Source organism: Oreochromis aureus, linkage group 19 (genome assembly GCF_013358895.1).
Source record: "Oreochromis aureus strain Israel breed Guangdong linkage group 19, ZZ_aureus, whole genome shotgun sequence".
Classification (NCBI taxonomy): Eukaryota; Metazoa; Chordata; class Actinopteri; order Cichliformes; family Cichlidae; genus Oreochromis; species Oreochromis aureus.
Window position 1 is genome coordinate 18652571 of NC_052960.1, and position 116254 is coordinate 18768824.

Consider the following 116254-nt stretch of genomic DNA (forward strand, 5'->3'; position numbering starts at 1 on the left):
CAGAAGAAAGGAAATTATAACCAGTCTTCTTTACCTCTAATGTCAAAATGAAGCACTGAACAAATTTCCAGACAGAAAACCAACCGCAATTTCACAACATGTCTGACTTGTACCAAAAAGTTCTAGGTCCCTTGTAAAAGTTGTTTTCCTCCCTCACATACACCAACTTTCATGAGCCTAAATAAGTTTCAATCAGCTGGCCTTGAGCTCAGGTTCAAAAAACTAATCACATGAGCTTTATTGCCTTACATGTGGTTCCTCTGCAAACCTACACCGACAAGCTGTGGGATCTGCTCAGCATTAACTGTTCTGTCAACATGTCTCGACCAATGAGGCGCTGAAAGAAAGAGAAAGAGAAGAAAGAAGCGATTTGTCTTCTTTTTGTATCGTGTATCAGTGATATATAAGGTACTTTTTGTTTTTTGCACAGTTGTGTCAGATTTCTGCAGATAAGTTTGCGTCATATCTGTGGGATCAGGGGAGTTGTTTACAGCGACTGGGGCACGTAAAATGGAGAGAGACTTCCTGATGGACCCCGATAAGACTGTTGAACACCCACACACACACACACACAGTAAAGATGGGGAAAACACATCCTGACAGATGCAGACAGCTTCGCATTTCACTTTTATTAGATTAGCCATCAAGACCAAGTTGTTTCCTGCCGACAGTGGGGGTAAACAATGTGTTCACTGCTGCATGACAACATCTGTCAATACATCTGTCTGTTAACTAAACGAGTTATGAACTAATGAACTTGAAGGGGCCTAACTTGCGGTAAACTTTTAATGAGATTAAATGAGGGAAGTGAATGGTGTGGAATTACAGGGATTATTTTATATAACCATCATCTTTGTCATTGCATTAATTATCATTTCATCAAAGTGTTTATTGAAGCTGCAGGCATTATGTTATAATTTATATTATAGGGGTTATCCTAATCAAATATTAACATGTTTATTACAGGTGCAGTTATAACTACTTTAAAATGATTGAGTTAAATATATATGTATCATAACTCATATGCTGAGTACATGGTTACAGTAAAATAGTAGCTGAGCAAAGGCCTGAATGTATTCAGCTTCGTGTGGTATTTGAGTTTGCTTAGTTACAGGTGACGGAAGGATGTCCAGTCCATGGTGACCTCAAAGGCCTTAGGTCATCACCATATTCGGAAGAGTATGCCACAAGGAGGAACCTCTATGTTGCATTTAATTCTTAAAATACATGAATGTTCTGTACATGCAAATTATGTGCTTGTAAACGCAAGAAGGGGCGTTACAATACCCTGATGTTATAAAAGCAATCTAGAGTGTATTTTGGGCAGAGATGTACAACTGCTTTGCAGTTTGCACCTCTCCACGCTGCGTGCATTCATTAAAATCAATTGTTTGAACGGCCTTTTCTGGACTATCATTGTTTTACTCTCATCCTCAATTTCGAACCCGTAACAATGGGAAACACATGCATCAATAAATCCTCAATTAATTTAATGACTTAAAGGTCATCTTCATTAGTTTTGCCTTCTGAATTTTGTCTTTTGTTCTTTATTCCATTTTTAGATGCACTATACCAACCACAACTAACAGAAAGACATATTGAAAACTTTTTAAATACACTAATTAAAATGACATGTTGATGGTTAAAGTGGCAGTAGGAAAAGTCTAGAAAAGGCTTCTTGCAGCCCTCCCCTCTTATGCTAAGCCCCTCCCATCAGACAAGCGCAGTCATTCATACACCCTAAAATTACATTTGGACTGACCTTTGACTTCACAGCACTAATAGTCACTGATGGGTATTAGTACTTCTTATTGAGGTTCTGCAGTCATGTGACTGGTAACCATACAAATTTGGACATGCAACACTCACAGTGATAATATAGGTCGCAGTCATGTAGGCTGAGAGCTGTCAGTGACCATCTGTGTGACCAACACCAATTGTGAGGGGAAAAACCAGTTACCCAACCAGTTTCCGAGTGGTTGTTGGAGGTTGGATGGATAAGCGGGCAACTAAGTGTCTGATATGTTATATTTTTGGTTGCTGTTTTTACTGTCTTGGAGCAACTGTGAGCACATTATACATTATTATACACATTATTATTATTCTGATTCTGCAGGCTCTCTGTTTCCAGTCTGCGTCACACTTTTTCAGGTTTTACTACGGTTTGACTAAGTGTTCACAGACAGGTCAGCATCTTTTCAATGAAGTTCAGTTTAATTTTATTTATATAGCACCAAATCAGAACAACAGTTGCCTGCAGAGGGAGATGTTTCATTTCAAGTCAACGTGAAAAAAAATGTCTGTTTAAACAGGAAAGTGTTTAAACAAACATTATTAACACATTTCCATGTAAACACATATTAGCTAGCTTAATCGTTTCTGGCAATTAAGGACCTGGAATGTACTTCATACATGTTATTATTTCCTCCTGCTGGTAAGGCAGGGGGAAAAGTGAGGTTTCACTCAAATTTGACTACAACTCTCAAGGACTAGACATTCTTGTGAGCTGTGGAAGGACGCCAGATGATTTACACCTTGCCTTCACAGAAACTTATTGGTCTTTCAAAAGGATGAGCTAAAAGCAGAGCTTATAGGAGGCGCTGGGATCTAAAGCTATGTCAGACAACAAGAATTACAATATGACAAAAGATTAATATGGTTTTCTTTGTGTAGTGAAGCCAAAAACATGTTACCTACCTGACGCTATATAATATATCATGCAGACTATGAATTCCTCACATTTAAAGAATTTCTCAACATTCAACTCTAGCTATGAATTACATAATTGTTGTGGAAAAATTTCAGAAGTATCGGATGTCTGAGCAATCTGTATGATTAGCAGAGTAAGACAAAAACATCTCTGAATGGTTCAAATCAGATTTAATGTAAGAAGTATGGCAGTGAAATCCACTTGAAGCCACATAAAATTAACCAGATGTGCTGCAGGACGATTTTATTCGAGTAATTGCCCTCCAATCTAAAGATCAAAAGGTTGAAGTCATTTTTTTCTGCAGGCTTCCACTTAAAAGAGATTATTCACATGGATTATACCAGTATCAATGCCAGAACAATCGATCGTGGTCCTGATTCTATCAGTGTGTTTCTTTCCTGGCAAGTGTTAGATTCTTTTAAATGCTCAGAGAGTTTCCATAAAACAAGCTGTGTCTCCAAACCCTTTATCCAAACAATGCTAAATGGAATAATAAGAGAAACACACATCGATGGTCCTAATCAGAAGTGACGCACAGAAAAGTATCAAACCACATGTTTCATTGGCAAATTCTGTCTAAAGCAAACACAGAGACAACAATAAATGAAACAATTCACACTGCAGTCTAATCCAGCAAACAATGGCTGAATCAACACATTTCTCAGACAGTCACAGGCGCAACTGAATCAAAGAAACTCCATAAAAGTATTCTGAAATAAATAAACAATATTTTTTTAAACCATTTTTTTTTTTAGATATGGAAAACTTTAGCTCGGTCACATTCCTCTAACAAAAAAAAAAAGATTTATGGGCTTCTCAAAATGATACTGAGCAGTAGTTTATGAAGGTCAGGGGAAATGTGGTGAAAGAGTAACAACAGCTGCCTTAATGCCGGATAAATCCAGTCTGATCAACTTTTGAAGACTAGCTTCATGATTTTAGAGATGTACACCAATAAACGGCCAGAGTAAAAGCATGAGAGATCTAATACCGGTAACCTGAGCAGCATACAGGCTTTACTGAGCATGAAAAGACCACTAATGAATGTTGGAGACGGGCCATAGAAAACACTGTCATGCATAAAAAGGTCAAGTGTCCAAGAAAAGCTGTCTTGGGGCTGCAAATAATGTCAGGAATAGCAGCAAGATGGAAGGCTAACAGGTAAATCATTAAAGGGACTGTATTTATAGAGGACACTGATCCTGACCTTATGATTATCCAACAAACCTCTCTAACCTTCTGAGCTTTACAACACAGTGAGCTGAATGACTGTACAAAAAAGAGAGCTGCTCGAAACTGCTTTCATATTACACATAATCAATTGTCACCTGTTATACAACAGCACGCATTACAGCTGTTGAGAACAGACATTTTTGAATCAACCTCATTACTATTGACACCTTTTCTTTAGTCCTGAGATCATGTGTTTAGTATGAGTATTATCCAAAGTTTACTCAATGCATATTCAAACTCTTGAACAAGAAGATATCGTCCTGTTAAGATACTCGCTGTGCTTCAGCTGTTATTTCCTGATGACGCATCATGATCTACTACACGTCACGCTGGCCTTCCTTCTGTACTTCTGATTCAGCTGGCAATTTTTCAACTTTTCAGAAGCGTATTGAGAGCATGTGGATGTGAAGAGCACCTGGAAATTCATCGTGTTGAGATAACGCAGAATTGATGAGGGAGGCTTTTGGTGAATTTACCATACGCCTTTTCAGACACACACACACACACACACACACACACACACACACACACACACACACACACACACACACACACGAGTTTTGTTGTTTGAGCTAAATGTGTATATACAAATAAAAAAAAAAAGAATTGTGAAAAATGTTTTCAATTTTTGTTGTGAATCTAGTTCTCAGCAGATCATTTTAATCTGTTAGAAAACCCAAACATATTCTGTGAGTTGTGTTCGGTGTTGGTTGATTGGTTTGAGTCAATGGTGAGACTGTTAACTGAGCAACTCAGAATTTCAGCTTACTGCATTCCCAGGCCAGTGGTGTCAGAACACAAAAAACTGTACTCACAACACTGTGCACCATGCTGCGACTGACTGACGTTCACAGATACGGTACACTTATGAGAGCACCTTCTCTGACCTGATTGTTCTTGGTGGAAATCTGACTGGACACAGGTGCAGAGGTGAGGTGTTTCAAAGTGTACTTGTGCAAGTCTTGCAGGAGCACCATGACCTACATCTGTTTCATCAGGACAACACACGCACACACACACTGCCAGCATAGCCCAGACCTTTCTGTATTAACAGCATTTGCAATATGTCTTCTACTGAACATGCCTCGGCTGAAATGCTAATCAGAGGCAGCCACAACCAACAACCATTTGCAGAAATGGATTCATCCACGACAGATCCAGAAACTTGCCTGCTTGCATCAGGTCAAGAGGTGGCCGTACCTCATATGAAGCATCTTGTACATACAGATTGTTTAATAAAATAAATTGAAAACACGAACTTGCTTCCTTTTTTTATCATAAATTTCGAAGTATATAAAGATTCTTCAGCTTTTTGTTTGCGTGATCCAGAAACTTTTAGTGAAAGAACTTACACAATCATATAGAGTACCACTGAGGTCATGCTGGACTTGTAGCAATTAGTTTTTATGTGTTTTCAGCGTTGCCATGGAAATAAGGTAAATCTTAACTACCCATATTGCACAATGACAGTAAAGTGTAGTAACCTGATTCTATAATGTTTCGGGGCTTTAATGAAAATAAGCACCCACAGCAGCTCTGTTGTTGATGTAATGGTGCACATATGGTACACATAATAACAATAATTATTTTCTCTCTATTACCACGACCGTGACAGTCTCTGTACTCTGTCTTTTTGATCCTGCAGTGTTGGGATTCTTTACTTTCGCGAGCACTTGTCACGGATCAAGTGATAGATCAGAGAGAAGTAGAAGAGTTTTTTTTAAAATATCTGCACAATTTTAAAAAGTGAAATGGATTCTCGAATCAACAAAAAGAGCTCAGAAAAAAAATTACCCATCCTTTCAAACCAAAACTAGAAGAACTCCTTTTCTCCAACAGCTTGGCCACTTTGGCTGCAATCACCCTCAGTAATACTAATACCCACTGACTGTGTGGCTATCACAGTGATTTACCTACACAAGCATTTTTATTCCAAAGTTACCAAAATGTTCTTTTTATTTTAAATATTAATTTATGTTTAGACTGTTCTTCCCATTCTATGCAAGGCCACCTGGGTTGGCTGTAAGACTGTTTACTTAGCCTGGCAGGGCGAAGGACACCTTCTCAGCTGAACTCTGGACACATACACACACACACGCACACAGACATATATACACATGCAGATATACACTCATCCCCCCTCCCCCCTCCAAATGCCTTCAATGCTTATTCCCTTCCGATGCTGACAGTGGATCAATGAAACCAGCGCTTATGCTGCAGGCCCGGATGTACTGTCTACACTGGCTGTCTCTCACCCTTTACCCACCCCTGTTGCTTGTCATGTGTTTCTTTGGTGTATTAAGAGTTTTTTTCATGTGCTATGTGCAGAGGTGGGTTTTTTTCTGTTCTCAAACTGATCTCCCTGTTAGAGCTCAGTCTGGGGGAGTTATTTTTTTCTCCTTATCTTTCCTCATGTGGTGCATTTTCCATTGTTATACCTCTCTGACCTGTCCTCCCCATGTGATGTTTTTGTGTAATGTATGTGTGGTCGGAGGGTAAGATGGCGCCGCCATTGCATGCAATAGGTCAGCAGCCTTAACATGAAATTTCCCCTCGTGGGACTAATAAAGGTATATCTTATCTTATCTTATCTTATCTTATCTTATCTTATCTTATCTTATCTTAACAGAAACAGGTAAACAGGATCCAATGTATGCAAAACGTCTGCATTGTGTTTATTCACATTCGCACCCTAACCCCCCAATTGGTTGTACAATGATATACCGATGAGGATTGGGTTATTAGCCTCATCAGTTAATCATTGCTATTTAATTATTCCTAAATGTATTTCCCAAACTGCTGCACATTTTTAAAGCACATTTTTCCAACCATCATCAGTTTACCCGGAGGACAAAAAAATCCAAAAACCACCAAAATTATTCAAAATTATTGGTCACCCTTATGCTAATAGTCAATTGTGGATCCTTTTCGCTGGAAAACAGCCTCCGGTCATTTGTTTTAGTTTTCAACAAGTCTCAAGCTCCTCCAGACTTGATGGTCTCCTGGCATGGACCTTGGTCTTCAGTTCACCCCACAGATTTTCAGTGGGATTCGAGTTATGGCTTTGTGCAGCGTGCTTCACTCGGGCTTGAAGGTGCCTCTTCTGCACGAGTGGAGTTTTTCTTAGTCTTCAACCTTGGAGTCGATTCCTGTGCAGGGTTCTAATGACTGTCTTCAATGACACTACAGTTCCCAAATTGGCTAAGATTCACTTGTGTCTTGGAACTTGTTCTCAAGTCTTTAGACGCATATCTCACTAGTTTTCTTTCCAGAGTCTTTGAAATCATTCACTTTCTACCTCTGCCAGGCTTGTTCTGTACTGTGTGACTTTCTTTGAATTTCTTGATGATACTTCTCACTCCAGTTCTCGACACCAGGAAATGTTTTGATTACTTTAACTGAATCTCCTGCTTCCTCAGCAATTAGTACGTCCTTTTTTAGTCTAAACTCATTCTTTTTGTTTTTGGCATGATGCTTTCTCAGGTGACAGCTCAAACCCTTGCTGGAGTTTTTATACAGTGTGTAAGTTGGAAGATAACGCTCTGTTTTAACTTGATTTTAGAAGCTTTGAGCGTTACAAAGTTAAAGCACATCACTCCACAGCAGCGGTTTGTTCTATGGCTCAATAAAAAGGTCAGTCTGTCAGGGGACTAATGGTGTTTTTTTTTTCTTCAAATAATCCTGTTATTGTGTGCAAATAGAAATAATTTGTTTTCTAAAGATAACTGGTGTGTTTAGAGACACTATGTCGAAAATTCTTTGCTTCAAAAAACTACATTAGATACTTTTTGGATAAAGCCCTAAATTTCACACTCCAGACTAGTAATTTTATCCTCATCTATTCTAAAGGCTTACACTAGGTCGAGCAAAACACTCTGCATTTATTCTAAGGATCTACATACTTAGCAGATGTGTTGGCTTTAAGAGACCTCTGCTGACAGTGGCATTACAGACATTCAGATTCATAACTGGTTATATTCTTGTCATAAATTTCAGTTTCACTCTCTGAACAAAGACACTTAATCTATAGCTCCAGAGGCTGCTGTTACATTGTATGTTTCTACTATAACTTCAGGTCACTTCAGAGCAACCAAACTGAATTGCCTTCACAAAAGCTCAGATCCAGGAAGTAGAAGAAACTTCACATGAAAGCTCCTCCGTGAAAATGTACTAATTTGCACGAGTTACGAGTAAGTGAAAAAACAGTACCTGGAATAAAGCCAGACAAATTGGACAATTGAATAAAGGAATTATGATCATAAAGTTCATGCACTCTTCTTTTTTTTAAGTGAAACCTAATTCTTTCACATGTTTAAGTTGTATCCTGCCTCGGTATTTAAAATGCTGTGCATCAGATAAGGGAGGGGGGGAAAAAAGAAAGACATTTGTGTCATTCAATCAAATCCAAAGACTGGATAATTGGAATCTCTTTTCTTTTCTCTACCTGAAAATGTTGACGTTCTTTTTTAATTTGGCCTTCGTCAGCAACTTGTGTAATGTGTGCATGTTTTACACAGCGGGGATGCAGCTGTAATGATTGCAGCATGCCTTTGCAGTTGTTAAAAATAAATTTGACATATCATTTCAAGCTGTTTTTCATCTGGAACAAGTAAGAAAAGGAAAACAACACTGCCAGGGTAAATGCTAATGTTAGGCTGTGTAAAGCAGTGGTTGGCATGAGGACTGCGCTGTCTTTTGTATGGAAATGAATACAACTCTTAAAAGTCTTACAATATAATAATATACAAATCTTTCTCACCACCAAATCTATCCATCCTTCCACTCTGTTCCGCTTAAACAATGAAGTCATTTAGATACAAGTCACATTCATCCATTAACAGAGACCATTTATGCATTTATATGACACACACAGCCATATTTCCCCAGGACACTACATGATTCAAACCAGAGGAGACTGGGATCAAACCACAACATCTAGACCAATGAATGACCTGCGTGTCCTGTAGTCAGCACCTGTAGTTAGAATTTGCAAATCTGAACATAACATTATGCTGGATAGCAGTGGTGGGACTTTGTGCAACACACTTGTTAAGATAGTTAACATTCCTCTAAAAAAGGTAATGTGCTGCTGTAGATTTCAAGGTAAAAAGATTTGGACACGTTGGATGGTAAAAGACAGGCATGGCATGATAATGTTGGATTCTCCTTTGCAACCACACGTTTAACAGAAGCACAGTTAAAGGTGATTCACAAGTCATGATTTGCCTAAGGCTTTTATAGCCAATGTGGTGCAGACCTCTTTGGTCAACATGAAAAAGACAGTCACAATCAGCGGTTGGCACTGATTGAGCTGTGCAAAAAACCACAGTCGCCAAATCATCCTGTGGGAACCCACTTTTTAAATAAATAATGACAGTAGAACTTTCCAGAAGTGTTTAGAGGGCATTTTGCATTCGGGTCGTTTCTGATTCTGTTCTCTATGGAAAATCTGCAAAGAGTCACTTTTTGCTCAAGATTTTCGGTGGGATGAGGATGCAAGTAAACATGACAGTATTGGTTTTAAGAATTTCTTCCGACACAATCCATATACAGAAAGCAGGATGAGCGAGAGGACAGAAGCTGTGTTTTTATTAAACGCTCATGTTTGTCAGCCGAGGATGACACCATTAAATGGGATGAACAGTAAAAAGAGAAGTGTTGGCAGAAGATCTTGTGGTCTGGTTTATTTCCACTCATAAGTTCTCTATCAGAGCCAGCGTTGGAGCACAATTGTTTTTTTTTATTACTGTCATTTTTATAGGGAGAAATACAACATGTGGATTTGTCATGCTGGAAAAAATTTTTATAATCGAGGAAAGGGAAACAAATGTTTTTGATTAAAACAGAAAATTTTAGAATTCAATTATGTTAAAATATTGTTGTGTTTGTGGCAGTGTTGACCAGAGATTCTTCTTTTCATAGACAGTATAAAACATGGAAGCATTTTGAGGGACAAAAAGATAAAAGAGCGGAATGCTAACTTATCGGCTAATGCCAGCAAGCTTGGTAAACAGTGTTGGGTGTAATGCTGCTGTAATTATATTATATTTTTCAGCAATGCAGTAATGTAACACATTATTGTTCTAAACTTGTTAATTGTATTAAAATATTAATAACAGAAAATCTGAATTAAAAGGTGTGAGCAGTGTATGACATGGTTACTGTCGATATCTATGGGGGATTAAAAATATGAATGAAAAATGAATGTACAGTGTTGGCAAAAACCAGGTTAAGTGTATTAGATTAAGATTAGATGCTAATCTGAAGGTGCTGCTGAGCTTGTACCGAGTCAAATTTCCTTTTTTTGTTCGACCAGACATGGTCAGACCTGCTGTCCCCTCTCCAACAGCGTCATAACTTTCCTTGGTAATGTATCAGATTCTGAAGAAGTCACTTGGATGAGTGACGAAACGTTTCTCCCACAAAACGCTACGTCCAGATGAACAGATTCAACTTTTGGAGATATCAGATTAGTTATTAACAACTTTTTCACACTCTCGACATCACACATGTTGGTGAAGTTGGTTAGCAAGACAAAACTCATCTGTTACGATGATAAATCACTGAAGCCTGTTCACTTGCTAATGCTAGCTGTTTTCATACAAAGTGCAGGTTGTAACAGATCTCAGAGCAGTGAAAGCAGAGCCAGCAGCAGCTTGCCTAGCATGCTGAACTCTCATCATCCATCCATCCATCCATCTTCATCCGCTTTATCCGAGGCCGGGTCGCGGGGGCAGTAGCCTAAGCAGGGAAGCCCAGACCTCCCTCTCCCCAGCCACCTCCTCCAGCTTATCCGGGGAACACCAAGGCGCCCCAGGCCAGCCGAGATGTAATCTCTCCAGCGTGTCCTGGGTCTGCCCCGGGGCCTCCTCTCGGTGGGACATGCCCGGAACACCTCACCCAGGAGGCGCCCAGGAGGCATCCTTGTCAGATGCCCGAACCACCTCAACTGGCTCCTTTCGATGTGGAGGAGCCCCTCCCGGGGGGAGGGGGGAGGGGCTTCAGCCATCTGAGCCCCTCCCGGATGGCTGAACTTCTCACCCTATCTCTAAGGGAGAGGCCAGCCACCCTTCGGAGGAAGCTCATTTCTGCCGCTTGTATCCGCGATCTCGTTCTTTCGGTCACTACCCACAGCTCGTGGCCATAGGTGAGGGTAGGGACGTAGATCGACCGGTAAATTGAGAGCTTCGCTCTGTAAACTGAACTCTCATCAGTTTACAGTCATCACTTTTCTTTGGTATTTTTAATTTATGTCTATTTTTATATTTGAATAGGCAAGCACTGCTGCCTTGCTTGTCCTGACAGAATACCACTGGTGTATTCCACGACAGCTTTGTTGGAGGTTGCTGGCTGTCATTTGTCATTTACACAGCACTACGCCCCAAAACTTGTGATTGAGCTTGGCAACTAGCAGCCATACCAGTCACAATTTTTTTGGTGTCGAACTGCAAACCTCTTTGCAACCATTTTCACCCAAGTGATAGTGAGTAACCCCCAGCAACCACTAACCAACCTGTTGTGGAATACACACTTTTACCTTGTAACCTGGGGTTACCAGATGCTCTCTAGACCTCTATGGTTGAGGCCATAACAGGTTGCATTCATAAATGATATGGGCCCAACACAGAGACACACATGTGTTGCTAATTTGTAATAAGTAAAGGACTAATAAAATACTAGAATTTCACTCAAAACAGCAGAACATCCAAGAAGTGCAGCCTTCTTAAATTCTCCATGATTGTTGAATCTGGCAGACTCAGATCAAAACATCTGTCAATCAGTACAGACACACTCGTAACTAAATTATCTAAGAAGATGAGCTTTAGAAAAAGTGAACCACACTCACAGTTATTGAGGAGAAACTATCAGTAGAGTAAAGAATAGTTTTTTCTACTAGGCAGTGAATGTATGTTTTTAGGCTGTAAAAACATACATAGGTTAACAGAGGACTCTCTTTTTGGCCCCCAGCTCAAATTGTACCTACAGTAGCTGCAGTTTTTGCCATTCATGCATTGGCCTCAGCTTTTTGGGGTTTTTTTTTAGAAGTTGGCCCTTGTTTCTTTCCTGCTTTAAAGTCATCACCTCATTCAAAAATATTCTTTCGGCTTTACAACAGGATGAATATGGCCCAAAATTGCTGTTATACTGGTGAAATACAGTGCTGTTTTCTTAGTCATCATAACCTCCTCTTGTTATTGATGAAACTGGGATGTTTCATCAATAATGTTTTTTTTTTTCTTTAACCTTCCATAATAAGTAAAGGTTTTATATGTACATGAGAGAAATGTTGTGAAGGTTACCTTTGATTTGACTTTTTTTTAAAATACTTTTCCAACAAACAGTTAAAACTTAAATGCCCTCTATAGGCTGTAAATCCTTCTAAGCTTTACATCAACCATTTCAATGTTGACAGCATTTTCATTACTGGGAAGGAAGCAACACATTGCACAGTATTGATAGAGTCCTTTTCTACATTATAAGAAAAATATTTTAAAAATTTCTTCCTATGTGACAAAGTGGCCACTCACCTTGGAGTGGTTGGCTGGTTGCAGGCATGGTAGGCCAAGATTGCCATGAATTGATTGACAGATGACACAAACTGCAAATTTTCAAAGTTCAAGTGCATACAGACAAATTAAAGAAGCTTGTCTACTTGTAGAAACAGCTCATTGTGATCCGCCTTATCCTTGATGATGTTGCACTTTAATTTTTCCAAAGAGCTTTAATCATATTGTTTGGAAATACTGTGCCGTGGAAAAGCCTTGAACGTTTCTGGCTCAAATAATTGTTAATATATACAGAGGAGGTGAAGAGAGACTGTCTACAGCCATCTGCAAAACACGATGGACACTATGTCACGGTTCAAGTCCTCATTTTAGCCGGTGGTGTTGGGAATCTTGTCAGTTTGATGGAATTATGAACACGGAAGAGTACCGTCAGATTTTCCAAGATACATTACCATCTGGAAAGCATCTGATTGGCAACGGCTCCATTTTTCAGCATGACAATAGTTGACTATCAAAAATGCCAAAGACAGATCTGGAAAGTGTGTGATTGGCAGCAGCTTCATTTTGAAGTCAAACACGCTGCTAACGCAGTAAAAGCATACCGGGATGGGGAAATCCAGCACAGACTATCAGTCAGTGGATTGGCCTCCCCAGAGCCCGGACTTCAACATTATTGAACCAATGTGGGATCGTCAGCAAATGAAACAAAAGGCAGCCAGCATCCAAAGAAGAGCTTTGAATCTCCTTTAAGAAGCCTGGAGAATATTTGTCAAGACTATTTAAAGAAATTATATGAAAGCTTTCCTTAAACTCAGCAAATAATTTGGCTTTCAAGGTTATTAGTGAATTTAAAGGCAACTTTCCATGTATTTTTTAACATGTTTTAATAAATCTCTATATTTTTTTTTTCATTTTCCAGGCAGATTGTCATGGGCCTGAGTCTGTTGACTCAGGGTTGGGTATTAATTAACATTATCTTAGGTTCTTATTATTCAGGTTATGTATTCTGTTAAGATTTTCCTAGTTCTTAGGTTTTAGTTCTGTGCTCGCTCTGTTTAATGCGCAGTCATCCCTGCCCGTGTGTTCCCTCTGCTCTCTGTCAGGTAGTGTCTCTGAGTTCTGTCTGCGTATATTTCCTGTTTTACTTTGAAGGTCCGTGTCTGACGTCAGTGTATTCAGTTTGCGTTCTCCCTGTCTTGTCATGCTTCTTGGGTTCAGCTGTGTCTCCCTCCTGTGTGCTGTTTCCTCGTTTCCCTTTCTGTATATTAGTGTGTGTTCGCTAGTGTTCGTCGTGTGATCGTTTGCTCGTCATGCCCTGTGTTTCTCCCGGCGTGTATGGTTTTGGGTTTTGTTTGTTAGGTTTTTCCCAGTTTAGGTTTTCTTAGGTCGGTCCTTACCATCCTCACCACACAGCAAGTGCCTGCATCTTGGGTCCTTCATTCATAACCCCACAGCCGTGACACGGATTATAAAGAAATGAGATGTAGCTCAAGACATTTGCAAATCACCTTATGTCAACAGATCTAATACAATTACATTCATCTTGTAACTGAACATAACCCTGATCCTGATCTTCAGGATTATAAGATCTTAAATCAGATTTGATTTAGGGCACTAGCCCCATTAACCTGCAGACCAACCTGCACTTTGTTTGTCTGGTAGTCTGACAGATCTCTAGTCTCGTATGTAATTTAGTGAAGCGTCATTTATCTAGCACATTCTAATGCTAAGTTACAAACAAAGAAGAAAAGTGTTTTAGAAGCTGCTTGAAACAACCTAAAGATTCAGAAACACTGATGGATTTGGGAGGGTGATTGCAGAGGGTTGTTGCCTTTTGCTTTGCACTTGGAGTGGGTGATGGATGAAAGGCAGACATTTGAGGACTGGAGTGACTGAGAAGCAGAAAGAGGAACAACAAGATCACAAATATAAAAAGCACTAAGGTCATACTGTTCACTTAATCAACCAAATAGTATATTTTATTATAAATTTTAATGGAAACAAGTGTGTGTGTTTTTGGGGGGTGGGGGGTGGAAGAGCAGGTGGGTCCATGAGACAGTAGTTGTAGTTGAGAGGCTACCAGCTGCATTTTGAAGCAACTGTAATCGATTTTGTGCACCTTGATTGAGGTACACACAGAGGAAATTGCAGTCATCCAGATGGGAAAACATGAAAGTATTCTATGAATGAACAGTTTGATGTCCCTAGAAAAGAAGACACATCTGATTTTAATGATATACTACCTCAGATTTGAAGGTAGATATGCAGAATTATAGCTTAAATCCCGCTTTGTTGTTGGGAAAGTTTAAAAGTGAAAGAAAGGTAAGTTTAAAATCAGCAACTTCCTGGTGCTTACCTGGAAGCCATCGGATTTTAGCTTGGACTGTCGGCCAATGAGCATTAAAATGCCTTTTTAAGGGATTTTAAAGGAGAGAACACATGGCATCATCGTGGCTACTCTGCATTTCCTGTGTTTATTCTTATCTGTTATTGTGAGCAGCACATTTTTATAGTATGTCATGATTTATAATTATTTTAATAATGGTTATTATTCTCAATTCATGTATTGTTCCCTATCCTGGAGCTATTTTCCTCCCACGCTAATGCACTCTCTACCTGCAGATCTATAGTGCCAGCGCCTTGAAAAACATTTTCTGCAAACTGACATTGACTGACAGCTTCATAAATGAACAGAAAGGTACTTTTCACAGGTTTGAAGATGCAACTTGAACAACACAGAGGTTTGACCACATTAAACTGTCATCCTCTGGAGAGAAAGCTACAGTTAGTGCCACACGCTCGACTGACAGAAAGAAACTTAAACAAACAGTGTATAAAGGAGATTTATAACTTGACTTTTGCAAACCCGTCAGTGTGTAAAGGTAGGTCATATCGGACTACTTCAAATGAAAGTTGAAAACAATTCTCTTTATACGAGAAAAAAGCACAAAAACAAAGCTAATCATTTTCTTGACAGCCTTTCATTATTCGGGCTTTAATACTCAATCTGCCTGTGACTTTCTGTCGTTTTAGAAGTACGTGCCATCTGCCAGTTCTGACTGATGTGGAGTAAGAACAGCTGTATTTGTTGTGTTAGCTACCATCTTATACACAAAACAAAATTTCATATATAAGACAACATATCATCATCTACTGAAAATTAAAGTTGAATGACACTTTACTATTTCTAGGCTGCAGCCAATAATGATCTCAGCTGCAACTTTATTAAGTATGCTTACCAAAACTAATGCAGTCTACTGTTTGACAGCAATTTGATATTTGCAGTGGCCGGCACTTCATAATATGAATTGGAGTGGAGAAAATGACAGGAACACCTTTCTATGGGATGCAATTCAGTTCAACAGGGCCATCAGTCTGGGAAGTCCTCTGTTGAGACAATGTGGGCTGACTTTTGCTCTCCACGCGAACTTTTTGCTTCCAAACATCTAAGACTGCTCAAATGTGATTTGTCAATAGAACAAAACCTCTTAAAAGGGAAAGTCTTGTTCTTTGACTACAGATTCTCAAAATATTCAGATGCACTCACTCACCATGTTGTTAGTTACACCCATTAAACTGTTCATTAACATTAACGTCTAATCGGCTGATCACATGGCAGCAACTCAATTAGGCACGTAGACGTGGGGAAGAAAGGTGATTTAAATGACTTTGAACATGGCATGGTTACTGCTGCTGCTCTGAGTATTTCAGAAACTGCTGATCTATTCAAATTTTCCAACATAATGATCTCTAGGCTTTACAGAGAATCGTCTGAAAAAGAGAAAATGTTCAACTAGCGGCCGTGTTCTGGGCAAAAAATGCTTTGTTGAGGTCAGAGGCGACTGACCAGACTGCTTCGAACAGTTATGAAGGCACAGTAACCCAACAACTTGTCACAACCGAGGTATGCAGAAGAGCTTCTTTGGCTGCACAAATAAAATACTGTACGGCAGCAGAAGAGCACACTGTATGCCACTCCTATTAGCTAAAAATAGGAAAATTGAAACACAAAACAGGCTATAATAAAGACCAAAATAAAAGAGTAGCAGATCAGAAAAACGTTTAATAAGATGAGTCTCAATTTCTGCTGTGACATTTGATGCTGGGGTCGAAATTTAAGGTAACCAATGTGAAGGCATACATCATCTTGCCATGTGCCAATGGTTCGGGTTAGCGGTGGTGGGGTAATGGTGTGGGAGATGTTTTCTTGGCTCACTCCGGGCCCCCTAGTGTCAGCAGAGCATCATTTAAATGCCACAGCCTACCTGAGTATTTTTGTTGACCATGTCCTTCTGAAGTAAAGCCTGCTCATTCACTGCTGCTTTTTTGGTTACCCACTGACTTGTTTTCCATCACTTTAATCTGACAGCTACAAAACACTTGAAGGTATTCTGGGTATATGCATTGTTTATTTTAATCCCCAAAAGTTTGAACAATCTTGAAACCTGAATAAATATTTACTCAAAAGCAGCTGCTGGCAGGAGGTATTAATGATCTCATGGAGTAGCTGTGAGTTATATAAGAAGGAATCAGTGATAGTGTGATGTTTGGCTGAGTGGTGAATCACATGGCAGCAGCTCACTGCATTTAGGCATGTACACATGTTCAGGACGACATCCTGAAATTAAAACCAGACATCGGAATGAGGAAGGAAGGTAGTTCAAGTGAGTCTGAATGTGGCACGGTTGTTGGTACCAGACAGGCTGGTCTGAGAAACTGCTCATTTCTATCCTGCCTTGTATCAGGAAATTGTATGAGTTCAAGTTGCTTCTGGGGGTGTGGGTTCTATTTTCTTGACACCTTTTAAGCCCCTCAGTATCAACAGAGTTTAAGTATTGCTATTGAACATGTCTATCCCTTTATGGCCACAGTGTACCCATCTTCTGATGGTTTCTGCTAGACAGGATAATGCACCAAAGCTCAAATAACCTCAAACTGCTTGCTCAAACATGTCATTGAATTCACTGTACTCAAATGGCCTCGACAGTCACCAGATCTCAGTCCAATAGAGCATTTTTGGGATGTGATGAAATGGGAGATTCTCACCATGGATGGGCAGCCAAAAAAAAAAAAAAAAAAAAATCTGCTGCAACTGCCATGGTGAATTAAGCCAGTTCTGAAGGCAAAACGGGGTCCAAACTAGCAAGGTCTAGTAAATAAAACGTTAATATGTCTATTTACAACACCATAAACTCCAAACTTCCAAAATAACCATAAAGTTGGAAACCGTATTTTTATAGCTAGTCTTCATGAATATAAGTGGGCTCTGGTATATGACTATTGCATTTGACTGCATTCATTTTATCTACAGATGTTCCCCTTTTGCTGTTTTTGACACTGTTCAGATAAAACTGAAATGTGGAAAAATGTTTAATGATTTTCTGTGATGTTACTTTAATTATGCAATAATGTCCGCTTTATTTTTATTTTTTTTTTTTAGTTTGATTTTCTCAGGGTAAGGTGTTTAATCCTGGCGTGAGAAGCTGGTTTACAGAGTTCAAACCTTTCCATAAAAGTCTGTCTTGACATATGTGGGCAGAGTGAGCCTGAAAGCATAGGACTCGGAGCCCTTTTGACTGGTGACTAACACGCAGTGAAAGGGAGCAGAGGCAGGGGAGGAGGGTTTGGAGGGAGGAGGGTTTGGGGCGGTTGTCGTCACTGGGAGCTGCAGCAGCATCAGCATCACCGGAATGAGTAACAGTGCGCAACTTGAGAAATAACTACAGTGTCCGGAGGAGCGCGCGTGTGACCGTTAATCGTTAACTTCACGAGCCGGGTTTCTCTTCAGCGTATTCATGAGGGCTTAAAAGGTGCAAGCAAGGAAACCCCCAACACGGACTCTCTGTGGAGCTGCCGCCGAAGAAAGAGGAGCCATGGACTATATAAAAAACCACAACACTTATCTCCCCATCTTCATTTTGATAAGTAAGTAACGCACTTTGACTCCAGTGAGTGTTTTGGTAAAACTTTTCCCGTCTTCTCTCTCTTTTTTGCGCTTACTTTGTGTTTTCTTTAAATGGTTGAATGGGCACATTTGGCAACAGTGTGCCACGTTAATTAGCCTTCCTGCCTTTCTGCAGCGTCGTGCCACTCACAGGGATCACGGGGGGAGAGTTGGTCCAGGGTTTAGACAGAGTCTGTTGCAGTTTGATCCGATTATGAATCTTTGGCACAAAAACGCGCCGCCTCGCACACGTCCCAGCGGTGCTTCCACATCCACTCTGAGAAGCGACATCAGGCGAGGTGTCATTTTCTCTTGAGGCAACACTTGACGGAATTTGATTTACATTCATTTACACTGCAGCAGGACGACAAGACTTGGCAAGGAATGGGCTCTCGGAACAGTTAGTGGGGTTACATAATAATTCTATGCTGTTGATTATACTGCTTATTTTAAATAAACAGAGGAAAATATGACATTTTTCTTTAGGCTTTAAGCAGATTAACCCAGATTTTGTTTTGTTAAACCTAACTGAAAAAGGCAAATATCATTAAACAAAAAAGGCCTGAATTTTCTTCCTTTTCCCCTCCTTTTTAGTATTAAGAAAATATAAAAATAAAATCCATGAATCACTGTTTACTGGAAGAAAATCACCTTTGTTTGTGCTTCTTGCCTGCCAGATCCAATCAGTCTTAATTTCATATGAATAGAGTGAGTGTTTGTGACCAGCAGAGGCATGTCATGTGGTCAGGGAAATTGTGGTGAACTCACTCACAGGGATCCACTAGAGCTGGCTTATTAGCATCGCTGTGACTTCCTCTGGCTTTAAATCATCTCATGCAGCACAGTTAGTTCACTTTTTACATGCTAAGGCTATTTTTAATTATCTGATCATGCTTATTGAAAGCCAGATTTGTTATTAGTTCTTTAGAGGGGGTAGTTATTATTAGTACTACTCCTGGTAAGTGCTCATATATTTTGTTATGTTTCACACAGGTTGATGCAGCACCACATGCTTTCTCTGTCTGCTGAATAGCTGTATGTATCATATATGTTTAGCCAATCAACATGTACCTAAAGAGGGCAGTAGATAGCTTACTCCACTTGAAGCAATAACACCTTTTTTTTTTTATTTGCAAGCAAAAGCCACATGCAGGAGTCCCTCCCCTTGGCTTTAGCAGCCACTGTGGCTGGATCAGTGTAAGTGGCTCTTACTGCAGTCACTCCAGTGACAGGAATGAGTCCAGGATGAGCTCCGCCAAAACTCACAGTATTATGTCAGATCCCCCTCCTCCACCCTCCGAGCCTGAGGCACATCTAGCATGCATCCGACTCGTGAGGGATAGTCTTCTCATACCAGCGCGGCCAATATTTGATTTTCGCAACATTATCTATTCCCAGTATTCTCAAACTACATGTGGGGAGTTAGAGTGAGAATCTTTAACCATAATTATAGAAAGCCCATAAAAATTACAATTACACTGAGTGGAAATGCAAAACAGATCAGCTGATACATATCTGACTGAAAATTGCTTTCTCTGCTGTGGCAAATACTGCGTGATCAAAGGGCGGATGTGATTAACCAGGTTGCTAGCACTGTCCCATTTTGTGCTTAGTGTTGATTAACACGATAAACTGTATAAATGATGGATGTGTGCGCCGTGAGGTCACCCATCGGTTTGTAGACGTCTCACTATTCTGTAAACATGTTTATCTCTTCTCTAAATTGGGGCATTTTATCAGCAGGGTCTAGGAGGCCATTTGAGGCCGGCTCAAGTGGCCGCTCAGTGAACTGTTTCTCATACTCCTGCATTGGTGTCTTTTCATCATATGTGTATTATTAAGATGCTCTCATTATGTCATTTTTTTAAACATCACAGTTATTGTCAATACAAGTATATCTCAATACAACTGCTACCAGTTGTATGCTGATAGCATTTACTCCTTTTTTTGTGGTTTAGGCACTCGTTGAACTTTGTAATGATAGGACAAGTATAATTCCAGCATCAGAATAGGTACAGGATTTCTTGATGGTACAAGTAGGTACCGCTTCCTTGAATGGAAATATATGTTTCAAAAAAATAATTCATATGGAAAACGTTAAATTGCTTTCAACCCTCACTGAGATGCCAGGGAGAATCGAGACCTTGCGTGAGGGGTCTTTCTGCAGAATATCGGTGCTGCTGACTTTAGTTTTACCCCCGCTCACTTCAAGTGATTTATTTTTCATTTCCTGTGAAATACGCTACTGTTTTTTTTTGTTGCCTGTACAAAACCAGTGACAAATGGTAAGTATTCTTTTGGAAAATACCAGAGTCGTATCCTGAAAACTCGCTCTAAATTACAGCAGAAATATTACTTGCCATTATCATCAGGATGAAATGTTTGAAACTATTTCCTTGTCTATATAATTTGTACATGTTAATATTGGCATGCCAAAGTTCTGCACTACACATATATTGGATAGTAATTTTCATGTCACCATTTACTCAAGATTGAACATCTCCAAACAGTTTTTGTGTACAGTAAACTACTTTGCATTTATACAAAAACGATGGTACAAAACTATCGAGCCGAAGGAAAAGATTCGATTTTTTTTTTTTTTGCAACACTTATAAAAACACATTTTCAGTGCGGTCTTTTTAAAAGAGGCTTATCTTTTATTTGATACTGTTTATTAAATTCCTATTATTTAAGAGACATATACAATAATTTGTACAAAAGTCTTGCCTCAAATCTTTATATTTTGCTGCCATCAGTCTTTCTTGTCATTTTTTAAAAAGTGGTCTTGAGCAAAAGTTCTCCAGGTTTTCTGAAGGTCCTTCTTAGTACTTTTTCACTCATTTTCAGTTGAGTCTGAAGAAAAAAAAAAGAAAGCAACTAACTTAAATAATGAGTTCATGTTTGTCCCTTTTTACAAGCTTGTCACAAAATTACATATCATGTTCCCGTTTCTTTAGTCGAGTCTCTCAAAAATGCCAAAGATAGATCTGGAAAGCACCTGATTGGCCAGTGCCAACACCGCCAATGCAGTAAAAGCATGCCTGGATAGAAACACACCCAGTCATGGATTGGCCTCCCCAGAGTCTGGATCTCAAAATTGTTAAACCCAATGATTTCGACAGAGAACAGAACAAAAGGCAGCCAACATCCAAAGAAGAGCTTTGGGATGTCCTTCAAGAAGCCTGGAAGACTTTTCCTATAGACTGCTTAAAGAAATTATAAGAAAGTTTGTCCAGTAGAGTTCAGGCTGTGTTAAAGAATAAAGATGATCATACCAAATATTGAGTTTCAAACTTGTTGAGAGTCTTATCTCTTTTTGCCTTATATACTGTTTCCATCTATGTTTGCACAGGGTTCAGTAAATCACCTGTTTATCTTGTTCCTTGCAAATCAGATACAGGGTGTCTCGAGACTTTAGTGCATTACCGTATATATGTTTGTCCTCGGTCCTCTGATGAACCAAGCCTCTCGCCCTGCGACAGCTTGGATAGGCTCTTGTCCCTGCATGACAATGAAGTGGATAAGCGGTAAAGAAGAAAGATGGACAGATGAAATTTCTCCTTCGCCTCACAGAAAGATTTAAACACACTTTTTGAGAGCTTTCTCGTAGGTGGAACTCTCTAGACTTTGCTTTAACACAGTGCAACGTGAAAATACATAAAGGAGATGGCATTAAAATAGGATTGTACAACAGAAACAGTTACTGATATCCAAGTTTCATAATCTTACCTTCTCCTCATGTCTAAGAGTTGTGCCAAATTCCAAATTGCGTTTTTCGAAATGGCACAGAAAGAAGCAGAGACAAAAGCCAACTATCCCATTAGTTTTAGGAGAAAGTGATTCTTTTCACACTGATTCAATCAATCACTTCTTTTTATCAATTACCCGAATGCCACTGGGGATTTCCTAAAAAATGTGAATTGGCAAGAATGCGTTTTATCATGAAAGAATTTAAAATATGCAAAAACATAAAGTACAAAGAGTCAAATTCCGATCCTGTGATCGTGCTTTCTTTCTGCCGTATGACCCTTTTCAGTAGTTTACCCTGTTTCTACTTCCAGTAACAGAGGCCAAATTGACTGCGTCCTCAGATTTCAGCTTGAGCTTTGATCACACTTTAGCTTTTATAGTTATTCGTGATATCTAATTGAAACTAAATGGGATTTCTTATGCATACTATTCTATTGGGACTCTAAGGTAAATACAATGGAAGTGTGACTGCAGTGAATGCGTGAGCTTCCTGACTCAATATGTGGTTAACTGCTGGATCTGATTTTGATTGTGAATTTCAAACAGCGCTAACACTCAGTGTGTGTGTGTGTGTGTGTGTGAGGCTTTAATGATAGTTCTAATCACCTGTGTTTATTTTACGCGTCTCGGTCCCCATGTGTCTCTGTGAATGTTAAAAGACGACCGATCTGATCTGCACTTAATCAACAGAGTTTGAATGCAATTACTGCACGCAATGTGCCCTTCGCTCATTCACATACACAGCGTGTCAGTTCAACATTGGAGTGACTATTATTATATATAGAAAAACCAAACTCACCTCCAGAATTTACCTGCTGTTTAATGTGGCATTAATTGTAAAGAAGGCAACTTTTTTGGCAAGATCAAATAAAAAAAAGAAAGGTTGACCCAAGATGAGCGAATTTAAGACATAAACTGGTAAGTCCAAGTTTTAAACTTGCTGAGTAGTTATGTGTTTATATTTCAGGAACTTGGTGTGAGGATTTGTTGTATTTATATGATCACTCTGTTCACTCTGTTTTAAGAGGTGCAAACTGTATCATTTGCATGTGCAAGTTGTTCTCGCTTTCCTCTTCAAAACATCTCATTTCCTCAGTCTTTCTCCTTTCTGAAGTTGTCTGGCAGGCTTTGGCATCGACCTCATGTTTTAGAACTCCATCTGTCTTTTTATCTTGGAGGCTCTTTCTGTTTATTGCTATCCACCTCCTGAACCATCAACAGCCTGTAACACAAAGAGACAAGTGAGAGTATTTCCTCCTGTGTCCTTTTAGTGAAGTTGCTGGTCTAATGTCTATTGCTCAGGTGTAGTTCGAGGGTAATGATCTTTTTCCACTGCTGGCAGAAAGAGGGAGAGATAGAGGATCAAAGCTGACCTCGGGGGCTTCCCTCTTCTGGCTGGCTAACAGATAGATGAGTAGCCAGCTGTGTGTCGCCCATGTTCAAGGGCGACTTTGGGTTGGGACAAAGCCAAACCCCTTTTTTCATAAAAAAGTTGGTTAAAAAGAAGGGTGTTAAAATAGTCCAGAGATACAATTAGGCAGAAACATGATATGAAGCTGACCTTTGGCAAGATATTCAAAATGAGTGAGATTTTAGACTTGGCAAACATTTCAAGTGTCCAAGTTGGGTTTTTTGTTTTCTTGCTTAATACTGTAATTCAAAGCCTCAGATAAATGAAAATGATTAATAGGCTGGAACTAACTGCTTTTTTCATGATTTATGACTGTGACCCACAATGACCCACTGTGACAAGTTCTAAAGTAGGAAAAGAGAAAAAAACAAGTGAGACAGCATAAATATTTTTTTTATCGGCCAAAATAACATGTTTTGCATTTGTAATGCAAAAACTGGTGGTAACCTTTGATTTAAGCTAATTTTTTTTCGGTGAATAGCGCCAATTGTGGGTGTTGATGGGTTTCCTTACGTGAACTGTTCACTTCAGGTAATTGAGCAGGGTTTTTGTTGGATTAAGTTTAGCGATTCGGGAATCCAACGTTTGTAATTGTAGGTGAAATGCCCCCAAGCTGCTCCTATTAGCATCCCTTGTGCTACGTTAGCTCTTCTGCTAGCAAGTGCATGTTGTAAGTGATATACAACTAAATTAAACGGATCAGTCATATTACCAGTCCTGCTTTTCAAATCAGGATATAACAGATACAGTAGGAAATATTGTATCAGTGCATTCATAGTTAAGGTCACTGCAAAAACATTATCTTTATTCTTTGCTAGGGTTAGTGTCAGTGTTCAGGGCTACTGTCACTGCATGAGCCACTGTCCTCTGGGACATTCATGTTATTTTTTAGAATTCACTGTTTGTTGTTATAATTCCAAACTGCTTCATGAATGAATATTTATAGGACCGACAGCGATACTGATATTTGATACTTTATATACTTCCAGAGAACTCTCCTTGTTCGTGCCATTACACACTTCCATGAACATGTGTCCTAATTAGCAGTCTTTGATAAATCCTTGTTCTTTAAATAAAAACAGACCACTCTCTCAGGCCCTTATTTTCATCCAAGTGATTGAAAACACCTTCTCATACTTTTCCTACCATATCGTATTATTTTCCTCACTAAATAACGACTGAGTATAATTTCTTTCATTACTTTTTTATTGCTTCAGTTGAGTGAAAATCTGATAATGTTTAGGTCATATTTATGCAGAGTTGGAGAAAATCCCTAAGGGTTGATAAGTTGCTCCTGCAATTGTAAATTATCGAAAAGAAGTACCCTTGTCAGTTTCTGAGATCTCCAGAGATGTCCTGTATGTCAACAGTCGCCTGATACTCAAAGAGGGTTCAGAAATATTTTATTACAATGGAAATCTTTAGTATCCCAGAGGTGAAGGGTAATAAGTTTTGGAGTCTGGCACACTGATTGCAGGCATCTGATTCTTTTCACCACACTTCATGTAGCACTGTAGTGTCAACATTAGGTCAGAGCCAAAGATGCATTTATTCAAATTTCAAATTTTGAAACACATGGCAATTTTTCAAAAATCCACCTCAAAAATTGCCACAAGAAACAGGAAGCAATTTTAATATTTTTTAAAATAAAAAATAAACTTAGTACATGGATTCTCGAGTTCTACAAATATTGTCGCATTTGACCTCTAGGGGGCGCCTACTCAAATATTTGCTGTCTGCCAGTAGAGTGGGAGGTGTCTCAAAGTCAAGGCTTTTCACCTTTTCCTCTCAGCTGAAGCTCGCAGCACAGTGAATTTTATTGAAAAGTTTAACAATTTTTCACAGACCACAACTTTTTTAGTCTTTACCAGAACTTACACAGATGGGCTAAAGATAATATCTGCCAATGTTTTTCAAGGTTATTAAAAAAAGAACACACATAAATAAATCACACCCAAACGATGAGAAGTTTCTCTTGTTATGATTTATGAGTATGTGTTTAAAAAAATGTAAATATACAGATGGTCGTAAACAATCTGACAAAAATGAGTGAAGTTTAAATATATTTACTTCTCACTCCTCATAAAGCAAGGCACCTAATAAATCCTGTGGGTGTTTACTTCTGTGTTGATGCAGAGTTTTTCAAATTAAACTCTTTGCTTTTAAAGCCCAAATAGCGTGCAACAGACCCTGGTGGATCAGAATTAACTCTAAAAACTTTGGAACTCTAAAAACTTTGGAACTCTAAAAAAAAAAAAAAAAAAAAGAAGCCATAAAGGATAAAACTGCAAAAAGATGGGAAGGCGAATACTCTCATTGCAAGACTATGTTGTGTCAATCTGAAATTGAATGGTGAATTGTGGTTTTTAAGAATGTAGCTGATGGCACGTCAGTTTTTTGCACTTTAGTCAGTGACAAACTCTAAGATGATCTGTGTTTCCGAGGATGAAGTCTGCAAAACATGATTGAGGAGTTTTGTACTCAAAAAGCAAGGCGTTATGCCAGAGAACGTACTTGCATCCATAAGTAGCCCTTAGTATTAGGCCCTTAAAATGTTTTCCAGAAATATTTAGGAGGACTCAGACATTTATTAAATGCATATAGCATTTTATATAGACATTTGTTAAATATTTCTATAGATCTTTTAACTGTAAATTGGGGTATGTTAAGGCAAAAAAAAAAACAATATTAAAAGAATTAATGACAATGACAACAATGACCGTTTCACACAATAATCCAGCCATCTATCCATCCATGCATTCATTCTCTTCTGCTCCTCCAATTCAGGGTCGTGAAGACCCCATCCCAGCTGCCATAGGGCAGAATAATTCCCAGAATAAATGAATCAATATTGTGGACCACTTTAAGGGGGATCACAGCAGGAATTCAAACCTTTGAAACAATCTCCTCAGCAGCCTCCTGCAGCTTATCAGGTGGGACACTGAGTCATGCCCAAGCCAGCCGAAAAACAATCTCTTCACTGTGGGTTAGGTCGGCCCCAGGGTCCGCTCCCAGTAGGACATGCCTCACCTAAGAGGCATTCAGGAGGCATCCTAGTCAGATGCCTGAACCAAGTCAGCTGTGTCCATTCAATGTGGAGGAGTAGCGACTTTATTCTGAGTCCTTCCCCAATGATTGAGCCATTCACCCTATCTCTAAGGCCGAGGACAGACACTTGATGCTGTTTTGTCCACAGTCTCATTCTTTGGGTCACTCCTCACACCCTGTTGCCATAGATGATGGAAAGATGGAACGAATATTGACTGACCAGTAACTCAACAGCTTTGCTTATAAGCTCAGCTCTGCTCGGCACTGCGTCTACATTACTGCAGACTCTACACTAATCCGTGTGTCAATCTCCTGCCCTCTTCCTTCCCTCATTCATAAACAAAATCCATAAGATTCCTGAACACCTTGGAGCAGCAACTCATTTCCAACCTGGAAATGAGATGGACACATCATCCTTTTTTGACTGAGGTTTTCAGACTTGGGGATTCTAATTCTCATCCCAGCTGCTTTACACTTACCCTCACACTGCCTTCATTTGATGAAGCCTGTAGAATTACATCATCTGCAATCCTTCATCTGTACCTAGAAATTCTATCTATAAAAATTATGAACAGAACCAATAACAACTGACAACCCTGGTGGAGGCCAACATGCACTGCAAACCAGTCTGATATACTACTAACAGTGTGAAGCAGGTTCTTTCTACAGGGACAGAATAGCCTGCAAAAGCAGGTCTGATAACCAAACTCCCAAAGCACCCCTCACAGGACACTCCTTGAGGTGTGGTAAGCACTCCTTCTACAGGTCCACAAAACACATGTGGAGTAGTTGGACAAATTCCCACGCACTCCCAGATGTCCACAAGAGAATGGAAAGCTGTTCAAGTGTTCCAGAACCAGGACAAAACCGCACATCCATCAGATATATATATTTGTGTTGGTGCCGTGCTTCATTAATGCCTTTGTTGTATTCATTTTCCAACATCTAAGCACAGCTTTGTGTTTCTTCACTAATATGACTCAGAGTTCACCCCAGTTTGGCTTTAGGCATTAAATGTTTCACATTTCCTCAAAGACACACAGGAGAAGGTCGGCATTTAACAAGGATATTAATATGTCAGAAAGGGTTTTGAAGTCTGTTCTAGAGAATGATTGGGCAGCAGCAGAGATCCAGACTGCCTTTATTCTCTTTTTCTGTATATACTAACGGAGTTATCGTGGTTTTCCTGGTTGTTCTGGTGCTCATTTAGGAGCAAACAACAAACAACACAGTCTTACAGGAAACCCTAAATGCATTTAGCCTTGTGCAATAGTAGGAAATGTCGCTTCAACAAACTGTCAGACGGAATCAGTCTTAAATCAGTCTTAAATCACCGGGCAGCAGATATTCTGGTTCGCTAAAGCAAAGTGATTCAGTGAGTCATACAGCGATTTTTTTAGGTCTAATTTATGCCTTTAATGCTGAACTGAGACACTGCTGTTTGATCTCAGGGAAGAAATGTCAGCTTACTGGCCCATTCAGACTGAGTGGGAGTTGAACTTTGTGGTTTGAGATGAGAAGGTCCTGCTTCAGTCCCCTCGGACCCCCCGGGGTTTTATCCCAACAGATGTCGAGGCGACCAGTTCGGACACTGTCAGCTGAAATTCTGCTCATGTGTTCTTGGTGCTAATCTGTGTATTAAACTTTCCGAATAAATATATGCGTGTTTTTTATCGGATGTGTTTCTGCGTTAGTTGTGAGTTGCCGAAACGAAAGCATTTCAAAAGGTGCAACTCTGCTTTGAAGGCAGACGGTCTGTGTTTGTAGTTTGTGTCACACTCTTCACCTTCATTAACTCACTAATTAGTGAGGAGTTGGCGAGGAGCTTGCAAAACAAGTCAGCGTCTTCAATACAAACTACCTCAGACCTCTGCAACCATAAGGAGGTTTTCAGTGAAATGCGATATACTTCTTTCCAGACAATTTCTAAGAGCGACAGCAAGCAACCTCCCACGGCCACTTGCAATTGATAGGGAGTTTTCCCTAGTGACTGGTGGTTATCAGAGGGTCACTGACCATCGTCTAGGTGTGGATGACAGGAGAATAAAGATTAAATGAGATAAAATGAGTAACAATATGTAGTGTTTGTTGCTGGCCAGCTGGGACACACTAGGTCTGTGAGAGATTTTAGCTCATATCAGCTAATTGTGAAGTAAAAAGTATATAGGCTACATATAGGCTAAAGGGAACGTAGTGTGTAGAGTTCAAAAATGACAATCTTTTGAAACAAACCTGTGTCAGTAATTATTTCCAAGAGTTAGGTACTAGTGACATCATTGGTTTACGCAACTGAAACTACTAAGTCAAGGCTAGAGAACTCCCTGTTCACCTCTTGTTTTTGCTATCACAGCTTAATGCCACCCCACCAAGCTAAAGCCAGATAACTGTCTGTTTTCTTGAGACCACCTTCTGGCTTAATGTATTTGGATAAGTCTGCAGTGTGAATAAATAACCCATCAGTCCATTTGAAACTAACACAGTAACCAGATTTTGGTTTGGATTGTGCAGTTTTTATTTAATTTGCGTGATGGATTGTGCAATGCGGGCTACAAAAATGTATAGATGGCATATTTTTTCTTCTATATGAACACTGTTTGAGATGTATGTAAAGAAGAAGGGCTTTTGGCATACTCTGACAAGAATGAAAATGTATTTGCGAAAACACAACTCCTGTTAACATAGTGAGAGCTTTTTACTGTCCTCATCACTCCAAGCTTTTATTCAGTTGATTTTCCATCAAACTCCCATGTCCTCGTTCCATCTCAGCTAAACAGTGCCAAGCCACCTTGAATTGAAATTCTTATTAGCTTGTGTCTATGCTGCTTTTAAGCTTTGTATTCATAATCGAGGAGGAAAAAACAGAAAATTGCATGTTGCGTTAAAATCTCTGTGTTTTGTTGAAAAGGGACTTTCTGGGAAGAAGCTGCGTATCTCACACGATAGGCCAGTTAAATGAAGTCATGCTGCAGCCAATTAAATCATAAATTGAGTTATGGGTCTTAATTCCTAAATGCCAAAGGCTGATTCACTGCACATGAATGGGTCCTCAGAAGTCTGTGGATGCTGGCAAGACGTTCAAGTTCAGCAAAGGTGTGCATATTTTGACTTGGACATGTACAATCATCCATCTGTCTAGTTTTTATATAAAAAATATAATATAATAGAGGCTCTTTATGGAATGGAGACAACCTCTTGGTCTCCATTTGCTGAGACACAGAGGTAGAGTTGAATCCAGAAGGTCTTTGGTTGCGATTTCCATCAGCACAAATGCAGTCCTGGTCATTAAAGCCTACTGGGTGAACATGGGTTAAGGTACTGGTGTGTAGATATATATATATATTTTTTTTTTAAAAGAGGAAGAAGATATTTCCATTGTTTTATTCACTTCAAGTGACTAATGATTTGCCCCAGACCCATAAATTCATTACTGTTTAATTGCATTAAGGTGAAATTTTGGGTAAATGTGGGGGTTTTTTTCTGTTGCTATCTTTCTCTTTGTTGTGACCCTGAGAAAGCCCCTTACTTTAAGTCTTCATTGTCTAAAAGCAAGAAGGTGTTTGGAGAACAAACAGTGTTTTGTAATGTTCAGTATGAAGATGAATTTTCTTTTTAAGCCAGGACAGCATAACTTGATTTTCTAGTGTGTTCTTTCAGGGAGCTGCCTCATTTGTCACCATTTTTTTCTCATAACCTTGCCAGTGAATACTTTTTTCCATGGTTTTTTGGTATCTCCACCTCTGAAGTCTTTCGGGTTTTTAAAGTTGCTGCTTGTGCAAGACCCAGACGAATTGTCACAGACTTTGCGCTTTTCTAAAGTTTTACACCTTGAGCGAGTGGAGATTTAAATGTAGGAAATACGCAGAAGTGAGGTCAGAAGTGCTGAATCTGAATTTTCTTGATAAAAAGTTATTGAGTTTTGTCATTGGATACTTAATGACTTCATTATTTCAACAGATAAGATTCAGTTTGTTTTTGTACATCTCTCGTTTTCATCTGATAATATGGGTCATTAATATGAGGGTAAAATCAGGTCTGCATGTACCATTTTGACATAATCACACAAAAACTATCAGTTCACCTTCAGTTCAGTTCAGTTTTATTTATATAGTGGAAAAAATCAAAACAGCGGTCTCCTCAATGTGCTTGGTAAAGACCCTACAAAAATACAAAGAAAAGCCCAATAATCACAAGACTTCCCATGAACAAGCACTTCTACAGGCACTTAAAGCAAATCACAGGTATAAATAGTAAAATCAACTGGAAGCACTCAGAGAGCGCAAACCTCCACCAAAGCAGCTCACTCTGTTTTTTATGGTATTTACTTTTAAGGGAACAGTATTCTATTTTGTATATACTCACTTTATTTTCTTTGATCTTTTTAAACATACCGTAAGATGTTTGTAGTGCTGTAATACTCAGATAAGGGTTAGCCTGACAGATGTTTACTCTGATTATGCAGACATTATGTAGACGCAGGTAATGAGTAACAGATTTGTAAACAACTGGATACGAATAACTTGAGCTTATTATGTAATATTGAACTAGAGCATATTTCTAACTAACCAAGCAGCTCATTCTCTTTCTCTTAACAATACTTTTTTAAAAGATTGATGACATTATTGGGGTCAATTTTAAAGAAAGGCAGATGTAATGTAAAAGGTCAGAGGTCAAATGTGACATATAATTTGAATGCAAACTATAATGTCAAATGTAGTATCCCCATATACCACTATCATTTCCTAAATGTTGCCAATATAAATAAAGGGAGGAGAATTTTGAGCATAGTTTTAAAGATAAAAGACATTTTATGAATGTTTGACTTTATTTGACCTTAAAGAAGAGGTCAGAGGTCCAATGGGGATACTTAAAATCCCCATGCTGTATATCACTCCTTACATGCCTAAATGTTCTCAATACAAACGATGGCAGTAAATATCTCTATATAGCATTATTATCACTTTGACCTTCAGTTCAGTCTGTTGACCTTAAAGAAGAGGAGGTCAGAGATCAAATGTCACATGTTATTTCAGATCTTTATCTTTATATGATACTTGTATGTTGACAATACCCACCACACAAGTAAGTTGTAAGGCTTTTTGACCATTTTTGACCAATAAACCATTAAGTTGACCTTGAAGACCTTGGTGGGTGCAAGCCCATTTTTGATGGATTGTCAACACGACCCCACTCTGCACCCCTACGAAGTTTTATTCGGATACATTCAAAACTTTTCGAGCTCTTGCATTTACAGACAGAATGACACACAGGCAAACCCTACCAAAAATATAACTGCATTTGTGGAGGTAATGATAAGCTGCTTTGGGTTTCAGGATCGTGGGGTCATTTGTATGCAGACTCAGTCACGAGGTTTCCATCCTAGTGTTGGTAAAAATTTTAAAAATAAAATTCCAGAAAAAAAACTCCAACAGAAAAATTAAAGAAGCTGATTTTTTTTTGAAGCCGGTGACTCTCAGTTACTCTGCAAACAAGAGTACGTTTCCTATTTAAAACATTATTGTTGCTTCTATTGCTGCCACCTGTGCAAACATTAAAAGATATCTTCCAAATCTGCTTTCCATATGAGCAAAGGGGAGACAAAGTCCACAGTCGCTGTTGTGGACAAAACTGGATTCCTCAGTTCATACGAAACTAATGTGATTCTTTGGATTGCCCTTTTTATTTGGCTAACTCGACAGCTGAAGTCTCTTATCCTATCAGATACACTTGTCAAATAAAAATTTGCACACAAAAAAAAAAGCAAAAAAAATGAGACCTGTGGATTTCTTCCATACTGAAAGTGCAGTAAGACCAGATATTTCCCTGCTTCATATTTTGGATAGTCACCGTCTCACATTTTTTGACATATTACCACAGCAATGCATATCATTTAGACACAAGCAGAACCAAAGCTTGACAGGCCTGTCATGCATAGTAAGCAAACACCTTTTAGAGAAAGGAAACACTGTGGGAATATTTTCTGGTGGATTCTGACATGCTTTCGGTTAATATTCTTAAATCAGCAAACGCTGCGTTGACACATTTCCACCCTTAGAGTTTCGACAGGGAATTTACTGGCAAACGGTTGAGCTGAAACCCACAATGAAAAGCTTTAAAACAACTGACTGGAGTAAGAAAATGTGCAGGTTTGGGTACAGCACTGTGCAAAAGTCTTGAGCCGCAGCCTATTTCTCCATATTTTGCTAGGAAAATGTAAAATGTGAATCCTTTTCATGTTTAAAAGCTGGAATATTCATGTTGTACTGTATGCATTGTAAAAAAAAAAAATACACATTACACTGTATTGTACACAGTAGCACTTTATTTTTTTCTGATGCTTCAATATTCACCTGACGATTAAATAAATGGGAGCACAACCCTGAATGAAAGCCAGCAATTTGCTTCAATTTCCAGTAGTGATGAAGGCTGTCCGCAGCTGTTCCCAATATGTCTACATGTTTATTTGGATACACGAAACCTGAAGACATTAAGGACAATTTCAGGGCCCTGAGTGAATTTTAATTTGCCTCTGCATGTCTAATACCTCTTCTGTCTAATGACTTTGTGGATGACTGACATAAAATTAAAGTAGTGCAAAGGAGATTTATGGTTCAGGATCGTGCTGGTATGTACAAATGGTTTCCAAATATGTGTTTGTGTGTGTGCATGGAGCTAAATAGATGAGGTTTTGGGAGGAGATAGCAGCATTTTGCTTCTTTTGGACGAGCCTCCAAGAACAGTCTGTAAGGGGCAAAGAAAAGATCCTAGAAATCTTTTTCTTGGTAAACTTGATGGTTAATGACATTCAAAGCATTAAGTGGTAAGTGGCGACCTGGCATCAGACGGGAAGAAAAAGTACATTTTTATAGACTCAACTTTGATTTCTGTTGCTTTCCTGTAACTTCTAATTAGGGCCACACTCGCATCATAAGCCAGATATTGCATGACTCACACGCTCTGTGATATTTTCATTAAATTGAGCTGCTTGTCTGTAAGGAAGAAATTAAAGCACTGATAGCCGGAGGTGGTAGATTAAAGAAATGGATGGGGAAAACAACATTAACCATTCGTGTCTGTCGCTTTCCAGCAGTGTTTGTTTTTTTGTATTTTTTGTGTGTGTGTTTTTAAAGAATTTAAACTTGAACCATCAAATCTGGTTTATGATGAAATATGTCATGTGGTTTGTTTGTAGCATCTGGTTAAGCCAGGGAAAACTTGGGGGATGTTTTGAAGCTATGTTAGCAAAAGTACGCCAAAGTTTAAGTTGCGAAAGTGGTGATGGCTTCCACCGAGTGGGGTTAAGAACATTTCTGTTGTTCTTTGTCACACGTGAAAGAAAACTAAATAGAGATTTAGACTGTAGGTATGATTAGAGCAGCACTTTAAAGCATTTTTCAACGATTCATACACAATATAATCAGAAGGGAGAGCATGCTGTGCCAAGGTAAATGGACTGCATTCAAACAGCTCTCTTCTAGACTTATTGACCACCCAGAGCGCTTTATGCTGCAAGCCACATGCACCCACTCAAACACAGGCATGCAGCACTTTTAACTGGGCTATACAAGGCTTTTCCTATCATCGACACACAGACAAACACACTGACATACACACACATCAATGGATGCATGTTTGGGAGGGGGTCGGTATCTGGCCTGAGGACACATGCTCCACTGAAGCAGCTGGGGATCAAACTACTGACTTTCCAATTAGTGTGTGACCTGCTCTCCCTACTGAGGCACAGATGCCCCAAAAAAACACATTTTGCAGTTTTGATTCACATTGCACCAAAACTTACTTACTTCTCTTGCTGAAGATGAAGAAGACGACCTTTTCTCTAAGCTCCATGACGTTCAGCTTCCTCCTGACTACCGACACAGAGCGTGGCCTCGGCAGAAGAGTTATCTCAGGAGAAAGCATGATGCAGATGAACATTAGTTTTAGCTTGATGACAATAGATGTAACTGACATTAAAGAAAATGTGACAAATCGCCGTGATATCGGAATAACAAGGACGCTTTCAGGAGCCATGTGTGGGAAGAGCTTTCCTTAAGGGGTATTGACCAGACATGCTCTCTAAAGACAGTAAACTTTGTTAAAGGCTGTATTTTAACTCAAACCACAATCTTGCCCTTAACCTAACCAATTACTGTTTGCCTAAATCTAGCCAAGTGGAGACTGAAAACTGAATACAACAAAAGAAAAGAAAGCTTTCTGCCGAACAGCCTTTAGAGCTGAAAGCCCTGAAGGCGGATTTCTCCCAGTGCTCTCCAATTCTAAATAAGTGCTTTTTCCTGTATAATCTGTGTCTAAGTCCCATATTGTAGATCAGAGGAGAGGGTAATGGCTCCATTTGGTAGATCTGAGGGAGGAATACAAAACTCATGGAAAGCTAAACTCCTTTGCCCCTTTTCTGTCTTCAATACGCTTTAACACAGCAGATTTATTTGATGGCTGGAGCCTTTGTCTGTGGAGTGTGCATGTTCTCCCTTTGCCTGTGTCCATTTTGTCTGTGTGCTCCGGCCTCCTCACACAGTCCAATTAACTTGACATGCAGGTCAGGTTAATTGGCATGGATGTAAGGGCGAGTCTCTGTGTTAGCCCTGTGATGGACTGGTGAGCAGTCCGGGGTGCACACCGAATCTCATCCAGTGGCAGCCGGGATCGGCTCCAGTGCCCCCACAAACCCGTCTGAACAAGTGGCCAAGAGAACGGATGGATGGTTGGATTTATTTTATGTTTTTTGTCTGAAACATTGAAACTATGAAGGTTGTTCATCTAAAGAGATGACTTCTATTTTAACACCAGCTTGCAGTATTTTTATCAAGCACTATGAACCATTTCTCTGAACCGACAAACCATTTTTTTCCTTTTTTTGGTAAAACATACAATAAGCGTCTTTTCTTAAGTTGTCACTTTAAGACATTTCTTCATAAACATGATAGTAAATGGGTTTTTTTTAATATTTCTACTCTCTGCCAGTAGACCTTTGGGAAAATTCTTTAGCATCAAACAGGATTGTTGTGCCCTTCTTTAATATTCTGCAAAACTGTAGCTGCGTCAAACTTAATGCAGCACTGAAGAAAAGAGTTGTTTGTCACTGTCCTGCTCTTTTCCTGACCATCTCTGCTGCAACTATTCAATAAAGGGCAAAGTGCCAAAAAGTGAAATGCAGAAATAACACAGCACTGTCTTTTCTCTTTCTTCTCACATACTCTAATTAGTTAGCTCCCTTTGCAGTCTTCAGCTGACACTTCCTTCTCCGTATTCATTTATTTCCTGTGTAGTTTGGTTCCATTTTCTCTTTCCTCTCCCCTAAAGTCGATGCAGATTTCTTTACCTGAAATTTAATATAAACTAAAGCCCATGTTAGGTTTTAAATATCTTCGAGCCGTTCAGCTTTTAGATTTTTATTAATGGCAGTAAAAGTGCTTAAAAGCGAAACCGGCACATTAAGTTTTTTAACCTTTACCTCTTTTTCTAACCTTGTATCAGAGTCATGCTGGCTGTCCAGGAATTATCAACCTCCTCTTTTTCCCAAAATGTCAGACTATTTTTTCTTCTGCCAAAGCCTATTCCTGTTGTTTTGTACTTTGTATTGTTTTGATAGCTGTTCTGAGTTCGCTCAAACTCATTTATGACATTTTCCTTTTACTTTTCTCTCCTTTTCTGATACTTTTCTGACAAAGCGCCAGCCAAAAAAACCCCGCTCCAAAACACCATCATCTCAACTGCACCATGAGTCATAACTAATTGAAAGTAATGTACTGTACGGACGTACACCAATCAGCGGCAACATTAAAACCACCTGCTTTAAATTGCCCTGGATCCTTCAAGATATAGACTGTCTGAGCCCTCTGAATGTCCCCTGTGAGGTCACGCACCAAAACATTTGCAGCAGATCCTCTAAGTTTCGAAACGAGGCCTCGATGATAAGATTTGTTTCCACAGCACATCCCACAAATACTCAATTTCATTGAGATCTGGGGAAATTGGAGGCCCAGTCAATAACTTGAATACTTCCTGAGCTTTTTCTTTTTGAGCGAGCCAGTAAAGGGAAATGACTTGTATTCACCCAGACATCCAAATGGCAATAGGGCACTTTCTTCTATCTCTCCGTGGTGTAGTGCTGAAGCTCTACTTTATAAATATGTAATAAACTGTGTGTTTTGTTGCTTTTATCATATACAGCATTTTGGTTTTCACCACTCCATGCCACCGTAGCTCTTACACGGGCTCCGGTCACATGTGCCAGCCTTTGCCATTCACATGCACCAATTAGCCTTGGCTGACCATGCCCTTTGCACTTTTCCATTTTACATTCCACCAACAATAATAACCCAGAGAACAGACTATAAATTGCTCCAGTAAAATCAATTGGAAATGAGTCACTGCACGTGAAAGCATAACATCCCCACGCTCACACGTGTATGTACTCCGTTAAATGACTTCCATGAATCCAGTCTCTAACTAATGATGTAATTTTACAGTCGGTTTTACGTCACTTTACTGTCACTGTTTCATCATTAGTCTCCCAGAAATGTTGCCCCCATCCCCAGTTAAGTAAGAAGGATCTCCAGCCACTTCATTGATTTTATTTTTTCTTCGCACACTTCTGCTTCTGGATTTGGTTTTGTGATTCAATCGTACTTCTTAGCTTGAAAGAAAGCACTACAAAAATAGGCAATGCGAGTAGTTGCTGGTTTTGTTTTATTACAGTGTATTTGGCTCATTTTTCCGCCTTTCTTTGACGTCCTCGTAAATAAAATGCATAGTTCTGAGACCAATTTGCTCTAAACTGCACACTTGAAAGCAATTACGATGGTTCAAACGCACATGATAGTGATGCTAACAAGAACACGGGTAAACTTGAGGACTTTTGTTATGTGAATATGTGAGGCATTACCTTTGAAGTTCTCTCTTTATGGGCCATATAGATGCCCTATAGTCAATTTTAATTTTTTCTCATCTCCTTATGAAATGAATTCCTCATGTAAGTGGCCTGTTTTGAAACTGGCCACAAATTTTCTCAAAAAAAAAAGAAAGAAAATGCATCAAGTAACATTTTGTGTGAGAAAAATGCAAAAGCATGGATGCACTTTGGTGAATAAATTGTAGTGTGGGACATAAAATCCTAATAAGACAAAAGATTAAGATCTAGTATTGTTTTTTCTGGGGGTGGGGCTCGTGTTTTTTTCCATACCAGAACAATATTAGTTCCATATTTTATTCCTTTTTGATTAATCTCCTTCTAAACCACCATCTGTCTTCACTTCTGAAATACTGAATTTTCATTTCAATTATAGATCGTGGCTCTGTCTATAGCCAGTTCAGCTGTCATGTATCTTGGGAATGAAGGATAAAGGCCTGGTAGCGAATAAGATATTTGAGAGGATAAGGACTTTATTAGGCAAGTGTTGAAAGATGAAGCTTCTTCCTACAGAGGATGATTCTGCATAAAGCGCAAGGAGATGAATTGTAGGTACTTAATGTTTCCACACTCATTGTTATTTTTACCAGGTGCGAGAGCTGTGCAGAACTGTGTCATGTCCCACTGATCTCTAGTGCTGTTTTAAAGGAGGTATAAATCCACCTAATCAGGTGTTACTTAAATATTATACATATCTCTTTAAGAATATCTGTAGGAACTACTGGATGGCTTACAATAAAACTTTAAGCAGATATTATTCTTTCCACTTTTGTTCCCTTTATTGGTTTTCTCAGATATATAGATCGTATAAATTGTAAAGCACCCATTGCTGCTTTACTGTTGTTGCTACGTTGATTTATTGGAGCCAGATTTATTGAATGAGAAGTGGGAATACTAAGTTATCAGCTAACTACAATAGGGTTTGATAGCAAAATGTAGCCATTAGCGCAAACACACAGATAAATGTCTGAATTTCACTCACCAGATTTAGAAAACTTTTTCACATTGGCTCTTAAGTCCATTAAGTGCACTAGCTACATATCATTTGACATGTAATTATTTTTTTTTTTTTTTAAATGCTCCTCAAAGGCTCAAATTAGCTAAGGTGATGCCTAGTAGACAAGTCTGGCAGGCACCAACCACAGACAAAATAGAAAGTGGTCGTAGCTACTGTGACATCAGCCATTGGTTTCTGAAGTCCTGTTTTGAAGCCTCAGCATGAGGGTTAATGCCATCGCCATCTTTGCTGTAAAACACACAGACGCAACAAGGAGGGGGAGTATGACCATGAAACCATGCACCCACTGGCTAACATCTTAAGATTGCTAAATTGTTAGCTAGTGAGTGTGTGGTTTCATACCACAGATAATCCTCTATTGTTAAATATAACATTACCAAGATTTACTAAATACACTTAAATTTGTATTCACTGTGCCAACAAAACAGTGACTGAGCCAATAAAGACTTAATAATAAAGAGTTGAGGTTGTTTTCCTTTAGACCAGCGGTCCCCAACTTTTTTTGTGCCACGGACCGGTTTATGTCCGACAATATTTTCACAGACCTGCCTTTGAGGTGTCACGGATAAATACAACAAAATAAAACCAGTGCCGGTACCAAGAAAAGGAAGATTTATTCATAACACACGGGAAAAGACTCAGGGAAATCGAGTTAATGATAAAAACTATTTAAAAATTAACTATAAAAACCAATAAAAACCCTGAAAACCATAAATTTCACACCCGAGCCTCAACTCTCATGGCCCGGTACCAAACGACTCACAGAGCGGTACCGGTCCATAGCCGGGGGTTGGCGACCGCTGCTTTAGACCACCGCCATCTGGTGGCCTTCAGGTAGAATGTAGGTTCAAGGTACTTCTACACTGTCATGATTTTTCTGACCTGGAAACTACGTCCATGTTTTATACCGTTATGGCACCAACCTGTAACTCAAAATATCCACACCCGTAATAATGAAAACTTTATTTTCAGCAGTATTTGTGAATTAAGTGAAAATGACCAGTAGACCCTAATCATGGTGAAAACGGAAGGTGGCATCTAAACAACACCAAAAGTCAAAAAAATATTTTTTAATTTGTTGGTCTGGAAACAAAATTTGCTGCAAAACTACAAAACTAATTAGAGAGAGAGAGAAATGCTCTAAGTCAGGTGATGTGATGATTTAGGCACAGGTAGAGAAAGAGAATCCAGGAGCGAGCGTGTAAATAGCATTAGGCAATGCTCTGGTTGTACCTTTGCTTAGCTTAATTTAGCTCAGACATTTACAGCATGCCACTTTCATGAGCACATGGAGAGCGAATGTGTTTATCCAAGTGCCGAGGCTGATGTAACAAATAGCTTTCAGCACTCAGAAACTAGCCTTGAAGATAAAAACTGTATAATTCATGGTCTGCTCATTAGAAAATTGCTCCGAGTCCTTCTGAAGCTGCAATTTTGGAGTTATTTGACTTGACAAGCAGCCAATATTCACACGTACGTTTTACAAAAAGCTTTCTTGACAGGCCCAGATGTTGTTGTTGTTGTTGTTTTCACACATTTCCTGGTGGTGCAAAGCAAATCCTCTGAGAGGCCAGCGTATGCGATGGATGACAGAGCGGCAGATAGGTAGGAGATGGAGGCCAGGTTATCCTCCTTATCATCAGGCCACAGAGCAGCAGCCTGATGATAAGTTCCTTTGATTCTGGCTGCTCTGGCTTTTGAACAAAAGCTCACTCTTAATGGTTTCACTTCTGCTGAGTGACGGAGAGACAGCAAACGGGTGGCAAAGAGGCCCCTGCTAGTTTGCTGCCTTTTCTATTGAGCTGTTCAGATCTGCAGCTTCCACTACAAAGCCCCGTCCCTGAACTTAGCTAAACTACAACGCACAGCAGTTTTCCGACTCCACAGTACCTTGATAGAGAAACTAACAAGGGCAGACTCTGCTTTCAACTGAGCTGACGGCTTTTAAAAGTTACACTCTCCTCAAAGGCCTTTGGTGCAGTAACAGTGTAGTCGGGGTCCTGGACTGTCATCAAAGAAACTCACTGCCGGCTGATGATGATGCAGATAGTTCAGTAATTCTTTCATTTCCTTTCTAGCTTAACAGAGAGTGTTTGGGTGGGTTTTTTTATTTGTATTTTCTATTCTTCTTTATCTTTTAAATCCATACTGGACAAGACAAGAAAGGAGTTGGAGGGAGTAAAATAAAAAGTTTGGATTCTAGGGGGATTCCCAAGCTTATGTTAATAATAGCCGGTTAATGTTTTTTTTTTCTTCTTTTGGCTGAATCCTTTTCTTTTTTTCCCCGCAGTTTAATTTTTTCCTGTTTCCGTGCTCGGGACTATCCATAGCAGCTGTTATTCCATAATTATCAATAAATAGCAAGGCTGCCATTCATAGGCTCGACCCCTCACCTCCTCATCATTAGCATCACCAACCGCTTTCAGTAAACAGCAATTTCAGCTATTGAATTTGTCCTGCTTGGCTTTTTTGACTTTGCCCTACAGGCATCGGATAACAGTAATGTCACTGTTCAGGGGCCATTACAGCATTTGAGTTGTGGCCCTCTAAGATATTATCATCTCCCTCGTTGTCCACTCGTCATGCTAGTTAATACGTTGAATGTGACTTTTTCTTTCAGCGTGCATCTCCAAAATAAGAGCATGTCTGTTGATTGTTGCTGTGAAGCAGTAAATGCTATTTCTGTATGTATATTTCCATTCATTTTAGAGTTTATCTACGAGGAGAAAAAGATAAAAAATATTATATTTGGGTGGTTGTGTGAGCATTTAAGCCTCAAGGCAAGCTGTCTTTGAAAGGGATTGAATTAAATGGGTGACAGTAAAACATTTTGACTCAACTACATCTAATAGATTGAGAGGTTGGTTTCACAATGTGCTGCAGAAAGTGCCACATGCTGGAAGAATTTCCAGTGTGTGGAGTTTCTTGCATAGCAGAAATAACTTCTGTTTTTTTCCCAGGTCTCATGGATTCGGGGCTTGTGTAACTAAAAGCGTTGGTTTACTGTTAAAGTTATTGTATTGCAGCAGTTTTATTCCTTTCCATGACTCTTGCTTGTATGTGAAGTGCTGCCAGAACCCCACTTTGTTTTATTAAAGGTCTCAGACAGATGCCAAAAAAATAAGGAATCAAATAAAATAAAAGTTAGGCTGGGAAAGGGCCAGTTGGTAATTGCTTTCGTTTTTCGTCTTGACATGTAAAGTCCTCTAATTCATGTGAAACTGCATGTTGACGATATATTTTCACACCTGAAAATTCTGGTGTTAGTTTTGTAGCATTTTTGTTGCGGCGCTAATGAGGCAGCAGTTGAAACTCGGGGTAATTATGCGTCATACTCAGTTTTTAGGTTTCCACAGCCTGGATTCAGGGACCACTTTGATGTTTTCCTGTTTCATTTTTCTTAACAATGTTACACTTTGTTTCGTCTTGTTTGCAGCAGCATGGTTCATTGGTAGACGCTGCTGTAAACCTCCTTTATTTCAGCTATTCATACTAAATCTGAGTGTTTCTCTTTGACTCATCCATGAAAGTTATTGATTCTGTCAAACGAAACAAAAAGATACACTGCCTGGCCACTTTGTTAGGTACACCTGCCAATCACAGCAACTTAATAGATTTAGGCCTGTCAGGTTTACAGTAAAAAGGATGCTCCAAGAGGAGGAAAATATCAAGTAAGCGGCAGTTCTTTGGGTGAAAATGCCTTTTTGTTACCTAAGGTCAGAGGAGAATAGCCAGACTGCTTCAAGCTGACAGGAAGGCAACAGTAACTCAAATAACCACTCGTTACAATCAAGATGACCATACCAAAAGACCAGGTGCCACTCCTGCTTGCTAAAGACAGGGAACAGAGGCTACAATTCCCATGGGCTCACCAAAATTTGGCAACAGAAGATTGGAAAATGTTGCCTGGTCTGAGGATGTGCGTAAATATGAAAGCATGGATCAACCCTGCTTTGTATCAGTGGTCATGATGTAATGGTGTTGGGGAATTTCTCTCTGTACAGTTTGGCACAGGTTTGGTCCTTTATTACTAAATAAGCATTACTAAGAACTACAGTAACCATCAGTCCAGTAGCCTCTGGGATGTGATGGAAAGTTCAGCATCAAGGATGTGCAGCTGACAAAATCTCCAGTAGCTGTGAGATGCTATCGTGTCAATATGGACCAACACCTTGTTGAATTTTTGCCATGAAGAGTTAAAGTGGTTCTGATGGCTGCAGTTTACCAGAGTGACTGAGGACAGTGAAATGCTTGTATGACCTGCCTACGTCTCGAACTAATAAAACCTGTTTGTCTCTGTCATTAGTGAGCAGTACCTGCCACGCCCTTTTTGACCGATTTCTGGACGAAGACTTCCCAGATGAGTTGCTTCCTCATCCCCTGGACAATGACAGCCACTGTGAGTTTGTATCTAGAATACAGATGTGTTGATGAGTTGACACAAATTGAAAATCTGTATTCCAGTTATCACCTGTGTTGTTTTTATTGCGTTTCTCACACTCATTGCATGCATCTATATGAATATTTCCTTGACTGGAAAGCGTGGTTAAATTAAGAACCTTAGTAGTTTGTCGCGCAGACAGAGGATAAAAAAGACTGACATCTGTCAAAGATGACTACATTGGGAATTATCCCTGAAAAACTGGATCTTTGAGACACTGAAAACTACAAATTTTGAATTTCAAGTGCAAGCATCACTCGAGATGTAACAACACTCCCCTGTTAGATTTTTAATTGCCAGGAGCACAAGTAGCGTGCTGATGCCTGTGAAAAAGCAACATTTTTACATCATTTGTGATCAGAGGAAGGCCACTCTTATATCTGGTTTAAAGAAATGAATGTGGGTTAATATGAAATAATTATTTAATAATTCTGTGCTTTATCCCAGGAGGGATTCCTAATTCGCGTAGCTTGCTGCCATATTAGTGGTTAAGGCAGTTTCCTCTCCAGTTGTCACATGATGTCTTGAACGTCTCCTCCGTCCCCGTCCTGTTCATCAACCCCCACACAGAAGACACAAAATCAGTCAAAGGCTCTGTCTGTTTGACTTTTAAACAGATTTTGGATTTAAATTTGATTTAGTGGAACTAAAGGCTTTGAGCTGACATTTTATACAATTTTTTTTTTAATGTTGTGGCTTTTTTAAAATATATATCCTTCACAGCTTTTCATTTTCTTAGTCAGAGTTTTTCCTGTCTGGTTTTGTCTATTCTTTATGTGTTTGGAATTTGCGTTTTATTACTTTTTTATATTAAAGAGAGATATTTTCAGAGAGAAGCATCACTGGAGGAGTCGCATCCTCATTTTTTTCTTTAGTTCTGTCGGGATTTTTCTGGTCTCGAGATCATAAAGAAACACATTTCTCGTAATCCACTCTCCACCGCAGCCACCGCCACCCCAATCCTTCCAACAACAAAAAAAAACTAAAATAACATACGGTTTTACTCATTCCCACTCCGGCATTCATATAAATGAGTTTGGAGGCTTTATTTGTGAAATCACAGATGCTGTTTATTCACTGTGAAGTTTTGCGGACAAGTTGTTTTTTTCTTTAATACATAATCAGCTCGTTTCAAGATTTTATACATAGTGGGATAAAGATAACGTGAGAAATATACACTTTTTCAGTTCTTAGATTTTGGGCTATTTCAGACTAGTGGAAAGAAAATGCCATTAAGACATATTTTATGTGTATATTTCAGTATATTTGTTAGCTTGGAGCTGTAATCAAATCAGTGCATTTTTAAAACGATACAGTAATTACACATATTCAGACAAAACCATTTTAAAAAACCTATAAGTCAAACAAATAATCTGCATAATCGTGTGCACTGTGAACGCAAGACTTACAATACCACTCTTCAGCTACATCAACCACTGCCATTTATTGTGATGTACTCTTTTTTTTAAAAAAATGGAGTTTTCATCTTTGTTATTTCATGTGTTGCAGTTCCCTCCTGTGATTTTGAGTCACCGTGTCTCTGGACTTTATCGAACAGCAGCCGAAGTGACTGGTTATTGGTGTCGCCACAGCAACCACAGAGTACAAAGGCTGGGATGATGCCTGCAACTGACAACTCAGAGGGAAGGTCTGATGGTAAGAGTGCAGAGACTCACAGAGGAGCAGCTAAATCATTGTGCTCTGATACACAGTGTTCCTCTTTCTTCTGTCAAATATGTTTAGAAGAGTCTTTGAGCTTTTGTGTGAAAGCGTTGCTTCTCACTTGACATTTTCTTTCACTCTGTGCTTCATATATCCAAATATATCCAAATCCAAAATTTGTCATAATGCTAAAGCATTTGCCAGATGATTTACAGCGACAGTGTTATGAGGCTGCTATAAAATAGTCAACCATGAATTTTCCACTTTGTTTTATTACCTTAGGACACTTCCTTCTTTTAACCCCGTCACCTGAAGATGAGGCCTCTGGGAAATGTGAATACCACGTAACGAGCCCAGTATTGCCAAAAAGCAGCATGGACTGCCTGCTTCAGGTGGCTGTGTATGAGGCCGGCCCCGTGGTGGGGAACCTCACGCTGCTGATCAAGCCTGCTCAACCAGATTCAGACGTTCACTCGGAGATGCTGCACCACAGGGGACGAGACGACCGCAGGTCAGCGAACACATTCACCTACACGGCTCTTTCACTTAGATGGGTTTTTTTGTTATTGTGCAGCACAACCAGTCCTCTTCACTGAAAAAAAAAAACAGAAGGCGCACTTCTGTCTTACTAAAGTTATGTAAGAAAAATGTTTCCTGCCTACCATGTAAGGCAAACTGTAGAATTGTGACAGCGTGTTGTTTGGGAAACACGGACAGATATTTCCTATTGATCTAATGCTGAAGCACAACTATCTTTAGAACAGCTAAAAGCATTCCTGAGTCCAGAAGCAGGCTGGAAATGAAGTTACATATAATTGGTTAGGACAGAGGAGGGATGGATTGGCATATGCAATAAGTTTGTACATTGGGTTTGTTAGTGGCTGTGCAGTAATGGACTGTGCAATTCCATTATGAGTCACAAGCACACACATACACTCACACACACACAGTGACTTTATTTATTAAGCTGGCTATTCATCCAACAAAATCTGCAGATACAATGTCTGGACACACTCTTCATTTAAAGCGCAGTTACCATCCAACAGGCTTCATCTTTCAGTGAAGTAGTTCAGTGTGTGTTGTGTGTTGTGTGGGATGTCATGCGTATTGACATATGGCGCAATTTTGTTAAGTGCAGAAATAGAGACTGAATGGTCACAGGAGTTGACATTTGGCTGTATGAGGTGTTGTCAAAAGGTTTTGTGTACATGGGACAGACAAATAAGCAAAAAAACAAAAAACCCATACCACTTAGAATTTGGCTAATCTCGCTTTCAAAAACACTTTGATCGCTGCTGCCATTTTTAATCACTCGCATGTGCGGTCTGTGATTTTCCTATCCACCTTGAACGTGTGCAGACCTGGATTTCGTGTGGAGAAACAATCCTCGTGATGAGAACTTGACGTAGTCCAAAGTTTCCAAGATTGAAGGTTGTGCATTGTGTGAGGCGCAAACTGGTGACCAGGATGTGTGAATGCGTTAAAAGGAGTTAGACTTGTCGACGCAGCATCTTACTTAATGCCCCGAGGAAGAGAACTGTAATGCATCATTTGCCACCGTGTCTGTTGGAAACATTGCGACTTCTTCTGATCACATCAGTACAAACTTTGCTCACCACCTCCTACTGTCTCAGAATGAAAACATAGATGAGGGATCACTGTTTTGACACACCAGAGGAGATCAAGCAGCACTGCAGAGGCAAAAGATTCAATGGTCAAACATAATTTCTGGGCACTAATCTCTAAACAGCTTTCATGGTCTTTACAGTCACAGCTTGCATATACGATAGGGTTGCGCAGTTGGAGCTATGTAGCATGGACATATTTTTAGAAATGGAGAGCAGGATTTGTGACGTGTGAGGTAATTCTTGGGTGCTGTCACATATCCCAGGTAGCAGGATTTGCTTTGCTTTATTACGCCACCTATAATCACACAGCTGTGGGCCAGCTTTGTGAAAACACAATCAGGTTGGACTTATGACAAGGTGACAGATGGATTATGCTGAATAATAGCGACATGTTTGGTACTTTTGTTACATGGAACACATGCTCATGGAGGAGTGTGGTTTACATGCCTGATAATGGCAGCAGTGGTGGAAATGTGCCAATAAATGAGAGATGGAAGAAGTCAAACATTATTTGGTAAAACACTATGGTGAGAAATGAGAAGAGGGTGCAGGTGGAGGGTTTTAATATTCAACTTCAGTTTGCATACATTACAAAGGTTCTTCATTTCAGAGAATGCAGAGGGCTTTAGCAGAACATATATAACAAATGCTAGCTTGACTGTAGAGACTGCTGTGCAGGCTTTTATACAAAATAAATCATCTTGGCAGTAATGTTGCATTAAGAAGGCAAGAAAGAGAAGATACTCTTGTTTTAACCTTTACTTTTTTTAATTTTAATGCACTTCTTTTTAATGTAACTACACAAGCCAAAAATTAGAGTTAAAAAAAAGATACACATGTAGCTGTTTTCACACAGTCAAGTCAGGACGTGGTCCGTAGTTGTCTTCAAATGTAGCGCACAGCAGGAAACAGTTTTCACCTCACTAATGGAAAGAGTCTTTTTGGTTTAGGCGAAGATGATGTCTGAGTAGAGCACGCTGGAGGCAGGTCACAGCAAGACCACCACTAGCTATGAATGCACCAGTCTGTTACCTGCGCTGTTCTCCCATCATTACAAATCACTGCAGATGGATAACACGTGTAGTTCAGTTCATTTTTATTTCAAACATGTGTCTTCACAATCATGTCCAAATATCATTCCATTATTTGTTTGAAAAGGAGTAGGCAGAAGTATTTACTTATTTGTCCCTACCCCCTCAAGTTTTACCTCTCATTCATTTAATTTTCTTTTAGTCTTAAATTAAACAAACAACATATGAAACAAAAGTAAAGCAAAACAAAAACAAAACATACATAAATCAAAAACAAGAAATTGGCAAGCCCCACCACAGTATAGTTTCTTTCATATAAAAAATACAGAATGTGTATATTTGCATATTCACAAGTTTTGGAAAAACAAACAAAACAAAAACACCAAAAAAGAACCACAACACCATTACCAGCAACATTACCGTCCTGGGTTAACCCCGTTTCCTTCATTCTTATACTTATTTAAAATTTGGTTTTTATATTTTACTTTAAACTGGTTTATGTTTTTACTTTCTTTTATTTCTTCTGTTAGACTGTTCCATAATTTAACTCCTGCAATTGAGATAGACATAGTTCTTAAAGTTGTTCTAGCACTTTGTATTTTTAAATTCCATTTCCCTCTTAAGTTATACCCACCTTCTCTTTCTATGAACAATTTACAGATTTCTTTTGGAAGTAATTTACTTCTTACTTTATACATTATTTGCGCTGTTTTAAGCTTCAGCAAGTCTTGGAATTTAATAGCTTGCATTTTGACAAAGAGTGCATTTGTATGGTCCCTGTACCCCACATTATTTATTAATCTAATGGCCCTTTTCTGTATTATAGTTATTGTTTGTGTGTTACTTTTGTATGTGTTTCCCCAGACCTCTACACAGTAGCTCATATATGGCAGTAGTAAAGCACAGTATAAAATGTGCAGTGCTTTCTGATCCAACATATGCTTTGCTTTCCCCAGGACGGCAATGCCCCGTGCCAGTTTCCCCCGAACATAAGTAATGTGTGGCTTCCAACAGAGCTTGTGGTCAATGATCACCCCAAGAAATTTTATTTCATTTACTCTTTCTAAATATACATTGTCAACACATATTTCTACTTTGATGTTTTTCTTTTGGTTTCCAAACAACATAAATTTGGTTTTATCTAGATTCACTGATAATTTATTTATATCAAACCACTTCTTTAATATCGTTAATTCCTGTGCGATCATCTCCAAAACCTGTGGCAATTCCACACCTGAACACAGTATATTTGTGTCATCTGCAAATATTACAAACTTTAAAATCTCCGATACTCTGCAGATATCATTTAAGTACATAATAAACATTTTTGGATCCCGTACTGAACCTTGAGGTACTCCACAAGCTATATCCATCAAATTAGATTTATATTCATTTATTTGTACATATTGTTGCCTATTCCCTACATAGCTTTTTAACCATTCCAAAACCACTCCCCTAAACCCGTACTTTTCCAGTTTTTTTAATAGAATTTCATGATTAACAGTATCAAACGCCTTCTTTAGATCTAAGAAAATGCCGAAAAGTGCACTCTTTATTATCCACACATTCCGTTATCTTTTCCATTAAATCTATCAGTGTCAAAGCTGTTGATCTGTTGCTTCTGAACCCATACTGACTATCTGTCAGTAATTCATATTTTTCCACAAAACTGCCAAATTTTTTTATGTTTGTTTGTTTGTACTGGTGAGCTGACATTTTGTACTATGAAGGTGGTTCATTTCTTCCTGGGGTAAGAAATGAACCATGGTGACTTACAGGTTATGCTCCAAATTAGAGATTAGCAGGTATAAATTAATCACCTAAATCATGTCACCACTCCTTAAACCTCTGCACGTTGAAAGTTAGAGGGACTGATGTTTTTGCGTTTTCCTGATGAGCGTCGGTCTGTATTATGAGTCCAACCTCTTTAAATTCTTGTAATCTTATACTTTCTGGATCCTTTGTAAAATCAGCCCCTCTGCTGCCAGTATACGTATTGGCTGCTGCCAGTGCTACCACTTTCATGTGAACCCAGAGGGGAAACACAGGGTTTGCTGACGCTACCCAAATTGCTGATGCAAGGGCAAGTGAATCCAGATATTGGAGAGATACCCCGGGTATGTTGAGCTTGCTTCATAGTACAAGGCCCAGGGCTGCTGCTTGTGTGAGAAATTCGTTTGATTTTGTTTCTGTGTGATTGCTTAATGCAGGGCTGAGTGGCAGATTTTTGGGGTTCCGATTGGCTGGATGGCCGGACCCTTTCATGTGACCCTGCTCTACACTTCGTGTGAGAGAGAAGCCACTGTGGCTCTGGACTCTCTGGAGTTCATAAACTGCGAATCAGGTGAGTTTATCGGGTCGTTAAGAGCTTTCAAACCAGATGCTGTAATGGTCATTTCCTGTGATAAGCACCTACAACCACTCAGACCAGATAAAAGGAACCAGCTTTTTTTTCCCCTTTTTTTTTAAACCTGAGGTACTTTCACAGTAGCGCATACTGGAGTTTTAACGTTTCCACAGCTGCTACAGGAGCTGTAATCTACAGATTACAGTTAAGGTTGCTTATGAAAACTGATTCATGCATGTTTTGCAAGTGAATGTCAGCACACAAAAATGCTCTGGTGTCAGGAAAATTAAAAAGCTCATGATTTGCAGTCAATTTGCAAACAGGCAAAAGATGCCTGGTCTGTTTTGCAGATTTCTTGAACCTTTTTTCTCAGTGGTTTCACATTTTTCAAGTCTCTACGGTATAGAGAGCAGCGAATCAAGAAAATTCCCTCCGCAGAATCGACCGACCTTCCTGTAAAAGCTGCCTCGTCGCTCATCCTAACTCACCGGGCCTCTAAATCTGCTTTGTACGTTGTTACAGTTGTTGTGTGGTTGTCTCCATTGCAGAACACCATTTCGGTGAAATGAATCCCATTTGTGAGGAATCTTTCCACTGCAACCACTCAGGAGACTGCATCGACACAAGCCAAGTGTGTAACTTCCACACGGACTGTCCTTATGGAGAGGACGAGGGCTTCATCTGTGGTGAGATTTTGTTTTTTTTGTTTTTTGTTTTAATAAAATCCCACAGAGTGCAGCAGAGGTTTTATGATTATGTATTTGATTCGATTTCGTCTGCACCATCTGACCGATTCTTAGAGCGATAGCATTATGAGCAGGAAAACACGTGTGACTGCTTCAGTTTGTGCACATCGGGAGTTATATGAGGCCAGCGTACTGTAGCGCAGTCCTGAAGCAGTCAGCGAGCTATTGGCAAGCTGTAATCCATTTGCATTAGCTGTATAAAATTTAAGTCCATGATAAATTGTTAATCCTTTCACCAAAGGCACAAGATTATTCCATGCCAAGGGCCTTTACACAATAAATTTAAAGTGTAGAGAATAAGTATTATGTGGAGTGTTTAAAGTCTGAAACCTGAGTGCAGATTCTCGTCCTCGGATAATTTGCATTAAAACGTTTTCACCGCCTAGTGTGTTTTTTCCTAATTAGCAGTAAAATGTAGTGTCAGGAATTCAATTGGCTGCTCTCTTTTCAAAGCTCTCTTCTCTATCTGCATCAAAGATTTCAGATAATATGATAAACCCCTTGCAGATTTATTATCCTATTGAAAAAATCATGCACATAAAAGCATCAGTCATTACCTTTCGGTTCCTGTCACATCACAATCTAACGAGTTACCTCTTTCTCTTTTTTATAACATCAATCACTGTGTGCGAAGAAAAAACTCTCCACGACACTGAAAAGGCAAAACGCTTCAGTCAGTAAAATCGATATAGTCAGGGTTATTTAGAGCACTTGAGCTGTGAAACGCTGAGGGGAAAGGCCGCAGCGGAGATGTAATTTCTTCAACGAGCACACGGGTATCTTAACCACTTTCATATGCAAACATTGGTATCAATCTAATCTCTGTGGGTTCTATAGAGAGGTGGCTGACATTATTTGTCTATTTTAGCACAAAAACTGGAAACGGCTCTCTCTATATTCTGGCTTCTTTCACAATTAAATGCATGCGTAGAGTGAGAGGAGAAGAATTACACCGATCTCCCGTCTGCATCAAGGACAATAGTCAGTTACTATCAGGCGATAGCTGGACCCTATAGAGGTTGCACAGGTAGGGTATTTCCCAGTACAGGCTCAAGAGCATTAAGGAATTCCAGGAGACAGACAGTTACTCTAGGAGAGCTGGAGGGGGTCATACAAAGACTTTAATCCACCAGGACAACCAGTATCTGCTCTTTTATGTAAGAAAGAACAGGATGAGCTCTGCCAGAGCTACAAAATAACTTCCAGAAGATTATTGGTGTGAATGCTTCTGACCAAACAATCAGAAACCGACTTCATGAGGGTGGCCTGAAGGCCACTGCTGCCCTGTGCTTTTCATAGATGGAAGCAGGTTGACCTGTGGAGAACATTAAGCTGCCTTTAACATCATTCAGCATGACAGTTTGGTGGTGGGTCAGTGATGGTTTGGGGAAACGTATCCATGGAGGGAGACACAGACATCAGACAGGTTGGGCAACAGCACCTTCTGTCAGATCCTGTGCTGTTGCAGTGGATTCCTACTAGTTCATGGTGCACCTCAGACTGTTCCAGCAACTCAGTGATGCCGTGGTCCAGATCTGATGGGAGATCCCCCAGGACACCATGAGTCGTCTCATTAGGATGTCAGGCATGGACACAAGCAAAATGGACAAGCCTGCTGCATCATTTTTAATTTAGATTTTCAGCGTTTCTGTGATTTCAACCCTCTGTAAGATGATAATTTTCATTTCAAACAATGTGGCATCTTCTCAAAATGTTCCTGTAATTTTTTTGAGCATTATATGTTGACCCAGCGAAGTATTTGCAAGCCCCCAAAACTGATAAGAGTCACTATGTTTTGGAGTTGTTGGACAACATTTTCACTTTGAAGGTGAAACTGAAAAAAACTCATCCTAAAAGGTCTGGGAGTAATCACAGTGCTCTGATCTGAAATGTGTCGCAGTACGCGTATGGTGCAAAGTGTGGAGAGTGACAGAAGAAAACACACACACACACGACTCTCGCGTGAAGAAAAACATCCTCCGTATAATTTGTGCTCGGATGATTTCTTTCAAAATATAATTCTCGTCTGAAAGACGAGGAATCCGGGGTAGGAGATGGACTTTTTAGCAGCTGTGGTTTCTGTCTTTTTGAAGTATGATGATAATCTGCTTCCTTCCCAGATGCTCTCCCCTTTGGCTCATACTGTTCGTTTGACGGGGATTCATGTGGTTGGTCTATGTCCAACCAGCACTCGGGCTGGAGGAGAGTTGCAGGAGATGAGCTTATGAAGAGAAAAGACATGCAGGGTTTCGCTCTGCAGCACACACAAGGTTTGTGTTTGCATGTGTGTGTGTGAATGTGTGTGCGTGTGTGTGCACAACACATGTGAATTATGCCCTAATTTAATTACTGTTCCTCTGGTGAATCTCCTCCAGCTCCGATGAATTATTGAGGTGTGGAGTGATGGGAAAATACCCTCATTTGTTTTTGAAGCTCACATTTCCTTGTGTCAAAACTTCTTAATTATCCTTTGTTGCAAACAGGATTTTTTCATTTAATCTTTTTTAATACACAGCCAATGACGAGAATGCTTGTTTTGAGGTTCAGGACGTAAAAACAATAAAATCGCTATTTCTGCATTGACTGAGAAGCATTGTCAGGTAATTTCTAGTTAGCAATGTAACTAAAGCATATGTAGCGCTTGTCAGAAAGACCTGACAGGTGCTACGTCCTTATTCACGAGGGCTTGCCACAGCAGGTAGTGCCACATATTTGATTTGGCAACATTTTTACCCTGGATGCCCTTGAAGCAACCCCAAGGGGTGTAAGTTTCTTCCCAGGATTGAACTGTGGAGCTTTCGTTTGTCAGGCAAATGTAAAACACTGCACGTGAGGTTTTTTTGCATGTCGAAAGAGGATGAAAGCAGGATTGCCAGCAGGCAATACTGCCTTGAAATAAAAGATGTAATTGTAACTGGTAGTTAATATGCTCTATAGCAAACATTTAGAGGTTGACTGAAATGTCAGCTGACCATCTTGTGGCTGTACACAAGCCATTTAGCAAGCAACTTGATTTACACACAAGTGTCCAGCATTCATTGAGTCTAGCAGAGCATTGCAGCTCTGTTAACCTCAATGCGCTTTAGACTACAAGTCACATTGTAACCACACATTCATACAGCACTTTATTCTTTCAGCTTTAAGTACTTTATCTACCTCGCATCTATGGTCATCGTCTCCATAAAAGTCATTACTTTTATAAGCTGCTGGTTTATGTTGATCAATAAGAAAGATTGATGTGGGTTTGGCTCAAAAATCTAACTAACTAACTAACTAGCTAAATCACATAACCTGGTAAATGTGTCACATTTATTGTCTTCCCCTAGGGCACTTCTTGTTTCTCCCAGTCAGAGAGAGTAATTCACTTAAAGAAGCATCCATTCAGAGCTCTGCATTCCCTCGTCCAGTCTCTTCTGTTGCTTGCCAGGTCAGTTACTCGCCTGACGTAGTAGTTGAATTATTTAATTTAAGCATGTTTGGTTGTCTTGTCTGTGTGGGGGAGTTCTCCTCGGCTCAAATCATATTAAATATCTCACCAAGAATCTTAATGATCCGCCTCTCTGTTTGTGTAGATGCGTTTCTCTCTGTACCTGCGTGGTCATTTTAATGGCTCGTTGCAAGTGGCTATAGAGGAAAACGGGACCGTCTCCGCGGTACCGGTCTGGGAGAGGAATGGTCAAGCCGAAGATAACTGGGAACCGGTTGCCCTGGAACTGACTGACCTTCATCACGGGTACATAAGAGGAAAAACAAACAGGGGGAGGAATGAAAGAATAAAGCCTGATCTCTCGTGGTTTAAAGGGATGATGTGTCTTTGAGGTTTACTCACCTCTTTCTCCCTGGAGCTCCATAAAGTTTCATTTTTTCCTTTGTTTTCCCCTGTCAGTGATAGTGGAGCTCAGGGATGAGTACATGCTTTAGGTCAGTGATAAGAAAAGGGAAATTGCTCCTTTCATCTAAAGAATGTGTAATCAGATTTAGTGCTCACAATAAAGGAGATTCACTCCTACTTTACTCTGAAGAGTTTAAGTACACTCACTGGGACTGAACTCCTGCTGCTTTCTCATAAGAAAAGACAACGGTAATTCTCTGATTGCTCCAGGTTTCGTGTTAAAGTGACAGCTGTGTGGGGACAAGGCTCCAATGCTGACGTTGCTCTAGATGACATTGCACTTGGAGCAGCCTGCTTCCATTCAGGTAAGCTAAGATCACACAACCATTAAGTAAAGCCAATACAGATTTTTTTAAAAGTTCTCAAGGGCTAAAACACACATTTGTCTTGCTTTACCGCGTATTTAGTCTTTGCTTTCATAATGATCTGTGCACTTTATGAAATCAAACTGCGGCTGAGCTGGGGAGGAGCACAGGGAGACCTCCCCAACTGCTGTGTTTTGTTCAGCACCACAGCGGTCCTCAGCTATTCGTTTGATACCCCGTTTAGTTGATTGGTTGAGACATGTGGGTAACCGACGTTTAATGATTTGCTGCAAATGTAGCGCTGCAGTACGACAGCAGTGTGTGCCAACATTCCTGCTCCCGTGTTGTTGCACTTCAGCTTTTAATTCTCAAAGTAGAGAGCAGACTTTTACAAGCCACTATGGTACTACGCTAGTAACAAAGACATGAAAAGGTCTGTTTTTGTTTCGGCATGATTTGGGGGAAATATGGTTTGAAGCCTCCAGGGAGGCGCAGTTGTGCATGTCTGTTGCGCTTCTCCAGTTGGGCGAGGACGGAACATTTTCTGACATCGGGGTTAAATCAGGTTTCTAGAGTAATTTTAGAAAGAAATCTTGTTGTGTTCGAGAGGGTTTTAAGACCTTGACGGCTCTTGTTGCCTAAGGGCTTGGCAATGAGGAGCGTACAACCTTTACCACCAATAAACGGACAAAAATCCCCGTGTCTGTCTCCACAGTAGGTAAACACTGCCAAGATAGAAAGGTTTTCATGATGTAGCCCTGCTCTCAGGAAATCTGTGCCACTTTCATTCTAAATATAGTTCATAATCAGGTGAAATCCAGATGAGTGACTGTGACTCCTCTCTCTTTTTTTCTCCCCCTGCCTTTACCTTTACTCTGGCTTCCCCTCCCCTCCATCAGATCTCAACTTTCTGCTGCCCGCGACCGACTTTGAAGATTTCTTAAGCCCCCTTCCGGAGCCTTCGGCCTCAGGTAGTGCGCAGCTCCAGCAGTTATCTTGTGTAGCGTGTGAATTTCTGAAGCGTCCCAGTCTACTGTGTCATCTTTAATCCATTCTGTTTGCACAATTTGCACACCAGGTGGTCAATTGTTCACTCATCACAGCTAACCAGAAGCTTTTAATCCAGCCTGTGTTCGGCAATCACATGCCAGCTCCTTAATGCAATTACCTGTGACTCTTGTACATACACAGACACATACATATGTGCCATATGTATGCGTCTGTTTTTCACTGTGTATCTTATGTCAGCTGTTTACTGATTTTCATGCTTTCGGTACTTTTTTCCCCTCCACATCAAAATGTGAAAATGGTCGTAGTTTTCGCAGCTTATTAAACAACTAAAAGCAGTATTTTCCCTCCTTTATTTTGCCTTTTATAGAGGTTTCTCTGATGACTTGGTGGTTTACATCATGCGGTGCCAGTGGACCACAGGGCCCAACCCAAGCCCAGTGTGACAGCACTTACAGGAACAAAAATATCAATGTTACTGTGGGGAAGGAGGGACACTTGAAAGGAGTTCAGATGTGGAAGGTGCCTGCTACTAACAGATACCTGTAAGTGGTCGGTGATACCGAGCCAGGGAACATGTACAGCTTTTTGTAAATAGCGGCCTTTGGTTGTATTTTTTCCATTTTCGCTGTTGTCCACAAATCCTCTGAAAAGCCTGCTTTGATTTTATCTCACTAACAGCTCCGTAGAACTTCATAACTCTGCTCAGTGGAGAAAGATTGTTATCCAAAATGACTACATCAGCGAGCCGCAGGATTGACATTTGTGTTATTGCAAACTCGAGCACCGGAGCTTATTTTTGATTCAGTTCTGCACACACTAGTGTAAGTACTCCTAAGTGCAGCAAATCCATCGCTAAAAATATTGAACGCTTAAAGAAAAGAGAAAAACACAAAGTCTTCAGCGGACAAGCTTGTGACTTACTCTACCACCACCTCAGCAGCCTTCTGTCATGTTTCTCTTGCCCTTTAAAAAAAAGGGAAGTTAGGTTTCTGCATCTTTAAATTCTGTGGCCGGTGCACCAAGGCAGACGTTTTGCATGTGTCTTGGTATTTCCAGTCACGAATGTGTGTTAGAAACAACAGAAAAATGAAGCTCTATATTTATTTGTTTTGAAGATGAAAGCGCCTGGGATGTGGAGGCACAGGTGCTGCAGGGAAATCATAAAGCATCAAAAATGCACTACCGGTTTAAATCTTTTCAGGGGATTTGTTAACATTAACAAAAACAAAAAGAAAATCCTTTCTTGTTTTGTAAAACAGCCATTGCTGTAAGAGAGGATTTTGGAAGTCTAACTCCAGATATCATTCATACTTGAGTTGTTTTTAGGGGCTCAGCCACCGAAAAGGCAGCATTTATTCAAATGGCTCCTTGTGTGATTTAGAGAGCTGGGTGTCAGTTTAGAGGTGTGATTTTGTGTTCTGTGTTAAATTATTTTGGCCTTGTTCACTTTTACTGGTTGTTGCATTGCCAGATAAAAAACCTCAAGCGCTTCTATTGTCTTTGCACAGCCAGCCAAACAACCTCATTATCACGATTACGGCATGAGATGAGGCAAAAGTAGCTGGATTAATGGCCGGATTTGTAGAAAGTTAAATTATACACACATGTAATTCCTAGCCACATTAACACGATGTGAGTTTGTAATAAGGAATCTTATTAGGACCACTGTTAACTATTTCATAATCCACATTTTACGACAGACATCTGCAGCCATTTGCTCAAGTGTAATGTGGTTTTTGTTATCCATTATGGTATATAGTGCGTGGCTAAGCCTAAAAGCACGTCATTTAAGATCAAGGATTAAATCTCCTTCTGTTGCAATGATCCCCCCTCAGGATCTCTGCTTATGGGGCTGCAGGAGGAAAAGGAGCCAAAAACCACAACAAACGCAACCATGGGGTCTTTATTTCTGCCATCTTTCCTCTGGAAAAAGGAGATATGCTTTACATCTTGGTGGGACACCAGGGAGAGGACGCATGCCCAGGGGTGAGTATAGTGAGGGTGAGAGCAAGCTGGAAGGATTTGTTGATGTGCGCGATTTCCCAGTGGGATGTCTTAGAGAGGAGAGACGAGACGGCGACCTAAATTCTGATTTTCCTTTTTCAATGCCAGGTTCATGTTTCTGCAACTTTTTCTTTTTCTTTTTTTTTAAAATCTTGTGGAGCTTGATTTTCCATCTTCCACATGTTTTAGAGAAATCCTCACACCCAAAAGATCTGCCTCGGAGAGTCATCTGTGATTGAAGACAACCTCAAGCTGCAGGCTGGTGTAGAGTGGGCTGGAGGAGGAGGCGGAGGAGGGGGAGCAACGTACGTCTTTAAGGTAGCAGAAGACACTTTGAGTTGTTTCTGAAGCGTGTGCATTTTCTCTGGGTTTGTGTGCATAGCATTGTTAAGATACAGCACTGTGGCACATAAGCATTTGAAATGATTCAGCAGTGTTTCATTCTTTAATCCATAGATTTAAATATAGATTATATCTGCATGCAGCATGGAACTTTAGTTCACTTCTTTTATGATCGCTCTTATCTATTGTACCATCAGGACTTCTAAAGTTGTTGTGTAGCTTATATAAAGTGTTCATCATCATTTAAATAAATGAAATTGAAAGATTTACTCATGCGTGGTCTTTTCAGAAGGAGGGTGGAGAGCTGGTTCCCTTGCTGATCGCAGCTGGTGGAGGAGGAAATGCCTACCTGGAGGACCCAGAGTCCAGTCTGGACAACATACCACTGGAGCAGTATGAAAACAGCACCGAAGCTCCCAGTAGCAACGGCCGAACTGGTGCAGCAGGTAGTATAAGCTCATTGTTGCTAGCGTCCTGTTGCAAAAACTCTGAATTTTTTCTGCTATTTTAGCTGAATCTATAAAAAATGCCAAAAACACCCTTCTGTTGAGTCATCTACCATTCACTGAAGGCTCATCAGAAATGGTCTCAGTGGAAGGCTGGCTATCAAGAAGCCATTCTTAAGGAAGGGAAAGATGGAGAAGAAACAGCTGAGGTATGCGACATTACACAAGAACTGGACTGAAAATCAATGGCAAAACGTCAAATGGAAAAATGAATCCAAATTTTACATTTTTGGCTCGAACCATTGAGTGAGGTACAACATTAACTTTCTACAGCCATCTGTGAAACACAGTGGAGGTTTTGGCAGAATTACAAACATAGGAAAGTACCATCAGATCTTGATCATCCAATACCATCTGGAAAGCATCTGATTGGCAGTGGCTTCATTTTTTAACATGACATTGATCCCAAATACCCTGCAAATTCAGTAAAAGCATACCGGGGTAGAAAAACACAATCGATGACTATCAGTGATGGATTCGCCCGCCCAGAGCTGAGACCTCAACATTATTGAAGCAGTGTGGGCTCATCTTGACAGTGAATGCAACAAAAGGCATCCAACATCCAAAGAAGAGCTTTGAATGTCCTTCAAGGAGCCCAGGGAAATGACAAGAAAGCAGCCCAATAAAGGTGGTCGTACCAAACATTTGCCTTCAAACTCATTAGAATTGTACAAACTCTTTGCTCTATAATGTGTTTCTAATGAATAACTACAGATATTTTGTTATTTTCCTAGCAAAAAATAAATGAATAAGGGCTGCTTCTTTGTCCAATACAGGCCACAAAGGTCACTCATCACTAAATAACTTCACTTTGATGTGTTCGAATCTTGAGATGTCTGACTTTAAGATGACTCCGTCCACCCTTGCATAACTGAGGAAAATGAAGTTATTTTTATTGTGCCCACAGTATTAAATCTTCTATTCAATTATTTAAAAGAATGAAAACAACAGCTTTCCAGAATCAGTGTTCCTGGCATTTTTCCCTATTAAAAACTAGATTCAATAAAATTATTTAGATGGAATGCTATTGGTTGTTGCATTGCATGTTTTAATACTCAGCAGCACACACAAAAAATTTATTACAGAAAACGGTGCATGCAATTTAATATAAAGTTGGATCCATACATTTTTGGGGCAATAACATGTCTTTTGTAAGTGTGCAAAAGGAAAGGAACTTCCTGAGTGTTGAAAACAGTCCTCATACGTAAACTTGTCTTAGTTTGTCCTTTTATGTTTTCCTAGTCAATGCAGCACTTTTGTTAAACCCCTTCATTTAAAGCTGAAAGTCTGCACTTCAATTACATCTTGATTGTTTGATTCAGAATCCACTGTGGAGGTGTACAAAAGCAAAATTACAAAAATTGTTTCATTGTCCAGATACTTTCTTACCTAACTGTAAAAGCTGCAATTGTGGGTATTTTTTCGTTTTGGTTACAAATTACCCTCTACACTTTATGTTCAAAGAAAAGTTTAATTTTCTTATAAAGAATGTGCTATAAACTTTGGATGAGAAGACGTTGTTCTGACTGAATTCAGAGTCGTCTGATACCGAAGCACGCATTTCGTTTGTCCAAAAGGTAGCTGGAGATATGAGAGGATTGGTTTGTTCTGTATTCTCACACACACAGGGTGGCGCAGGTTGGCATGCATGTGTTTGGCCTGTGGATAATGGGATGTATCTGGAATTCACTTCTTCCTCTGGAACATTCTCAGTAAATCCCTTCTGACCAGCCGAGTCTCAACGAGAACCGTTTATCAACTCATCTTATTGAAACCTCTGAGAGACTGTTTAGATGAAGATCTGCGTGTCAGAGCAAGTTTGTAGCTCGAAGTACTGAACAGATGAGGTCTTTCTGTTTACGCGCGCTTGTGTGTGAACTGCGCGTTTGCATGTGTGCTGATGTTTAAAGTGGTCATCCTGCCACCACATGAGACAAGCCGTACATATACAGTATATTATCACTGATCAAAGACCTCTGAAGGGCAGAGGAACATCTTTCAGTGAAGCTTGTCTGCCTTTGATATGTTGTTTATATGAAACCTGCTTATATCTGCCCGTCATTGTAGATTAGAGCTGTTGATCGACTGATGGTTGAACCCGTTAACTCTTATTATTCATTGCGAGGTGTCTCTGTATTCATCAGTCCACTTTGGTGCATTCAAAGGTTAAATTCATGCCAAAAACAAAGCTGCAGTATAGCTACATTGTTGCTGTATCTGACATCAGTCTCCAAGTGGATGGGCGGAAAATCTCCTTTCAGTTTTAACATTTTAATGGTGACCGAATAGCTGACGCTTTACTCTTGACCCTTTGTCCACCCACCCTGCCTGTGAATGGAAACAAAGAAACACAACAACAGAACAAAAAACTGTCGGAAAAATCAAAAGCCCTGTGCTAAAATTTCTCCCTCGTTTCTATATTTTATACACTCCACATCGGACTGGATGTGGTCTGACCTTCTCAATTATAGTCTAAACAAGACTGAACTTATTTGTCTTTAAAGTGTGCTTTCTGGCTTAACAGACAGGCAGCTCTCTCACTGATTGCCTCCACCACTGATTCATTATGCTGAATCACCAGTCGAAAGTAGGGCCTGATTTGTGAGGGTGGAGACAAGCTCACAACACTACACATGTTGGTGGCTGTAGATGATTGTGTCTGTGCTTACATCCAGACTGCAAAGAATCTCAGTGTAACCTGAGCAGAACATAAAAACATGAATTTAGTAGTCATGAAGTGTGAAAATAGTTACTCTTTAGGGACCCCTGTCAAATCTGAGAAAAAAGGTACTCGAAAGATATCAGTCATACAACCTGATTTGGGTTTGGTAGATGCAAAGTTATGACAGAAAGCCTGTTTTTGGATCTTGATCCACACCGGGGCTTAAAAGTCAGGATACTTTGACCTGTGTATAATTTCTAAATCTCTCGAGTACCCTTTTAAAATCAAAGCTGCCTCACTCGCATTACAGCAACAGTGTAAGCCTTCAGGTCATTTTATGAATCCTCATTAAACTAATTTTAAATGGCAACTAATTTTTTCGTTGTTCTCAGTCGGTCAGTTTTTTCGCTGCAGCAAACATCAAACACAGGAACCGTGTTTTACAACCTTGCGCAAAACTCCCAAAGTAGCTCTTGTAACGGTGAATGACTTTGTTTTGTTTCCCTTAAAGGTGGAGGTGGCGGCTGGAAAGGTAGTTCAAGTTCTCACCTGATGGCTGGCAGATCCCTGGTGGAAGGTGCCGAGGGGGGATCTTCATGCCCCCTGGCGCTGTCTAAGCTCAGCTGGTCAACCTTCGGAGGGTTTGGAGGAGGAGGCGGTGCATGCACAGCTGGAGGAGGTGGAGGAGGATACAGAGGTAACCGTATTTTGTCATCATATTGTTATTTCAACCCAGACTAAATTTTTTAACCTCTTTGTGAGGTTCGATGACTGAATGCATAGAGGAGTATCAGCTGATTGTGGGTTATTTTGACTGCGGTCTGCTGAAAATACTGCTCAGCTTGATTCATTACTTCTGCGCCAGCAATCTGTTCTTCATTTTTAGTGTAACGTTCATGCATAATTTCCCACTGCTGCAAGCAGTGTTAAGAACTACATTTGAGTTAGGATTAAGGTATTTTTTGCCTTGATAATCACACTTCAGAGAGTCAATATAGGGATTTTACATCAAAAGAAAAGTGTCGTTTAGACAAGAGAGTTAAAGTTATTACTATTATTTTTATTGGTTTGTTTTTGACAGGAGGCGATGCTGCATTGACAGATGACATCACAGCTGATGGTCAGAATGGAATTTCATTTATTCACCCGATGGGAGAGATTTTTCTGCAGCCTCTGGCAGGTGAGACTGAGCGTGGCACCCTACTCCTGCATCTTTATAACGAGAGGTTTTAAGAGATTAGCGGAGGATACAGGATGCAAAAGAGCAAATACCATTCTCAGATGAAAACCTTGAGATGCTACAGAATATTTTTTAGAAGGTTATAACTGGATGTTGAGCTAAAACGTTTTGTACAACTAGAAGATCAGATTAGAGTGCTTATTCAAGTACTAAATAGACTAAAGCAAGAAAGAGCAAGTGCTTCATTCTCCATCAGCTAATAAAGCCAATGAGATGCAGCTGAAAGCCTTAGATAAATGTAGCACCTTGGCATAGGTTTAAAATTGTGTGATCACGCTAGAGTTAAGAGGAAGACTCCAGCAAAGTAGAATGGAAAACAACAGAGCTAAAGTAAAAGTTTGTTTTAAAAAAAGCTAGTAACAGGAAATTCCCGCTCTCATGAGTTCATCGTTAAACGGTTTAATAATATCTATGTACATTGTGAAAAAGGCCAAACCAACACCGACTCGCTGTGCTCGCTTGGCCCCCGGGCGACACTGTATTAAAAACAGACTCTGTAATGAAAATCTCTGCGTGCGCTCAGATATTTACCAAAAACGTCATCAGCGAACAGAGGTCATTGCCTGATTACTGTGTGATTAGTGTGTAATGCCATAAATGAGGCTACAAACTACAGGCTCAGTGTGTATAGGTCTAAAATAGCACCATGCATTATGTTTTTGTGACAGTGATGTTTATCTCAAATGACAAATCCTCAGGATCATGTAATACTCCTAACAGCTAAACCAGTCAATGTCTCTCGGTGTGCTTTTGTCTCAGTGTGCTTTGAACTATATTTGTGGGGTCACAAATCCAGGAGACCACAGTACATGCAGGGTTCAGCAGCTTTGTGAGGACCAAAAATGCTGGATCCCACAAGCAGAAGTGGCTGTTTGGGTTGGGGTTGGGCAATCAGTCGTGATGAGATGGTTTAGTTTAGACTAGGGAATGCACTATATCAAGGACAAGTCCTCAGAAAGGTGTGCAAGGATATGTGTTTGTGTGTTAATTGCTTTTCTATCTGTTTGTATCAGATTATCTGAACATTTAGGAATAGAAGCATTCTCATGAATATATGGGCTTATTTTTTTTTCCTATTTTTATTGAAACTAACAGCCCATCTGATTCTCATTATTCAGTGGGAGGAACAGGAAAGTGGCTAATTCACAGCGTCATGCAGCCTGTTGCCTTCGGCGCCAACAGACAGGCCTCCATTCTCATGTGAAAGACTTTGTTGTTTATGCAGTGTGCCCTGCCACTTTAAAACACAATGTCGGGGTCTGCAACATGAAACACATTCAAAGCACGATCAGGGGGGAAAAAAGAGAGAGAGAGATTATTATAATAATTAAATTTCAAGGCAAATGCATTTTTCTCTGTGATGTAGTTAAATGATCTCTCGCTTTAATTGAAGGATGAGTTTAATAAATCGAGGACACATGGAGAAGCCCTATTCTTCTTCCTGTTAGAAAACTGCATCATTAAAACAATGAGGCTCTTCCTACGTCAGAATTTAGTTTATCAATTAAACTAATTATAGAAAGAACATTAAAAAAGCAGCTCTGCTGTACTGTATGCATAAATTTGCAGTAATTGTTTTCCAATAATTAAAATCCTTTATTAGTTTCAAATTATATATATATATATATATAATATTTAACTTAATATAACATATTAATACCAGCAACACACTTCAGCAGCAGTGGGACACACTTTTACCAACGTTTGTCTGACTTTTGTAGGCAGCTTTAGCACCTGTTTAACAGGAGATTTTCAGACACTGTGTAACATCATGTCATTTTCATATCCACCATATATGTAGATGGTGTAGTGTACACACGCACTGATGATATAAAAATATGTTTTTAAAACAAAACAGAAAACCGGTTGTACTGCAACGGCAAATCCTTTTCTGTAAAAGGAACAGGCATGTGGCAGAGAGTGGACTGAACGCAGGGCTCAGCAGACAGAAATCAACTCAAAATCATTATTTAGCTGATAAGAGGCAAGGTAAACAGAAAGAACAATAGAGCAGGATAAGGATAAACTAACAAGAGGCAAATGAGACCAACAGAAACTCACACACTAAGAGGAAGAGCACAACAAAGAACAGAGGGAGATGCAGATGTTATAGACACAAGAGGAGAGTGGACACACCTGGAAGCACAGCTGAACAGAATCTAACGAACAAGACGGGGGAAGAAAAACTGAACATGACGCACACAGGACGATGGACTATCAAAATAAAATAGGAACTAACACACATACTGAGACCTAGACCAAGACATGTTAACTTGACACAAGGAACAGACGTCGAGCCATGTCACAATGGGGACCCAAAAGGACGAAACACAAAGATTAGTGATGATTACGGGAACTCGACCAGACAACCACAGAGACAGGCCAAAGAGAGACACGACTAGGTCAGACTAGACACAAAAAGGGAGCTAACATAACTGAACAAGAACCAAGAAGAAGAAATGTATATAACAAAATTCACAGGCACCAAGGAATACTAAAGTCAAGAGTCATTAATCACGAACTAGAACATGAAAATCTTCTAATTCCAAAGAAACGGATAATAAGTCCAACACAAACTCAAGATAACCGGTTGGAGAGCCAGGACCATGGGATATAACTCTGTAATTTACCGAAAATGGTACCAAGGCAACACATCAAATGTTGAGAAATTGTCTTCCTTTTGTTTTTATTTTATGTGCTCATTTTGAATTTGAGGCCAGCAACACGTTTATCACTTTGTTGCATCATCTCATCGTTTAACACTCTTTAAACACTCTGTAAAAGTTTGGGAACCAAGAAGACCAAGTGCTGTGGTTGCAGAATTTTACAGAGTGTCCCACTTATTTTGGAAAGGGAGAGAGAGGCGGGGGTATGAATGTATTAAAAAGCTATTTGATCACAAGCACAAGATGTTCTTGACAGTAATTAACCAACTTTACTTGTGCACAACATGTAATGTGTTAGGACAATAACAAGCCTGATTTTATAGTGTCATGGAAAGACCAAAGTACTTTCTGGATCATCTCCATCTATTTATTCTTTAATCTGTCATAATTGTGCTTCCATTTAAAAATCACAGTTTTATGTACTCTATTTTGTGGGAGTTTTTGTTTAGGGATTACCTTTTAGTTTGGTGGTCTAGTTGGAATTTACAGGGCAACAAAGGAGCAGTGTGGCTTTCATTTTATAGCCAAAACCTGCTATACTAAAGCTTGTTTCTCTGTGCCACAGATGTCTTTTCCCTCTATGGCAAAGACAAATAGGCTGCAGAGCTAAATGTGTGTTGATTTGATCTCCTCACTCTCTAACAAATAGTTTTCCTTTTGATGTTTGTGTTTATTTCCTGTCTTCTTTCTAGCAATGGAAAGTCACGGTGAGTGTGAGATCAAGGTGCAGCTGAACTGCAGCCACTGTCAGACGCAGAGCTGCAAACGAGAAGCAGACACTCACCTCATCCTCTGCCTCTGTGATGATGATGATGAAGTCCTGGACACTGACAACGTTACATGTTCTAGGCCTCTAAGTATGTCTGTAAAACCCAGCAAACGCTTCTGCTTTTACTTGTGAGCCATGATATGTCAGATGTTTTGTTTTAATGTCACGTGACACTTTTAATCCCTCACAATTCTTTCCCACACTGTTAAAAAAAAAAAATCCTAGAAAAACAGTAATATTCCGGCAGCTGGGGCGCCAAAATAATACCAGAAAATAACAGAAAATAACTTTCTCATAAAAATACGGTTATTTTCAGTAATGACAATACAGTTTGTTGCCCTAATGTTACATGTGATTTTGCCTTTTTCCAGTGCTTTTAAACATTAAATTAGGAACATGTTAATGTGATTAAACAATGAAATTACCTATAAACAAGGTCAATGAATGTGGCAATATGAATAATAATACGTAAATTACAGAAATATACAGTTAACAGTTGGTTTAAATAATAATGGATTGCATGCCCTGGGACAGAGGCGAGGCTGCCATATCGCACCATCACCAGTAGGGTAGGTGAAGAGTCTTGAACAAGGGCACGACGACCGAGAGTGTCCAAGCCGGGGCTCGAACCGGCAACCTTCTGATTACAAATATTTGTGAAATCATGATACATTTGTGAATGTATTTTAACAATCTAAATATGCATATGTACAGACAAATACATTTAAAAAACAAGAAAATTATGTTTTATTACATTACAGTGATTTTACGTTAATTTACATTTGAAATGTGAAATCAGTCTATTTATGTCAATTTTATGATATTCTAGAAGAACAGAACAAAACTGTAAAATACACAGTACAATACTTTTATATTAGGATTTTATTTTACAGTGCATCTAAGCAGCTAACAAATGCTAACAGACAATCTCTGCTCCACCTCTCCAGCAGCTCCTCAAGGCCCGACTCCACCGGGCCCGATGCCGACATCCCTGATCCTGGCTGTTGTGGTGTCCACTGTCGCCAGCGGCTTTGCGCTGGTCTGCGCCGGCGTCATCCTCAGTAAGAGACTCCTCCAGTTCTGTGCGCAGTCTGTGCCCTCCACCTTCCACCGGCTGTGAGCACAGCTGGAACACGCACATGCTTCCAGATGTTACTAACAACAGAAACAGAAACAACTTTGATAAATGTTGGTTTAAATGCCCTTTGCTGGCTGTGCAGCAGATGACTAAAGGAGCGACGGCAAAGATATGGTTGTGAATTATTAGACGCTGACAGTGAGCACAGTATGAACACTCATTACAAGCACTCATTCCAGGTAACGCTCTCTTTTCTCTGGCTGTATGTATATACAGTATAAATAGGTGAAACAAGACTATTTTGCTGATGAGAGGCGATAAAGCGGAGGTGACTGTTAAATACTGTATTGTTTATATGCTGTATTCAGTGCCTGCAGTGGAACGATTGCTCTCGTGGAAGCATGAACATTTTCGAGACGTGCTGTAAGCGTCTCGCTGCATGAATTCATTCTAAAAAAAAAAATAGCTGATTAAAGAAGCACAAGCAGAAAGAGTTGACATTTAACAAGAAAGTTTCTTTCAGTATGAGTGGCTTTCTGTAGCGGTAAATGTCAGCTGCTATAATTCATTGTGTGTAAAAAACAAAAAAACAAACACACAGAAGTGATTATACAGACATGAAGATTACAACAGTATTAGAAAATGAAGAACTGTGATAAGAGATTAGCCTTTTAGTCATTTTGAGAAGCGCGCAGCGACAAGCGCGAGTTGAGCTGAACCCACAGGCATTGACTCCGTGATAAGAGGATAGAGCAGAAATTGTTCATCTTTAAAAGTGTTAAATGCTATGTACACAAAGCGCTATGATATGGACTATTAGAATAAGCAGATGCCTGTTTGCTGAGCGACAAGGTTACCAGAGTTTCTCTTGTTGGCTGCAGGTTTGAGACAATCAGATGGTCAGGCAGGAAGTAAAATGCTTAAAATAGGAGTAATTAGGGAATTAACCATTAACTGTTTTGTATAGCTTTAATTTAACTACTCTGTAGCAACCACACTTAAAACAGGAAGCTCAAGAAAGAAGAGAGGGATTCTGAGACAACCACATTTTGACAATGAACACGGTCTCAAAGGCTGCTATGCAAAATATAGTGTTAAGTACCTTCTTTTGTATACCAAATCTCGTTTGATTAACTCCAGACACTTTATACGAATACAGTTTTAACGACATGTGGAGTCATTTTCCAGTAATGTAGGACAGTGAGGGATTATACAGCTAATAACGCTCGGAGCACCTTTGTCACCTTTTGTGACAACTGTGTGCTGCAGACTTTTTGAGAAGGGAATCCTCTAACAAGAGCTTCGTAAAGGTGTGCGTGTATAGCAGGTTCTCTTTCTCTCTCTCTCTGTTGTCCTTTTCATGACCTCACTGAAAGCGCCAAATATTAAGCAAAGCTCAGCTATTTTCCCACAGCACGACTTGATGAGAGTAAACTTTGTGTCAGAGCCTCTGGAGGAATCGGCGCTGCGCTGACTTCCTGCAGAATATCAGCTACACTCCCAGCTCCCTGGGGGTTTAACGCAGCCTGACAAGAAAACCAGGCATGACCAAAGCAGTTGGGACTTTTTAATGAAGTAATGCATGTAAAAACCTCCTGTAAGGAAAGCGATCTAGAGTAACTCTTACAGATTTAAGAGTAATGTGGACATTTCACCTCCTGGCAATGAAATCCGAGCAGAATAATGTCAGTTTTCCAGCCGAGCCTGAAGCAGAAGGTATTTGAAAATTTATGTGGTGACCTCCACCTTCACGCTCCCCCCTCAAATTTCTGTTTCGCCACAGGCTTTATTCTTAACTTTGAATCCATTATATCTCATGATAGCTTAGCACGAAACGTTTATCCTCCCATTTTAAATGACACCCTTAACGCACACAGTGCAGTGAAACAGTGCTCTAATGGAGTCGAGTGTTTTTATTTTTCTTGTTATCACTAAGTGCTAATGGCTGACCATTAAAAGATAGGCAGCTGATGTTGGATGTGGTTGGTTTTCGATCAGCAGAAGTGAGAGAATATGTCGATAAAGTGCGGCGGACTTGGTGAAAAGCGACGTGTGAGAAGTGGAAAAGGCGAGTTATTCATCAGATAAATGTCCTTTTAGGATAAAAGACTGCAGTCTGCATTTCTGCTGTGAAGTTCTTCCTGAAGAAAGTTTGAGCTCAGTGTAATTAAACATAAATACAACCCCGCAATCAGCTTATCAGAGTGTAATCAGACAGACGATAATTGCAGATAAGGCGGTGCTACTGGTGGTACATACTGGGCCACTTTATGCAAAATGGAACACTAACTGCATTGTGTGTAAATGTGTGCACTTGCTCTTAAATAAATCAGTTCCTAAACAAAGGCTGATGACATTTATTTTTATAAAATCTGCTTTAAAAAAATACATATTTGGGGAGGATGGGGTGTTTTTACTGGAGCTTGTGTAATTTTTAAAAAAAGGCAATGAACGCACACACACACTTCAGGTTAATGGTGTCTCCTTACCTGAGCTCTCCCCCATGCAGGGAGGTAGTCTGTTCCCTGGGCGCCCCATGTCCTTCACCCCCACCCCCACCTCTTCCTCCTCCTCCTTCTCCTGCTTCTCCTCCTTAAAACTCCCCTTATCCCAACCCCTGAGTCCCTAGCATCTGCACGGGGCGATGGCTCGACGGCACCTCTTACCTGCACGCAACGCCCCCCCTCCCTGGCAGACTACCAACCTGCATCGGGGACATGGGCTGCCTCCATGGCGGGTGAGTCCAAACTCACTGGCACAGACAGCATAGGAGCAGTAACCAAGGAGAGGCCATCCCACATGCATGTCAATTTGGTTAGTGGCTTTAGAAAGAAGCAAGCTCACTTGACTTCTGAAGGCAGCTCATCGTCTCTGCTTGAGGCTTCAATAACTGCTACTAACATAACATAACGTGTGAATTACAGATCCAAACTGAGGGTGGTGTTTGAAGAGGTAGAACTCCAGTGTTGGAGAAGTGCTATGCAGAATTGGTGGAGTATTATTTAAGAACAAAATGAAGCCCTTTGAAACATTTTGTTCCCATATTTTTATAGCTTTATTCCCACTAAGAATGTTGTTTTGGGATTGAAAAAGTTATCGAGACGTGGCTTGATCCCTCCTTGTGTTGCCGCTCCTACATTCAGACAGATGGTCAGGAAGATCCTTCTGCCACTTACATGCACTTGTAGGGTCCTGATTAAAGTTTGCTGATAATTTTTGCAAGGGTTTGTCGACTCTTTAGTATAACAAGCTTGTTTGTCCCTCTGCTTCGTCTTTTTCTGCAGTGTGGTACCGCAAAAAGAACGACCTGCATGCAGTGAGGGGGCGTCTTCAGAGTCCCGAGTATAAGCTGAGCAAAATCCGTTCCTCCACCATCATGACGGACTACAACCCAAACTACTTTTTCACCGGCAAAGCCGCTTCGTTCAGTGAGCTGAAGGAAGTGCCACGCAAGAACATCACCCTACTGAGGTATGACTCAATGTTAGAGTGCCAGTTTAAGGTTCTGCTCTAAACCAAACGTGAGCCATTTCATTTGTTGTGTTTTCTCTCCTCTTTAGGGCGCTTGGTCATGGAGCCTTTGGTGAAGTCTATGAAGGTCAAGTTCTGGGGATGAGTGGTGATGGCAGTGCTATGCAGGTGGCCATAAAGGTCAGCCGCTCATATTTTCTTAAATATTTGCACTTAAATGTTTAACAATGACACCTCACATGTATGTTCAGTACTTATAATCCCATAAGTGGTGCTTCTGCTTCTCCGAGCTAAAGGTCATGAAGATGCTTTCACTTACAGAATGATTGTTTGCTTTTCTTATGTTGTGCAAAGACTGCAGCAGAAAATGACTAAAAAAGAAGAATGCAGATTTGCTCAGCGTCCCCGGATAAGATGCTTTAAAGGGCACACGGTTTAAAAAGGGAAAAGCGAAAAAGCAGAGAAAGCACCGCATGGGGTTACCTGCTTACAATGCTCTGCTGATTAGGTCTGAAAATTTATATTTCCCCTTAAAAGTAGCACACACTCAAATTCTCTTTCTATTCTGCAGACTCTACCAGAAATCTGCTCCGAGCAGGATGAAATGGATTTCCTGATGGAGGCACTGATTATGAGGTGCACGAGACAGCAACCATACACTTCCTTTGTGCATTACACACACACACACACACACACAAAGAGTGGCTTCTAAATATTTTTGTTCACACACTAGGAGATGTGAAACTTTACTCATTAGAAATCAAAACAATGACATAATTGTCCCTCAAAGACAATCGTGACTGCAGGGGTATATTTTGATCTCAGGAAATGTGTGAAGCTAATTGGTTTCTAGCGGTGATTGCTCGTTAGGGCCTGGATAGCTCAGTCGGTAGAGCATCAGACTTTTAATCTGAGGGTCCAGGGTTCAAGTCCTTGTTCAGGCGTGCTTAGTTTACCTAATTTCCTTATTAATAAAGTATTTTGATTTCCCATCTGGTTTTGTTAAAGTCTACTCTATTTACAGGTCCATCCCTCAGTCAGCAAGTGACAGTCTTAAATACTTGTATTCTGGCTGACTGAAAATTGAGACTTTTTTGTGGTTGTATAATAAGTTTATCATTAATGAGATTTAAAAAAATAAACACTAAAAAAGAGGCAAGATATGACAATATGACACAGTGTGATTATTTATTTAACAAAATTTAAGCCAAAATGCAGAAGCAGCGTGTGAAAAATTAAGTCACAAACTGCTGCCAATCGTCCCAGGAGTGGACATCCCAGTAAATTCAACCCAAGCTCAGACCCTCCAGTGCTCAGAATAATGGCAAAAAATCCAAGAGCTACATTTTAGTTACATTTTGTAGACTAAGACTAAAGAAAGGTTTGGAAAGATTTTGTTTTGCGGTCACAGGACCTCGGCACCTTGCGGTCATTCAAAGGAGTTGACCATGAACTCCTTTGTATAGCTAAACTACGATTTACAGATGTGTACAGGGATTTGTGTGTAATTTTTGAAGAGTCACAAGCACATGCACCAATCCACACACAAATAAGCAGCAATTTGACCACACGTACAACTACTTTTACAAATGCATGCATCCGTACCTTAGCTGTATGATGTAAACGAGTTTGACATCCAGAGTGTGAAGGAAAGAATTCCTCCACAACGATTGGAGAGTTGAATCATGGGGTGCGCTTGATTTTTCACACTCTGCTTCTACATTCTGGCTTAATTTTTGTTAAATACATAATGACTGCATTAACATGTGTTGTTCTGATGGTTTTTGAGGTTGTATTTAAATTATTTTTAAGACCTCATGAGGACCAGATTGTTTTTATTATTTCTTAAATCTTAAAACCTTACAATTGTACTTTCTTGTTACCATGACTGTATATTTAAGGACGTCAAAGTCATCTTTATTGCATGGTGTCTGCTAACTAATGCACACACAGACACACACGTGCAAGCTTTCTAAACAAAACACACTGTTGTGAACTGTCCATGCAGCAAGTTCAGCCATGAGAACATCGTGCGCTGCATTGGCGTCAGTCTGAACATCCTGCCGCGCTTCATCCTGCTGGAGCTGATGACCGGAGGAGACATGAAGAGCTTTTTGAGAAGAAACAGGCCGCGAGCGGTGCGTCTGTACTACACCTTTACATGTGTGTTTGTGCCTGCAATCTCTGTTTGTTTACGTCGCACACTAAACTGATCTGTTCTATATCCAGGGCCAGACCTCGTCTCTCACCATGCGGGATTTGCTGCGCATGGCCAGAGATATCGCCTGTGGATGTCGCTATCTGGAGGAGAACCACTTCATACACAGGTTCGGATTTGCACCCAGTTTTCGCAGCTTAGCGCTCATAAAAGTGCAAACCCAAAGTGGTTTTTCAGCCACAGCAAAAGGAAATGTGTTAGCAGAGCTACGCTGTGGTGAAATCTGCATAAAAATGATTCATTAGACATTCTGTAACGCCGCATATGTTGCTTTAAACGAAACCTCTTGCAATGCAACAAAAAACACATCAACAACTATTATTTCATTTTGACTGCAGTTTGAGTTTGTCTTTGAGCAATTTGCTTTTCTTAATTTAAAAAATGTGTACAATCATTTGCAAACTCTGTAGCAAGATCAATCATGCATTTGAAGGTTTTTCAAAGGCCTTTGTTTCTTCATTGCAAACCGCAGTTCTGAACATTTTCTGCGGCAACAAATTTGACAGAGTAACAACAAGCTTCTCTGTTTCGTGTCATCGCACAGATATATCATGTAAAGGATTTTGTGTTTTTCAGAGACATCGCTGCCAGAAATTGCCTCCTTACCTGCCCTGGGTCGGACAGAGTGGCTAAGATTGGAGACTTTGGCATGGCACGAGATATTTACAGGTTCATATATGCTACTCTAAATCTGCAGTGGCGCCATATCCACGCAGAAACACACGATAATTTAAGATGGATTGATGTGGTTATTGGAGCATGGCTAAATAGATTTTTCATTTCCCTCCACAGGGCCACGTAATTTACTTACATTTCAGTTCGTGGCCTTTTAGCATTTACCATTTGTTCTTAACTCAGCCTAAATGTACCCTGCCTTTCTTTTCCAGAGCCAGCTATTACAGGAAGGGCGGCCGGGCCATGCTGCCAGTTAAGTGGATGCCACCAGAGGCCTTCATGGAGGGGATCTTCACCTGCAAAACTGACACATGGTATAAAGTCTACTACTAAATACCAGTAGACAAAGAAAATCACAAAACAGCTGTTTTCAATTTTGAACTGTATACACTTTGCTTTTGTCTCAACACTGGGACACCATGTTCAGAAATATATCATTTAGAAGTGCCACACATTTGTAGGTCTTTGTAAATATCATGTGGTCATGCTAACTGTTCTAACACTACAGTGATTATTCAAACGTCTGAACATTTTTCTGGACAATAAACAACTAATACCAGATGGCGAACTTATTGTAATCGAAAACAGACGCTGGCAATGAAAGAAATATTTTTACTTTGCAGCGGTGTCAAAATGCAAAAAAACAAAACAAAACAACAACAGAAAAAAAAATTCTCACGAGGCATGAAAAGTATTCAAACTAAATTCAATTTTAAAAGCCTATATGTGGTCTGTAGGATGCCCTGCAGGGAGGTTTCCACAAACCAAACATGTCTACTCCTAGTAGACAAAGCTAGGGTGCGTTACATCAAGTGAACATCTTTTCAAAACCAGGACAGCATTTGTATTCAAGACACTGAGCCAGCTAAACAAAGAGCACTCTATTGTTGTTAGGAAAGCGCAGTGGCTGTAATGGTAGAGGAGCGGCATCCAAACCGCTTCTCCTGTGACAGTGCAAGTCAAATATTTAGTTTGGGGCAAACCATTTCAAAACCTCTTATTTGGTAGAGTGAAAGAGAGGGTTGTTTGCAGATCTGAAAGTTAGACCCTTATAGAGTGGAGACCGCAGCATAATCGATTTAAACAGCAGTCTGTTAAAACCCGAGCATGTTGATGGAAACGTGCACAGAGGCAGCTGCAGTTGCGCTGCAGTTCGTCCCTTCAAAGCTGTTTAGACGGGGAATCATTCATCGGCAAGATATCTCCTCTGAACAAATGAAGAAAAAACAAAAAAACACATGAGTGTTGCGGCTGCTGCGGCTTTCCATTCAGTTAGCAAAACTCAACGCCAGTCATCTACTGCCCCAGGGGTGTCAAACATAAGGCCGGGGGGCCTGAATTGGCACAGCAAAGACCCCAATCCGGCCCACTGGACGGCTTTGGAAAATGTGAAGCAGTGCGTTGATTTTTGAACTTTTAGTTGTGTTTCATAGATTTTAAAGCTTTTCCTATTTATCAAGACCACCCCCTCCACCTCCTCCTCCTCCCCCATTGGCATTCATATTAGAACAAAGTGATTAACTAACAGATTAAGAATTGACAGGAAAAATTCCTGTTTTCACACTGTCTGCAATGGAAATGTCTGTTTTTCTGTGAATGAACCAACACTTTATGATTAGAATTACAGGGCAGTCTGGAAAAATGAACTACAAGAACAATTTTACACATTTATCCTGTAGTTTTACTGGGCCAGCCCACTTAAACTGTATGTGGCCCACAATGTGAAATGAGTTTGATATCCCTATACTGCACTGTTCGGTGTAGCAACCTGTAACTGGATGTTGTTGGTAAGGTTAGAGTGTTTTTCGCTCAAATCCAAAAAGGATGTTTTACAAGCAAATAAAAGCAAAGGGCTTACAAAAGAAGAGGCAAACAACGGGGAGCAACAAGGCCTGCAGGGTTTTAGAAAGTTAAAGAAATTAATAAAACCAGAGGTGGTTACTAACACTGTTCCACTAGAGCACTAATTTAGAAGAAGAAAATAATACCCTGCCCAAAACAAAGTAAACCACAGCAGGAGTTTTGCTCCTAATGTCGCTAACGATGACTAATCTTTGATCCTTTGTCTAGTGAAAGTGAAGTTTGTGGAAGTGGGAGAGATAAACCTTAGTAAAACCACCTACTATCTGTAGATACACTTTAGAGTAGCTGTACTGGGAGATTCACTGGGTTTTTTATATATTTGTTCTGGTTGGGTAACACCTCCATGGTCATTGCCAGGTGCTGAACAGTGCTGGACATGGTTTTCAAGGTGTAAAAGATGTTACACAACATTTTCAGGATCTCTTGGGGACTCTTATCAGTCAGAGTCAGGAGCAGGAAGCAGAGTGATTGAGATCTGGGTCACAGGGGTTCATGACAAGCGCACAACTGAGAAAACAGAGGGCTGGAAAAACAAAAACAAGGAGATTTCTACACAAATACTTAAACTCGCTGCACTCTTAATTCAGCAGGGGAAAGATAAGGGCAATTACAAGCATTTATTTTGTCAAAAGAAACAGAAGAATCACCCTGAATGGTTTCAGCTTCTATTCAGGAAAAGTTGTTGGTTTTGTGTTTGTTCGTGTTGTTTGCATTTGTTGTTCCTTTTCTGAGGAACATTACAGCAGAATAAGTTTAGCACTCAAAGACAACTTCATCCACTCAGTTATTGATCGATGTCTCCCTCTTCAGGTCATTTGGAGTTCTGCTCTGGGAGATCCTCTCGCTGGGTTACATGCCATATCCTTGTAAAACCAACCAGGAGGTCCTGGAGTTTGTCACCAGCGGAGGCAGGATGGATCCTCCCAAAAGCTGCCCAGGGCCTGTGTGAGTACTGACTCAAGTTGCAGTTTCTGTGGGTTTTTTTTTCTTATTGTATTTTTTTAAAGACATAATAATGTTTGCTTCATCTTCCACATTTGATGTGATCAGAATTTCAACAGTTATTCATTTGCTGGTTGTTTCTCTGCTTCTGTTGATTACTTTTTAGCTATCGGATCATGACCCAGTGTTGGCAGCACTGTCCTGAGCATCGGCCCAACTTCTCGACTATCCTGGAGAGAATCAACTACTGTACTCAGGCATGCATCTTCTCTAGATATTTAAGACTGCTAATGTTGCTTTTTTTGTGTCTTTTAAATGTTTTTTTCTGTTTTGTTCTGCTCTGATTATCATTTAATCCTCACTCTTCTTTTCTCTCCCAGGATCCAGATGTGATCAACACGCCTCTACCTGTGGAATATGGCCCCAACACGGACGATGACGGAGGCACTGTAATCCGTCCTACTGACCCGACATCTACCTGCCTCACTCCACTTCTAGTCTCACACCCTCCCTCCCAGGATTGTCCCTCCCAGCTGGGTTTCTCAGCCATGGGCCTGGGTCCCACCCCTCTTCCCCCGCAGCCTACAAAGCCCCGTCTGCTCCTGCAGAGGACCCAACCTGTCCACCATGAAGTCACATCATGTCGCGAGGTTTTGGAGCCATGCTGGGCTGAGCCCGTTCCTGCCCCTGGTTTGTCAGCGGTCTCCAACTGGCTCCATCCTGAGCCTCCTCATCACCGACCCTGCTCCAGAAACAGCTCTTCCTCAGAGAACCAGAGGCTGAAGAACAAGACTAAGAACCTCTGGAACCCCACATACGGATCCTGGGTCTTGGATAACTTAAGGGGGAAGAAGGCGCTCACTCACACCCAGTCCATGCCACTCTCGAGCTCCACCTCCAAAACGCAGACCCACAGCCCAGCTTCAGAAAACCACGAGGCTGGCAGTGACGGCACCAGCAGCACCTACCTCAGCCCTAAAAGCCTCTGCACTTCCTCGACTTCATCTTCTTCTTGCCAGGCTCAGGCTGCCTCTAGCACGTCCTCCCATAAGACCCCAGCAGGCGGTGGCACAAAATCTATGGACCTTGCTAAGCTCCAGAGTTTCCCCTGTGGCAACGTCAACTATGCCTACGACGAGCAAAGCTATGAGGCAGAAAGCCTGCCGTTGGTTGTGCCCAAAGCCCCAGAAGATGTGAAAAACACCAGCTCTGCTACCAGTGTCTCATCAGGGACTAGCCTGGGACTGGCATTAGGCCTCCATACCCCCTCATCCTGCATGCCCAAGCTTCTGCTGCTGAAGCGCCATGCCAGCTACGGGCACGAGGATGTGAGGAGACACACCAAAGCTGAGAAACCCACACGTGACAGAGACTCTGGCTTTTCTCTGTCTGAAGACCTCAGTGTTACTCCTATCTAAGAAAAGGATAACACTTCAAATGTCACCTGACTCCGTTTCTCACAAACTGAGACTTTAGCTCTGGAATTTTTAGAATAAAAAGCATGACCATGAAGGCTCCTTCATGGTCGAGTGCCACAGTGTCTGAATCTTACAGCTCCTGGAATGCTGGAAAACACAACTGAACATTCCCATCCACACAAACACTCTGCACTGTAATACAGAGAGCCAACACTGGAGCCCTGTCAAAGGCTTCTGATACCATAGTAGCTGAACACTGATGCTGAAACACTGGGAGACTCGCGGCCCTGCACTTCCTCAGTGTCCACACTGTGGGTGAGGGCTGCCAAAACGTAACTGCTGTTGATGGACTCCTTTTATACCTGTTATTTTTTCTTTTTGCTGTATTTTATTCATGAAAGCTTTGCTGGCAGTATATTTGAATTTGTAGTATTTAGTGTATGACCGTAAAAGGCTAAAATAATATTGAGTCATTGGGAGGAGAATCTCCAAGACGTTTTAATTTCATAGGTATACATTTTTTGAAAAATAATTCCACTCTTTTGATGCTGATGGGCAGAATCACAGCTATATATACACTTTAGGACCTTATACTACTAGTTGGTCCTCTAATATAATTGGTTTCATCCTGTTCAATGTGAAAACACTTCCTCTGGCAATAACGTGTATTTTCTGACTTGGTAGGTGAAGCACGACGGAGCCTGTTTTCAGCCTTGTTCTCAGCTAACTGGATGCTGGTCTATAAATTAAAAGTTTGGGGGGTTTAAACTCTTTGTGCCTCTGGATCAGTGGTTCTCAAACTGGGGAGGGGCCCCACCTAGTGGAGCAAAGAGCCACTGCAGGAGTGGTGTTAGGAATCAGGGTACACTCAACAAAGCGTTGAGCTGCTTGCTAACGCAAACATCTCATCAGCCAATCAGGTGGCAGCAACTTGATTTAGGCATTTAGGCATATTCAAGGCGACCTGCTGGAGTTCAAAGGTGATTTATGACCACACTGTACCCATCTTCTGATCCAATAGAGCAACTTTTGGGATGTGGTGGAAAAAGGGATTCACATCCTGGATGTTGGAACTTTGTGATGCTGTCACGTCAGTATGGACCAAAATCTCTGAGGAATGTTTCCAGCACCTTGTTGAATCTATACTATGAAGAACTGAGGTAGTTCTGAGGGTAAATGGGGCCTACCCCTGCATTAGTAAGGTGTATCTAATGAGGTGTAAATATAACTTTATGTATGCTAATGCTTTAGTGTTGACTTGCATCGTTTTCACAGTGCGCTAAAAATTGTGGGATGGGGGTCGTGAGCTTGAGTGTACCAGAAACAGTCTGAGAACCACCGCTCCAGATTGAAATAATGGATGTTAGCTTCTGAAGAAACCGGCCCACCAAATTAGACACATTTGTTTTCTTCGAGTTTTTTTTTCTTCTTTTTTTTGGATGAGGTCTCGTTCCCCTTGTCCCAGTATTTACTTGGCTTCAGAGATGTTTGAAGAGTCCGAGTCTGATGATGATCTTGCAGCTAAGAAAATAGGAAAGCTATTTTTGTACTTGCTCCTACTTGCTTACACTGGACTAACATTACATTTGTAGCTGTTTGTTGTTGATGTTTTGTTTTTGCATTTGCATTCAGTCATGTTAATGATGAATCTGTAATCGATCACTGCCATTCGTACTGCTACACTGCCTCTATAGATGTAGTGCTGGTAGTACTTACGTTTACTCAACAGGGGGAGGTATTCAACTCTGAAATACCAAACAAGTTGCTGTATTTATGCTTTCAGGTTATTCTTATTTAATCAAGTTTATAGTTGTACTTGGTGTGTGACATTATTTTGAGCCTAAACATGGCAATATTATATTTTTTGATATGTTGTTACATTTATGTAAGAGTTCTGTGGGCTTACTGTGTGTTATAAGATCAGACCTGCTGATATTTGTGTCTTTATCTGCTGTTTATCTCTTTAAGAAAAAAAAAACGTTTGTGCCATATAGCAATACTGATTACTGTGGATTGTTTTTTTTCTCATTTTCTTAAAGAAGAAAAAAAAAAGACCCTCATCTTACTCATAGTTTATATTTCTTACGTCCCGGTAGATTTTATTTCACACTCATTTCAGTTTTTATTCCTGTATTTTTGTAGCTGAGGATGCCTCAAACAAAAGTGCAAAGACATTCTATGCAATATACCGTCTTTACTTTCATCTCACCTAACTGTGCCCCAAATAAATCAACATATATCAACCTCACTTGTGTAAGTATGATCAGTTACACACATTTATATCCCTGCAAAAGGCCGCCAACTCTGTCCCGACTAACACGCGTAACACATGCTGAAATAGTGTTCCACTGTTAAAGATAGAAGAAAAACGCTGTTCCCATTTTAATTTCATTTACATTTGCATTTGATGACGTCCATCACCGGAAATAAAAACGATTACAAGTTTGATGACAGGAATGAACTTGATTAAAGAGAAATAATCTGCTATACAATGAAAGACAGTTCACCAAAGACTAACACACATAATACACTCCAATCATTACGCAGTAGACTGTGCTATACTGGGAATGTGCTATATTTTGTAGTTATAACTGTGAGGTCTGTGAGCCAAACAGTTACATACTGAACATACACCCCAACCTTTAATAATACACTGAAGGCTGATGGTTACAGTAAGTGGTGTAACGTGAGAATGAGTCTGTAACTTGTGCTCGTTCGCTCGCTTCTTGAGACAATGAACAGGCACATTTTCATGAGACTTTTCACTTGTAACATCCTGAAAGTGAAATGCACAATGCCTGCACTTCCACTTCTGTTCATCGTGTAGGAGGCTGAATTAGTGTCGGTGCATTTTCTCAATCATTTTGTTTATAGTGACAAAACTGCCTGCTTCTCTCTGTTCAGCATCCGTCGCACAGCATCGTTTTTTTTGTCAGTGTCGATGCTAAATGTGGTCACATTACAGTGAAAACCTGAGCCTCGGATCTACGTTTGATGCCCGTCATGTTCTTGTTTTCATTTTTAGTATTCTGTGCTTAAAAAAAATAACCCAGAGCAATCAATCATATCTGAAACCATCCTGCGGTGTCCATCAATATAGTTGCTGTTCCTTAAACCCGTTAAGTCAAAGGTCACTGGCTGTGTGTTTCTGTATTTTGGCTGTTTTCTTTGGTAACCGAGCTACTGGTTTCTGCGCCGGCGGCACTGCTCACAGACTCCAGTGTGTGGATGAGGTTTTCCAAACCCCACAGGTAACCATCCTCCCGGTTTCCCTCCTGCCAGGGAATGTCATGGCTTAATGTCTGGCCCTCTGGTAATGCCGTGGTCTTGCCAAAGTCAATAATCCAGACTTGCGCGTTGCCCGTATGGTCATGGATAAAGAGGAGAGAGCTGCCAATGACCTGATAAAACAAAAAGCTGTTAGTATTAGCTTTTGATTCTTCATCTTCTGCTTTTAATAATCCACTCTTGCATCAATACAGATGGGCGACATATTAAAAAAACCTGCAGCAGTACTTTTTCTTTTTAATCCAACACATCGTTAGCTGTTACATGACGTACAACTGGCCAAAAATAACGTGATAATTCAGCCACTGTTCAGTGTAAGCAGCACGGATACACGGCCGGTTACCTATGTTAACTTTAACAGTCCAGTTTCATGTTGAAATATTTTTTATGCAAGTAATACTATTATGTAACACTCAGTACCCGGTGTGTGTTTGATGGCGATCTCAAGCCTGTCATTAAAAAAAAAAAGAAATAAGTAAGATAATATTTTCTAAGAAAAACTGTTTGTTCCCCTGAGTGGGGCTTTGGAGGAAGTGCCAGGTGCAAAAATATTATTTGGCTGCTTTGTTTGCTTCCCTTTAATTTGCCACACATCTTTACTGTACGCAGAGGAGCTCTCACCTCGTGTCGCTTGAAGAACTCTGATGTCTTCAGGGCTTGCTGGATCTCTGTCAGTTTGTTCAAATATGACTTCTGCGGTTGAAAAAAGAAATTAAAATAATTCATATATTAGATGGATTAGATAGCTGGAACACAACAGGATGTAGGCAGAGTGTATATTTGAGAACCTCCTCCCTAATAGAAAATTCAAACAGCATCACAGTGTGAATATTTGCTCTGTGGTTTACTCTCGTAGATCGCTTCGAGGCAGTTTTTGTTTGCCTTAAGAGCTTTTTTCAAATGTAAAGGCAGAGCCGACAAACAATTTCTATCTGTTCAAACACTGAACGCGGATGTGGGAGCTTACTCGGCTGCTGCATTCGTAGCTGATGAGCCGTTTCAGGTTAACGCCTGCACCGCTGCACTGTGTGTCTACTCCGAGTCCTTACACGGATGAATAAAAATGTGCGTGAAGAGGATAACTGACTGCCACGTACCACAATGTTGACGTTTCCACCGACAAAGTCCTTGAACACTTGGATGACATCCCGCTTCGATCTTGTTTTCTTGAAGTCAGTTCGACATGTGCCGTCGCTTTTCTAAAGAAAAAAGAGAGAGAGACAACCATTCACACCTATGGGCAATTTAGATGCACCGATTCACCTAATCCCACTAACTGCATGTCTTTGGACTGGGAGAACATGCAAACTCCACACGGGAATGCTGGATTCGAACCCAGGACCTTCTTGCTGTGAGGCAACAGTGCAAACCACAATGTGGCACCATGCCTCATATGAACATTACACAATAAAATAAGTTCAATTCAAGATAATTATCTGGTGTGTGAACTGAAATTTAAGGTTGTGTAGCACAGGAAGAGTAACTAGGAGGCCACATAACTCAGATGTTAAACTCTGATTTAAAACTGCAATTAATTAATTTTTGGCTGCAGACTTAATATATATGAAGCCCCGGTCTTTCCTCCCCACTGCTGTCAGACTCCACAATAAAGACTTTTGCAGCTGATCAAACACACAAACCCACACATGTGCAATAAGACTGCTATATGTGCAATTCTTCTTCTGACGAAGTTGTATTTTTGTATTTTCCTACTCAGTTGTATATAGTATTTGTATTTCTATTTTATTCTATTGTATATATTATTCTATTCTATTTTATTCTATTGTATATGGTATTTTATTTTATTTTATTTTATTGCTTTCCAGTGTTTTCTAATTTCTGCTACATAACTTTGCACTTTGCTGTAACAAAACAAATTTCCCACCTGTGGGACTAATAAAGGTCATCTTATCTTATCTTATCAATCACTTTCGCTTTCTCTGTCTCCATCAGCACCACTGCTAAGTGCCTAACTACATTCGGTGTCTATTGCTGTCTCTGTTTTGCTGTTGTTTGGTGTTGCGTAGCTGCAGTAAGCTTATCAAAGATCTTTAACAAAAGGGGATGCTTGGTGTAGCCAATAGTGACTGATCAGAGTAGTGGGAATGAAAAAAAGAGTAACATTGAAGGCAACTAAATAACGACCTTGAATAAGCTAAAAAAGATCCAAAGAGCAGAGAAGTTCAGTCTGAGTTCATTGTCAGTGAGAAAGCCTTCATATTACAGGCAGTTATTTCCCCAGTTGTTGTCCGAATACTGGTGTAAGGAAATTCAAATATTAAATATTATATGCTTTACCTTACAGTGCCTGATATGACTGATATACATACGGATTCTGATCCTTTGTGTAAGTTTATTTTTTCCTTCCATCACACTAAAAATATCCCACATCATAGCACATCATTCCTTTTACCTTGATCCCCTCTATCCTGAAGCCCAGGGTGTTGGTGGAGCTCATGGACTCCCTCCACTGCATGTAACGAGGCTTGGTGACCCCGCGCTGGGAATGCTCGTGAGGAGTTGGCCCCTCGCTGTCTACCTCCACCATTTTGTTATAGAGGTCTTCTCTCGGCTTGGGCCGTTCCCTCGCTCTCACAAGCTCCTCCTCCAGGTATGTCCTTCAACAAGAATGGAGCAAAGGATTTTCAGGTGCTGAATTTAGGCTATTGGCATTTGAAGTGAGAAGTTTAAAGGCACAGAAATGTCAGTGAACTTTCAGGGTTTGTCTGGTCTTAATCACTTATCTTGAGTAATCAAGATGAAAGATAAGTAAGATTAGTCAACACTCGCCCACTCCTTTTTCATACTCAACTTTACAGAGCAATTTTTCTTTAGTTGTGCTAAAAGCCAAAGAGATCTACATCCTTCTAGCAAATGTTAGAAGAGCTTATCAGTGCACAGAAGAGGGGGAAAAAAGAAAACCTGCAACTCTAAAAGCCTTTATTTCTGTTTATGAACATTACAGCAGCACACTCACAGTTGGCATACTCATTCGATAAAGTTACGTGCCAACAGATGCTAATTTCATTTTCAGTTTGCGAGCCACACTTCCTCTGTGCTGAAGAGGGAAGCTAAGAGGAGACTCCAGTGTGCAGCGTTTAGCTGAGTGAAAGCGTGAGTGTGTGTTTGTGCAACTTAGCGGTTTTGCAACTGTGTGGTTGAGAGTGTTTTTGACAAAGGGGAGTCTCCAGGGACACCCTGAGTGTGTGAAACTCTGTGTATGCATACGAATAGTTTAGAAATAAAGACACACGAGCACCAAACAGGCAATGAAACGCTATGCTGGGTGTTTCTGTAAGCGTAGTGTGTGTAACTCTCATACGCGTGTGTTTGTGTGAGTCAGTGTCTCTAAGTCCGTGTGCGTATGTGTGTCTGCGTATTTTTTTTTTTGCTGAACCGGAAACAAAACCCTCAGAGGGGTGAGTGTCGGTACCTGCATGCCTCTGCATGCACTAACATATGCATGTATACGCTCATGTGTGCATTCAAGCATATATGTATGCCATTGTGTGTTTGTATGCCCGTGTGCGTGCGCATGTGTGTGTTTGCCTATTTGTGCACATGATACACTGAGACACCCCACCCGCTGTGGCAGGAAGCCAAGCATATAGCCTGCAGTTAGAACAGGTGTTCCCTTGTAGAGCAAAACCACTTTAAGCTGTATGTACCATCACTCGCCTGCACTTTCCTTATTAATTCATTGAAAAAAACACTAGCAACTAACAACTAGCAGAATAGTGTGGTAGTGATAAAAAAAAAAGAAATATTATTAATGCAGTTACATGTATTACGTGTATGTATGGCTCTATTATCAAAAAATACATATGCAGAAAAAATAAAAACAGTGCATAAAAATTAATTACATGTAATGAAGACATAACTTTCGTACCTTACTCCCATTTTGCAGTCCATAACATTAGGAAGGTCAAAGTTTGCCAGTAAATCAGTCATATGAAGGAAAGACTCTCCGTCTTTTTCCACAACTCCGTGGTATCCAGGCACAAACGGGAGCAATGCGTCATTCCTCAGCTTCTCGAAACACTGCATCTCGTTCTCTGAGAACTTTTTCAGAATGGTGCCCTCGTCTGCTGCTTTGAAGTTGCCTGAGATTAGATGAAAACAGCAATGAACAACGGCCTGATTTTGCCAGTGTGAGGTAAATATACCTGCATGTGGAGACTTGGGTGATACTGGGAAATTAAAGTGTCCATCAATGTAAATTCATTGTCTGTGACAAGTAGGTACTCTAATATAATTCTTTTGAATTAAATTTTATTTTAAATTAAATTAAATGACTCGTAACCAAGCGAAGACTTCTGTGGATGAAAAACAAGGAGGTACCTGAAGTTGCTGCAGTTATTTGATTGGCCACTTAAGGCAGGTTCCAAAAGAACCGCCCTCTGACCCTCATGTAACAAATACCAAATTCAGTCATAAAAATAACATGCTTAAAAATGGCTTTAGTCTCTCCCGTTTCTTTGCCTCTTCTTAACAACAAAACAGGGCTGAAATTTTATTAAGACCCAATATACGCCTTGATATAGGCTATTTTAAACTAATAATAGGATAATAGAAGCTATCAATCAAATATGCCACGCCCCTAACTTTAATCCTTACTACACACAGACTGAAATCCTATAGAAAGTTCAGTGTGTGACATCTTTGAATGGCAGGTGGATTCTTTGACTAGCTTCAACTCCTTTCATCCACCTAATTTAGCCATAGAACTGTGTGCTTTGACTGTATTTGTTTTCTGGAGCACTTTAATACGATTATCTGACAAACAACATTAGGAATGGCCTGTCCAAAATGTATATTTGTTGCATAACAATCTACTTTTTTAATAGTATGATAGTTACTTAGTACTAATTAGCAGGCATTGTGTCACCCACACAGTCGCTAACCAGGACTGCTAGAGTTAGCGTGTAACGCAGCCCACCACCCTCTTGTCTGAATATGTTCCCATCAGGTTCCAAAAAAACAACCTGAAGCTTCAGAAAGAGCTTTCAAAAACTAATGCTAGCTACGTCCATCTTTTATATACAGTCTATAGCTGGGGTGCAATTGTAATGGATTTTTCTTGCCTAATTGTTTTTTAGTTACTGTCAGCTTTTACCAGGCGATGTTGGGAGAATTTGGTACTTTCATAGAACAGCAGATTTTCAGGAAATGCTTTGGTTTAGTCGGGGGGCAGCACCTGGAGAGGATGAGTAGGCACCATAAGACATGACTCCCTTGCTATGTGTTCTTCTCACATGAGCTCTACTGGGCATCACAAACCTCTGTAATACAGAGGTGGCAGTTTAATGACTAACGTCTGGTCTGACATGACTAATGTATAGCAAAGTTCAGGGCAGCAATAAATATGGGGAAACAACTTGCAGTATTTACTTCCACTAAACCGGTAGACAAATATTATGTAATTTGTCTGAGTCAAGTTTGGTTTATGTGAATAGATCACACCTTTATGCCCGGCTAACTGGACCCAGTTTATTCTTTTCCTCTGGGACACACTGAACGGCCAGTGGACGAACGTCTTTAGCTTCCACCACGGTGGTTTGCTCTGGTGAAGTCATGCAAGAGAACAAAGAGAAAAGAAATTAATTCATGTTGAGTTAAAAGAAATGCAACATTTCAAAACCTGCTAAAGTTAAGAATTATTTTAAGCACTAGGGTCTAACTGTGGGCTCTTTATTGGTCTGATAGCAGGAAGGAGTGGTGTTAACGGGTCTTCGTCCACTCCACTTTGTTCACTGAGTAGTTATCTGATCACACGGAAACTCTGCCCAGTGAGGCTGATGCCAGGTTTTTGGTTTTCCTCTGCATGAAACCCCCTATCTAGGTCAGTTAAATGCCATTTCAGTGGAAACTCGTATCTCATTCAACATCGCTATTCAGCATCTCCAACGTGGCGTGGTGATTTGCTGACAACTTTGATTCACAGTGAGAGAATCTAAGTCTCCAAAACCTCCTGCTGAAAAACCAGGAGCCTGTTTGCAGCTTAATTCCTTTCCTGGTTGCAGTGGAAAAATCTGGAATGCACCTTTAAGTAGGATTTGTCATCTTAGCTAACCAATAAAAATTTAGCAGGTCTGAAAGTAAAAATAAAATGACATGACTCAGGAGTATTCCACGTTTTCTTGGTGAATCGGTTTTGTTTTTTGTGGATTACTTTTACCATCATCCCCAATTTCTTCTTCTTTCTCTTTCTCTGTCTCACACCACGCGCAGAACAAACACGTCAACAGCTTGCACTTTTACAGAAACACAGAAATGCTTCACACTTACGTGGAACTGCCTGTTTATCTTTCCTCCAAGAAAACTTACCAAATCTTAAATAAAACACTAAGATTTTTTGTGCTTCTTCAGATCATCTCAAAACTAATTAGAAGTGCAACTAAAGCAAAATAAATGCATTCCCACTTTTGGGATAGAAAGACCAGTGTGTGTCCTTGGAGCTTAGGTTTTAGCCTTGAGAGGTCATTACAGTCTGTGTGCTCTGATCGAAAGAGGAAATGAAACAGGGGCTCTTCTCTCAGTGAAACCCTCAGCTCATGCTTGAGTATCTCACAGTTTACCATCCTCGCTAATAGCAGAAGTCTTCAGGGGCCAGCCGGGGCTCTCTTAAATGTCAGGTGATATGCTTCACTTGATTTTACTCTTACTTGTTTGATGATAAGACTGCACTGTGAAGACTTCCACAAGCAAGCAGGTTTAATTTCAGATGCTTTTCTTGATTTATCAGTTAATTTAGGTACTTTAAGTGCACACATTTTCAGCACATTAGTGAGAGAAACGTGAGAAAAGCTCGAGTAGCTACTGGCTGAAATTCAGTGGAATCTTAGTATTTAGGAATAATTTGCTGTCATCCACAAGCAAGAGGAACCGGAGGCTTAGATCTGAACTCTGCTCTTTATCGTAAACATAACGACCCTGCAGCTCTTAGGCCAGTATTTAGATTTTAAACACAGTCTGACATTGAAACTTCACATCGTTCACCCTGGGCTGCACTGGCCTTGATGACGGAAGAGTTTGGACTGATAACGCTGGATATTATACTGGTTTCGCTCGCATGTTGGAACTTGAAAAGCCAGGTTTGCTCACACTACATTTTTGCTAGAGAAAAAATAGCAGCTCAAAACATGCCTCGGCACAGGTGGTGGAAAAAAGAAAATCACTTAAGACTTTAACTTAGAAAGAAAAAGCACCAATGGAGAAACAGTGAAAAAATGCTTTTGCAAGTAAAGTGCCAGCATTCTGAGCTCTGCTTATCTAATATTAGCAAAGTCTAGTGAAGAGTTATTCTGTGGTAAGCTGACATCTGTGACCTATACCTATTATTATGCATGACATTATGAGGTTGTTGGCAACGATGCATGTTTCCATGACTGATTCTGTTACTCTGATTTTGCCTAACAGAGATCAGCCTCCACAGACACAGAGACACATGTTAAATTAGAACTCGGTTCAATACAGTTCAATGTACTTCTATAGCCCAATATCAGAGATATTCACAGGTCATAAAACCATATCAGAGCTTAAAAGAACATATGTTAAATTTTAAAAAGCATGGACATTTTTTTTTAAATGATAAAAAGTATGGTTTAGATATTAAAACAAACATGCAACCCAAAAGTGAAAACGAGAAAAACTTGAAAAACTGTGCAGAAGAAAGCTATTCTCTGTCTCCACCATCCGAGTAATTGCATAGAGATCTAATAAGGGCGGGATACCAAAAAGATTTTTTTTTTTAAACAGTGGCTGAATCCTTAACAGTGTCTTGCATTTTAGTTGCTTTTTGCAGCAAAGCGCTTTAAAGTTAAGTAGTTATCAAATAATGTCTCATTATTATTCACCAGCTGTGGAATAATGCGTGTTTGCTCTTTCAAATTAAAAGGAATCCAGCTCCAGGACTAGTGTAATGTTTGCTTAAAGGTCACCCTTCGACAATGTTTTTCTGCTCCGTCAGGCGCACCTTTCTTTGTAACACCCTACTGTGTGAGTGAGACACTGACTCAACAGGCTGATCTGAACAAAGGAGTCAAAAACAACACTCCAAAAAGAAAAACTCACACACACATAGCTGAAATCAGACTTTATGTGACTCAGCCAGGTTCTGCTAAACCAGCCACAATAACTCATGCCTTCCACGTGAAGCCACCTTGACGTGGTAATTGAATGCAAAGCACTGCGAGATTGGCAAATGAACGTGTCCACCTGCTGTTTAGTCGGCTAAAAACATCTCTTAAACTGTGTGCAGCGTCTGCCCTAAAATGTAAACAAGTAAAAGCTACTGATATGTGAGTGTATTTGACTTCCTGAGGCGCTTCTTTGTTAAATGTCAAAGGCCAAACTAAAATTGGGTACTGACCACAAAAACTTTATTACACAATGACAAGTTAGCCTATGCTACTCTGTGTGTGGGTGTCCTTGTGTGGGCTGGAGTGTGGGCTGATGGGAGAGGAGCATAACAGTAGCTTTTATCAGAGTTGACACAAGTGACATTTTCTTTCCATTTTAAGTTACGAAAACGACCTTTTATTTAGGAAGGAATCTAACAGACTGGACACCGTGACGTTCAGCGAGATCGTCCTCTGGGTCAGACGGGCCATGTGTGTTCAGTCTGTTTAAAAGAAAGTGACAGATCCGGACCTTGTATGGAAAGGCAAAGAAAAATGGTCAGCTTTTCAGGCGCACGCACGCTAGCCAAGAGAAAGTCTGAGTCTGAGAGTGGTGACAATGAAGACAAAAAGCAGATTATGCTTTCAGAGTGAAGAAACACAGATGTGACTCACTGTAATCGCACTCAACTTCCCAGCAGCTCATGTGAAGAGACAGCTATCGAGCTCCAGAACTGCAAAAACGTTCTGTTCGGATGTAATTGTACAATAATCAGAATGATCGTGTGATTTGATAGACAGCTCAGTTTTAATGCAAACGCAAGCATGTCCCCTGACACTTGCCAGCCACAAGAATGTGAAATACAAACAAATTTCCACCCACAGTGAGGGTGAAAGGCCAGTCCTTCAACACAAGCCTGTGTGCTTAAGGAGGGAAAAGGCCGAGGCGTACAGTTCCAAAATATATCAAGCTTGACGTTCAACAGGTCCGTTTTTGACATTAATAATTTGCATTGCTTGAGCTGTGCAAAAAAAGAAAAGAAAGACATTTTGGCACAATCTTTTGTGCAAAACATCCCATTGAAAAAAAGGTTGTATTTTTCTCTCAAGTAGTTTCATGTGGCCTTGAAGATAAAAACCAATAAACAGGATGATACATAACTCTGACATCAGTCGTCCAATACTTTCCACGCAACAAAGGCTACCCAGCTTTTAGCAGCATTTTCATGTCAGTTTCTTTTCTTACAGCCTGGTCATTAATGGAATGGGAAAGGCTCTAATGACCAATTGAACATAAGGAGCAATAACATCACTTAAATGGGTGAGAGTCACCCAGAGTTTCACAATGCTCCTGTGCTTTCTGCCAATGCTATTGAAAGATCTCAAAGCATCTTCATACATATGTATTTGTATAGAGAGCAAGAGACACCTGTCAGACCAGTATAACTCACAACTGACATTTCCCAGAACTTCTATGACTAAAACAAGAGATGGAAGATAGCTTGAAATGTAGACGTGACGTGACGTGATTTCCCAGGGGATGTGTTTCTGGAGAACTCAGACTGTATGTTTATGTCATTTGAAAACTAAACAATATAAAATGAAAGGATGCTGTTATCACTCTGTAATTGCCTGTTCTCTGCAGTAACAGTCCCCGTGGGTCTTTTGTTAGGAAGTAGCTTGCTGTTTAAGTGCTGTTTATTTTATTGTTTTGCCCTCTTCTTCTTCTTTTTTAACCCTCAGCTCTTCACGGTGTAATAGCACATTTGCAAAGGCACACAGATGGGGGTCAGGATGGCGGTTTGAAAATAAATAAATAAAAAGACCCAGAGTGGCATTTCTCCACCTTTACTGTTGTTAGCTGTGCATTCGGTTATATTTCACTGTTTAAGAGAAAATGAACATCGTGGCGACCTTGCACCGACCATTAGATCGCTATCTCTTTGCAGTTTACTCACTTCTCCGGGGTCCACCAGATGCTCTAAAGTGACGATGCCTTTGCTTTTGCTCTCGTTGTCACTCAGTAGATCATCCTCGGACTCCACGGCGGAGGATCCCGTGGAGGAGATCGAGGAGTTGGACAGTTTCCTGCGCAGCGTACCGTCCACCGCCCGATCCCAGTCCTCCTGCTGCATCTCCCGGGAGCAGCCGCCCCCCTCCGGGGTGATGGTGACCTGCGGTACCCGGGGCGCATCCATCACAATCGGCGGTCCGGACGACGGGGCGATCTGAGCGGCTGTCTCAATGAGCTCATCGCAAATCTGCGAAGACTTGGCAGCCACTCGTCGCTCTAAACGAGACGCCTCATTTATCCCAGTCACCGAGAACCCGAAGTCCTTGGAGCTCTTTCTCCTGCACTCCTTGGGCATTGGCGAGCTGAATTCGTCGTGAGAGCGCACGACTACAGGCGCAAAGACGCGTCACTCTAACCTTCAAATCTGGTCATTTCACTTTGAGAAAAGTTCAAACGCGACGCAGACCAAAAGGAGCGCGTATCCACTCGATGCTCTGCAGCTCTCCGTCGCTGTTTGCTGTCCAAGCTTAAACGCATTTAAAAAAAAGAAGAAGAAAAAGCCTGAGACAGGCTCGCTGCTCTGCACCCTTCGCCGACTGTAAGGTAAAGGGAACCCCTCTTTGGTGGCTCGCGCTTCTACGCGGTTTACTCACGCGCGCGCCACTGTGCGCGCACCCACACACAACTGCACGGCGTTTATTATCTTCCGCATTGTCTTTCTCGCTTCCTGACTGAAACGTTAAACCAGCTGACACGTTAAGTTTTTTTAATGGTTGCAGACTTCCTTCTGACTTGCTTCTCTAGACAAACCTGAGCCGAAACAACAACGGACACCTTCAAATCGATCATCTTTATCAATCAGACACATTGAGCGGAAAAAAATGCTAAATCTAAAGAAACAGAAACGCACACGCTCACATCCACAGAAGGGGGCATCTGTCATAACTGCGTGAAAACTTCGAAATAATTTTTTTCTAAGTTTTCTTATCAAAGGATGTACACACGCGCGCGCGCACGGACACACACACACACACACAAAGTAGAAGAATGCATAAGATGTTGATTCGTAACTATTTCTAGCTCAGTAATCAAATTTAAGCAAATATATAGTGTGTTAACTCCTCCGCTCAAGCAGCGCTCAGATGATACTCGTGTAAGTGAGTCTGCTTGCAGCTCCTGTTCATCTGTTATAAATATGAACTCCAGCATTGTTCACAAGTCACACTGCGATGAGAGGAAACCCTGTATCAGCACTGGGTCAAAGAGGGGCTTTCTCACTATCATCTCATAATCACGATGACAGAAGGACTGCATGGGGCAGTGCATGGGCTTCTAGAAGAGCAGCACCTCAACCTTTCTTCACAAGAGAAAAGCACCTTCATCACAGATGCAGCATTTGCAATAAAAAGAAATGAAGACTTCAAATTAGACTAAAGCAAATAATCAAAAAGATTTCTAAAGGGAGAAAAGGAAAGGAATCGCTCATGATTATTTGTCAAACACAGTGGAGGAAATGTTATGGCATGGCAGAAGTAGCCAGTGTGGAGTGTACAGGGCTGTACTTTCCGCTAAGATTCAGACAAATGTTGCAAAACTGACTGGACGCAACTTCACAGTGCAAGTGAAAAATGACCCACAGTATACTGAAAAAGCAATCCAAGAGTTTCTCAAGGCAAAGAAATGTCCTTAGTGGCCATGTTAGTCACCTGATTTAAATCTAAAAGAGCATGCTTTTCAGTTACTGAAGACAAAACTGACCCACAAACAAGCAGGAGCCGAACGTTGAGTATGAAGGCAATAAAGGAGGAGTAATAAAAACTGTTTTATGTTTCAAATTCTGCGAGTTCATCCAGTTACTCTGGAAATGTTTGACTGTGCATGAAAGTGGCTGCAATTCCTAAACAGTTATGTTAGTACTTTTATTGAAATGACTTAAGTTTTAAGGATTAAGGCTGAACTGCACTTCAGTCACTCCTACTGTGCTGGTGTTCAGAGGCACAACTATAACACAAATTGTGTCATTAAAACTTATGGAGATAAGTGTGAGAATGTTTGTCTATTGGTTTTGTTGGTTGGTTGTTTGCTTTCGGTAGCTGCGTAGTTTAGTGGTTTACACATATGCCTAACATGCGAAAGCTCCCTAGTTCAGTGCTGGATACAGTAGTCCTTTTGGGCTTGTTTCAAGAAGGACATCTGGAGTAAAACTCAAACATGTGGGGTTGTGGTGTCCCCCTGTGAGTAAGGGAGCAGCCAAAAGTTGCTGTTTTTGTTTTACTGAGTATTACTGTCTGACTACATTTGGTTTTATTTAAAAAGAAAAGAAAAACACTCAAATTATACTCTATTTTATAAATAATGAGCATGTTGGGGTTATTTTAAAATGAGACACAAATTATACTTGCGATGAGGCCTTCCTGCCATTTCCACCTTTTTCATTTTCCAAAGCCATCCATTGGTCAGGATTTGACCACTTGGCGGCTCAACTCTGGCCCCTGGGCCGTACGTTTGATATCCCAGTTTTAAATGTTCAGGGTTCACCTTTAATAATCCTACATACTGAAAGGTTGATGTAAGAAATTCTGAATTATGTTAACGAAAACTGTACTGTGCATTTTGTCTGCACTGCCTTCTGCTGTTGTGCAACATCTTCAGCCTCTGGGCCTTGGTGGTTCTGCTTCAGTCGATATACAGGCAGCCCTGATGTGGACCTCTTTACAACACCTCTATGCCACATCAGAGGCCACCTCCACTTTACTGTAGCCCTAGAAAAAGTTAATACTTTGATGGTCCCTGGGTATGGCTCTATGATCTTGTTGGATGAACCATAAGTGTGTGCTAGTCTGAAGGGGAAAGTCCTTGCTCATCATCGCATTGGAAGTTGATACATACCTCAGGACATGAGGTCAGGGGTTAAATTAGTGTTTTTGCTAAAGGTAAGGAGGGATTAAAGATACAGTTTGGAAAATCAGCTCATTCATGCACACACAAAAATCTTCATCACAAAAAACCTGCATGTGCTAAGTAATAAAATCTCAGTGTTTTACTCACATAAACAATGATTATAGTAGTTTACTTGCACTCATTGTCAAGGTGGTGTTGAGCTGATGTTGGTGTGCATTGTTAATGCCTTCTCTGCAGAGGACATGGGTTATCAGATGGAAGCATAAGCACACTACTGAGCAGAGAAAGTTTATGCTCATTTAAAGCTATTTTCAGCTGCTCCCTTCACCAGATGTCACCACAGCAGGTAGTTCCACATGTTTGATTTGGCAGATTTTCTTGCCAGATGCCCTTCCTGACACAGCCCCCAAGGAATTTGTGTCTCCTCCTGGGAGGGAACAGGAGTTCTTTTACTTATTAGGCAAATGAGTAAAACACTACATTATAGCAACAGAAGGCCATGGAGGCTATGCTAATGCTGAATAAAATAAATTAAAGTCCTTAATCTGTGTAGTTTGTTTGCTTGTTTGTTTTAAATTCTATCCACGTAATTCTGGAAAAGTAAGGCGAAACAGGCGGAATGGAACATTTGGGGACCCCAAGCAGATTAACCCAGAAATCTTTTATTTTTTATACTAAATTCTATCCAGCAGGCGGCGCTAATGTACCAAAAAGTCGGTTTGCGTAAAGCAAAAACAAAGAAGAAGAAAAACCAAGAAAGAATTCCAGTTATGCAAAGAAGAATTATTTTAATCATGTCAGTATTTACTGATGGATCTAAAAATGGAGGGAGTAGTCATGAGGGAGTGTGTGTATACTAGTTAATCTGCTGTTCTGTGGGATTCCTTGCTCATGTTTATAAAGTGCAGCCCTAAGCTGCACTTTATAAAGGTAATGAGGAAACTGTTGAAAAGTTTATGGTAAGTTGTTGGTAAGAAAGGCTGCGAATGATTTGTGGCAAAAGATATGGACACTTGAATCAAGAGGCGATACTGCTACAGCACACAGAAATCCAACAGAGTCATGACTTCAAATGGAAAATGCAGACAGGAAAAGGAAGACCTGAGAATACTGCGTTAAATCAAGACTTTATTTAACTGATAAATATAAATAACAGAGGATCTTAAATAAAGTAGTAAATCTGACACAAGAGGAGGATGGACATTGCAATGGATTTTGGGAATGCCGCAAGGACGTCTTCATAAAGATGAAGGAGTGGAAGCTTAATTCATGAGTGAAAGGGACACTCTTGAATTAAGTGACACCTGTGGTAGTGACACCTGCTCTGATGTGTAGTTTGGATACAGTGGCACTGACAAAAAGAGAAGGCAGCTGAAATGTTAATGTTTTCACTGGGAGTGACCGGTATCTCAGGATGGGGGGGGGGGTCATGTTCATAGCAATTCCAGAGGAATTTAATTTATTGAATAAAATGTTGTTATTTGGTGTCGCTGCATCATTGCAATATTGCATCGATGCAATATTGCCATGCAGAATATCACAATACTATGCTGTATTGAGTTTTCAAGATTAGAAATGACCAAATCAGGAGGATTCTCCCGAGTAGACAACAAAACTGACATCATAACAGTGGTCACTTGCAATGTCGAACATGGACTAACATTAATTTTTAGGACTTCAGTGTAGTATGGTTAAATGGTCCAACAATAAGAACAAAGGGGTTAGCTGGCCTACATCATCAGAGGGACAGCTCAAGCTGAGCAGTTTGGAGACAAAGTTAGAGAGGCAAGGCTGAGATGGTTTAGAAATGTGCAGAGGAGGAATAGTGGATATATTGGACAAAGGATGTTGAAGATGGAGCTGTCAGGCAGTCAGGAAAAGAGGAAGACCTCAGGGCAAGTTCATGGATGTAATGGAGGACATGGTGTAAAAGGAGGATGCAAGGGATAAGGTGAGATGGAAGTAGATGATCTGCTGTGGCGTATCCTAAAGGAAGCAGCTGGAAAGCAGAAGACAAAGGTGAGCAGATGATCCAAATATTATTATAATAGTATCGATACCAGTGGTGGTATTGGTATCAGATAGATATTATCATGACAGTACTGATACTTTGTTTCTGTTCTCTAAGTTCGGCATGTAGCACACTGAACTGTGTGAAATTAATTATTTTCTGGAAATAAAAATATAAAAACCTGCCCAAAGTGCATTAGAGATAGGCACATTTAAATTCCAGTCCTCAAAAAAAAAAAAAAAAAAAAAAAAAAATACATGAAAAGCTGAAAGGTGCGTTTTTTGTGTTAACTAATTATTGTGAAAAGTAAAAATCACAGTCATTTAGTGCCCATTAAATTTGCAAATTAATGATGATTCATTTCAGAAATTGTGAGCGTCCTACAGTTTGTAAGTTACAGGTGTCGATATGATGGTCCTGTATTTACTGGATATCTGATCGATACCAAAATTTTCAGTATCGCACTAGGAGAAGACGAAGTGGAATATATGATGTGGTTTTATTTTTCACCGGTACAGGGGGCGGCGGGGTACTTAACCGCACTGCTGTGCCTGCGCGACCCTTCAGGGAAGAAGAAAGACAGCGTGGACTACATTTGTAGGACTAGGAAATATTGGCGGAGTGAGACCTCTTCCGTTTTATCTGCTACAAGACAGCCAGCCAGGTGACCTCAGACATTCATCCGTGGTCTAAACTTCATCCCTGTTATTCTGCAACTAGCACCATGTTTGCTGTCAGAAACGCACTTCGCCTCAGCTCCAGGTTATCCATCCCTGCGGTGACAAGAAGAGGCTGTGCCGGAGCTGCCATCCCCGTGGACGACGTAGTGAACGGACTCACAGACGAGCAGATACAGGTTAGCCACACTAGCTAGCTAATGCTAGCAAAACAAAGTGCACACTTGTGTCTGTGCGTGTCAACCGCAGGCATTAAAACAATCACATTATCTCAGAGACCAACATTTTTAGTGTGTTGTATAGTTTAATAAAATAGGGCAATAAAAGAAGACAGTTTTGCGCGGACACCGTCCACCATTACGTGATGACATAACATTAGCTAACAGCTACAAATTACATGACAAAATCAAAAGCTACCAACTAATACTCGATTCATTTAACTAATTAGAAAAGGGTCGATTTAAGTAACTTTACTAGTAACATTGTTAAACAATTTTATTAATTTTTCACGTATGACTTTACAGAGTAGCTTGTAGTAATGAATGGTTGTAATGGAGTGACTGATGCCGACATTGGTTTACAGTCGATATTAAATCAGATCAAAGGTGACTGCAGGTCGGGCATATTTTTACGCAAAGTGAAGGAGACTGGACCCAGCGCAGCAAGGAGAGCAGGGGGTGGGTGGGGTTTATATACAGGATTTGATTGGATGGAAGGAGTTGTCTCAGATCCCAGGCCTTTTATAAAGTTAAATATACATGCAATGCCAGTTAAAACATTTCAGTATGATTGGGCAAACAACACGTCCACCTGTAAATCAAACAACACACTTACCTCCATCGCCAGGCAGGTGAAAAGCTTTCCTAAGTCGTCACTCTATGATCTTCATCCTCCCAGCAGAGTAATTACAGGTATGGTTTTTGCTAAGTAATTGTTTTACGTCCTTTCCACAGCTGAGGCAAACAGTTCGCAAATTCTTTGTAGAAAAACTTGCACCTCATGCCGACGAGATCGATAAGAAGAACGAGTTCCCAGGAATGCGGGTGAGTTGAAATGCACAAGTGACAAAATTCAGAAAGTTGTAGCTGTTGTACCAAGTAGTAATAGAACTTGGGGACAGTACTTCTAGGTGGTAAAAGAAAACAACACACTGTTGATACATCTGTTGACATTCTTTACTTGCTTTATCCTGCACCACCAGTTCTGAGTATCGTGAGCAATCCAGTGAGCTCAGCTGACTTTTCTAAATTAATCAGCTTTTTTTTTTTTTGCTTTTGAGCTTTAAAAAAAGCACTTTTTTATCTAATCATATCAGAAATGTGGTGGTCAAAAGCTTACTGTACTTTTAATGATTTCTTTAAGCTGTTCTTTTTCCAGGGTGGAGCGATTGTACAGCATACGTCTTTAATAACTTTAAAAAACAAGAATTTGGCTCACAAGTTTGAATTTATTTTGGATTTTCTCTAAAGCGCACAGGCTCAAAAGTATATGTATAGGCTCAAATATATACATAAACCACCGCTAAAACTTGGTTGAATGTCCCTTAGCAGGTAACACTTTACCTAGTTGCTAGAGCTGGGCGATAGAATGATAACGATATTGCGAAATAACTTTTTCTCGATAGAAAAATGAAACTATTGCGATAGACCTCATCTCTCTCTCTTCCTCTCTTAAAAAAAAGAAAAGAAAAGAGAACAGCCAATCCAAATTAAGTAGCGCAGAGCCGAACCAATCACAGCCACGTGACTTGTTACGTACAGCACAAGTGCCAAGCCGCACATGTGTATTTGTTTGGGAAGCAGCCAGCCGCCGTGCCGGCCGGGTAATGGAGGAAATGAGTGTGCCGACTAGAGAAAAATCAACCGAGAGCTTGGGTGACCAGGTTACCGAAGAGAACACAGATGACGGTTCCGATGCCGGAGAGATTGTCGAAAGGAAGGGCCAGAGAAGTTCCGTAGTGTGGAGGTATTTCGGCTATTTGAAGTCTGACAAAAAACAGAGTAGCACGCACTGTAAACTGTGCCGAAAGCATGTTCCCACAAAGTCTGGAAATACAACAAACCTTTTTTATCACCTTTTTTATCAGCAGTGCCACCCACTAGAGCACGCTCAATCTCTGACTGAAAGCGCTAATTCGTCATCGAAAACAACCAGGGGAATCCCTGCGAAGCAGCAACAGTCAATTGAGTCGGCTTTCCCCAGCGTCTTACCATATGACAAAAAAGCTAAGAGACATAGCGACATAACGAATGCCATAGCCTACTGTCTTGCTAAAGACATGCTATCAATAAACACGGTCGAAAATGAAGGATTAATAATGAATTAATGAAGGAGTAATATTGTGACTTTCCACAGGGCCGCTTTAAAGCCTGAAGCAGTGGATAGACTTGTCTTCCTGTCCCGCAACCTGTAGGCTTTTGTCAGACTAAAGTTTTATATATATATTTAGTTGCACCTTGGATGTGCACCTAGGATTTAAAGAATGTTCTGTTAGCATGTTTATTTTAAAACTGTTTGAAAAGCTAAGCTATACAACCAGGACAGATTAAGAATTTCCTTTTAGTTCTCAGTTTATTTGATATTGACAAAAGTTAGTCAATTTTGTCTGTTCTTCTGTAAAACAAACTAAGATTTATTTTTAGAATTAATATTTTGTTTCTAAGTGGAATTGACAATTTAGTGGTCTGTTTTGTTTGTTTTATTTTGAAACTTAAACGCTTTAGCGGCTGCCTTTTGTGTAGTTTGCAATATTTGCCTTTATTTATCTGAAACTTTAGTCTCATGTTCCTTAAGTACATCTACCCTGTTGAACTTATTATGGGAAATAAATATTTAAATCAAAACAAGCTGCTGATTATTTCACATTTTACTTGTGAGCAACAGCACATTTGAATCTTACAAATATAGTTATTTGGCTTATATCGTGATATATATCGTTATCGCCTGAAATGAAAACAACATATCGTGATATGAAAAAATCTTATATCGCCCAGCTCTACTAGATGCTTTTAGTAGCCATCAATAAGCTTCTGGTATAAATCCTGACTGGGTATTTGACAACTCTTTTTAGCGTTCGGGTTAATTTAACCAGTTTTAATGTGTGTTTGGGATCACTGTCCTTTTGGAACACTCACTTGTGTCCAAGTTTCAGTTGTTTATCTGTTGATTTGAGGTTGAAGTTGAAGAGGTAGAAGTTTGGAGGTAGTCCTCCTCCTCCATTATTCTGTCCAGTTTGTGAAATACACCAGTACCCCCTGGCAGCAAAAAAGCCACATGCCATGATGCTACCACCACCAGGCTTGAAATTTGGTACAGTATTCTTAGGTTCGAAAGCCCCACCTTTACTTATCCAAACTTCTTTTTATTGTGGCCAAATGGCTCAATCTTCGTCTCATCTGACCATCAAACATTTCTCTAGAAGAAAATGTTTGTCCATGTCTCGTCCATGTGAGCAGCTGCAAATTTCGGTCAAGCTTGAAGGTGTTGACTTTGGAGCAGGGGCTTCTTTTCAGGCGACTCCAGTTCAGGCTTGAGCCTTGGTGGTTTCTGGGTTGTTCCTGAACCTCCTAACCAGTTTCCTCCCATCTTGGGAGACAGTTTGGGTCTTCTTCCAGAACTTGGCAAAGTTGTGACACATCCAATTAACTTGTACTAGCACACAACAGTGTGATCTGATGAATCTGCAGTTACTCAGAACAAGTCATTTCTGAGCATTGGTCAAGCCACTGAGTGCTGAGTCAAACAAATCCTCTTTGTGCTGCCGCAGGAAAACAACCACTTGTATTTTTTTAAGTCACTAAAGATGCTGTACAAGCATTCCATACTGGAAAAAGAGCAGTTCATAGAAATCATTAAAAGCCCAAATTTGTCTTGACGTTCATGCCCATGATGACTGTATGTAAACGTCTGACCACAGCTGCATGACACCATTATATGTATATATAGCCAATATCAGCTGTTAGTATTGGTTGAGCTCTAGTAGATATGCATGTTCAACTGTACCTCCGTAGAAGAGCTGTGCATTGTTTCCACTAACTTTCTGCTTTCCCTCTTAATCAGGGTTTTTGGAAAGAAATGGGGACGATGGGACTTCTTGGCATCACTGCTCCAGGTGTGACAGCTGTGATTTCTATGTAGCAGGCAGTTCATACAGTTACAGTTATTTCTAACACATATTTTCTGGTACATGTCAAGGCATAAACTGAAGGTTTCTATTTTTTTAGCTGTTATTAGGCGAGTTTACACTCAGCTCACACTGTATATTCCTTTCAGTGGAATGTGGAGGCACAGGATTGGGCTACCTAGATCACATAATTGTGATGGAGGAGCTGTCACGAGTGTCAGCAGCCGTCGCTCTCAGTTATGGCGCCCACTCTAACCTTTGTGTTAACCAGCTGGTACGCCACGCCAATGAAAAGCAGAAGGAGAAGTATATGACAAAGGTCAGGATCGAACATTTCACGTTTAAATATTATCGAAAAACACTGAACGTAATGAGCTTGTTTAATTATTTCATTAATCTTGTTACTTCCTTTGCCAGTTACTGACAGGAGAACATGTTGGAGCCCTGGCAATGAGTGAGCCCAATGCTGGCTCTGATGTTGTGTCAATGAAACTCAGAGCAAAGAAAGAAGGTAAGACGCCCAAACTGTGACTCACTTCTCTGTGGTAATGATAAATGTTCAGCTTAATTATACATCCAGTATGTGGTGCACATAAATACGATCTGCTTTTATTAGCTTTCTTGGTCTTACAGATCTGTTCGGTTGTTTGTACTCTTGTTCTGCTTTGCCAGTGTCACGTAGCTTTATTTGTGTGTTTATTGAGTGTTATTAATATCAAGGACTTTACAAGAAGAAGGATTAATTATTCTATTTTTTTTTTCACCTCAAAATCATTAAAATATGCATGCAATTTTACGTAAGAACATCTTTTGAAAGCTATTGTCATGATATGTTAACAGATACAGTTAAGCCCAAAATTATTCATACCCCTGGCAAATTTTGACTTAAAGTTACTTTTATTCAACTAGCAAGTTATTTTTTGACTGGAAATGACACAGGCGTCTCACAAAAGATAATAAGATGATGTACAAGACGCATCATTGTGGAAAAAAAATATTTCTCAGCTTTTATTTACATTTGAGCAAAAAGTATCATGTCCAGAATTATTCATACCTTTTACAAACTGTCACAGTCTCTGGGAAAATCCAAAGTTCCATACCATTCCAAATAGTCAAAGCTGTTCTAAAGCATCCTAATTACCCTGATTAATTGGAAATAGCTGTTTTGATCAACTCAACAGGTGAAAAACAGCAGCTCTCTGCAGTGGTTTGTGGACAGTCATGGCTAAGACAAAGGAACTCAGTGAGGACCTGCAGCTGCGCATTGTGGCTGCTCACAAGTGAGGAATGGGCTACAAGGCCATATCCAAATGTTTTCAAGTTCCAGTGGCCACAGTGCAAAGTATTATTAAAAATACAAGATGTTCCGCACTGTGGAAAATCTCAGAGGACGTTGTCGGAAGCCAAAAGTGAAACCTGTGCTGGCCAGGAGAATAGTGAGAGAGGTGAAAAAGAATCCAAGGATCACCACCAAGGCCATTCTGGTGAATCTGGGCTCTGCTGGTGGCAATGTCTCAAGGCAGACAGTCCAACGGACACTGTTGGAGTTCCACGGATGCAGACCAAGGAAAACGCCACTTCTCCAGGCACTTCTAAGGCATGCAAAAGCTCATTTGGCCTTTGCGAATGCTCATCTGGACAAAGAAGAAGGTTTCTGGTCTTCAGTGTTATGGTCAGATGAAACAAAATTGAATTATTTGGTCACAATGATGTTGGCATCATTGTGATCATTTGGCATAAAATGGAGAAGCCTTCAACCCAAAGAACACCATCCCCACTGTCAAACATGGTGGTGGGAACCTAATGCTTTGGGGGTGTTTTTAGCCAATGGACCATGGAACCTAATCACAGTAAACAGCACCATGAAAAAAGAGCAATACATGAAGATTCTCAACAACAACATCAGGCAGTCTGCAGAAAACTTGGCCTTGGGAACCAGTGGACATTTTAGCACGACAATAACCCAAAACATACAGCAAACGTGGTGAAGAAATGGTTAGCAGACAACAACATTAACGTTTTGCAGTGGCCTAGCCAGAGTCCTGACTTGAATCCAATTGAGAATCTGTGGAGGGAGCTAAAGATCAGGGTGATGGCAAGAAGACCCTCCAACCTGAAAGATTTGGAGCTCATTGCTAAAGATGAATGGGCAAAAATGCCTGTGGAGACATGCAAAAGCTGGTCTGCAATTATAGGAAGCGTTTGATTGCTGTAATAGCCAATAAAGGCTTTTTTCTATTGATTATTGAGAAGGGTATGAATAATTCTGGACATGATACTTTTTGCTAAAATATAAATAAAACCTGAGAAATATTTTTTTCCACAATGATGCCTCTTGTACATCGTCTTATTATCTTTGGGGAGACACCTGTGTCATTTCTGCTCAAAAAAGAACTTGCATATTGAACAAAAGTAACTTTAAGTCAATATTTGGCAGGGGTATGAATAATTATGGGCTTAACTGTATGTGTTGGTCACTCGCTTGATGAGGGGAAAAAAGAGTTTTGAGGGCTTTATTAGCTCAGGGTTTGACAGAAATGCTATTGGCATTTACGGCACTGAAAATGTACAAATGAGTCAGACTCAGCAAGGTGTCGTGTGTGTGCTGCATGGCCAGATTGTGAGTATGAGCTGCTTATAGAAGCATAAAATCTGACTGTGTTGTTTATCTGAAAACATTATTTTGATAGTTAATAAGATGTGACAGCAGCAAAAAAGTCAGGCTTTTTTAAAATGGAGTTTGTGAGGTTATAGACTGTATTATGTAAGTATTGAAGTTAACAGCTTTTTTTTGACATATGTCATAAACAAGCTATGAATAGAACTATTTGAGCTGCTGTTTTCGCAGCCTGGTTAGCACCATCAGCTCACAGGAAGACAGTTTTGTACCTGCATCAGATTTCTACCTGGTACTTCCTGCCACAGTGATTGTTAGTTTAGCTGCTGATTCTAAACTGGCTTTAGGCGTATGTGTGGTTCAGTTTCACTGATTCAGCCTCGTGATGGAGTGATAACCTGTACAGGTTGCACCCCACTGCTTGCTCAGTGACTGCTGGGGTGGGTTCAAGCTGTGGTGAAGAACATGGATGAATTACTTTTGCTGCCTGGTACGACATTCAGGGATGGGGGAATTTCACTGCTGTGATGCAAAGTTCTCACATGTCCTTGATAAGTTTGTCTCCTTGCAGTGGACGCAGGCAGTTTTCTTTTCTTTTTTTTTCTTTTTACAACACATGTTGCGTAGATCATAGACTGTATATAAAAGATGAACATAGCCACCATGACGTCACCAATCGGTGAAGTGATGAGGGAGTGGTGGATCTGATCAAGACCCTGAGGGAAACGTGCACACTAACCCTCATCCTAAAGCATACCCTGTGTTATCTTCCTTCTGGACACAATTGGGGAAGATTATTTCTAAAATATACCATGCTTTTTTTTCATTAAGACTTGAAACTACAAACTAAGGGCATAAACTCATTATAAAATATTGATAATGAAGTCATAGATCAAGGGAGCCGAAGCACTGTACTCCGATGGGCCTCTGTACAGTCAAAGTCGCTGTCCGTTTCCCATTTGAAATAATGCAGGTTTGAGGCACTTCACTTTTCAAACTCAAATGCCATGTCCATCTTTTATATACAGTCTATTGTGTATATTTGGCTGAATGATGAGCAATTTTCACTTCAAACTTCAAAATAAATAGAAATACTAGAAATTGTGCGCATAAAAGTTTTAGGACTGTCCATGAAGAGCTTGGCATGAGCCAAAGGCATCAACGAGACAAAAATGCCAAGCACCTATACTGCCCAAGGCCAGTGAAAACAAATGCAAATATATACAAACATGAATTCCAACAGGAAAATGTGATGCCTTAACAGCAAAAAGATGTGAAGAGACAGATAGTATCTACTGACAGGCCTAAGAGAACCAAAATAGTATCAGTGCCTTTTTGTTTAGTTTTTTTTAATGACAATATCAAATGTCAAATCCTCAAAATTACCAGCTGCACAGCTCTCTAGTGCTTCCACACATGCACCACAAGGTGAATGAGTGAGACATATCATTGCCATGAGGTTTGGAGGCAGCATTCATGCTTTGTAAGTTCTGCCTTTGAAGCTGTGGGTGATTGTCAGCATTTTGACAAAGCCCAGAGAGAATGTTTAAGTTGTTGGAAAATGCAGTGCCCTGAAATTGTTATATTACAAAGTAACTACTATATGAACATAATCTTTTCACAGGAGACTATTACGTTCTGAATGGAAACAAGTTCTGGATCACGAATGGCCCAGATGCCGATGTGCTTATTGTGTATGCCAAAACGGATCCCGAGGCCTATCAAAAAGGCATCACAGCTTTCATTGTCGAAAAGGTAAATTCAGTAAAAGAAGGTGTACTAATAATAAACAAGTGTCTTTATTTGTGCGTTCATATATACCTTTGTCTTTGTGTAGGGAACGCCTGGATTCTCGACTGCACAGAAGCTCGACAAACTCGGCATGAGAGGATCAAACACCTGTGAGCTCATCTTTGAAGACTGCAAAATCCCAGGTGTGTCTCACTATGCATTGTTTCTTTATGTCATCCTAATGCAAACTGATTGTCTTTTATCAGCGTGGAATTTATTTTGTTTTCTTTTCTCCTGTCTTTTATAGCGGAGAACATCCTGGGTCCATTAAACAAAGGCGTGTATGTGATGATGAGCGGCTTAGATCTGGAGCGACTGGTACTTGCATCTGGACCTATAGGGTAAGGTCACCAGAAGAGGTTGGCGGGTTGGTTTACACTGATGTCAAGTTATATCTAATCACATATACATGTTGATTTAATTAGGAATGACCAAGTATTTTAGTGCATAAATACTGTATCCAGTGATTCTGTGAGTGTGTGCTTCAGCTCTGAAAGTTACTGGGCTTGGTGTGCGAGAAGTTGGTTTATGTGTTGTTCATTAGCATGCTGAGCCTGGACTGATATAGCCGTTTTCCACTATTACCTGCTCAGGTTGGCTCCACTTGGTTTTTAGGGCTTTCCATTAAGAGGTAGTACCTTTTTAGTACCCACTTGGCTGAGATTTCAAGCAATCTGAGGCAATCCAAAAATGTGACTTCAACAAACTGCATGCCACCGATTGGCTAGTCAGTGGCAACACTTGATGAGGAATGAGAGCGTCTCCGTCATGAAAATCAAACCTGCCATTTTTAAAGCCCAGTAAAAAGGGAAATGGCTGCACAAAAAAACAACACTGTGGCCCGCGAGTCGGACGAAAAGCTATACACCGAGCAGCAGGTATATACCGCTGCCTCAACGCCCTCCTTTGTTGTGGTGTTCATGTCGCATACATATGACGTCACGGGACTTTTGCCCGCGTTGGTATAACGACTCCATGCACATTAGGTGTTTGCCCATGCTGACTTTGATGTGTTATTTTGTGCTTTTTCAAAGCGGAAATTTCACGTCTCTGTATAGTGGTTAATTTAACTTCATTTGAGTGGCTAATGCAGGAACTCCTTTTATATCATGGGCCACATACAGCTCACCTTAATCTTAAGTGGGCCAGACCAGTGAAACTACATGATAAATGTGTACAATTACAGAAAAGTTCTGGTAGTTCATTGCCCAGACTGTCCTGTAATTTAAATTTAATTAAACATATTTAACATATATTTTTTGAATGTTGTCCTATAACCTTACAGATGTGACACATTTCATTTAATGTAACATCCTCATATTGTTTTTCAGCATCATGCAGGCGGTTCTGGATGCAGCTATTCCCTATCTGCATGTCCGAGAGGCTTTCGGACAGAAGATCGGACACTTTCAGGTTTTGCCTTCATTTTTCACTTTCCTCAGAGAATAAAAATTCAAATATTTTGACGGCCATTGTGTTAAATGATTTGTTTAATTTACGTTTACTCGAGTCAGACTGACCTGATGTTCATCTATTTGACAGCTGATGCAAGGGAAGATGGCTGACATGTACACCAGGCTGAGCGCCTGTCGGCAGTATTTGTACAGTGTTGCACGTGCTTGTGACAAAGGACACTTCAGCGCAAAGGTGAGAAGATTTGTAATCACGTCTGCTTCTGCAGCACTCAGTCAGTCACTTTAGCCAAGAAGTTTCCTTCATTCATATCCTTTATAATGGCCCCTTTTAAGCATTAAATGAGCATTTTATAAAAAATGTTGTAATATATAAAGGTTCTCACTTTCAAGTCTGCATCCAGTTAATCGTTCTTTTCTTTTCGTAGAGACTTTCTTTTCTAACTCAGCGACTGTGATGCTTTGTGTGTTTGCAGGATTGTGCTGGAGTGATCCTGTATTGTGCTGAGAATGCCACTCAGGTTGCTTTGGATGGGATTCAATGTTTGGGTGAGTGCCAAGAACCAGAGCTGAAATGAAATGAAAGCAGATTCTTAAACTGAGGAAATTGTCATGATTTAATCAATGTACAAACATCATATTTCAGGTTACAACCAACACACAGCTGTTAGGAAGGTCTAGTTAACAGAAAGAAAGTTCATAGTAAAATGAGGGATTTTCCCCTAAAGCCAGTTTCCACACGTAGACTATAGCTGAGCTTTTCTCAGCTTCACCCAGCAAAACTGCACAAAACAACACAGATGTCTGTAGCAGTCGGATTATTCATTAAATGAGTGTAACCTTGTTAGTTTACTTGAAAAAGAGTCGAGTGTAGGTCACATGTGTGGCTTCTTGCAAATTATTTGCAGACCCTGTTAAACCAACTGGAGGATTTCTAGTACTGAGAATGTGCCTGAAACACATATTTTTCCTGTTGTGAGAGGGCAGCACTGTGATCATGTCCCAGCTTAGTTCTCCTGACAATTTGTGGAGTTCATGTGTAAAAACTTCTTACTAATTAGTTGATGTGATAACCCCTTATCCATTACGCTGATTCTTTCCTAATAAACAGCAACAACAGTCTGACTTGTTTTAATCCGTTCTGCTCTGACAGCCACTGGCTGCTGTAGCTGACGTAGATCTGTAGAACGTATTTGCTCAGGTTCCTATATGAAGTCACTTTTTCACTCATTTTGTTTTGGAGACATAGATATCTGATATTTCAACATGGTTTTTGTTGATTAACGGATGGCCAGCCTTAAGCTCTGTTACTACTCGGTAACTTTGCACTAACATCTGTATGTCCGTCGTCAGGTGGCAATGGCTACATCAATGACTACCCACTGGGGCGATTTCTGCGTGATGCAAAGCTGTATGAAATTGGTGCCGGGACAAGTGAAGTTCGCAGACTCATCATTGGACGAGCCTTCAACTCCTTGTTCAAATAAAGCTGAGAGGGTGATCACTAAAAGACTGTGAGTGGTTTGCTGTGGATGAACAAAGTTATTCACACACAAGGCCTTACTGTACAAACTGTACAAAAGAACTTGTCACCAAGGATTTTGATTAGTTTCAGTCAAAACAGATCATTATGAAATTGTGATATTAGAACTTGACATAATGCAAAGCAATTTAACTATTAAGTGGCCTTGATGTGACTTTTTTTAGCTACAGTACGAAAATGTTCGTATTCTCCAACCAGGGAGCAAGAAGTTGCTGTGAAATCTGTTGATAAAGGCCCAATCATTTTGGTGATTGGTCACTGAAATGTGTATTCCTTGCGTGGTTGCTGGAGGTTACTGGCAGTCGCTGGCTTAAATTGGTCACAGAGAGGTATACACTAAAAACCCTTCAGCTAACATGTTTCAAATTGTGCGACTTTTACACTCACTGGCTGCACTGAAGAACCGTGTATCATATAGGGGCTCAGTGTTACCTCACTTATTATCACTACAGTTTAAAAAACAAGTCTGATGACGTTGCTGCCATCATTGTCTGAATTTTCTTGATTTGTAAGTGTGAAATCTAACTGTAGTTCAAATCTTCAGAAATGTCATGATTTCAAAGCAAACTGAAATATGTGAAAAGGGCAAATGTCTGTGAGCGCTCTGCTAGCATTAGAATCCATATTTGTTTGTTTTGGGAGTCGATGTCACTGTTTGTATACAATAAAAATCAGTCTGTAGAAATCTCTCAGATTTGTCTTCCTTTCTGCAAAGAATTATGTAGTTGTACATTGTGAACATGTATGAAATGAAATCTTATAAAATAAAAATTGTAATTTTCTATTTATGTCTGTGTTTATTGCACGCATTTGTGAATTGTAATCCACGTTCCATGAACTTTTTTTCGCCTTGCGTTTTGCACTGATTGAGAATTACAGCTGCTGTGAATTATGAGATTAGTCAGGTTTATATGGGTGGGAGAAATATTGCAGGGAAAATAAATCTGGTGTCGAGCTCCATACCTCAATCCATGAAGCCTGGATAAATTGGGTTTAATTCCATTTTATTTCAATTTTTGGGAGAATTATTGTGATATATCTCCTGTGACACTGGAACAGCATCCTGTCTGTAAAATGCGAGACCTCCAGTTTGCACTGCATAACCTATGATGTGTGTTAAACTCAAGCCCCTGTCCTACATGTTAGAATTGCATTAAAACAACCGAGATGAATATTGGGTAAGGTTTAGGGATGATTTACATGTCACTGTAAATCATCCCTAAATTAAAATATAAGTTATAAAAGTCAAATTGATAATCCAGGCTATCAAATGTTAAACTATGAGGACAACATGTTAGCACAGTTTTGCATTTTTTACATTTTAATAGTTTGAGGTGGAGCTCGTTTATTACAGCCTATTATATCTGAACACATCATGAGGTACTCCTGACAGTCACCTCTAAACTACACTTTGTTGAAGTAAAATGTGTAATTATACCTCTGAACTTTAGAAGCATATAAAACAGCAATAAAAAAAAATTACCCTCTTATTTCCGGGTCATCTTACTAAATCTTTAATGATTTCTCCATCATCCCTGTGGCTTTCCAATCCCTCTCAGTAACTTGTGGCTGAAACTTCTCCATCACCTGTTAACATGATATCATATCTACTGCGTATGACTCAGGTTGACTAATGTGCAGAAGATGATGAGGTTGGATTTATTTCTGTGAACTAGAGGAGCATTTGTGCATTGGTTGTATCTTGCAATAAAAAAGAGGTCTGGTAAAAGCATGTTTCTATAGTTCCTCTGTATCCACTGAACACAGGGAAAAGCCAAAGAGGAGTCAGTAGCAATAGATAGATAGATATACATATTTGGACCTGCTGTAGCTTTCAAAACTTTCTTAATTCCTCAAGGATCTCTCACACTCCATACTGATAGTGAGTTCTGACCATCTGAATATCACAGCAGAAATAAAGTACATGTGGTCTTGAGCTACCCCTCATTGCCTTGTAATTCTGTAGAAAATGGGAAATATGAGACTTAATGGAAACATAAATGGAAATACAGTATTTATGGGAAAAATCACTTGTACAATAGAGGCCATTTCTGACAAGACTAGAAAATTAGATGCTTCAGCTCATGGGTTGGATGCATCTCTCAGGTCCTGTGCCTTTTTAATACTATATAAGCACCAATGATGCATTTTTATGACAGGTTGTTGCTAATAACGTGGCTAAAGCAGGGGTGTCCAACTCCAGGCCTCAAGGGCCGGGAACGTCAAGACAAGTTGAGGAGGTGATTTAGCCATTTAAATTAGCTGTGTTGGATCAAGGACACATCTAAAGCCTGCAGGACACCAGCCCTTGAGGCCTGAGTTGGACACCCCTGGCCTAAAGATACAATTTAAAATTGATTCTTTCCCAAGTTGTCATCTGTCTGTAAACGCGACATTTTTTTTATGCTTAAGTGAGTCATAGTTATAGTAGATCAAAAGCATTCCCCTGAAAATGGTCAGGTACAAGGACTGGACTGAAAATGAGTGAAAGCAGCCAATGTCCGAGGAAAAACATTAAAAGATCTTCAGAAAACCTGGAGAACTATTGCTCCAGACATTTTGCGTCAAGACTTTTGTACAGTACTGCACTCGGACCAGCCCATCTGGCACCAACAACAATGCCAAAGTCCCTTAAACTACGTTTCTTCCTAGTTCGGATGCTTGGTTTGTAATTTCATAGTTTTCAGTTAAATAATTCTGCAACTGAGGCGCCAACACTGGGGACTGTTTGTTTATTCCTAGGAGAACAAGCTAAATTTATAGTCGAAACCACATACTAAACCATTTGAGGAAAAAAATGCTAAATTCAATCCACAAAGCTAGAAACATTGGCAGTTAAATAGTTACGCTCATTAGTATCAAGCAGGATATAAATTCACACATTCGCCATGTGTATCTGTCTACACTGTTGAAGTCAGTTCTGTCTCCATCCACTCCAATAACTTTGATACTGGGCTAGTAAGTCAGGCAAAAGATAAAAGATTTTTAGGAAATGTTTGATACTTTGATGTAGCAGGTTGACCACATCCCCTTCAAATGAGGTCAGAACTGTCACACTTCCGTGCTGCTTTCGTGTGAATGGGCCAAGTTTTCAGTGTGGCGACATGATAAATCACCTCTGACACGAGGTTGTTGTTGAGGGACTAGGGATGCTTGAACATCTATGACACCTAGCGCACACCTCATTCGTGGTAATACATTTCATATTTCATGTAGTTGTTGCAAAACGTCTCCATGGTGCTAGCTGGAAGGATTCCAGCAAAGTAGCACTTTAAACGCAACAGGAAGTCCACAATTTTGAATTTCAAATGTTTTTTTGTCTTCAGTTATTTTTGCAGTTTTCAGCCATTGTACTTTAAGTCACCCAAAAACATGTATTGGATTTTTTTTAACCAGAACTGTTCTTCATAATGCTAAATTATGAGGCATTTTCTGATAAAGAGCACATCTGTGGGAGCACATGAGTTGTTTCGCTATGGCACACAAAGTTGTTATAACTCAAACAGCTCAAAGTATTCATGTCTGCAGACATTTACATGCTAGATTTGAGTGGGAAGTCAGCTTTGTGCATTCTAACCATGATATACTACATCAACATGGTGTTTCATTTACAGGTGTTCTCTAACCACATAGTTAGTGCAGGAATTTACACGTTAACTCTGTGTACATCAGTCAGTAACAGTCGAGGCCTTAGGAAATCCACGTCTGTACAAAACACAGTGCCCTCAACCAAACAGGAAATCCGTGATTTTCCACTTTACAGATTTCATCATTTTCAGGCTTTCTATCTTAATGACATCCTCCATATTTGGTCCGTTTAGTTTAAAGACCTCGGGGAAGCTAAATTGCGAGTTTCTGAGTTTTCATTGAAAGGCGTGTCGGTGGCACTGTGGTGAATTATGGTGTTTTGTCATGAAACCTTAACGTGTAATTAAGCAGACATGTAGCATGGAATTAAAACTTCTAGCATGAGGCCACACTCAGAAAAACAAAACAAAAAAAGATCCCTGACCCTCAGTAAACACGAAGCAATATTTTGAAAAATGCGATTGAAATATGAAATAAAATGAAAGATTTATTTTTTCAAATAATTGATCATTAATATACTGAATGTGCACCTATCAAGTGAATTTCAAATAACCAGATTCCATTAAATGTAACATTTTACATTGTACTTATGAAACAATATTACATACATTCCTTTTTTAGTGCATACGGATGGATGTGTGGGTTTCGATTCAGACCCTCCTCTGTACTGGTGACTAAAACCTACAGATCATGATAATGGAAAAGTTTTTCATGCTATGTTTAATAGCATCGCCATCATGTGTCATTACGCACAATACAACTTGAAGATCACCGTGATCCTCATGCCCGAAACACATTTATTACAATTTTCCAAATTTAAGGACTAGCATGGTTGTGTGTTGTTCCTACACAGAAAACACTGAGTCATAATAGACAAAGACTTTCTTTGTAATGAAGTTACACTGTGTGCTTCTCAGGCATGGTGTCATCACCACAGGGCTATGGGTTGTTGGTATTTTTTGGAGGACCACATGCAAGTATATGTCGTAAGTATGACATAAGCTGTCTGAAGCCATTGTGACATTTTAGCTCCTTATGGAGAAAAACCAAAATGCAGACACAACCTAAATTACATAAATTACAAAGTACATAAACAAAAATTAGCCTTTAATGACTGATATCACCCTAAAAAGAAAAGAGGGGAGATAAAGGAATGTGTTAAGACAAGGAAGGATTGGATAGGATCAGATCAGGGAACTCCTCCTTAGTTTGACTGCTGGCCTCAGCTGTGTCTTCAAAGATATACACAAAAATGCAAAATTAGCAAATATATGTTGACACTATTACTGTCTATATTGTTACAATGGTAGTCAGTTATGTCTGTAATGTTATTAGTTGCTATAAACACAGTGGTTTTGTTAAACGGTGCTCAGGTAGACTATAAGCTGACACAGTGAACTACTTGACTTGACAAATTTCTCTATTTTAGACCTTTTCACTATTTCTTATGTTATTGTATGCAAGCATAGAAAATATTGTTTGATCAGCAAAGCTTCACAGGACACACGGACAATGAGCCAAAATATTTGGGGAAAGCAAGCCACAAGTTTCTGGGAGGAAACAGGTGAGAGCCGATGGAGCTCCATCTAACTGATGTGTAGCCAGCGGTGGTGAGTTCGGAGTACAGGCAACCCCGGGATTCCAGAATACCCTAGGAAGGAGCGCCTTGAGAACGCCAAGGTTTCTAGGGGAACGATGCAGAACGAGCTCATGGGATACTTGTTTTCTCTCGTGAGGGAGGACGTCATCAGCCCAGAGCAGAGCAGGGCTGTTGTGTCAGTCCAGACAGATGAGATCATGGATATTGCCACACCGTACCTGCTTGTGCTTGTGCTGTGTTATGTTGATTGTGAAGGGGAGATTTTTGAGCTTATCCCTCTGTAGTCACCTACAGCTGATTCTATTGCTACAGTGCCAACAGGCTCCATAACGCCATCCTTCTGAGAATAAGAACAATGAGCTCACCTGTGTACCTACAAGGACACTGAGAATTCTGCAGAAATTCTGGTTACTGAAATGTATTTTGCTCAAGCCTTTAAATTAAAACAAAGTCATTCTCTTTTAGATACTATACTTATTATATTATTCAATCTTTAATTTTATTTCAGCAGACAGCTAAAATACAAAGACATTTCCAAACAACCTACTGCAAGTAAACACACTAACCGTCGTGCCCAAAGCTTGCTGACACATGCAGAACTTCAAGCTGCTGGACAGCATTGTCTCGTTTCTCCTTTCCTATTGGGCAGTTCCCTTTGGATGAGGGTAAGCCTCCGTTTAGCAGCACGTCTCAGGCATACCTGCTCGACAAGGACCTCACGTTGACCTGAATGCACCTGCCATTGTAGAGACACGTGACAAAGCAATTCAGCAACCCAAGTTTAAAAAGTTTTTTTTTCTTTTTGGATATTCTGAAGTATTACTAATATGAAGCATTTAACACTATGTCCCAAATGTTGTTAAAACTATCCCAAATAAATAGAATTTAATTTCTATTTAAAACATTTGATATCAAAAAGCAGTAAAAATGGTCACGGATGGCCTGATCATTGGACAGGAGTACTGGACAGGTCACCAGCCTATCACAGGGTAACTATAGCTTAGTACTTTAAAAAACTACTGTCTTGACTCGGAGTGAGTGCAGTCATCTCCATCTTAACATCGCAAAAACCAATGAGATGGTTGTAGACTTCAGGTGAGGTTGGAGGAGGACCCAACCAACACCTATAACCACCATTATTGTCGTGTTCAGCCACAGATACCTTGATGTGCAGTTGCACATTAAGTTGGACTGGAAGAGCCATATGGAAGCAGTGTACACTGAGGGACAAAGTTTAATTTCCTAAGGAGGCTAAGGGTATTCAACATCTGTCAACCTTTGCTCCACAGTGTCTACCACACGGTGGTGATTTGTTTGTTGCTGTGGCCTGCTGGGGAGAAAGGGGTCCACACAGCACACAGGAACAGAGTAAACAAATTTATCAAGAAGGTCAGCTCTGTGGTCGGGTCTGAACTTGAGAAAGTCCAGCGGGTGGCAGAGGATGCTCTCGAAGCTGAAATCAGTTACCATCAACCCTGCACACCCTCTTCATGCCCCGGAGGTTATCAACAGTAGCATCTTCACTCAAAGACTGATTGCACCAAAGTGCAAGCCTGAGCATCTCAGGAGCTCCTTTATTCCAGCTGCTATATGACTGTTTAATGCACAGTAATGATGAGATGATTTTATCTGCATGTTTGCATTTTTGCACGTTGGTTATTGGCCAATTTAATTATTTTTATATGTTATTAACTGTATTTGGAATTGATATTGTTTAGCTGTTTGGGATGCGTCGACTGTATTAAAGCTGCAGTGGCAATGCAATTTCCTGTGTGAGCGCCAGGTTTTATTTATTCAACAAAGTCCCCCTCTTTCGTGCTACTTCTTTTAAAAATCATAGAATACAAATAAAATAAATTCCAGATGTGACACTACCGTTGAAAAATGTGCCATTCTCTTGAAATAGTGCTGCACAATGCAAATTCAATCAGTTTACACAACAATACAAGAACAAAAGAAAACATGAGGAAGTCTATCAGCAGTAGGCAGTTTAAATGTTAGTGCAGGTGTGACAAGGAAGCGGAAACATAAACTACAGAATTATTTTTGGGCTTAAAATTGTAGAAATTCCTTTTTAAATGTTAGCCAAAGGCCACAATATAATGCCTGTTTTATTAAGTCAAAGCACAGGGAAGCAGACATTTAATTAAATTGAATCCATTCATAAATTTTAGAACTAAGCTAACCTTTTTCTCTTCTCTCTCACATTTGCTGAAAGCAAAGGGATTTGAGGGGCATTGCTTTTTACACCAAATGAAATCAGCATCTCGTTAAAAAGCAGTCACTGCTGCTGTAAAGGGAGGTGAAACGGGAGATGAATTGACAAAAGTGTCTGGTTGCAAAGGATTCAATTGTGTACTTAAATCACACTGTGATATCAGTGAAAAGCTGAAGTAGCTTAAGTCAAGTCAGAAGGGATTTTGAGTCCATCCCAGGTCACTCTGTTCACACAAAACACTAGAAATGAGCTGGCAATGGTGGCTGGGCTTTCCCTTAGACACAAGAAGAGGAGCTTGGTCATTCGTGCGTCAGGGGCTCGGGGGGTGTTAGAGTAGAGCCGCTACTGGGACTGCTGACCCAGTAAGCAGCAGAAAATGGACGAAAGAATGAACTTTAATTATATTACCTGTATTTTAGTGTAACTCAACAAAAGCAGCTTAAAAGAGCAATTACACATTTTCTGGTTAATTCATGTGATATTAACACATTTCATTTTTAAATATCTTCAGTGTACAGGTGGAATTATTTCTCAGATTTTGTTTTAATAACTGACAGCTGATAGTGTTCTTTTCCAAATTAATGCCACTTCTTTGATAATCATGTAGCTCGTGTATGATATCAAGTGGCCTGGGATGAATTATCGTTTCACTCCCTGCCCAGAACGTTGACTTTATTTATGAGCTTTCAGAAATTAATGACTCAAACATATAACCTCTGTTGCTCTACACAAATAATTTCCCCAACAAGTGACCAAAAATATTTTTTTAAATCTATTATCGATGCTTATAAACTCATGAAACTTTGCACATCCATCTGAAGTGGTGACAGTTTAATTACTGATCTTGCATGTTGGTATGGCGATGTGGTTTTAACGATGCAATTTG

The 116254-nt window shown here is 40.2% G+C and overlaps 3 protein-coding genes and 1 non-coding gene across 5 annotated transcripts; 3 read left to right on the forward strand and 1 right to left on the reverse strand.

Annotated features, from left to right (window-relative positions):
- Nucleotides 1-18128: 18128 nt before the first annotated feature.
- On the forward strand, nt 18129-79709 carry ltk (leukocyte receptor tyrosine kinase). 2 transcript variants are annotated; one of them, XM_031758391.2, is made up of 29 exons: nt 18129-18375; nt 42855-42947; nt 44499-44645; nt 44934-45162; nt 49521-49654; nt 50206-50343; nt 52524-52673; nt 53730-53830; nt 53976-54136; nt 54506-54600; nt 55500-55571; nt 55979-56153; nt 57447-57597; nt 57805-57933; nt 58247-58403; nt 61637-61822; nt 62207-62305; nt 65724-65888; nt 66748-66861; nt 70163-70349; nt 70439-70529; nt 70921-70985; nt 72358-72487; nt 72579-72676; nt 73144-73236; nt 73455-73556; nt 75916-76050; nt 76214-76304; nt 76428-79709. In XM_031758391.2, the coding sequence occupies exons 1-29, from the start codon at nt 18324-18326 to the stop codon at nt 77463-77465; spliced, it is 4578 nt and encodes a 1525-aa protein (XP_031614251.2). In that variant the 5' UTR covers nt 18129-18323; the 3' UTR covers nt 77466-79709. The 2 variants fall into 2 exon arrangements, with proteins under 2 accessions (XP_031614251.2, XP_039459360.1); XM_039603426.1 differs by having other exon boundaries at nt 66751-66861.
- Nucleotides 71221-71293, forward strand: trnak-uuu. Its single transcript has one exon. It is a non-coding gene; the product is annotated as a tRNA-Lys (tRNA).
- A 116-nt stretch (nt 79710-79825) lies between the features above and the next one.
- On the reverse strand, nt 79826-91673 carry itpka (inositol-trisphosphate 3-kinase A). The gene is made up of 7 exons (XM_031758390.2): nt 90832-91673; nt 86217-86316; nt 84643-84856; nt 83167-83371; nt 81851-81952; nt 81375-81446; nt 79826-80866 (listed from the first exon to the last, which is right to left on the reverse strand). Exons 1-7 carry the CDS (start codon nt 91240-91242, stop codon nt 80597-80599), a joined length of 1374 nt encoding a protein of 457 aa, XP_031614250.1. The 5' UTR covers nt 91243-91673; the 3' UTR covers nt 79826-80596.
- A 4850-nt stretch (nt 91674-96523) lies between these two features.
- Nucleotides 96524-108746, forward strand: ivd (isovaleryl-CoA dehydrogenase). The gene is made up of 12 exons (XM_031758269.2): nt 96524-96655; nt 97430-97519; nt 100536-100587; nt 100749-100918; nt 101017-101110; nt 104841-104971; nt 105054-105150; nt 105255-105348; nt 106339-106420; nt 106550-106654; nt 106896-106968; nt 107773-108746. The coding sequence occupies exons 1-12, from the start codon at nt 96524-96526 to the stop codon at nt 107904-107906; spliced, it is 1254 nt and encodes a 417-aa protein (XP_031614129.1). The 3' UTR covers nt 107907-108746.
- The last annotated feature ends 7508 nt before the right edge of the window (nt 108747-116254 follow it).

Excerpts from the sequence above, each read along its gene's own strand:
- ltk (XM_031758391.2), top strand. The coding sequence starts at position 18,324 with ATGGACTATATAAAAAACCACAACACTTATCTCCCCATCTTCATTTTG. Across the intron at positions 54,601-55,499 it reads AGCAGCCTGCTTCCATTCAG|ATCTCAACTTTCTGCTGCCC; the intron begins GTAAGCTAAGAT and ends CCCCTCCATCAG. Across the intron at positions 72,677-73,143 it reads GAGAACCACTTCATACACAG|AGACATCGCTGCCAGAAATT; the intron begins GTTCGGATTTGC and ends TGTGTTTTTCAG.
- itpka (XM_031758390.2), bottom strand. The coding sequence starts at position 91,242 with ATGCCCAAGGAGTGCAGGAGAAAGAGCTCCAAGGACTTCGGGTTCTCG. Across the intron at positions 84,857-86,216 it reads CCAGTTAGCCGGGCATAAAG|GCAACTTCAAAGCAGCAGAC; the intron begins GTGTGATCTATT and ends ATCTAATCTCAG. Across the intron at positions 80,867-81,374 it reads AGTTCTTCAAGCGACACGAG|GTCATTGGCAGCTCTCTCCT; the intron begins GTGAGAGCTCCT and ends TTGTTTTATCAG.
- ivd (XM_031758269.2), top strand. The coding sequence starts at position 96,524 with ATGTTTGCTGTCAGAAACGCACTTCGCCTCAGCTCCAGGTTATCCATC. Across the intron at positions 100,588-100,748 it reads TCTTGGCATCACTGCTCCAG|TGGAATGTGGAGGCACAGGA; the intron begins GTGTGACAGCTG and ends TATTCCTTTCAG. Across the intron at positions 106,655-106,895 it reads AAGGACACTTCAGCGCAAAG|GATTGTGCTGGAGTGATCCT; the intron begins GTGAGAAGATTT and ends GTGTGTTTGCAG.